General features: G+C 46.9%; 3 protein-coding genes across 8 annotated transcripts in view; all 3 read right to left on the bottom strand.

The window, feature by feature from the left end:
- The window catches only part of LOC146209570 (uncharacterized), a 54,488-nt gene extending 47,441 nt beyond the window's left edge, over positions 1–7,047 (bottom strand). Inside the window, exon 1 of the mRNA XM_084580505.1 lies at positions 6,897–7,047. Within this exon, the coding sequence (XP_084436631.1) occupies positions 6,897–7,047 (151 nt within the window). The remainder of the gene's footprint in view (positions 1–6,896) is intronic.
- Positions 7,048–27,110: 20,063 nt separating this feature from the next.
- Positions 27,111–90,479, bottom strand: LOC146209569 (uncharacterized). Of its 6 annotated transcripts, none has more exons than XR_014706610.1 (18): positions 90,302–90,479; positions 87,574–87,653; positions 82,581–82,651; positions 77,712–77,978; positions 75,390–75,526; positions 72,978–73,095; positions 72,114–72,213; positions 69,577–69,682; positions 64,683–65,018; positions 50,983–51,204; positions 49,549–49,679; positions 49,355–49,466; positions 48,541–48,733; positions 44,313–44,343; positions 42,827–42,885; positions 40,673–40,980; positions 28,262–28,393; positions 27,111–27,407 (listed from the first exon to the last, which is right to left on the bottom strand). XR_014706610.1 is itself a non-coding variant. In XM_084601648.1 (17 exons), exons 1-16 carry the CDS (start codon positions 90,338–90,340, stop codon positions 40,673–40,675), a joined length of 2,310 nt encoding a protein of 769 aa, XP_084457774.1. In that variant the 5' UTR covers positions 90,341–90,479; the 3' UTR covers positions 27,111–27,407. The 6 variants fall into 6 exon arrangements, 2 of the variants coding, with proteins under 2 accessions (XP_084457774.1, XP_084457790.1); XR_014706611.1 differs by having other exon boundaries at positions 28,262–28,313; XR_014706614.1 differs by having other exon boundaries at positions 50,983–51,201.
- Positions 90,480–90,683: 204 nt separating this feature from the next.
- On the bottom strand, positions 90,684–91,444 carry LOC146209568 (complex III assembly factor LYRM7). The gene has a single exon (XM_084601592.1). It carries the CDS (start codon positions 91,218–91,220, stop codon positions 90,900–90,902), a length of 321 nt encoding a protein of 106 aa, XP_084457718.1. The 5' UTR covers positions 91,221–91,444; the 3' UTR covers positions 90,684–90,899.
- Positions 91,445–128,891: the final 37,447 nt, after the last annotated feature.

Here is a 128,891-nt window from a genome sequence, read left to right as displayed (position 1 = left end):
CATTGCAGAAACACACGCAAGTGGCAGGAATCTTCTAGATTTTTCTCGACGCATCTCGCGCGACCAAGATAAATCATCTCGCGACAACGAACATGAACAAAACACCAGGACAGAATCTATCCTCGCGCTAGAATCACTGTCTGATTGCCGGCGGCTGTCAAAAAAGAACAAATAAAGACAAGTCGTTCGCGGCAATATGCAGCACTCCTTAGTGCATGTACCCATTAGCAATGTTTACCTTGAAAAAGATGACAGCCTCGGCAAGCATGCATGCAATTATTTTTGTTCCATAGACTGGCATGGCCGGTTGTGGACGACTTCAAGCCCTACCAAACGCTTGAAACTTAAGCATGTTGTAAGCATGCTGGAAAGCTGGTCAATGCAGGCATACTATAGGCACAATTGTTTTTTTGAAAATGTTCACAAAAGCGAGTGCAAAGTCCAACGAAACGAGGGCAATTGTGAGCGAAAATAGTAGCGCTCACTCGAGTTTCGTGCTTCTCTGTATGATTTCCCTCCCAAGTACAGACATATTTATTTTGTGTTATGTTCGGCCAGAACAAGAGAAATATATATTTACGCCTAGTCGTGTAATTCAGTCAACTAAACTTTGTTAAAAGGAAGCTAGCAATACCACGCGAATGAGTCCCACGGTATGCGAAAGTAACAAAGCGCGATTCGTACCACATAATAGTATTCATGCGAGGCCTACAAATATTCATTAGTGCACTTAATGATTCCAAAAGAAAGCTAATTTTCGCTTGGGACACGAAATAGCCTTAGACGCGCTATATAACGATTCCGTCTAGGGATGCGGTTGTACTTCTGCGATCAAGCCTCTGGCATGACCTTGGGAGCCGTCTTCTGAGAGAGCTAGCTCCTTCAACATGGCCTACTGGACTGGAATAAATTCAATGCCAAGCAAGAATCTCTAAAAGAACTGCCATTGATCGCATGCCATCTGGGCTTTTTAGAGCGCGATCGGTCAGCATTCAATACTATTCTTTCGGAAGGGCAATAAATTAATCAGTGCTTATCCGTTTCCCCAAAAATACGTGAACGCACGAGTATACGAGCAAAATGTGGTTACTGGCAATGCAATATCGAAGCCTGCCAGCGCATGACATCTGTCGCTTCGCTCTTTGCACGGCTGAAAAGCACATTTGGGCCACATCTGGAATGGAAGAAACACATGCTCTTGGTTATCTTTAATCCAATATCGCATCACAGCACGAGAGAGCTTAACGGCATTGAGAAAAACGCAGCGAGTTGTCCCCAGACGAGACCAAATCCTCCACACCACGCCACCAGCAGCGGAATGTTTTTCCCACCGGGCCAAGCCACGTGGCGGCCGCCCCATTCGCCCCTCCTCCGATACTTCATTCGTGGCGTAGGCCAGGAGAGGTTCATTCCCGCCCAAAGTGGAAGTATGTCTTCCTGCTACGGATACCCTGTAAATTTAGGATGCAGTTACAATTCATTGTGAATAGAAATAGCATGCTGCTTCGCCTTATCAGTTCGCATGATCGACTGTTCCTTGCATATTTATAAGATACTTCCCTTCGCATAACATTTTAAGCGTTCGTTACAGTACTATAACGAATGCCGTAACGAACTATAATGAAAACGAACATGCAGATCTGGAGGGGTTACGTGGGTCCTCCAGCTCTGCATGTTCGTTTTCATTACAGTTCGTCACGGCATTCGTTATAGTACTGTAACGAACGCTTAAAATGTCATGCGAAGGGAAGTATCTTATAAATATGCAAGGAACAGTCGATCATGCGAACTGATAAGGCGAAGCAGCGACGACAGGGAGCGTTTGGCTTTCGCTTTACACTAGGCTTCGAACTTCGCGTAGCCTTTCTGTGGGTAGAGTCTTCTAAGTATGGAAGTGGGTGCACAGGAGTGCAAGAGGGGGGTGTGGATGCACAGTGCGGCCTCTTCATTTGTTCTTGTGGGTGACTGCTTGCAGAGGGCGAAGACGAGTAAATAGTTTAGTAGGTTTAAGCATTGTTAAACCAATGGTCGTGCGAAAGCCGTACCACGTTTCACTGTTGTACAGCGCGTTTAGCGCGCTTTCGATTACGGCAGCCCCCAGCGATGCAGCACAGTCTTCTGGTGTTACAGCATCTCGTGTCTTATGCCTCTTACGTTTCCTCTTCAGTTCTTCTTGTTACTTGTTCTCATCTTCAGCATCCATAGACTCCGCTTGATGGCTTCGCTTGGCGGTTCAGCATTGAGATACTGACACAGAGTTTGGCAATGTGTTAAACGTTTGTAATTCACGTCATACGATTGGAGGTACATATGTCATTGCGTCACAACTATGGTACGAAAGAGGGGAGGTATGACGCCACATGGATGCCATAGTGTTATAAGCTTAAAATGAAGCCTAGCAAGGGTGAAGACGGCTCTGTTCATAATTGGTGGGCGCTCTTTATAAGAACATATACAGCATTGCGCTTCTAGAGATGGAGCAGAAGTGAGTGTGGTATTTTTCGCATTCACAAGACGTAGCCGTAACCTTAGTTACAAATATTGCGTCACAGTAGGCGGTTTCTCGTTCCATTTACCGAATGCTGTATAAACAAATGTGATGTGTATCCCATCTTCCGCCATTTTTATGCACGCACATCCTGTCATCAGTAATATTTTAAGCAATTCTTTAATATGTCGGCAGTTGAGCGCCCGTTATCGCACAGTTTCCAGGTTGGCGGCCGCTTTCGAGACCTCGGTGCAGAGATGCTAATATAAAATAGGGGGTACTCCCTTCTCCAGTTTCGAGAGAGAGGATGGCGGGATACGAAAAACGCGAAAGAGTAGAGGGAGTCATGGCAGAAGACGACGATTGGCGAGACGGAAACCGCGAAAATCAGTCGGAGGGTAGGAAGTACGTAGACGGTTGGTTTGGTTTCTGGGGTTTTACGTCCTAAAGCGACTCAGACTATGAGAGATGCTGTAGTGGAGGACTCCGGTAATTTAGACCACCTGGCGTTCTTTAGCGCACACTGACACCACACCTGTTCTTTTCGCCTTGATCGAAGAGCTGCCGCAGCAGCCAGGATTCCATTCCACTGGAGTATGTAGACGATATACCTCACATGCCTTAGGGTGTTGGATATACTTGATCACTCCACCGGTTTGCACCGTCTGAGCACGTCAACGGCTGCTCTTTCCGAGGGAAACTCAAATGCTAACGCATGCTCTCCCTAACTAATTACTTTTTTCGTCTCTCGGTCTATTTTCACAAACCGGGCCCGGGCACCACTCGAACCTTCACAATGGCTATCATTTTCCGGTCCACTGTTTTTTAGTTCCGAGCTTTCAGTGACTACATAAGCTGAGACTTAAATCGGCACGATGATGGACATTTTAATAGCTCACTATCATTGGCTTTAACGCTTAAAAGGGTATGTATGTCCCCGATGTTTTTTTTTTCCTTCTTTTAGCAAATTAAAGATCCGATAGCTGTACTAATACGAAATCTGGCCTTAACATCTTCGTTTAAATGTATTCCAGTCGATGGCAGCCCTATAGTTACTACACTATTGCAATCACGTGCAGCAGTGCCACCAAAGCTTTCTGACATTTCATATCAATCGGCGTTTGCTCCTATCTAATTGGCATACAATAAAATGAATTTACTAGCCAATTTGCTCCAGTGAAGCAGATTTTCTATACGGCTTAGTACAATTAAATGGCGTCCAGCATAGTACTGGCAAAACCGTTCTTTTTAAAGCGCTGTTTCAACAGTTACCTACGAGCGGCAAAATACTCTGCTGAAACTGATTTCAGAAGCACGCTTTCTTCACGCCACAGCACGTTGCAAGATGCTTTAAGGCGCCTATGTTTTGTATGTTACAGGTTTCTATTGTCGCACAGATCACTTATGACATCTAAAAATCACCTTCCTAAATAGAAGAGCTGAAAGACCGGTGAGAGGATAGGTGGCTCGTATGAAGATCTTATAGAATGGGCAAAGCAGTGCTATGGTACAACCCCAAAAACGACCGAATGATTTCACTTCGGATCCAAGGTCGCACTTTCAACATAACAGTTATCCATGTCTATGCTGACGTTGAGAGATTTTATGCTAAATGCTTTTTAGACCGCACTTCATCAGACGTCCTTTTTCTCACAGGAGACTGGAATGCTAAGGTGGGGAGTGAAGAAATATCCGGAATTACAGGCAAGCTCGGTCTAGGTGAGCCAAATGAAGCTGGGCAGAGGCTAGTAGAGTTTTGTCAAGAAAACATCCTGACCATAACGAATACTCATTTTCAACAGCACAAGAGGCGCCTTTACACGTGGACTTCAGCTGACGGTCTCTACAGGAATCAGATTGATTATATTATTTGCCGGCAGAGATGGAGAAACGCTATACAAGCAGTAAAAACAAGGCCTGGGGCCGATTGTGGCACCGATCATCAGCTTCTTGTTGCCAAATTTAAGCTTCGATTGAGGAAAACGCAGAAAACTGGAAGGCCTTTCAGGTATTATCTGGATCAAATTCCATCCGAAAATGCTGTGGAAGTGAGGAATAGATTTCAAGTATTACATCTAGGAGACAGAGAGCCTGAAGAGATGAGAACTGATGTTCGTGATATAATACAAGAAGTTGCTACTAAGGTAGTTCCAAAGCAAAAGAATTGCAAGAAAGCAAACTGGTTATCTGAAGAGGCTTTGCAAATAGATGAGGAAAGGAGGATGGCAAAAGTTATGGGGGAAAGAGAAAGATACAAGGTTCTCAATGCGGATTTTAAGAAAATAGCCAAAAGAGATAAGAATGCTTTCCTGAACATACAGTGCCAAGCAGTTGAGGACAACAACCAATTGATGAACACAAGAGCTCTGTATAAGACAATCAAAGATATCAAATGAAGCTTCTGTGCCAAGATGGGCGTGATAAAGGGCAAACGAGGCAGGGACCTCACTGAAGCCTCAGAGATAAAGAAGAGGTGGCAGCAATACACAGAAGAACTGTACGAGAAGAACACGGATGTGCAAACCCAACATAAGACGGTTGTGATTACTGATCTCGAGCCGAGCATCCTGAAGAGTGAAGTTGAATGGGTCTTACCCACCCTTCCTAAGAACAACGCTACAAACAATTGGTGGCATTCCAGCTGAGTTTCTTCAAACCCTCAATCATGACCACGCTGTTAACGTTCTATATACATTATGTCAGCAAATTTGGACAACCCTGCAGCGGCCACAGGATTGGAGAAGGTCAGTTTACATCCCCATTATAAAGAAAGGCAGTGCCAAAGATTGTTCCAACTACCGCACGATCACGCTTACTTCGCATGCTAGCAAGGTGATGTTGAAAATCCTCCAAGGTAGGCTGCAGCAGTATGTGGATCGGGAGCTTCCGGACGTGCAAGCGGGGTTTCGCAAGGGCATTGGAACTAGAGACCAGATTGCCAACCTTCGCTGGATCATGGAAAAAGCAAGAGAGTTCCAGAAACCCACCTACTCCTGCTTTATTGATTATGCGAAAGTGTTTGAATGTGTAGATCACAGCAGATTGTGGCAAGCTCTCCAAGAGATGGGAGTTCCAATTCACCTCATGTGTCTCCTCAGAAACCTGTATGAAGGGCAAGAGGCCATAGTCAGAACTGGGCATGGTCTTACTGATTGGTTTCCGATTGAGAAAGGAGTGAGACAAGGCTGCATACTGTCGCCCTGCCTATTTAACCTACATGCTGAGTGCATCATAAGGTAGGCCGGTCTGGACGAGTCTTCAGCTGGAGTGAAGATTGCTGGGAAACGTATCAACAACCTTAGGTGTGAGGATGATACCACTTTAATGGAAGAAAGTGAAATGGAACTCAAGAGACTTCTGATGCGTGTACAAGAAGAGAGTAGGAAGTTTGGGCTTAAACTGAACATTAAAAAGGCAAAGATCATGGCGTCTTGCCCTATCAAGTTCTGGAGCATCACGGGACAAGAAGTGGAAGCTGTGACAGATTTTCTCTTCTCCCGGCTCCAAGATTACCCCGGAAGGAGACTGCAGCTATGAAATTAGGAGACGCCTGCTCCTGGGAAAGAGAGCCATGGCTAGCTTTGACCGCCTAGTAAAGTGCAGAGACATTAGTTTGCCAACCAAGATCCGTATAACTCGTGCTATGGTCTTTCCAGTTGTGATGTATGGATGCGAGAGTTGGACTGTGAAGAAGGCTGACCGCCGAAGAATTGACGCGTTTAAATTATGGTGCTGGCGGAGACTCTTGAGAGTTCCTTGGATGGCCAAAAGATCAAATCAGTTGATATTGTCCACCATAAACCCTGACTGCTCATTGGAGGGTCAAATTCTAAAGCTCAGCTACTTTGGTCATCTGATGAGAAGAGAGAGGTCGCTGGAGAAAGATTTGATGTTGGGAAAGGTTGAGGGTCCCCGGAGAAGGGGTAGGCAGCGAACGCGATTGTTATATGGCATCCTCGAGGCGCTGCAGATGAAGTTATGTGATGTTAGGAAGATAGTGAGAGACCGGAAAGCGTGGCGTGATATGGTCCATAGGGTCACGTACAGTCGGACACGACTGAACGACTGAGCTGAACTGATGAAGATCTTTGTCTAAAAGTTGCCTTTTGCATGTGCCGAGTACGAGAAGTAGGGGAATATTATTTTCTTTTAATTCGTTCTCATAAAGGCACGAAATAAATTTATCCCATTGTGTGGTGTACATATTGCATATGGAGTACCGAGATGTCTAGAACCCAAGAGAGTTTCTTGGAGAGCTACCGTTGTTCCGTGCAGAAAAACCTACGACCTATATATGAAGACGTGAATGCCCATAATGATAGCTCCCGCGCCAGTAGAGCACAAAAAGGACCAGTGTTTGGCCAACCAAGAACGTCCAACGCGCACTGCACAGACTCGCGACACTCACGGCTCAGTTGCTTGGCGCCGAAACGTCGGTAGGTCCTGAACACGGGTCCACATTCATGGTCGTAAAATCCGGGAGGAGAGGTGGATGATGGCACTGCATACAGGGCGTTCATCAGCGCCAGAAAGCAGGCAGCAGTCTTGCTCAGGCCCATTGGTTTCTTACACGCCACCCGCGTCAACGCGCGCTGGATACCGAAAAAAGACTGCGCACACTCGAGAGCACTCGGAATGTAGCGAATTTTCTTTAGGCTGTCGCTTTCCAGCGGGCACTTCATCAAAAGGAAATGCAGTAGGAAGCGATGCAGGCAACTGTGGCTGCGAACGTTAGCGAGTCGTGAGTTTGCGCTCCTGTAATCTACAGATCAGCTGGTGCGCAAAGGTCGAGTTCTGAAGGTGGCGCTACGAGCAAAATGGCGAGGAGGCCTCAGAGAGGCAACGAGAAGGGTCGCGTGCTCTCTTTACTGGTGCACAAAGCAGGATGACACAGCTGAAGCGTCGCTACGCCTCCCCTTAGAAAGCAGTTACATCACACTGTCTCACTGAATCAATGCCGCCTGCTTCTTTCGTACACGTGTCCCCTTTCTCACTGCTTCCTCTTCGCCCTATAGAGAATGAAAGCGTTTCTTTGGTACCCCCAACCACGCCGTCTGAATCAACACTGAACGCGAGCATCGTTTTCCGTGTACGCCAGCAAAGAAAAGCCTTTATTTTTCAGCAGAAGTCGTACGCGAGGAAGTTTGACTCTGCGCTTTTCGTCCCAAAGGTGAGATAGTGGAAGGTGAAATGCCACGCAATAAAACAATTCTGATGCTTGTTTGACTTGGCCACCGAAATTTGAATGTAAGGTGGTAAAATTGATTCCTGACTGGGAAACACAAGAGAAAAGCTCACAGAAAAGAGCTGCGAGAGAAAATAGATGTCCTTTTGGTTTGCCAAGTGCTTATTTTCAAGCACATTTTGCACAGAAAAGAATCATCCATGTGCAGCTGTGAAGCTCGTCACTATACAGGGCAGGGTTATGCTTAGGGACAGGAGTGCGACGCAGCGGGCAATCATAAGAAAGTTTTCTGTCTAATAAGCAATTGACTTTTGCCTCATGGCCTAATAGTTACGAATCACCTGTCGCGCGCTTCACCAGCGCTCATGCATTCTGCGTCATACCCACATTCAATGCAATATACAGTCTGAAATACTGAGTGGCGTTAAGATGCTATTTCATTTTTAATAGTTAACTTCAAGCTTTGGTAAGGTATAGCAAAAGCATTGGAAGGTGCGATACAGTGGCCAGAGGAGGGTCAGGTCTCGATGTAGTCTGGATTCGAAAAGGAACGTTACAAAGATATATCGATGAATTAGCAGTGAGATGGAAGGCAGGATTCAGGATCTCGCTACATAATAGATGTACAGCTTTAACCGAAGAAGACGACCTTCAGAAATATCGTTACTGAGCGTGCGATAAAAGCGGGAGGATAGTTAAAGAGGCTACTGAAAAATTATCTAAGCGGACGAAAAAATAAAATTCATTGGAGAATTCGCCTAAGTGTGAAGGCAACCAACCAAACACACAGGAATGAACTCGAAAAGTTATGAAAGATAATCAGTATGCGTAAGGTGTCCAACATAAGGAAGTATAATATGAATCGAGAAACAGCATCATTATCTAAAGAACGGTAATAGCCTAAAAGTAGTGAATAGGAAATTAGGTATCGGAAGAATGCGTTAATGGATAAGGCAGGCAATGTCATTCCTAATATGGACACGATAATCAGAGTAGCAGAGGAGTTCTATTCGTACCTGTACAGTAACCAAAGTAGTCACGACCATAATGAGATTAGCAGTAGCTAAGAGCAGTCAGGTGTGCCGCCAATAACGAAAGATGAGGTTAAGCTTTAGAAGCTTGAAAAGGGGAAAAGCAGTTGCGGAGGATCGGATATCTAGAGATTTTTTGAAGACCAGTGGAGATATACTCCCAGAAAAACTTGTCACCCTGTATACCCAATGCCTGATGAAATCGATGGCACCTAAATCTTGGACGAACGTGAATAATGCCACCTGGTTTACCAGCTGGCAGAGAAAGAAGAAAGAGCTCTTTCTTCTTCTGTCAACTGAGCTGTGTCTATTTGACGCTTGTGACAATATTATTTCAATTTCTAAGAAATGGGATGCTAAGGACCTAAAATCTTACACACCAATCAGCTTACTATCCGTTACGTGCAAGTTGTTTACTAAGGTAATCGCTAATAGAATCAGGGCAGCCTTAGACTTCAATCAACGAAATGATCAAGCAGGCCTTCGAAAAGGGTACTCTAGCGGTGATCATATTCATATACTATTAACCAAGTGATGTGAAAATGCTCGGAGCATAACCAGCCCCTATACATAACATTCATTGATTACGAGAAAGCATTTCACTAAGCAGAAACCTCAGCCCAGTCATGCAGAAATTGCGAAATCAGAGATGAGCCATGTGTGAAAGTACTAGGAGATATATATAGCGGCTGCACAGCAACCATATTTTTCCAATTTGGGCGAGTGAACACGCGTCCATTCCTGGCAACGAAGCTGCCCTCGAGTTAGCTCGAGCTCTCTACTTCCGGGTAACTGTGGGGCCGCCCGACTGCCGGAACATGGACGAGCGTCTGCAAAATTATACGAAGATTCTTGAAAAGTGCAGGTTAAGCATTAGACTGGTGCCACAACCGGATAAAAGTCTAAACAATAGGGAGGCAGTCGTACGGCTTCGCCTGCAAGCTGGCAACTTCGTAAACCCGGTCTGGGAATATTACGGCCAGATGGACGATAGAAAAAACGATAAATGCAAGGGAGAATGCGCTAGCTTCCTAGGGGCTAAAGCAAATACAAATTGTAGAGAAGCCTAGGAAGCCCTGCTGCAGAGCGAGGTCCCTGATCCACAGCAACAAGCCATCCGCCTGGCAGAAGAAGCCGTGAAGAACCAAAACCTCTTTGCCTGCTTCTAATCGCGGAGGTCCCAGCTCCCATCCCTTAGGCCTGCGTGCCGGAGGCGGGGACTAGGAGGCCTCCTTGTCTGATGGAAGAATAAAGTTGTTATCACATCATCTACGCTGTTGGGTACTTTACCACTCGGTGTAGCTTACGCAAATGTAACCTTTACCGGGAAACACACGCGGATAGAAAGAAGGGGCTTCGCAATGTTTTGGAGGCGCCGTTATCATACATTATGCGGTTTGCACTTCACACGAGGACTTCGAATGACGTCAATTCCTTTCGGAAGTCTGGTGTTTTTTTGCTTACGACAACAACACGAAAATTTTCTTGAACGGTAGAGGTATACAGCTAGCGCTGTAAAATTTCGAACATCTATGCACTTTTTATTACCGCTTTCCGCATCATTGATCGTTTGGAGAGTTGGTCCTTTATAAAGTTTTTCATAGCACTTTGGCATTTCGTCGACACTCAGATTACACTAGACTGTTCCTACCACATTGCACGTGTTTCCGCTAAAATATTGAAATGTCGATGAGTCATTGATGAGGAAACAAGGCAACGCGATGAGGCAAGGCGATGAGGCAACAAGTGACCTAAGAAGAGCTTTAGCAGGTTGGATCAACCTGTTTACTGTCTTCTAAACTTAAAATTATGCACAGTGAAATCAATGCCAGCATTGTTCTCCTCCAAGATGAATATATATAAGCACGTAAATACAAAAACCATGTAATAAAGTCACTACAAATTTGGAATACATCATGAAACCGCTCAAAAAGACAAGGGATAGGAAAGAAGGCGACGGGACAAAGCGCGGAGTTGTCTCGCGCTTTGTCCCGTCGCCTTCTTTTTCATGATGCATTCCATAACTAGTCACCAACGAGCCCGCCTCTCAATATTAAACAAATTTGGAGATAAGGTAAGGATTAACTGAAAATGTAGGTTTTCAACCTTATGGTGATTGTTTCTACAGCACAGTTTTATATGTTTGATGAACTATTATAACGCTGGGGAGTATATTTTGTTACTGCGGCGTATATTTATATCTTTTAAAACTGCATATGTTCAGTTATAAAGCAATTTTTCGAAGAAGCAGCAGATTATACTTTTCTATGCATGTTCGTCACAACTAGCTCCCCTTCCGCCTGAGGCCACTCTCACAGCCCACCTAAGCATGGGAAACTTGGGAAACTTGGTATTTTCATCTAAAGCTTTGAGCAGCCACATGACGTCCCTCAAAAAAACGTTCATTGTTTTATAATCACGGAACTGAGGCAAAAAAGTATCCCTGACTTCGCCTCTTTTATTCAGCTCAAGCCTCCACCCATGACCGACTGTAAGAACCACAAAACACAGATCACTATTAGCATCGACAAGCTTTATTCAATCATGCGCATGCATTTCTTGGTCAAGTACAAGAACTTCGCTCGAACGAACTCATCGAAAAAAACAAGAAATCATCTGAAGCTGACACGCGTGCTTTGAACGATGCACGGGCAGGTTTCTTGGTGTGTGTCGCTTCGCTGATTTAAGAACATTATAATATGAGTCACAATGCGTGTCAGAATTCCTGTGGTCGGGTAGATAGCGTTTTGCAAAAGCTAGTACATTAATTTAATTTTATTTTTTTGGCGTTCAAAGGTGAAAACTCTCTTAATATTGATACGTGGCAGAAGGCTAGCACAGAAACCACAGCAGGTGAAGGGCAAGCGTCCACAGCACAGTAGAGCAAGTGTTCAGGCAAGTCTCAACGGTTTCTTCAGCTTCGTCTTCCTTTCGCGGCACTACTGTTAATCGTCCTCTTCTTCAACATCCAGCAACGCGCAGGTCATATATGTAACAATATATTTCCCGTAATCTTTTGGTGGCATGGGAAATTTCAAGAAAAAATTTAAGAACGAGAATTAACTAATATAGCGGCGTTTGGAGTTGCTTACACGAAAAGGGGAGAACGCAAAAAAAAAGAACGAGCTGGACGTAACAAATTGCTTTGAATTTGACTACCGTACCGCTTTGACACGTTTACGTCCCTTTCTAATTCCCGTAATACACCTTGTTCGCAAATAAACTCATTTGCACTAGAAGAGAGCCAAGCGAGTAGCTTCCAATCATGCGTGGCGACGGTGAGAGGCAACGATCGCAAACCGGGCTTTCGCTGGTGTCGCTCGTTGTCCCCGCCGGTCGGCACGACTATTAACCTAGCCACCGTAATGGATGAAAACTCTGGTAACAGATCCAAAACCCTTTCCAACCACTACCAAAAGGCCAGGAAGAAATCACCAGCAACGCCAGGTAATTGATATACGAGACCAGCATAAACCCGGTCTCCGCATTTATACCGACGCCGCCCTATACCATATAGATGACACCGGTATCACGTTTGCAACCACCGCCTACTACCAGAAGGGTTCACAACTGCACGTCACTAGCCACATTGCTCGCAGGTACTGGTCCGCAACTGAACTTGAGTTAATGGCCATCGACGAAGCCGTTCAACTCTGCATCAAAGAAAAAGATTGTATCATCCACTTCTACATCGACAATCAAGAGGCTATAAAAACTGAAAGCCCGTTCTTACAAGAGCTCAGTGTAACACCGCCTCAAACAGTACTGCCACTACCTGCAAAAGACCTGTCAAGGCTCCGTACGGATTCACTGGATATCTGGGCATCACGCACAAGGGACCGGAAGCAGGACTGCCCACAAGACCGCTGGCGCACAGCTAGAGGAAGACCGCCTGCATAGCCTTGATGTAGGCTCGACCAACTCGGGCCACCCTTAGTGTTCTCCAATCCCTCTCATCATACTGGACACTCATCATACGGCTTAAACATAAACGGAGTGGTTTGCTGCGGGACTTTGTCCCTGATATTACCCCTCCGATTCTCTCCAGTCTTTTTAGCGCTGCCCAAGTTCACTCACAAAGCGCGAGTCGGTACAGCGTACACAAAGGACATCCCGAGTCGATGGTGCCGAACCATGATCAGCTGCGCCAACTGCCCTGCTGAGTCCGTTTACCTGCAGCACTTGATCTGCACCTGTCCTAACACGGCGAGCCTCCGCGCCCGCTACACTTCTCCTCACCACATTCAGACATACGAAGACTGGACAGCCCCCAGTACCGATATGCGCAAGCTTAGGGCCCTGCTAGACTTCATGTCAGTGTCTGGCGCCCTCAACCTCACCTAACCTAACCAGTTCCCCTCTAGTCCTCAGGTCATCGTCATTATAATAATTTATGAAATGAAGCAGCAATGTCAACACGTAACCATCACAACTAGGCTTGAACGGATTAAGGAGAAAGCCGGTCAGACTAGCCTTTTCCATACATTTTTTGTGGCGAAAGTTCATTAATGCAAAAGCTACGCTAGGCTAGTAGAAGTGCATTTCGCGAAGCAGCGCGTAGGCCACTACTGCGCATGTGTCGTTGCTCGTTACCATAGCAACCAGTTGCGCCGGAGCCACAGGTGTGCGCCGCGCATTATCGCTCCGCCACAACCGCTGCGCCGAGTCTGCAGCGCGTGACGTCATCACTACGCTATGAACCTCACTGTGCATGCGCAGAGTCGCGCGGTGCGTTCGCTTTTCAGCCCACCACACAAGGAGAGCGGCCCTACCTTCACGGCCGCAGTATAGGTTATTCCGATCCGGAAGTCGTCGCATGGTACAAGGCCAGCTGACAGCGTGAAAACGAGGCGAGAAAGGCTAAGCCGGTAGCCGAGACGCCCGAAAAACGAGGGGATCCTCTCGCGAAGGGAAGCCGCCAAGCCGATGAACGACGGCGGTCTGTCGCTAACGAAATGTCAGCTAGTAGACGAAAGTGCACAGAGTGGAGACACGGCTACCCGCCGATTAACCGACTCCACTGTCTGACTGTCGGCCAGTGCCTCTGCTACGCGTGTTATTGAGGCGGAATTTGTGGACAACTAGTTTGGTTACGTGTGTAGTGTGTGCGATAGAGTATGACACAAGGACTTGACACAGGTGAGTACGTCTAAGTGCTTAACTTTATCGATCATCGTATCATCTTCACAAGCAAAGCCAAATGCTGAAAATACATGCGCCTTACACGGAAGTAGGTAAAAACGTCTCCGGAAAAAAGGTCCCCGGAAGATACGTCTCCGGAAGGAACGTCCCCTGAAGAAGCGGCAACTAGGAAAAAACGTCCCCAAGGCCAAAGCCGGCCTTAAAAAGATTTCTTCCGGAACTCACATGAAAAATAAACAAAAAACACATTTTATGCCATTCTTTCTTGGCTTTGGATTAAATGTAATCATAATTTGGAACCTGCCTCCTCTGGGGGCCCGGAATGTTTACAAAAACTATGTGAAAGCATGGCGAAAGAGCCATCTGGCTCTTTATACGTTGCGAGGTTCCGAGCTCCGCAGGTCTAATAAGGCTTGGTAACACTGCCCACTTAGAAAGGTACAAGCGGATCGGCGTATGGTAGTCTCGGGGAACCGCCCAAAGCAGAAGACATCACTAGAATTACTTTCCAGACCTTCTGGTGACGAGGTTCAACCGTTCTTCTGATGCTGGTGTAGAATCAGTCTTTTGCGAGTCCAGGGTGGATTCGCAAAAGACTGACGCCGCCATATTGAAGCACACGGGATCAGCGGCGCTAGCAGGCGTAACGGCGCCGTTCTTGATTTCGACGCTTCAGAGGGATTTGAGTTGAATTGTCTTTTCCATCAGTATCGCACTGCGTGGAATTTCACTCTCAGTAGCCCTTTTACACATCGAATTGTCGAATACGTAATTATACAACTTAATTTTACGGCCTCAAATGGCCGAGGTTGTCCGGCTGTGGTATTAGAAAACCTGTTAATATTTAACAGAGCCCTTCTCCAGCATGTTCTGCTGCCCTGTGCGGGTTGAAGAAATTATCTTATTGTTTTCCACATGGCCTTTTTTTTATCCGTGGTTTTGTTGACAGCCGCGTGTCAGCCGCTCGCGCCCTGCTGTTGAATTTGCTTTCTTTGCGAGGGCTGCTTCTCTTTTTTGAGCTCGCAGAAACTGATGTCGGTCTCTTCCTAATCTTTCGAAGTGAAAATGCGAGTTGTTTGGCCGTATATTGCTTACAAGGGGCAATTATATCTGTTCGCAGGCAGACGCTGGTATATACTAATGAGCGGTTTTTCTTTTTCTCGGCTCCCTCGAAAACCGACTTCTCTAGTTGTTGATAGCATACATGATTAAGTAAGGCTTTCACTCGTCTCGTTTTCCTCATGGGGGCCCATTCGCTGGAAGTCCGTGAGCTTTCTCGCATGTCGAGTTCGCTTGCATCATGGACATATGCCGCGGTTGCTCGACTGCGATCCCTCTGCTTTATTTTATTCAAGGCTATCTCCACTGATGATTAAACTATGCATGTGAACCTGCACAAATAATTAATTTGAGGTCATCATAAACTATAGATGCTGTTTTCTGAAAATTTTAAATCCGAAATTAAGAGTAATCGACTTTAAACAATAATTCATTGCAAAAATAAAGCGACCATAAAGGGTTTGATTGAAAAAGCTGCATTATTTTGGCTGTGTCTGAACTACATTTTCTGATTGGGTACTGAACAGTCAGGCTGCTGTAAAAATAAATGCTAGACGCCTAAAGGTTGATGTTTATTGTTGATGCAGACAAATATGTAACGTAACTTATCAACCTCACCCCTCGCGGACAGTAAAGACAAGAAAACCGAATACGATGCGAGTTTGAAAAGGCGTAGCTTGTTGATCCAGTTGATGTCTGGTACGTGAAAAAAAAAAAAAAACAGCCGAACGACATGTTCATAATGAAAACAAGTACACCGGTTGACGCTGGAAACACCACTGATTTTTTTTTTTCCATGAAATTTTATTTTGTGTTTCCAGCGCCGCCCTTGTACTCTTATGAACGCGTCGTTTCCGCTGTTTGTTTTTTTTTTTTTTTTTTCACGTAGAATGCAAATCATTTTTCTAATGTTGAGTGCAGTCGAACATGGAAAAAAATGCAAACTGTAATATAAATTACTGAGCCGGAAGGACATATACCGGGTGTCCCAGCTAACTTGAACCAAGGGTTACAAAATAATATATTTGAGGTAGGTCAGTGAAACCAGTTGCATACAACTACCAGCCTGCTTGCGCACTACAGGCAATTTTTTGTTTTGCAATTAGTTAATTGGCTAATTATGTTAATTTTTCTAATTTTATAAATATTCACCTTAGACCAAAAATGTGAATTGGAAAGTTGTAGAGCACCTTCAGAAACCCCCATTCCATTAATTGCGATAAAGAAAGTCTCACGTGTATCTTTTTTTCCGGGCTCAAAAGAAAGCCCGCGAAATACAAATAATACCACGTGACTAGCGCATTTGAGCGCGCCGATCGTGGTGCTCTCAGTCGTGGTTTGAGCGAACGAAATCAGCTGCGGCTGTGACCCGATGGTCCCGTTGCAGCGGCAGGCAGAAATGTTGGCGATGGTTGCAGCGAGCTCGAGCTCGCCCGTCGTCACCGTGATCTTGGCCAGGCCTGTCAGCATCACGACGGGCGGATGACGATAAATAACCGGCAAATGAAGGTGCAGCGCTAATTTTAGTCGAGTCACATGTCATCTCGCCCATTTACCCAAACCAAGCCTGTATGCGCAGATGCAGTGGCTGATGCCTTATCGCTCATCCAATTGCCGTAAAGTTCGCTGATTGGAGAGAAGGAGGGTTTGTTACAATCCCGGTGCTGTCGGCTCGCCGCTCTCGGTGCTACTTGCACCATCACGTGACGGCCGGCCGGCTGTCGGACGCGGGCGAAGAAGCCATCGCAGGCCTATCGGCCTGCCGCTTTAACGGGGCAAAGTAGACACGGCCGCAGCTAATTTCGTTCGCTCAAACCACGACTGAGAGCACCACAATCGCGGCGCACAAATGCACTAGTCACGTGGTATTATTTGTATTTCGCGGGCTTTTTTTTTAGCCCAGAAAAAAAGATACACGTGAGACTTTCTTTATCGCAATTAATGGAATGGGTGTTTCTGAAGGTGCTCTACAAGCTTACAATTCACATGTTTGGTCTAAAGTCGATATTTAATCAATTAGAAAAATTAACATAATTAGCTAATTAAGTAATTGCAAAACAAAAAATCGCCTGTAGTGCGCAAGGAGGCTGGCAGTTGAATGCAATTGGTTTCACTGACTTACCTCAAATTTATTATTTTGTATCCCTTGGTTCAAGTTAGTTGGGACACCCGGTATATTGTGTACGTATAGTCGATTGTAACTATTGTAGAAAAGATACGAAAGCAAAGCGTGAAAAGAGATGCAAATGACGAATTATGTAACAAACTTAGAGCAAACATTTTGATGTGCGCAGTGTGAAAGCATTCGCAGCAATAATGAAAATGAAAAAAAAAAAAGGAAAGACATCAACCACGAACTAGCGAGCAAGAAAGACTGGTAAATTTGATGTGTAGAGTGTGGTATAACAGTTAAAACAAAGCACTCTACACCAAGCTGATATCAGCACAGTACAGCTGCCATAATTGTCGTCACAATCCTCAAATTTGCTTAGCCGGCCTCTGCACCAACAGTTAAGGAGAAGCTGCTGTCTTCCTTTCCAGGAGGTGTACATTAGGCAGACCGTCTCGCAGAGAGTTTACTCGGCTTCTGTTGAGCTGAATAAATAATTAAAAGCAAGCGCTATTGTTTTGAATCACTGGAAATTGAGGAAATTATACTCTCCGGTTCCATCTACAGTAAAAGAGCATGGTCAAAGCTCTGAAATTTAACAGACGGCGTCCATCCTATCAATTTCTCTCCAAACTCGTCCTCATCAAAGTGCTACTAAGGAAAGACAAAACACCAAGCGTGATTAGTAAGGTTAATTTAAAGTCATACAAAGAAATACTTTGAAAAATATTATCCAAAGTAATGAAGAGAACGTTTTCATAAAACTTTTGCTGAACATTACCGAACCTCGCATATTTATAAACAATGCGCAGTCTACGAGAGATGTACGTCGATCCAGAAAACCCAGGAAAAATTTAGTAATATAATGCGTGTTGACGGCATGTTTACATATGTCACATCACGCTTAGGCATTTTGCTCCGCAACATAATAGAAAGCACGGCAATGAATGAACAGCGCATTTGTCGTGTTGCAAATATATACCCGCAAACAAAATTTCGCTACATCGCTTGCGATTACAACGGTGCAATATGTACTTATCTAAAGAAATAAGCTAGGAGCCTTGATTTGAGATCCGCGAGACATCGCTACCAAAAAGCATCTTCATTCGACTCTAGCTATGACACTACGCGAATAGAAAAACGATGTCCAAAACAAAATATAGGTCAAAACTGTGTTGAAACTTACATCGCCAGTATATGACTTAGTTATTTTTCGTCGGTCCCACTTCTATCTTCCCTTTCAGCGCCAGGGGAAATGAAAACAACCTAGTCCTTTACAGGTTCACCCAGTGCCATATCGGCACACACAAATTCTTGTAATGCTCATTCTGTTGACCTGACAAGCTCGTAAGACACGCGGTCTAACAATCTCAAATAAGTAAAACCACCAGCGAGTTATCCGCAGCCTCGAACAACGCAAGCTTAGCTGCTTGCACCATGCAACTGCGACCGCACCGATCGCCGTCGTGATTCAGCATGGCGCCGCAGGCGGCATGGGGCCGGTCAAAGGATGGCACCACCCTGAATTGCGAGAGGATGTGGCGCCATCACGCGGGAGCGGGCGAGAAACACATTGGACGGCAGTGTAGCAGACGACGCGAAAGCGTACCGTACGAAAAGGCCACGCCAACGCGGGTAGAAAGCAAAAGTTCCCCCCTTTTTTGGCCTCGGGGCGGAAAGTAGTGACAGTGATTGCAGTATATCATGTTCACGCAGTATGGGGGAATGTACAGCGTTTTCGCAATCCACTCTTAAAGCACGCATATACTACCTTCGTATTGTGAGAGCGTGTAGCGTGGGCCGTGTTCGACGTGACAGAATGAGACGCTCTCAGCGTGCAGGTTTTCGGCAGACAGGAGAGCGCGGAGGCAGAGAGAGAGAGGAGGGTCTCAAAGGGCAAAGCAGCCAGGGGTTTGTTGATGCTGCAGAGCTAGGTGGAACCGTCTCCTGTGACTTCGAGCGGCGCATATGCGCGGGGTATCTTGAGTTACCGAGCACAATGCGGTCACCGCGGCGCCGGCATGGTGCAATGGGCGTCACTTCCTTCTCGCGTCATCTACAAGCATGCAGCTAAAGGATTTCATCTACGAAACTCGGCAGAGAGGCACTTACCCCTGAAAAGGGCATGATCTAGGCCGGAATGCACACCTGCAGGAAATGCGCGGCATTTTTCTGGCAACGGATGATTCAGCGCTGTAGTCGGTTTCTGCCCTCAGGAGTCAGATTCAGAACGGATGTGGTCGCAGTGGTGAAAAGGTTCACGGTCCACAGAGAATGGTCATTCTGTTATGAAAGGATCCACAGCCTTCCTGCCTCTGCGCGATTTCTGCGGAATCAACGACTTGGTGACACACATGTGCATCTCCTACATATCGGATGCGCATCTCGGTCAGGAACCAACGCTGTTCTACGTCCAGAACGATCCACTCTGCAAGTGAACGAGCATGAACCCTCCAGGAGACTCATTTGTGCCGGCCGGTTTCCTTGCCGTTGCAAACGGTTGGACGAAGACGACGATTATCAAGCTCCCTAGCGAAGTGCATCTGATTGCGTACACCAAAGGAACAAAATCTGAATGCTTTGGCGTGCACAAAGGCGAGCCTGTAAGGTAATAAAAAAAAATACTGTGCGCCGTGCAAGAGTGTCAAGTGCGTCATATGCTCCGAGCGGCAAACACGCAGATATACATACAGGTATGTATGCATCTAAGGGAAATATGAATGATGAAAAGTACCTACTGGAGTTTGCACCCAGCCTGTAACGCACCAGTGATAGCTGCAGTGAGGATTTCTTCGGTTCGTGTTTGCTTTAGTTGCGCCGGGGCCTGAAGGCGACGTATTTTGTCGTTTCTAAATTTCTTTATGTGCGAAAGGGCTAAATAGCTTAGATATCACAGGCGACTGTGTGCGCGAGGCCGTAGTATTTAGCATGTTTTATCGTGACTGTCACCTGACTAACAAGAAAAAACATACGGCGTTTTAATGCACTGCCGTTCCCGAGCCTCATGACCAGCTCAACCACTCGGCTCGCGAACGGCGGTGCATCACAACAAACGCCCAATTTTTCTTTTCTTTTTAGTCAGGCGGCAGTCGCGATAAAACATGCTAAATATTACGGTATAGCGCACACATATATATCTAATATCTGCGCTACCCGGCCCCTTCGCACAATAAGGGAAACAAACAACAAAATACATCTTCATCAGACGCGCTGAACAAATGCTCACTGCGGCTATCACTGGGTACAGGCTTGGTGCAAACTCCGGTAGATACTTTTCATCATGCACATATCCTTTAGATGCATACATACCTGTAACAAAGTGTTTTTCGCACAGCCGAGAGTACGCAATCGGTTGCTAAGGTCGGCCATTCACATCTTGACGCTTGGTGGCCCTAATTCAAGCTTCACGTCGTTGTTGGTGGCGGCCCGCCGAAGGAACCCTGAAAAACCGCGTCTTGCATCTCGGCACGCTGAGAGAGTGGCAACCGTACGCGGAAGATGTGGTTGGCATCGCTTTGCCAAACCTGTGACGATCACCGTGCCGCCCGGTAACGCCAGCCCCCGTGCACTGGCGGCGCCGAGAAACGCCGTCGACGCCGTCCAATGTGTTTCCATCGGTCGCCGCTACGACTTCGCGCATGCACAGAGAACTCGCGCAAAAGGCGGATTGTGATAAGGGTGATGGTGGTATAAGCAGCTTAACGGTCGTGCATCATGGACATATTAAAGCATCGCTCCAAGCTACTCCGGTAAAGCCGGTGGTCAGCTCCTCTTTTCCCCGCAAAAACAAAGTGAAGACGAGGCGCTGCCATAATTTGTTTTTTTTTTTTTTTTTGGGGGGGGGGGGGTCATGAATGCCCGCATCAGTTCGATGTTCGCGGTCAATTCCAAGCCGACAGGTGAAACCGCTGTAATAAAGTTAACATGCATAATTCATTATTGCAGCTCGCCACGGGGAAACGTATAGTCTACGTCCTAAAGCGCAAGACTTCAGCCCCGTTCGGGGACATTTTTTCCGGGGACGTTTGCTCCGGGGACGTTTTTACCGGATCCCGCCTTGCACACAGCAGACTGTCTCTTACTACAATCACTGCATACATCCACTACCGCAAAACCAGGCCTCACCGCAACTTATCGCTATATGCATCCTGGCCTAGCTGAGCTTCACCAGCAATTTTGTTGAAATTGCGTTGGACGTTCTGGCTACCGGAATGCTTAGCCGAACTGAAAAGGAGTTTTATGTTATACCAGACAAAGCATGCGGACGTACCGCGATGCCTGCGAAACCTGAGATTCGCTGAATGGCCGCCCATTCCAGGTCCACATGACTTTGAAGTTATCTGCATCGCTTTCGATCGGTTTTTGCCGTCCTGCACCGCCTGTTGTCGTGTAGTGGCACAGCGCAGCAACACAAGAAGTGGAGATCGCGTCGCGGACGCCCAATCTAGGGTCTCCAAGGGGTCCGGCTCGACCGAATGAGCAAGCGCTCCTGGAAGATTTGTCTACGCTATCTTCCTCGCAAAAAAACTGGGTGCTTAGATTCGCATGCACTTTTTTTGCTAAAAAAATTTGTAGCGAAAGCTACACTACGTTATGCTTGAGAATTTCGGCGGTGCCTGAAAGTGCGCCAACTCGGGCCCCTCCTTTCATGTGGGAGGGTGAAATTAGTCATCCTGGTATGACACTTTCGCATTACCCCTATGCCACGCAGGCACGTTTATACGGCTTAGTTAAAGCGGAACTTTATATGTGAGCTAGCAGCCTATCTATCACGTCGCGAGTACGGCTACCCGCGGAGATGTCCGAGAGAATCGCGCGACTCAAGACTCTGCGTTTTGGTAGCGCAAGCTGCTCCCGACAGAGCTACTCCGTAGTTCTGAGTTCGGACTGTGCTCCGGCGCATCTTAGACTTAGGACAGCGGGGTTTGAGATGTCGCTGACGTCTACAACGACCGTCCGATGTCGTGGCTATGGTACGAGATCTTAGGACAGCGAGGAGCTGTCACATGGCGTCTGCAGCGGCGACTCCGACGACGAGACTTGAGACAGCGTGGAGCTGTCGCTTGCGTCTTCGCCGACGGCTCGTTCGGGCGCTTCGGGAGGAGGTCAGGGTCAACCCAAGACTCTCGCTCTCGAACGCTCCCGGACGAGGTTGCCCTGGCCTCGTTTTCGGGTTCGAGGGACGCTGCTTCCTTGCGTAACCGTTCGTCCTTTCTATACTTTTGCTTCCCTTTCGACTGTCCTCTCCCCCTCTGTCGGGATGAGCAGCAAGCGCGTTTCTTTTTCTCCACAACTCCCAGACGTGGCGTACGCCACGTTACGTCATACCCTTAAAGGCGGAGCTCAAGTGTGAACCATAATTTTCTAGTGAAAGGTACACTACTCTACCCTTGAGCATTTCGCCGGTGCCAGACCATGCCGTTTTCTGAACCGGTTTCGCCACTGTTGCAGAACAACGACACGAAGAAGACAAAGAAACCGCTGGTGATAACTCGGTAGTTTCCACCCTGGTAGAGACGAATGGCAACAGCAAGCTGCTAGGACAAGGTTCGTTCGAAAGTTGTGACGGCGCTGCGGCGAAGTGCCCCGGAGTTCAATAGATAGACGATGTCATACCACTAGAAGACTTCTACACCCGAATGAGAATGGTCAATGAGAGGCAAGGGGTGCTCATATGGGAAGCGATTCACCATGCGACGGACCGAGAAGCGAACCCGTTGCAAATTTCGCGCTGCCTGAAAAAAGAGCGGCAGTGCGCATGCGCCGAAACCGGTTTTCGCCACAGGTGCTCCACGTGTTCCGCTGCTGGCTGTGCTCGACAGAGGTCTAGACTTCTCTAGACCTTCTTCTCTAGGCTTTAGCTCTAGCTCATATGTCGGGTATAATGTTTTTCAATGGCTCAACTGATCAGGGTTTTAAAATACAAGGCCATGAAATACCCAAAGGGGCAGAATATAAATATATTGGGGTATTCGATAAACGAAGGATACATTGAAAAGCATGGTCAGTCACTTAGGGCAAAAGGGCGAAGAGATACTGAGATAATATGAAGCGTAAGGCATTGTGGGGATACAACAGGTATCAGGTACTGAAGGGTACTTGGAAAGAAATTGTGGTGCCCGGGCTTACTTTCGAATGTGTTTTTGTGCCTAAATGCAGAGGTACAGTCGATATTATAAATGAATCAGAGCCTTCGGACGATTGACACTGGGTGCCCGTGGCAAGACCACAAATGAGAGGGTAGGGAGATATGGGCTGGGCATCTTTTGAAGCACGAAAAGTTCAGAGTAAAATATTGTATGAGGAACGCCTGAGGGGGGGTAATCGGACAGCAAAAGGTGGGCAGCTAAAGTATTTAAATGCCTATACCTAAAAAGCGTTGACTCACAATGGAGAAAAAGACCTAGGAAACTAAGGAGTAAATATGCTGATCACAAGGACAGAGAAGTGAAGAGTGTTATGCCAAGAATAAAATTACTTGAATCTGCTTTGCAGTCACTATAGTTCAATAGCAGTATGCATCTGACATGGTTGTGTGCGTCCGAATGGGAGCATCTCATGGGCTTGTATGGCCTATGGTCATGGCCTATGGTCCTAGCTCGGTATGTTATTAGGCTGCAGTCATCATGCCTTCATATTTTACATACGCACAGTGACATGCATACCAAATTAGAGCAATTTGTGGGCTTATGAGAGCTCATAGCTTATTACTGAATATTGGCTGTGATTATCGAGGCGCTTCATGAATGGACAGAATGCTTCATATGCAAACGTCTGTAGGTCCACTGGGGATATCCGACACTGATGTCTATGGGAGATCTAAACAGTTTTATTTGGACATCTGTCGGATGTCTGTGGGAGATCCATCGGAGGTCGGCGGATCTCCCATGGAGATCCGTACATCCGAGAACGGACTTACACTGAATGTCCGCTCGACGTACGGTGGTTTATTGGGGACTCACGAATGTCCCGCACTGCCAGACAGCAGTGTACACAGGGCTTAAAGCCCTTCCCACAAGTATTTTAGAGGTCTGAGATTCCCTGCACTCGAATGTGTAAGGACTGCACGAGTACGAAGCAGGCAGCCATTTATTTTTGTCGGTGGTTTTCAGATCATTTCTTCCCCATTGTTTCCCCGATTTCACTGAGTTTTAAGATTTATTAACATATTTTTTAAAACCCAAGAGAAAACAATTTCTCCCCTTCGTAAAAAATGTGAGAAGCACACCCCAGTCACTTTCTCTCTCCCTCTCTATTTTCCTTTCCACCTTTGCTCAAATGACATATCACTAGAAACCTCCCTCCGATGGAGCCAGACTTTAAGCACTGGCAATCGCACATGTAATTTAAGAGATGCACTCAGTTATACGAGAACATTGTATATTTGATACTGGTTACATGCCATCTGTGTTGTGCAGTGCAATCCTGGTTTTCCAGTAGGTGCCACATGTTGTCATTAGAACTATGCAAGCAAAGGTCAAAATTAGCAGAATTGTATAGTTACTCCCTTAATCATTAGTTCTGTAATGGTTCCTTTCAAAAGGACCCAGCTGTTCATTAGTAGACAGTTGTGCGGCAGAGCGTACACTAGATGCACCTATATTCGAATGTAGCAACAATTTTCTGTGCTGTCGGTTGTGTGCTAGTCTTGCAATTCAAGGGCCAGAGTACAATTCTTCGTATGTTCAGAACTTGTAGTATATATACTCTGTAGACACCTGAACCATGCCATGTACATGATTTTCAAGATTGATTTGACCTTCAAACGGCCTCGAAAAGAACGGTTTAGAACAAGTGTAGTATATTCACACTTGCTCTGTGTACAGCTGAACTGTGCCATGGAGGTCATTTACAAGCGCCATTTGGCCTCCAGCTCTCTATGCGTGAAGTGGAGGTTCACTAGAAAAAAAATTGAGCCGAGCGCAGGGACGATTTAGCTGGCTGTCGAGCAGACCATGTGAACGCAGGCAGTGTGCTGAAATCTCAGCCCTTCCTTTTGTTGATAAGTTCCAAGGGGATCGCTGTTTGAGTATCCCATGCAACACAAGGATCAATCAGGTGCTCCATAAGTGGCGGCCTATTTTTAAATTTGTCAACATGACATCAGCCTCTTATGCAGAAACATGGTATGAAATTCCAGAATGTTTCTTGAATCCTCTTTTCCATAGCCATATTTCCATATTTACTGCAGCTGTATAGTTTCAAAACTTTCGTAACCACTGCAGAATCCGCACTGGAGAAATGTGAAAGCCTGTCTTGCTGGTGCAGAGGATATATCACATGAGATCATGCTAACAAGACCAGGCCCGTGCTTTCCTTTGTGCGTTCATTGCAGTGCTTCTGCAAGTGTGGGACTGACGGTACGCTCCTGTTTCATGGCGTTCTCATAGACACTTTATTGTTTATTACGAATGAGGGAATAAATACAACCCCGCATGCCTAAATTGCAAGGAACTGGAAACTGAAGATCACATCTTATGGGGATGCGAGCTCTAGCCTTCACTTTGCATGCTCCTGCCAGCTCCCTCCAAAGGTAGAGCTGAAATGAACTGCTGCTCAAGCAGGACAGAACAGCAAGATCTTTTTGACTGGGCCTTCGAGGTCACCCCTGTATGGGGGTCACATTGAGGTCCAGCAGCCAGTGATCTTTTAATCCTTGAAAAAAAAATTGTTTCCCTCATAGTAGTGACCCCTACGCTGCCACAGAGACTGCAGGAATGCCAAGCAGGGAGAATTTTGTTTCTCACATGCTTGGCATAGCGTAGTTGCATGCTCTGCTGGTGATCAGAGGAGTAGAAGTTTGATTCCCAGTAAAGGATGATCTTTTTTCATAAAGGTTGATAGATCTACAGGATCTGTTTTGGATATTATTATGGACTCAGTCATGTGACATACGTAATGATTGTTGATTAGTGTCAATAACACGTCATGACTTATGACCTTGACTCTGTATTACCACTGCCTTGATATACCTCACCCAACTACTCCTCAGTTCATGACTGGTGACTGGAGAAGCTGACGTCACATCAGACCCATTTTGCGGACAATTCCAGTGCTGATACCCTAGTAAGGTTTTCGCTTCATTAATTTTCAACTGGGCTATATGCATCCACTTAAAACAGAAGAATAGATAAATTCAGCTAGATAGTATGAACACACACACAATACAAATAGACACCACTATTAAACATTGCTTTAAATTTTGCTCCGGTTCTAGCCAAAGTATGTGCGTTTCAAACATTACTTGGTGAGCCACAGCAGTGGACTTCATCATGGGAGCCGATGAAGTCCTGTAGGCAGCATGAAAGAAAAATAATGTAGATTCACATGTTACTCGAGCATGCAGCTCGCAGTTGACACAAGCCCTGTTCTGCCTTAGTATTCAGTGTTTATTAGGCCATTAAGCCTAATCACAGGAATGATTGCTGTTTCCGGAGTGAGAAAAAATTTTATTTACAGGAGATTTATACAATAAACAACAAAGCATATTTGTACAAGAAGGAGTGTATCCAAAATACAAAATATACAAGTGTAGGTATAGAAATATTCCTGCTGACTGTCCCCGTCAGGTTTGAGCATGCCATGATTGACTTGGTTTCTGGAGTTTAACATCAAACAGTGACTCAGGTTATGAGACACCATGGTGGAGGGCTCCAGAAATTTTGGCATTATTGTAAGCTGTTCTAGCAATGAAAAGGGAATGCAGCTGGAGGTTATGAGACACCATGGTGGAGGGCTCCAGAAATTTTGGCATTATTGTAAGCTGTTCTAGCAATGAAAAGGGAATGCAGCTGGAACCACCACGGTTAATGATTCTGGACATTCCACAAAACATAACACACGCATACTAAGATCCCAAGTAACTAGGCCATGCAATGCAGCAATACATTCTGCTGTTTTGAATTCCACTGCTATTTTTCTTTACTCCCATACAAAACTGCCATCTATAGATGCTGACGATAGATATAAAATTCTGCAACCCTCCAATTCACCGCAACCTTACACATTATGGTATATTCTTGCAAAAATTGATGACCAAGAGAGCCTTGCATAATATTCGCTGCATATCACCCCTGTCAAGACCATTACAGTATTAAAAAAAAAAAAAGCAGAAGTCAAAATCTGAAAGTCCAATAAGAATATCAATATTCTGAGGCATGCTGCTTACACATCCTTCAAATGTTCAAGGTAAAATCCCCAGGGCATGGCAAGACCGTAAATAATTACAAAGAGTGCCCCATGGTCATAATTTAAAAGTAAAAAGCACAATGAGGTTGTGAAGAATATTACCCACAGCTATTCACTAACGCCTAAGTGTTGATTTAAAAAACTTTTCACTCTTGATGGCATACAGTAAGCCTTCTGCACCTTTTATTTGGCTCCTGGCAGTGCCTGAAAATGAAAGAAAGAATAGAATCAATTGGGACAAAAGGACCATACATGCAAAGAATACTCAAGTTGGAAGTTGTAGCTCTGCAATTATCCTACAAGGCTTGAAACCTTTTAACATGTTGAGCTTGTTACACTGGAAACCCAGTATAGTAGACAGCTGCGTCCATCAAAAATTAATGTTTTATAGTTTGTATCTTACATAGAAAGCATGCACAATGCTTTCTTAAAACTGCAACTGATACGCCACATACAATATGCCCTTTCTTGTTTCAATCAGTATAAATACCTGTTGCTCAATAAAGCTGAGTTCTTTTGCCCCTTAAAATTCGGCGTACAATGACACCGATACATCGATACCCGCTTCTTGAAACATCTGCACGCACCAAAGAAACAAGCCTCGAAATGGACTTCCTAAGGCCACCGGATGTACTTTATCTCAAAAGGGGCATCACAAAAAATCGACAGCGGTTCAAGCAGAAGTTCCAGTTAATCCTGATGGCGACAGAACCAGCAATGTCTCGCTAGAGCTAATGAAAACAGCGCTACTACTGACTACAGCAGGTGCAGAAGCCACTGAGGTATTTACCATCTTCGCTTTATCAGAAGACTACACAACGTTAATTGAAAAGTTTGCCGAGTATTGCGCAGCCCAAAGCAATGAAGTAAAGAGCGCTATCCGTTTAAAAGGAGAGTGCAGGAATCAGGCAAACCGTTCGAGAAGTTTTTGATTTGAAGGTGCAAGCACGGCTTTGCAGCTTCGCCGAGTTACTAGATTCAGTGGTCAGAGACCAAATCGTTTTTGGTATAAGCGATGACAAAACATGAGAAAAGTTGTTACGAAATAACCGGCTGACCTTCCAGAAGGCAGAGCAGACCTGCAAGGCTGCCAAAGCATCTGCGGGACATCTGGAAATGTGGGAACGAGATCATAAACAGGTGCACCCAGTTCGGAAGACGTGCTCTGCCCCTCGTAAACGACAGCAGTCCTGCATTTGCCAAAGGTGTGCATGAACACATACACCACACAGCTGTATTGCATTTGGCGATACTTGTTATGCATATGAGCGAAGAAACCACTTTACCGTGTGCTATAAAGCAAAGCAATAGATTTGCAAGCTCACTGTGAACTGCACTGTCAGGGAACGCGACTGGCTTACAAGTTGGCAACTTGTCAGTGCACAAGAAAGTTGACGCTGGTTCACAAGCCAACATTCTTCCCCTCAGTGTTTTGAATAGAATGCAAGCAAAGCCACCATTGACATACCTGCCAATCTAGCAACAACATGAAAATTTGGGAGACCGCCACGCCGGGGGGGGGGTGGGGGGTCTTTTTTTCACATTTTCGGGAACATTTTTCGAAATAGCGGTCCCGTGTGCCCACTTAACAGAAGGTTGTGCTCGACAAGAAATCCCGTGAAAAGGCACTCTGCACAGATCACACTGTCTTCGCCGTTGTTTTGAAAGAAATTGCCAATGGTGCCCTGCACTTCTGCAGCACGAACATAGTTCTTGCTGTTGCAAAGTGATAAGTATTTAGATGTCGTTCTTGCCGTCGTGCAAAACGCTCACATCAAAGGTGCACATGGTACAGAATCCATACTTGTCACCTTTTCGTGAACTTTCAGAGCACATAAACTCGGTCATGTACGATTTTCGAAATAGTTGCAAGTATTTTGTCTTGACTTTCGAAACCGCCATTGATCGCTCCGACTCGGGGAAACACAAAGAGCAGTTTGGCGTTCTGCACTTCGCTCAATGACCTGAGAAAGCCAGCAGAAGCCTAGCATGGCTAGCACACCCACGATCATATGTAATGACTAGATTGCTAAATGCAAGAGCCAGCCTGTGATGAGCCAATCCGAATATCGAATATGGCAGCGCCCGTTGGTTAATTGCGTTCGTGATGGTGCCGGTAGCCGCTACCTTGATTCAAGGTGCATACTGGTGACTTAACTGCTCCCGTACTGCTTTCCAGCATGGTTACATTATAGGACATTATAGGATTATAGCTAAAGCGCGAAAAAAAAGATGCTGGTCTGTAGTGGCCACTTTTCTGGAGATTTGAGGTCACGTCTGTACAATCGGGAAATGTAATCAAAATTCTGAAAACTCCCAGACAATTCAGAAGAGTTGGCAGGTAGGCATTGAAGCCCAGCTGTGCGACATTGCAGTCCTTCGGTAGAAGGCAAATTCAATATTTTGGTGGAAGTGAAGCTAAATGGCCACAACGCCGTTCTAGAATGTTTCATTGAGCAGAAAGGGAAAGCCAAGAAAAGAAAGGAAAGGAAAGAAAGGGAAAGGACTTGAAGCCAGCAAGTACCTTAAACTCCTTTCCGTGACAAGTGCACACCAAGTTGCATGGCTGAACAGAAAGTATGGTAGAAGAGTTTCGTTATCTTTTCAGTCAGTGGCACAGGCTGCATTGACTGCAGCTACCATACGGTTCTCTGTGATGATGCCGTGCCGGTAATACAGCCAGCATGACAGGTGCCACTGGCTCTGCTGGAGCCTCTACGGGAGGAGCCGCAACTAATGGAACAGGGCTGAATCATTTCCAAGGTGTTGGAGACAACAGATTGGGTAACCTCTCTTGTGGTAGTGTGCAGAAAGAATGGAAAACTTCAGGTATGCATGGGCCCCAGGAAGATTAATGAATGTAACAAAAAAGAACATTACTAGGTGCCTAAACAAGAACACACAGAGGTGGAACTGGTTGGATAAACTGTGTTCATGTAGCTCGATGCAAACGTTGGCTTCCATCAGATACCCTACGACAAGGAAATATTGAAACTGTGCACATCTGCAACACCTTTCGGGCAGTACCGTTTCCTTAGGTTACATTTCGGAATTTTGTCTGCTTCAGAAGTTTTCCAAAAGAATATGAATAAAATCTTTGAGGGGCTTCATGGCGTGACAGCATATGTAGACGACATATTAAGTTTGAGCTATGTCGACGAAAAAGCATGATGAACGGTTGGAACTAGCGCTAGACGTGGCGAAACGAGCTGGCCTGACTTTCAACGTGGCCAAGTGCATAATTGGTATGAAACAGAATTCCTAGAAGACAATCAGCAGTGAGTGTGTAATGCCCAGTTCCTGGCTAACACAATGCACGATGCAAAGGCTTGAGTCACAGGACTAACATGTAGTGCAAAGAATTCTCAGCATAGCAAACTACTTCAGCAAATTCCTGCCATCACTGGTGCAAAGGACACACTACTACGAGGTTTGCTAAAGCAGGACACAGTGCTTGAATGGACGGCGTACCGTGCCAAAGAATGGAACCAGCTATGCGACAGCATGAGCAAACAACAACCATTTCTTTCTTTTTCTACTGAAGCTGGCGTACTATCACATCGACACATAGTTCAAGAGTATGAAAAATGAAGTCAAGCTGTGAGGAAGTTTCTGCATTTGGGGGTGCTTTAGAGAATAAAAATATTTCTATAAAGTTAAGTTGTGCAAATTCTGCTAACGGGGACTGCACACAAGCCCCCTGTGTCTTAGACACACACATTGCACATAGGCCTCAAAGGCTCATTGGTACAAATATTTTGGAGGGGGGTCAGTAAATGCTTTGTGGTGTTTGTGTGTGTAGTAGTAGCATGTGTATGATTGGTTGATTGGTTGGTAGGGTTTAATGTCCCAAAGCAACTCAGGCTATGAGAGACGCCGTAGTGGAGGACTCCGGAAATTTCGACCACCTGGGGTTCTTATACGTATGTATGAGTACGTATGTATGAGTACAGTGTATGAGTATGAGTATGAGTACAGTGTACTCATGTGTATGAGTACAGTGGTGGTTTAGTAGGTGAAGGACACTGTTGACATAACAACTTTTAGTTCGTTTACACCAAGAAAGGTCAATGATTTACATGGCATACAAGCTGTGACCAAGTTTCTTTCTGACACTGCAAGTTCAGCCATGCTGGAAGAAATATATGGCACTGGAATATAATTTCATTTGGGTTGTAGGGTTTTGGAGTCCCAAAGCTAAGTGGCTATGTAGGACGCACAGTGGAGGGCTTTAGAAATTTTGACCACCTGGGGTTCTTTAACGTGCCTCGACATTGCACGGTACACAGACGCCTTGCAGAATATAGTGGGGTGTTGACACTCTGTGCCTGCCATGGTTGAGAGTGTGCGCAGGTAATATTCGCGGTTTGCATTTGGGGACAGCTTCCTATGGCTACGCAGCCAAGGCCATGGCACAGGGGCTTTCATTATGAAGTTGCTATGCCAAGTAGTTCTAGCATATCTGGCCTCAGTTTTTGAACCACCACTGACTCAGAAATGTGTTTCTTTACCACACTGAAGGCCTAAGTGAATGCCTAAGTGAATGAAAATTATGATCATTGAATACCTCGCACTATATAAGTTGTTGGTTGAACAAGTGCACTGCGAAAGCCTACAGAAACCGATGGATAGATGGAGAAGACGTACGCTTCATGGGATTCCCGGCAGATGGGACAGCCCTCTATATTTGCACAGCACTGATGTCAGAATAGACTACATTGATGTTGTACTGGTTAGTACCACAGTAATAACGTGAATAATTCCATATTGATATAATATTTCAGAGTACAATCTGTGAATGTGAAGGCACTGCACTTTGTTGCAAAGTGAAATAGTGCATTTAGGCTCTACAATAGATTACATTGATGTTGTACTGGTTAGTACCACTGCAATAACGTGAATAATTCCATATTGGTATATTATTCCAGAGTGCAATCTGTGAATGTGAAGGCACTGTACTTTGTTGCAAAGTGAAATAGTGCATTTAGGCTCTGTAGCTTTTGGCTGCATATAGCTGCGAGTATAGCATATGTGCCGACTGCAGCAGAGCAGGAGAAAGAGGGGGAGGTGCTATAGCGTGGCAGCTGTTACAAAATGGTGCTCTGTCAAGTGCTTCAAGTGGCTGGTTTATCTCAGTCATGGCGGACTACAAGGTGGCAGAGACAGCTGAAAAATCTGCAGCGGAAGAGCTATCCTGGAGCGGGTTTTTGTCAGAGGTCTTCCTCAGTCCACTGACGTACTCCTCGCCTCCATTTGCATTTACCTTATATATAGCACAGCCAAAGCACCAATGTCAAGCGTGAGCCCGAAATTCCTCCTAAGAAGAGGCAGGACATGACTCCTGAGGAAATTCGTAAATATGACTTATATTATTATAAATATGAAAATTATAAATATGCACAAACCATCTACATTACTACGTAGATGGTTTGTACATATTTATAATTTTCTCTCCGAAATTTCCCTCAGGATAGCTGGCGCTTAATGGGAGAGCAGTCACACCTGGTAAAGCGAGGCATTAGAGGCATTGGGGTCGAAACGTCCTCAACCTATTCTCAAAATTTCAATGGGTGTACGGGAGGCTTTCTGGATTGAAGCCTTCCTCCGCGATGAGAGTGCCAAGTGGGCCACTTTTGGTAAGCAGATCTGGCGCTGTGGGATGAACCAAACGTAGAATGCTCAGTTCATAGTGCCTATCGCATGCTCTCACAAGTAGCATATAGCTAAAACTAGGCCAACGAGCAATTTGTACCCAACTGCAGTTCGGACAGATTAAGCGCTGCTTTTTTAGACCTACAGCTATGTACGAGGGGTACCCAAAAGAAACCAAACCAATTTTCTTTTGAACCTATTTATTAATATTTTAAGCCCGAACCTTCCATCTCCTTCAAAGTTCTCTCCACTTGAACTGATACACTTGTCTAATCTTTCATTCCACTTTTCAAAATATTGTTTAAATTCATCTTTCTTGACGCACCACTTTTGTTTTTTTTGCCTCCACAACATCAGCAAAATGATTTCCTTTCATGTGTTTTTTCATTCTGGGAAACAAAGAAGGGTCAGACGGGGCAAGGCTCTGTGAGTATTGGGGTTAGAAACAGGCGTAATACCATTTTTAGTTAAATATTGTCGCACAGACAAGGCTGTGTGAGCAGGGGCATTGTCATGATGGAGAAGCCAGTCACCAGACTGCCACAAATCAGGCCGCTTATGTGAATTCAACCATACAATTCAAAGCAGCCGCCTGCCCTAACCCTGCTAATTCGAAGGTTTTCGGTGCTTTGCTGGGATGCTTGATCACAATTTTGCCTGAAATTAATAAAACGACGGCACCTCGAAGCCACGAAGTCATGTAGCAAAGTTAAGCTTATGCTTGATGTGGTGTAGCATCCCAACCCTAGAGATCCCAGTATAGAAAACCACTCTGCAGTACAGCTTGCTGGTCGCTGAAGCATGCCTCTGTGAAATGAAGACATGCATTAATGCAATGCAGCCGTGGATACTCTCAGTGCTTCACTGAGGCACGGCTAGACTGGAGGCAGCGGTGCGCATCCTCTTCGCCCCTCGTCTCTCCAGCTCGGCCAAGGACAAGATAGTGTGTAGTGGATGCGATGGCATCAAAGCATCTCCCCTTAGCAATGGAAGTGCATGTCCTGCAACGCGACCTCTTGCTCCATGCCCTGACAGCACGCCATTTATTTTAATGATGCGTCTTGACTTAGAGGATTAACGAACCCATTCACATAATAAACCTATCCTGCACTTATGCCACTGAGAGTATAAAAAAGAAATTTGTCTTAGCGCATCCCTCTGCTTTGCGCCGTTGTCGTGGTCTATACAGTCGAACCCGGTTATATCGAACACGGATATATCGAATTTTGGTTATATCGAACTCACGGAATATCCCCTTGAAAATCCCATGCAAAAGTATAGGAAATCCGCGTCATATATCGAACTCAATTTCACCGGTCGTTCGATATATCGAACTCCGCACCATGCACTAGAAAGTGTGCCTTCCCCAAAGATGATCGCATCACGCTCGGCCGTTTGCCGCGTGACGTTTTCAAGCCACGCGCGGAAGGAATGAGAGGGAACAGTTCTGGCCAGCGCCGCGCCCATTCCCCAAAGGCGCGCGCATCTGCAGTTATTGTTTCCCGCGCCAACACATGACGTTTGCAAGCCATGTGCGTGGGTGTGCCCATTCTTTTGCCGAGCTATCTCTCTCCTTCAACACGCGCTACGCATGCGCCAAGCCAGCTCAGCCCGTTTTCAGACAGACGTCGGACGCTTTCTCCAGCGTGTGTTGTGAACCCTCTGCGCGCGGCGGCTGACATGGCTATGGCGCCTGCGGACGTTAAGAAGCGGCAGCTCTCTGTTTTTCTTTCATTTTTTTTTTTTTTTGCGACAGTCATCCTTTCTTATCGTTGTGCTGTACGCGCGACGTAGCGTAAGATACGGCGGCTGCGGACGTTAAGAAGCGGCAGGCATTTTTTTTTTTTTTTTGCGGGCGCCGTTTATTTTTGCATGTATGAATCAACGGAAGCACGCGGTCTGCTGCTGCGATCATGACGCTCGCCCCAAGCGCGGCGTGATAAATCGAACCAGGCTTGTGCAATCAAGCCATCACGGGCACTCTGCCAAGTCGCTCCCCGCCACCGGAGGAGCTATAAAAAGATAAACGCGCCCTGACGTTATCGCTGCGCAGCATCTTGGCACGCTGCCAAGAAATGAGCTGTGGATGCGACGACCGAAACGGGAGTGACGCGCGCCATCCACATGCAAGCGAAAACGCTCGCGATTTCTGCCGCTGCGACACAGAAACCTTTTATTGAGCTGTCGCGGTGGCTCGAGCGGCAAGGGGGACGCAGTTCCAACAAGTTTGAAACTTTTCGCTCTGTCGCTGCCGCTCGTCGCTGAGATCGCTCAATCGCTTGCATGTGAGCGAGCTGGTCTTAACGCATTTTTTTTTTTCAAATTCTCGGGTGAAAAAGTGGAGGGTGGGTTCATTATGCGAGTGGATTGATTACGCGACACATGCGGTATCGTTTTTTGGCATCGTAAGTGCCGTCACAAGCCGATTTTTGTATATCGAATTATCGATATATCGAACTATTTCGCGATCCCCTTCGAGTTCGATATATCCGGGTTCGACTGTAGTACATTTTCTGGCAAAGCACCAAGATGTTGCTCAGTGATAATATCACAGCATGTGTATCTTTTCACGTTAGCTCCTATGCTGAACAGGGTGCCTCAATGCGTGCCCTCGGCAGGACACCAGTGCCTTTGACAGGAGTGCCAGCAGCGCCTTGCTCGGCGGCTTGTCTGGTTGTGTAAGCCTCCTTTTATTCAGTACGTTCATTTTATTAAGTTGCAATTGGGGCGTGCATTGTCCATTGCCACAAAATCATTGGAATATGTGATAGCTACAAACGCCCTTTGAAGGAAATGACGTTAAAAGTTCGGGTCACGATCACGGCTCACCGCATGCTTTTCGTTGATGATTTAAAGGGTGATGATGGAGGGTGGTATACCCAGTATGTTCCTGCGATTAAATTTTTTTTCCTTTTTGCAGCTTCTGGCTCATTTGAAAACCTGGATAATCTGAACATTTTTACCAGTCCCAATGACTTCAGGGTTTTACGGGGTTTTACTGTAGTCTCATGGAAGAGCTTACGTCAACCGACTAGAGTTACATATCCGACACCACATATCCAACGATGTCCGACAGAAATATCGTGCAAATTCACATCAATGCGCCATCAAAAATGATAAATTGGAAGAATAAGAACATCTCAAAGCCAGTGCTTTTGCACTCAAACCTCTGCGGGTACTTTGATGAGGCAAACAGAGGCACTGGAAATGCAGGTGTTGTGCAAAGTGCCACCTTTGAGCTCCAATTCGCAAGCAGTTGCTGCACAGCACATGTTCTGCAAGGCACCACAAGTTGATGGCTTTGGAAATTGATTGGCTGGTTTTTACCTCGCAAGCTGCATCAAATATGGATAATTTTCCACTCCAGTGAAGGCTTGCATCAATGAGCACGAACCAGTTTACTCAATGCTATCATGCATCTCATGAGGTAATGAGAAAGCAGTTATACATCGCATACTGAGGAGAGAAATTGGTTTCAAGGTACAATGCTGTGCCACTATTCTGCTGGTTTCCCATGCCTTGGTACTCTAAATGAAGGCATGCTCCAGCTGTCCTCTGAAATTTAGAAAGCAGCCCAAACACAGAACAGAAAGATAAACGAACAACACCAGTATCTGCATTCCTTTCTTTGTCCCGTCTTTGAGCTGTTCCCTTTTGAGCAATGTTCTACTAACTAGCCTGCAACAATTACCCTCGTGAATTTAGTTCTGTGTGTCCTGCAAAGGAACGTTTTCTTCATTATGACTATAACGAACTTTCTAGCGAATTACCACAGTAGCCCCCTGTCTACCTTGGAGGCAAAAATCACAGCTTGTACACTAAAGCCGTCCACGGTATGAATCAAGCCTTCTTGCACGTTCCTTTTGTGTACGTAGTAAATGGACTAATGGATCAAGCTACATGTCATAGTTGAGGCAAAGGGAAGAAGAGCAGCTCTGTTGAGCCACTGCTTACTGTTGCTTGATTTGCAACAGGGCTTGAGTGCTCCACCTGTCCTCCGTTCCTAATCAATAGACATTGAAACTCGGAGGATACATCCGTCACCGGATAGATCCCTGAGTAAAAAGGAATCATACGACTGGAGTAGACTCCAAGCTCGAAATTTCGTTTCGCCCCTGTGGAGGAGTTGGACGAGTGCCAGAGGGCGGAAGAGGGACGGTGCAGAAACCGAAATTTGTAAATTTTGCGGCCATGTGGCAACATTAGATCACATAATATGGAGATGCGTTCGTGCCCCAGGGCGCAACGCGATTAAAACTAGCGATGAATGGGAGACCACGCTAAGAAGCTCCGACGAAAAAACTCAGCGATTCGCCGTCCGCCTGGCGGCCGAGGCTGAAGACCTCTTCTAGACGGGGCCGGGTGTCCTCTGGCCGCGGTGCGACAGACTGCCTCCCCGGACGCCTGCGTGCGGACCCGTAGGTGGCTGCCGTGCCATATTCGGCGGAAATAAATGTTCTTCCTCCTCCTCCTCCCTTGAGACATCCGACAAAGTCCACAGCAAGTCCAGTGGAGTTTCAATGTTCTGTTATGCCGCCTGATGGATTCACCCGATATCAGCTAGTGTACCTTGGCCCCACTGCAGGAACGGCGCAGATGAGCTTCACAAAAACTCTCAAATGACAGTTCCTGTTCATAGTTCTTGTTCATGCCACTCATGAACGAAGAAATGCTTTCGCATTAAAATTGCTTCCGGCAATCAATGATCCATTTTCAACACTCACATGCACCTTCTCTTACCATAATGTGATAACCTGTAAAACTTGCTTATTAGTGCAATTTCATCCCGCAATCAAGGTTTAATTCCAGTTCTTTTTGGGTTGCGATATATGTCACAGAAGAATGCAAGTGGCCATTTCATGATGATGCGAAACACTGACTGGTGCTCCTCCATTCCTGATGGTGATGCGCACACCCCAAAAGATGGCATGCAGATCATGGCAGAATCAGATGCATAGGCTGGCTATACCACAGTATAATTGGAACATTCTCAAGGACAAAATCCTCTGTTCATCAAGGATAAAAGGTCATTATTAGTTTAATGTGTTTACCACAAATTCACACTAAAATGGGGCACCTTTTTGCGAATCTACAGGGAAAATGTTCTGTATGAAGGAGAACAGAAATATCTTCATATATACTGCACACAAAAAAACAAGGACGTCTTTCCTTTCATATGAATTCAGTCACGAGTCTGCGCTTCTTGTGTGTACCTTCACGTCCTTGTTTTTGTGCATGCAGCATTACTTTGAAGATATGTCTGACCGACTAGCTCAACAACGCACTCTTTTAAAGAGAACAGAAATATTAAATTACACCTGAGGGAGACAAGAATGGTGCCTCGCAATGTACGAGAAACAGTTGACAGATCAGCAGCTTCCCAAACTGAATTCAATGACTGATATCCTGACAGACAGCTTGCATTTATTTATGGAATGATAAGCACCCTTCTCCCAATTCTCACTCAAGTTCCGGATTTCTAACTGCATATGCATTGTGTTATACACATACTTGTAGAAATAGTTAAGTTAGTTATATGGGGTTTTATGGCACATAAGAAACTATGGCTATCACGTGCCGAACACATGGTTAGATGTCTGGATTACTATAGTTGCCATAAAGAAGGATTTCTAGAGAAATGTTAACATTTGTAAAGGACCATGTAATGACTCTAAAACACAGGGTTAGATGTCTAAATTACTACAGTAAGCGTAAGAAGTTGGATTTCCTGAGAAATGTTCTGAAAAATGATCAAGTGCATGTTCTCCTAAAAGCAGTGCTGGATGAAATAGGATGTGTTGGCTATAAAATAAAGTAAAATATTTCTTTCTCCCATCTTCGAGTTGTGTACATGCAATTAAAATGTGATTTACAGTGAGCACCTCACCACGGAATTTACATATTGGTTTACCTTTCTTTGTTAGTAAAAATTGTGCTTAGATGTATGTGCCCTATTTGCAGACGACATAAGACTACTTCAATGAAGCGTTCCTGATGCTGACACAATTTCCATTCTCTCAATATTGGCTTAATAGAGTGCAGCTTATTGTTTGTTTCATTTCTCCAAGCAGCCTGCCACTTGGCTCTTAGTTTGCTGTGCACTAGTTTCATGTAATCTCTGTGTGGCATGTTCACATGTTTTATTTCAATGGTTCTGGCTTGTGCAGCACAACACGTCTGCTCTCTCATTGTCCCTAATGCCCACATGACTGGGAACCCAGCAGAATTTTATAGTATGTTTTTGTGTCGCGACCTTCACTATATTGTGTATGATGCTTCCTATCAGTGGCTCAACAGCACACTGGAGTTTAATGCAGTAAGGACACTCAGTGAATCAGTATAAATTATGCTGTTTTTGATGTTCTCATTTAATATTTTCTGCACGCAACACAAATGGCATAAGACTCGGCAGTGAAAACTGTTGCAAACGTAGGCAGCCGTATTGCATTTTACGACACTTCCAACATGAGTATCAGTTTTTGACCAGTGAGTGCAAAACGCAGTACAATTTCTGTATTTTTCTTGTAACGTGAGATATTCTTACTATATATGCTGATGTGGTGTAAAGGTTTTCTGAAAGCGTGCTAATTCATGTCCCACACTGTAGAGAGAGTGTACCACAGCGGTAGTGGTTCGTGTCTTAGGGCTATTTTCCTGATATCATTGAGAATGTCCAGATTTTGGCATTTTTGTTCAAAGCGTAACAACCTCTTTATCGCTTGAGGCTTGTTGTTGAATATTGTTCATGATGGGCATTTTGTGAGTATAGAGTGACAGAGGTGTTTAGGCTGAGTATGGATTTTAAGGACGTATGTAGAAGTTATTGCCGTTCTTTAATCTTCTAAGGAAGGTTCATTTGTCTCTACATAAAGGCTTGCTATTGGGGATGTTCTATAAGCACCAGATGATAACCGTAAACCAAGATTGTGAATCGGATCTAGTCGTTTAAGTAGGATTGTCTTACTCAGCCACATACTATGGACCCATAGTCTAACTTGGAGCGAATCAGGAACAAGCCTCCCCTATCATAACCCCAGCATTTTCTTGACAGTATTTTCAGCACATTGAAGACTTGGGAAGCTTTTTCTTTGTTTATATGCGGTAAGAAAGTGAGTTTTTTATCGAAGGTGACGCCTAAAACTTGTGCTCTTGTTTAACTGGTGTTAAGGTTTGGTTAAAATGTAGAGTGGGTTTGGTGTGCAAGCCTCGTTTCAAAGAGAACAGAATTGCTACTGTTTTTTAGTGAGAAAACCTAAATACGTTTTTATCTGCCCAGGCAGCAAGCTCATTTATTGTCATTTGTATCTGCCTCTCACAGACAGATATGCTGGAAGAAGTGCAGGCTATTTGCAGGTTGTCTTTATAAACCGATTACATTATAGATTTTGGAATTACTTTTGCTATGGAATTCACTTTAACTATAAATAAGGTTGTGTAAATTGAATGACTTATATCACTAGGGCACGAAGGTGATCTTCCGACAAAAGAGCGTTACTTGGAATCGCATCAATTTAGTAATGATGGCCTTATGTTTAATTTCATTCTGTTTCTCACTGTGCTGTCAGTTCGGTTTTTGCATCATGAAACTTAATTAGCTGTACCAGAGGATAGAGAATTATTACAAAGAAATCTGCTGCAGCTGCAGCTGTGAAGCTGTTTCGAGCTGATGGGAATAAATTTTGCTGCACTGTATTTCTTCTAACTCTAATCGAACTCTTTGCCGATCACTGAGTAGTACTAACCAGCCCCATCCCTAAACAATCATATGAAACACAATTCCACAGACAGCCCAGATGATATGCGATGAATGAACTCACTCAGATGGGCTTGTAGGCCCCTCCATCACTGCTGCTGTACCACATGGGCTGCATTCGCTTTGAGGATTCTTTTGCCTGGCCAAGCATCGGAGTGCAGGCGAACCAACTGTCTCCCTTGAGCAGTGATGAAGGTATGGTACATTGTTGGGTCTCAACCGGGTAGCACGACTTGAGGTGGCTTAGTACCATGCGGTTACGTCGGTATAGCTCACTGTAGCGGCCCATCGGGTCCTCCTCTGGGAACTTCCGGACGGCAGGGTTAGTCTCCGAGATGACATCGCTCTCTTCATCACAGGGAAAGCAGCTCTCTGCACACACAGAGTCAGAACAGAGTGACCCAGCTAAGATTTCGTGGCATCCCATGCTTACACAAAGAGAGCTCTCAGACTTTGCACAACCCATTTGCTGCAGAGAAGCAACGGTGCTTTGATGAAACCTGAATTATGCATGGCCCAGTTCATACACCTTAAATGTGCATTCTCATTTATGCAAAAGCTGGAAAGAGAGATAAGCCGCACAAGCTAGGGGTGACATGTTCTCGTTTCACACAAAGCTATTGCATAGCTGCAGGAATGAAGCGAAGAACCGGATAATAAGCATTAGTTTGGCGAGGAAAAGATGAGGCAAATGTGGGGGGAGGGGAGGGTGCACTGGCTTTGCAGATTCTTTGCCACTACTCGAGCCCAGTTCATCCCTGCAGTCATCTGAGCAGGCCAGACCAGGAAGATGGCAATACGTACTGCAACCTCTGGCATCTTTTTCCTATTCTCATTAAAATTTAGAGCACCCACATTTTTACCCATGTGTGATTTACATAAGCAAGCCAGAAAAGCACATTGTTCTGGACAGATTTTCCGATTTCAAGTTTTCTTCAATGTTCCCAGTCATCACTGATCCTGGATTGTGAAAATAATCGACTCTGAAAATATCACCTCTAGGGCCTGATAATAAATTCAAACTTTTTGAAGCAAACAAACATGTAGTCACTTTTTCAATGAAATTTTTACATCACTAGCCGAAGTCTTGTGGCTTTCAAGGAAGCCTCTCCTGATGTGAACTGGCATAATAATTCATTTCCTGAGAAAGTCCCCTACCTTTACAAAGCACTCTCTCCAAATAACGAAAAATGCTAGAGGAAGAAAGCTTGCCAGCGCCATGATCGCAGCTGACCTCGTGTGCTTTTTTGACGACTGTTTGGTGGAAAGATGGAGGGGGGCAGGGGGGTTGAGGAAAGGGGATACACCCGGCATGTTCTCTCAATAAAATTTTTCCACGGGCCAGAATTTCCATGGTGTTCGGCTAATTTGAAAACCCGGTTAATTCGAACATTTTTCACGCCAATGACTTTGAATTAATGAGGTTTTATATTTGTTCATGTCTCTCATACACAACATACAGTCATTCGTTTCTCAGAGCACAGCTCAGTCAAGAAGCCACTTAAGGCTCATCACAGGTTGGCCACAGGTGCGAGATTGGTTGGATACATTCAGTCATTCATCTTTACCACATACCACCCTTCGAGTCGATATCACATGTGACAATGATCACATTCTTTTCAGAAAAGATTAATCCTTGATGACATGACTCAAGTGTTCTAGTGCCTTTTTTTAGTTTCCGGTGGTTACTCAATCAATGCGATTAAGGTATTTTTCTTTACTGGCCATAAAAGTGACGTGTTACACTATGCAGTTTTGCGTTTTCTCATCTTTTCATGCCTGTGCCACATTGGTCCGGATATTTAAGAAGCTTTAAAACATTAGCTTGTTCTGTTCTAATAGTACCTGCATCTTTATTTTTGTGCATTTGTTGCTAATATATGCCACTTTCTAATGGTTTTTTTATTATTTATTCTAATCTTGCTGCACTTTGATTACTAATATGCTTTTCTCAAGTTATTTATACACTCTTCTACCAGGATAGCTCAAATTCCTGCACTTCTAACAAATGTCACTGCATAATGATTTTTTTTGTAATATGTTTAGGCCCCATTTTTCTCTGCACAGCTTCAGCAATTAATAAAACCAAACAAACAAATGCCATTATATGTGGTATAGCTCTAAAAAAACAAAACTAGCTTTTGTAAGCTAGAAGAGTAAGGTGCACATACCGCTGCTCAGCAGTTCTCAAATGCCCTCAATCTGTTAAACTACTTACCCGAGCAGATGTTTGAGTCGAGAGTAGTGGCCTGTGCAAGTGTTCCGGCCCTCGATTTCCTGAAAGGCAAGACAGAGGGAATAACAAAAGATTTTGTTTAATGAGGTAGTCATAATCCTCATCAGCAGGATTATACCCACTGCAGGGCGAAGGCCTCTCCCATTTTCTTGCAATTAACTCGGTCCTGTGCCAGCTGCATTCGCTTGAACTCTTGCAAACTTCTTAACCTCACCCGCCCACCACTGCCACCCCCTGCTAAGCTTTTCTTCCCTTGGAATACAATTTGCTAGCCAAAGCGACCATCGCTTATGCTCTCTTCGCACCACATCTCCTGCCCATGACCATTTCTTCTTCTTGAATTCCACTAGAACGTTAGTAACTTGAGTTATTTCTCTGATCCACTCTGCACGCTTCCCATCTCTTAACATTACTCCTACTATTTTTCGTTCCATGGCGTTCTGTGTTGTTCTCAACATAAGCCTAACATAACTTGTTAGCCTCCACGTTTCAGCCCCATAGGTGGATACAGGTAAGATAAAACTGTCGTATACTTTCCTTTTGAGCAATACCGTTAAGCTGCTAGTCATAATCTGCGAGTGCTTGCCAAATGCGCTCCATCCCAATCTTATTCTCCTTGTTATTTCCCTTTCATGGTCCAGATCTGCGGTTACTATCTGTCCTAAGTAGACATATTCGCAGACTACTTCCAGTGCTTCGCTAACTAATGTAAACTGCTGTTCCTTCCCGAGGCTGCTGAACATTACCTTAGTCTTCTGCATATTGATTTTCAAGCCTACCTTTCTACTATTCCTGTCTAGGTCATCAATCATTCTTTGCAGTTCATCCCCTGTGTTACTTAGGAAGGCAATGTCATCAGCAAATTGCTGATTACTGAGGTATTCTCCATCTACCCTTATCCTTAACTGCTCCCATTCAAAGTTTCCGAATAATTCCTCTAAGCAAGCTGTGAATAGTACTGAGGAAATAGTGTCTCCTTGATGTGCACCTGAAAGGTGTTATGTGCTATCAGTATCACGTCCCACAGTGGCTCTGGCTATGAAGAGTGCTGTAACCGAGCGCTTTTTTTTTTCTTCCCAAGTACCCCCTTTTTTTTTTTTGTGACTGTGATATGAAACTGAAAGGGAATGCTTGCTTAGGTTCGAGAAATCTATAAGCGCCATTTTTCACAACAAAGCTGGCGCTTAAACTAGCATGAAATGTTTTTTTTTTCCGAAATTGTTTTGTGAAATTAGGGAGGCGGCCGGTTCTCCAGAAAATATGGTACTGACATATTCCTATGCCAGGGGAAACAGGAGAATTAGGAATAAAGATGCCCAATGCTCTTTCAAGAAAAATTCCAGGGGGAAAAAAAAGGAGAAAGAATTGCCCACAATGTGAGCCAGCTGGAGAAGCAGAGGCTCACTAGGATACAATCGAGCAGACAGAGATGCCAAGAACAGAGCATGCCTTGCAATGCTGGACTCACCGGCGGGGACTGCATTTGTTGGCCACTGGCACTGCAAGACAAAACAAAAAAACTAAGCCACAGTGCTCCTTTGGTTATACTATACTGTCAAAAGAAATATAAAACACTAACCTAAAATCCCGACAAAGGATAGAAGAGAATATATATTTGATAAACTGTGCCGCAGTATCTATAGACCATTTTACCGAGAGCAAGCAGGAGAGTAGGAAAATAGTCTCTAACCAGATTCAATGTGCCAGCCCATTGTTGCCAGTACCGAGTGGGCTGTGCAGCATTCGCACGCTTCATACATAATGAACAGCCTTGCACCTCGGTATTTGTCGTTTGAGAGTCTTAGTAGCACCCCTTTTAGTGGTAATGTCACTGGGACAGCAATGCGTGTTCATGAACTGCACAACAATCAAAGAAATCGCAAGATGGTTGCCGAGAGCGTATGCGGGAAGCATGTAACGACAGTATGAGTGCGGCTGTGATATGATTTCTGCTTTACCACTTCCCAGTTCATCCTGACTTGATTCGCCTATGAATATTTTGTGTAAACAAGACAGACTTAGTACCAATTACGGACTCACGAATATGATGCCCATTTTACTTCCTCCATTGTAGTAAACATGTACGCTGGGCAGGTCACGCCTTCCGCAAGCTCTCCGCACCAACGATACGGTGGATCTCTTCTGCCAGCACCAGAAGAGCGTGCTAAGATCTGTTCTTCACTCAAACAATAAGCCGAAAGCAAAAAACAAAAATCGTTCGGTGCGCGGCTCCTCCTTTGCAGGCTGTCTCTGCTGCTAAGGTATCACCGAAATTTACATCTGTTTTATCCATACAATGGGGTAGGCGGTAAGGCAGTTCCACAAGAGACCATTTACTCTACCTTCAATGCAAAATAATTTAGGCCCAGTGTCGACTATACTCCGTTTCATGCATCAGGTGCAACACTTTCAAAGGTAGAGCTCTTGTTTACACTCCCCGCATCCGCGGTAAAAAAAAGAGCGTACTCTAGACCAAAATAATTGCTTTCACCGCAAGTTTAGTACAAATTAAATTTGCCATCAACCTAACAAAAAACACCATTTTTAGGTAGAAAGGATTAGAATAGGTGAATTTGTATGTTTTATTTGTCGTTTTTGTTCATGTCACATTTTCTGTACCTCAATCAACCTAATAAAAACACCTTTTTTAGGCGGAAAGGATTGGAATCGATGTATTTGTATGTTTTATTTGTCGTTATTGTTCGTGTGACATTTTCTGCACCTCAATCCTGGCAACCTTGTCAGCAGTGCTCTCCGCACTGGGCTGCCTACGCATCTCTTACGACATCGACCACCTCTCCCGAGCGAAGTTTTTCGAAGATCCGTACTTCTAAGATGTCCAGGCACGCAAAGCAAATTATTGCGAATCTGTATGCTTGGAAATTCGCCCGGGATATTCTGAGTGTTGTCGGGGAGAGTACGAAAGTGTCTCAGCATACCGTCACAAAATATGAGGCGAAGCTTCTGTGCAAACAATTGAAGTCTTCAAAGAATAAAGTTTAAGTGGCACTTTGGACCACTAAATTGCGATAAAGCGAAAGACTGTTTGAAACTTCGCTGATTCCTGGTTTTACTGCATCTGCTTCTATAGGCTGTGTGTTGCAGCATTTGAAGAAGCGCCAAATGAAAGGCACCACACGGACGCTTGAATCTATATGACTAGATAGCGTAAGCTACCAGCCAACATATAAAGCCTCGTTTTAACCAAGCCGTATGAGTGTGTCTGCATGGCCTAGGTATAACGTGAATGCAACGGTTTTGGTAGGCTGATTCTGATATTATCCTCCCATGTGAAAGGAGAGGCACAAGTTGGCAGCACCTGCCAATCGATAGTGCCCTGTGATTGGTCGAAACCTCTATAATGTCATCCCCACCTCAGCCAATCAGAAAGTCGCAAAGACGTGACATTTTTGCTGACAACAATGATGAGCCATTAAAGGCTTTTGCTTCAAAAAGACCCCGAGACGTGAACATTAAGTTCATGAGCGATAAAGTGTGACACTCACACTGCATGTCATCCGCCTAAATGAACATGTTAAGTACAGGAAGAGAGAGAAACCCACACAGGACAGTGTTCAAAAGGAAGACGACGACCTGTGGAACCTCAAGGTTGTTGAAGGACATTGGCTTTGCATTCGAGAAAAGAAAAGAAAATCTTGCTCTGATCAAGCGCAGCGATCGCTGCCTGGCGTTGGCGATACCTGTGGGCGATTAAGCTGCCTTTACGACCAGAAGCAGGGCATGCATTTTTAGGCAGAAAGAAAAATAAGTCAGTCATTAAAAATTGAACGTCCGTATAGTCCAAGAAAAAGGAACCTAAAAAACAAACTACTCACGCGAAGTGCATCGCGCTATTCCACCAAAGTGCCTGTCAGTCCGGTGCAGTCTTTAAACTTTGATCTGCTGCTCTGCTGAAAGGACATAATCATTCATGACAGGCCCGGTATCACGAGAGAGGCGCAGGAGTGAAAAATTCCCTCGGTTAGAGCAAAAACGAAAATTACAGATAGCGTGAATCGTGTCAGCCCGGTATAGAAGCTGCTCTGAAGAAAAAAAAATTATTTAAATTGATGCCAAGTACGAAATGCTACTTAAAAAAGCCGCAAGTTGGATTTGAACTCGTGCACCCGAAGTTCTCTGTCATGTCAAATATGAAATGCTGAAAAAAAAGCACATCTCGTGACGAGATTCGAACCTACGCCCCGAAGTTCCTAGTCACCCGAGAGCGCCGCATTAGATCACTCGGCCGTGAAACGACCGCGGAGTAATACACTTCGTCTTTTTTTCTCAAGGACTACTTGCATGGCTTTCACTGCATTGCACCTGATGTATGAAACGGAGTATAGGGAGAAACGCTCAGCGAGAGTGCCGTCGTCCGCCACACCAGCGGGCGGCGGCACTTTCATAAGCGCTGCTGTATGTGCTGCGAATTTGTCGCCTTCGTTCGTGATGCAGCTGAGACATTTTTCAATGTTTTGCTCAACAATACATCATGCAAACGATGCTGCTACGATGAGATGTGGATACGATGTTGCTGCGCCGCTGGACGTACATCAAGGCTGCATAAAACCATCGACAGATGGTACTTTAGACATGACTTATTTTATGTACTGTTCTTGAACCGTGGTTTAACTTGAAAGTATACATTGTTGAAGCAGCACAGCTTGATCATAGGCTTGTCACACTCGGTCGGCGACGCACCACAGACACGCATGCATTCACCAAGCTCGGTACACAATAACAGAGGTTAGCGCCGTAACCGCAGTGAATGCTGCCAGTGCTTTTAATGCGAAATAAAAGCAGCGCAACACTGAATATAAATATGCACTATTGGTGAGAGAAAAAACGCATAAAATGGGTCACACTTTCCGTTAAATCAATGCGGCGATGACTGGAAAGCATCTTTAGTAGTATCTGTATTCCGCGTTCAGTAGCTGCCCATACGGTTCATTCGCTGTGTGTTTGTGTGCACAGTTACCATTGCAATTATAATATATAATGGAAAATAAATGTATCGTAGTGGAGCGGAATCCTTCGTAGTCACCCCAGCCACTAGTGCTATTTCTAACAGCTGCTACCTGGCCAAATGGGTGGTATATGGTTTGCTGGCGCGCTCAAACAAAACACAAAATAGCACTAAGGTGTCGGATAGCTTTCACGAGCACAGCGAAACAGCACTTTTACACTGCTGCATCACAGCATCAAGACGCACAGCACAACCCAAGATGGCGTCAAGAGGAGATGGAGCGGACTTTCCCAGTTTGGCTCATACGGGGCGGCCCCATCAAACTAAGATGGCTGCGTCCAGGCATCGAAACTAAAATAGTCTATAACTGCTAGGAAATCCATGACAACCATCTGCATATTTTTTTCTTTTACACTGCAGTCAAGGCAACAAACCCATCGACAAAGTGTCCCTTTTTTCTGAGGCTGTCTTGCATGCATTCCAGGCAAGAAAGTAGAGAAGTCTCAGTGTGTGGCACTCCATGAGTGCCACTGGGAGTTTTACACTATGCTAAAAAGATTGAATAATTGCTAGTATAGGAGCTATGGCACAATGAAATTGTTTCCAAGCTGACCGCTCTCACGTGTATGTGGGATACATGTACATGCCCCACACGCATGCTCTCACGTGCATGTGTGTGTCCCATTGTTTTGATATTTGGACCTTGCGCTCTTCTATCGTCACCACACACCTTCCAGAAACTGGTCCATGCTCGACAGTGAGCTCCGCGACTGCCTAAAGGAGCGGGGCTGTCGCTGGTAACTTCCTTGACTTGGGGTTGAGCAGAGTGGCAGGATGGAAGTTCGATCTGCCTTTCCAGCTACCTTGTTTTGCTCACACAACTTAGCCTCGCAGAAACTCACCTGTGCCTGGAGGGAGCGGTTCTGCACAGAGGTATATCAACAGGGCAATGACTTATTGAAGTCCCCAGTGAGAAAACGTCAACGGAGCAGGAATTCTCAAGCTGGGCTCTGCACAATCCTAAGGTCCTTTACAGCACTGTTTTTTGGGATTCCTCTTGGCACATTTGCACACTAGCATGCCTCAACCCACCTCCTCCATCAGCTCACCCTTTTACCCACTTTATTTTGCGTTGAGAGGTAAAGGACTTCTAAGGGTCTAGAACTATCGTGAAACACCGCTACAGTCTCACATTTTGTCACTTCTTTCCTTGTGCAATCACCAAGGGCAAACTGCAGGTGGTCCGGATCAACAGAGTGCTACCAACTGAGACAGCAGAAGTGCTCCTCTCGCAAAAGGTCAGAAAACTAAATGCAGATGTCACAAGCAATCTGTAACAATATCAAAGCTTTACTGTCCTGCACTTCCAGGTTGCTAGCATGGGGTCTTTGAGTACCAACGTTCCAGTCTCGAATTTTGAATAGAAAAAAAAATGTTTGGTTAAAGCAATTTGCCTGCTATTGAACAAGGAACGCAAGTAGCCACAAAGCCACGTAAGTATTTCGCAATGTGTGCTGGCAAATGAACGAGTTTTCTCCACGTACCTCGATGACCAGCCTGTCTCGTTGCTGCTTGATGGCAGCCAGCTGACCGTCGAGGGCAGTTACGTCTTCGCCAGAGTGCAAGATGCCCTCCTCGGCCACGCGCCTGGTAGGGCTAAAGAAGGGGAAGGGAACATGTGTTACACTCACTCCCCTCGGCCATTGCCAGTTGACAGAGCTGCAGAGAAGGGTAATACTTGTTATTCCAGGTGGCAACCTCATCCTTGAGGGCGGCCTCAGCCTCCTTCAGGTCATTCCTCTTCTCGTACATTGCACTGGTGGAGACCATGGAAGCCTGGAACCTCTTCTTGGACCCTTCATTGATGGACTGCATGAGGAGGGAAGAAGGACAGCAGGAGCTTGGACGCATCACATCCTAGCCAGCACGTCTGCCTTTTCTCTACACAGGCAAGCCCATTTATAAGAATATTCCTGCTATAACAACGAACATCTGCGGCATCCAGATTTACTATCTGTCCCAGAGTAAAATATCCTCTTACTACAATTTTTTGTACCCAACATAATCAGGTACAACAATTGAAGCCAGTAACTGCAAGCCAGTTCTAAATAAAGAATAAAAAAAGTGCATCCCAAAAGAAATGTAAGCACCCACAGCAAACTCCAAGCCAATGTGCATTTCACATCACATGAGACCATTTCACCCCTAGAGATGTTGAGTTCACTGTGCCCACGGTTAGGGAAAGGAAAGCCGTCTAATGGCGCCCGTGAAATGTGCAATGTCAGCGCTTGTTAAATATCCCCAGGTAATTATATTAGCAAAAGTGCTTCATTACATCATCCCCCCCAGTCAGACTAGCTTTGCAAGGTTAAACACCACAAACCAAACCAGTATCCTTACCTCCACACTTTGTTTTTGAGATCGCATGGCTTGCGGCATGCAGTGAATTGAGTCATTTACCACATTATGTCTATGAGAAGATCATCAAGCTCAAAACTAGTTTATTCATAGAATGTAGGTCACTGCGTGAATGAATATGCGTAAGTGAAGTTCAATGTGAATGTTCAAAAAAAGCTGTTTCCTTTTCCTGAAAAAAGAATTTTCTGCCAGAATATGTATTTGTCTTATAGTACTGTTATTTGCTAAACTGGTGATTATGATCATTGGCAGCAACAGCGACATTTTATTAAAACTCTAATACTGCATTGAGAACTCAAGTGAAAAACAGAGTCCTCGAGTAACCGTGAGCCTTATAAATATTTACAAACAAATTTGTTTCACATTTTGAGTCTCCGAGTTGCACACTAGTTGTTTCTACCAGCTGCCCTGTAAGCTCCCATCCTTCAAAGGGCTTCCTTTAAAGGCTTAAAGGAGCAATTGTCGGATACCTAAGAGAAACTTAAATGTAATCGATAATTAGCCCTCAGTAGCTGTGGCTTGTATGGGCATGTTAAAATTTTTGAGATATTTTTTTATTGGAGGGAGGGGTGGAGGAAACTGCAGACAAGTGCATAACCATGCGACCAAACCAGCAAGTCACACAGTAGAAACTCCAGACAATTTTAGTCTGCACACTACAATCCCTGACAGCAGCAAATGTGCATCCTCGTGACTGAAACAAAATGACAGCAGAACAAAAAAAAAAGCAGGTGCAGAAGAAGCAAGCATTCACCTTGAGCTCGTCTTTCAAGCCTTGGTTCTTGTTTGAGAGTATGCCGCACTTGAGGCGCAGCTCTCTCTGCTTGGCAGTTGCTTTCCGCAGCTCACTGGTCTGGTTTGCAAGGTCCAGCAAGAGCTGTTCTTTCTCTGTCCTGAGTTGAGCGACTTTAGCTGCCCCCTCTGCAGCAGCATGCTCTTGGGCATCCAGCGTCAGCCTCATCTCCACCAGTTCCTGCTGTAGCCGCCCAGGCAGCAAAAATGAAAGGCCCAATATTGAGAAAGAGATGGCAAAGTCTTGGAAAATCAGGCCTTATAATGGAACCAAGTTGTCATTAGCTTCCCAATATATGTAATGCCACTCTCTGGCACTTCCAATGATGGTCCTTTTTGTCCCATGTTCTATGCATATGGGCATTGCCAGTGCGTTACACTTCCAATGATGGCCCTGTTTCTCCTCTGTTCTATCCATATAGGCATTGCCACTATGTTACACTTCCAGTGATGGCCCTGTCTCTCCTCTGTTCTATCCATATGGGCATTGCCACTATGTTACACTTCCAACGATGGCCTTGATTGTCCACTACTCTGCCCATATTGTCAGTGCCCGGCCAAAACATTGACCACAATGGCTCTTGTTGTCTGCTGCTTCCCCTATATTACCTATGCAATTTTTAAAATGGGGCAGTGTACGATCTTTGTCACTGATTCTTCGTTGTTCTCTTCTGCAATGCGCAATAATTGTGTAATATATACGCAGTTTCACATATGCAGTTCTAGGGGAAAACAGCATATATGCGGTGCAGTTACTTTGACAGTCAGAATTTTTGAATTGGCACATAATAACAAAAACGAAGACAACCAGCCAGAGTGAAAACTGAGCTGTAAAATACTTATTCGGAAAGCTCTAGCAAATCAAGCAGTTAATGACTGCGGCGAGTATGGCTTAGACAAGCTCCTATTCTTTGTCTTAGATGGACTAGGTGCAGCATTTCCGAAATGGCGCTTGCCAGATTTTCATGAATTAAGGGGGGACATTGACGAAATTTGATAAAGCCTGGTATCTCTGTTTTAGTTTCTTACACCGATACTTATTCATAATCTGTGTAAACAATAAAAGAATAACCGCACTAGAAAAAACTCACATCTACACTTTGCTAGGTACTAGAAAGCATAATGAATACAATGTTAGGAGCACTTTCTTTATATAACAAATATTAGTGATGTTATAGCAGTTCAAATTTTTAAATTCTACTCTAAATCAGACAGGAAAGCACCCACATCTGGAACCATGAACTTTGAACTGCTATAACATCGCTAATATTTGTCAGATGTGGGTGCTTTCCTGTCTGATTTAGAGTAAAATTTAAAAATTTGAACTGCTATAACATCACTAATATTTGTTATATCAAAAATCTGCTCCTAACATTGTATTCATTATGCTTTCTAGTATCTAGCAAAGTGTCCATGTGAATTTTTTGTAGTGCGATAATTTTTTCATTGTTCCTGCAAATTACAAACAATTGTTTCATTTATCTCTTAACTAATTGGCCAATTGAAAAAATAGTTACATATTTGAAATCAGTGCAAAACATTGAATCAGAATACCAGGTTTTATCAAATTTGGTCAAAAACTAGGAAAATAGCTTTAAGAGCCATGTCCCCCCTTAAAGCGCACTTATTTCATAAGAACTGAATGACAATAGAGTTTTCTGTGGTTTGCTGGTACAAGCACCTGGAAATCAGCCCGAACGTGGTTTAACATAAAACACTGTCTTCCATAGTCCAGAGCCTGTGTCAGTGTATTAAACAGCTGCACCAGTTTTTAGAAGTGTATTGGCTGAGCAGCTTTTGCGTGCAGCTTTAGCAAATAATAGAATGAAATCGATCACCTCATTTTCTAAAATCTGAAATTCAACATGCATTATATATGTGGCCAGCTTCAAGAATGCAGGGAGGATTCCAGGCTTCTGTAAGTCGTGTCACTTATATTATTAGCAAACATCCCTGTGTTCCTTGATTTCGTGCTTTGTTTTTTTTTCCTTCCATTTAGAACATAGTAAATTCTTATTTTAATTTTTTGGCGTTCTTGTAGTATTGCTCCTGCTGCTTCGTGCATGTGTTTATATTTATTTTCCGATGATTTTGCTTTACATGTTTTTACTGAAAAGATGCATCAAAAGCAGTTACTCACTGGCCTAGAAATTCAACGGCCACCTTGAAATGGTAACAATCTGAGTCTGGGTGCAACTGGCTGCACATATGCCTAGCCTTGGCATGAATCTCGGATTATCAATATTCCGGCTCAATATGGGTGTGTATTCATGGTGCAAATGCGGGAACAGGATAGCAGGATAAGGGCGTAATCATGGCAAAAATGTGGGGGTACGATGGCTGGACATAGGCATAATCATGGCACAAAGTGAGGTGTTGCGATGCCGGCAGGGCCGGAGCCGAAGGTAGCGAACGCCAACTAGGCGAGACGACGAGGCACCACGGAAACGAGGAGCAGTGCAAATTTATTTACATGATGGTAGAGATTTTAGAGAAAGTCTGTCAATGTCCCCAGAAATGCCCCGGTTTTTCTACACTGTCTTGTCCCTAGGTACCTAGATAGGGAATCTTTTGTCCTTGAGCACTGGCCAATCTAAGAGCACCACTTGGCATTTTTGCATACAGCACTATGAAGACACGCCTTCTGAATTCCTTCACGTAGGCCACGGCACGTGGGCGAATACATCACCAGCTTCCCACGGGTAGACTTGGTTCTTGACGCTGCGGAAGCGAGGATATCATATTGTCGGCGTGTCTGTTCTCTCAGGCGTGCTCTTGGTAACGATAAACCGACCACAATGCGGGGCCGGCGATGCATGCCTCTTTCTTCCACAGCTGCCTATGGGAAGAGCGTAATTTCAAGGGCAGACTCCCAGAGCGTTCGCCGCACCTGGGTATCCGATGAAATGTGAGCTTGTTGCTTCGCGCAGGGCCTTGACCGCCGTCGTCGAGGCAGGCCTATAGCTATGTCCAGGTTGATATCTGCTTCCTCAAGTGCTCCTGGCAATGACGACACGCTAGCGCCTTCACAGACGTGACCGCAGACATCACAGAGGATAAGATGGTTGGAGATTGGCGAAGTCCAGACAAAAATGTGGGGGTAGGATGGCTGGATATGGGCAAAGTCTCGGTGGGAGTGTGGGGACAGGTAGGCTCTACGTGGGCGTACTCTTGGTGCGAGCGTGGGGGCAGCTTGGAAGCAAGCTCGCATGCTTGGCACGAATGTGGCGACAGGTTGGCTGTACGTAGGCATACCATTGGCAACAGGTTGGCTGTATGCAGGCATACTCATGCCATTAAAATGGCGAAGGGGTGGCATACTATTGGCATGAATGATGGGACCATTGTTGGAAAAAGTTTCCAATTGTCCAAATGCAAATGAAGGACCTATATTCACGCTAACTTTTGCCCCTATAATGGCAATGAACAACCATTGCTTTTGTGTTACTTGGGCGTGCATTCTCCACAGCCTCGACAGTGCGGTCATCGATGTACTGCTTCAGAGACTCTGAGTTAGCGACAGTAGCTGCCTGCATTGTGAAACCAGGGTGTAGATGAGCCATATATGAAAGTACCGGAAGATATCTATGGTGGCTGCACAGCAACCATAGTTCTGCATAAAGTGACAAAATTCCAATTAAGAAAGGTGTTAGGCAAGGAGACACGATCACACCAGTGCTATTTACAGCTTGCTTAGAGAGTGTATTAAGAGAATTGAAATGGGGGTGGTGGTGAGCTCTTTTATTGCGCCCAAAAACAGGGGACCAGTCAAAGGACAGGTTACGCTGGTTTAGAGGGAGCCAGCGGGAATCCCTTGGGATGTCGCGGCCTCCACAGCACGCTGGATAAGCCAGCGTTGGTCTGCTGGCTCGGAAGTACGCAGGAGAGACTCCCACGTCTCTGGGGTGTTTGAGTTGTCTGTGTTATAGTGTGTACAAATCCACGCCATGTGTATGAGAGTGGCCGGAGTTGAGCAGTGTTTACATATGGGGGCTATCTGTTCCGGAAAGATCCTGCTGTATAAGAGGGGGTGTGGGAAGCTGCCAGTTTGTAGTTTGCGCCATTGGATGACCTCGTGTCTTGTTAGATCGCGGTGTGCGGGAGCATATGTGCATCTTTGGAGTCAGTGGTGCTGGAGTATGTCCATATAAGTGGTGAGTAGAGAAGCGCGTGAGATATTAGTGTCAGTGGAAGCAGAGTGGCTGATCATACTCTCGGCTCGGCAGCTGAGATCTCGAGTGGGAGTGTGTGCCTGGGCATTTCCACTGAGTGACTCGTGGGCTGGAGCCGAAAGAAGTAAGCGAGATGTGGAAGAGGGTGCAGTAGAAAGTAGAATGGTAACGCCTGGCAAGAGATATGGCCAGCATCGCAGTTGCGGATAGCCTGTTAAGAATCACAGATGACGACTTTGGTATTAGGGTCGGCTAGCACTAGCACAATGGCAACCTCCTCAGCTGCGGTCACTGTCTCTGCATTACGAATGCTGCAGGCTGTGTACCAGCTGCAGTGAAGGGCGAGAGTTAACGCCACCGTTGCTGGCCTCGATGAATGGTAAGAGGCATCTGTATACATGATGTCTGGACGTCCGCTGAAGTGTTTCTCTAATTGACGAGCCCGGTCAGCCCGTCTCTCGACATAGCGATCCGGGTGCATCCATTTGGGAATGGGAGGGATGCGGAGGTTTAGGCAATATTCGGGTATAAGTTCAGCATAACTTGGGGTCGCTCTCGGCAGGGAGATGCCAACTTGCTGCAGTACCCTCGGTCAGCCTGTGTGAGTGAGAGCCACTCATACTGGTCAGTGAGGGCTGCTTCGATCAATTCGCTCACGGTATTGGAGATTCCGAGAGACATGAGCTTATGGGTAGCTGTGGACATGGGAAGATCTAGGGCCGTCTTGTATGCTTTTCGAAGTGACGCCTCTAGCCGTTGAGTCTTTCGGCTTGAGTGAGATGTAGGTAGGGTCCAGAGTAGGTGATGATGGAGCAAATGAAAGCTTGCACAAAGCGCAGGAGGTTGGACTCTTGCATGCCATGATGCTTATTGGAGATTCACTTCAGAAGGCGTTGGATCTGTACCACTGACTGGAGAATGTCGGCCAGTAGCTTGGGCAGGCCTATCAGTGCAACGTTAAAAAGCATCGGCGAAAGTATGGAGCCTTACGACATGCCACGGTCTCCCGGAGAGATGACAGAAGGATCTCCCATGCCGGCTTTAGGTTGCACTGTGCGGTCGGTGAGGAAGTCTCCGATGTACGCATATGTGCAATGTCCAACACCGAGAGGCTGAAGTTGCTGAAGAATCGCTTCATGGGGGACGTTGTCGAAGGCCTTGGCAACATCGAGGCCGACGATGACTTTCGTGTCTACAGTCGAGCCCACTTATAACGGCCCCACTTAAGACGAACTTTCGCTTATAACGAACGAGACCGGAGCGACCGCCAAAATATACATTACTTCAATGGCACAAGATCGCACGTATAACGAACGTCCATGAGCGCTGCCGATCGGTTACAGCGAACGGACGGCGTAAACCCGGCGCCCCGATACGAGATAACGATGGGCTCCCATCCCTTTTGGTCTGTTTTCGCAATCCTCCTCGCAAGCGAGCTACCCTTTGCTCGCCGACGCGCGCTGCCTACGAGTGTCGGCGCGTGGTGTGGCCTCCAAGGCCACGCTGCCGCCCCTCCTCGCAACTCCGCTCCCCTCTCCTCTCGCCATTCCCTCGTCTTCGCCTGTCTCCACGGCGAGCTGTGCCGCCGGCATAGTCTTCGAAGTTTTGTCGTTTCGTTTCCTGGCTCTTCCATTGAGCGGCCGTGCCAGGGGCGCGGGTCGCCAGGAGGCAGGCCTCTCTATACGCTAGCGGTTGTACTGTTTGCACGGGCGGACTGAATGCGCAGCGGCGCGCGCATTCAGTGCGGCGTATGTAGACTCCCTAGTACGGCGGTGACGGTTCGTGGCCTCCGAGATTTGCGGAGGTAATCTCGGAGGCCATGGGCGGTTGAAAGCAACTACGGTAGGAGCCAACAGGTGGCAGCACTGACGCTCAGGGATGCCTCTCATTGGTCTCCCCGCTGCATACCATGCCCCGCTGTGTCCGTTCCGTTCCGTTCCATTCCTTAGGCACTTCCTCGCTTGCCTCGCGTGATTGTCGCACGTGCGCACGTGCTTCGTCAGTTGCGGCGCTTTGCTGTCATTTTCGTGTGTGTGGTGTGAGCGCTTCGTCTGTCGGGCCTGAGTCGTATAATTCGGGATGGCGGACGGGAATTGCCTGCCTCCAGCGGTCACGAAACGAAAAGCGCTGGACATGGCAACGAAGCGAGCAATTGTGACGGAACTGTCTCAAGGTGCTAAAAATTGCGAGCTGGTGAAGAAGTACAACGTGTCGAAATCAACCATCTCGACAATTCTGAAGAATAAGGAAAAGATCGCCAGCTCCGACGCCAACACAGCGGACAGAAAGCACCTGCGGAAGGCCACCTATGCGGACGTAGAGGATGCGCTGCTGAAGTGGTTCGTCGACGCACGGGCTCGCAACATTCCGATAAGTGGACCAATGATGCTGGGCAAAGCCAAAGACTTCGCATTCCTACTAGATTTTCCAGACTTCTGCCCAGGCAATGGCTGGCTACATCGGTTCAAAGTGCGGCATGGGATTGTTTTTAAATCGATTGTCGGTGAGGCGCGTTCGGTAAGTGACCAGGACGTTGCCAATTGGCTTGCAACAAACCGAGCCATTATTGCAAGCTACGCGGAGCAGGTTGTGTATAACGCAGATGAAACTGCATTATTTTATCAGATGCTTCCAGACAAGACGCACTCCATGAAAGGGGAGTCCTGCGCTGGCGATAAACCCAGTAAAGTGCGCGTTACAGTTCTTCTGTGCACTAATATGAATGGCAGCGACCGGCGCATGCCGTTTGTAATCGGAAAATCCAAGAAACCACGTTGCTTTCGGAACCATGTACCCCTGCGCTACAGGCACGATACTAAGTCCTGGATGACACGGGATTTATTCGCAGAGTGGCTGGGCGAGTTTGACCGCGACATGCAGAGGCAAAGCAGGCTGCTGTTGCTCGACAATTGCTCAGCGCACCACATGCAAACGTCTCTGACGGCAGTGACTGTACTTTTCCTGCTGCCCAATACCACTTCTAAAGTGCAGCCTCTTGATTTGGGCATAATACGCTCCTTTAAAGCATCGTATAGGCGCCGCATTGTGCAGCGCTTGCTCATCGCCGTTGACCGCCCGGCCGCTAACTTGCCGCTCCGAGTTTCATTGTATTCAGCCCTTGAGATGGTGAAGGCGGCCTGGGCGGAGGTGACGACCGCTTGCGTGCGAAACTGTTTCCGCAAGGCCGGCTTCGTCGACGCAGTACCGGACGTCGGGCCTGATGCCTCTGATGATGATTCCGGCGGCGATTTGTGGCAGCGCGTCGTCGACTCCGACATGGGAGACCCTGGCATTGGTTGGCAGGATTTTATTTCTGCGGATGAAGACGCGGATATTGCGGAACCGTGCTCGGACGAAGGCATCGTTTCTGAAGTGCGGGCCGAGAGCGACGCGGAAGAATCAGATGAAGATGAAACGTCTGAACCAGCACCCGTAAGCACATCTGTAGCAATGGGCTATACAGAGGGCCTCAGACAACTTGTCTATGCCAAGGGACTCGGCGAAGAGCACGCTAGTGCTTTAAATAAACTGGAGACCGCCCTCATCGCATCTGCACTGCAGAAACAGACGAGCGTCACAGACTTTTTGCTAAGAAATAAATTTCGTGTTTTGACCGCCAACTTTTTTTTTTCTCTTTTTTAGTTTGTGGTCCAGTTACTACGAACTTCGGTATAACGAACGGACGCCGCGTGACGCTCAGGTTCGTTATAAGCAGGTTCGACTGTAGTGTGCTCATGACCACCTGATGGAGAAGAAGCATAATGCCGGGGTCGCTAAATGAGGGCAGAAGCCGAACATTGTGTCTGGTAGAAGATGGTTGTCTTCGAAGTATCGTGAGAGTCTGGTCTTGATAACATGTTCCATCAGCTTCCCCATGCAGCACGCGACAGAGATGGGACGACGGTTTACTAAGGTTGGTGGTTTACCCAGCTTGGGGATGAGGACTAGATTGGCGCATTTCCACTCCTGAGGGATGGTACCACTGGCCCAACATTCTTAAAAATAGTCAGTCAGAGCATGAATGAATGCGTCGTCTAGATTCCTTAGCATTTTATTTGAAATGCAGTTGAGGCCAGCCGCCGAAGTCGTCTTGAGGTGATTGAGTTCTGTTCAGACCCCCACAAGAGTGATTGGAGCGTCTAGGCCGGGATTGTCGCGCCCTGATAGAAGGGGAAGTTGGTTGTTGGTTCGGGGCGGATGTAAGTATTTATAAGCTTGTTTGAGTTCGTCTGGCATGCCAGGATACCGGTGAAAGATTCGCTCGAGCTGTTGGTATGTTTTGAGTTTGCCTCCAGCTGGGTCGAGTAAATGTCGAAGGAGGTTCCACGTGTTACGAGCATTTTGAGTCTTGTTCATCTGGTCACAAATGTGCCAGCTCTGTCGAGCGAGTTCGATTGCATAATCATCGATATTTGCGCGTGCGTGTGCCAATCTACGTTGGATATTGCGGTCCCATTTCCGAGTGGTGAGTAGAGCTTCAAGAGACTTCTTGCGCTCCTACAGATGGGCGTAGTAGTGGTCACAGTGTAGGAACGTGTCCTCTAACACGAGGGTTTGTGTGGCGTCGGTCACTTGTTTGACAATTTCGGTTGCCCATGCCTTGATGTCAGTAATAGCGGGAGGTTTGTTTTGCTGTTTCCTGTGCGTCGGGAAGGAGACTCAGTCAATCACCTGAGCCGGCCGCGTCCATTGCCTGGTAGGCTCGTGTATTACGATTTCAGGCTCGAAATGATCACTCCCAAAATTTTCGTGAGTGTGACACCAAGTCGCTTTAACTGCGGAGGTCTTAAAGGCAAGCTCCGGTGTTGTATCACAGTGTAGCCCCGTACTGTGTCTAGTGCAGTAGGACACGTCCGTGATAAGGGTCAGCTGGTGCGTATGCCAGTCTCTCCAACGGGGTTGACCTTTAGCAGAGTCGTAGTGGTAGCTAAGCGCGGTGATGTGCGTTGAAGTCATTGAGGTTGAGGAGGGGTTGCCCCTGCACCAGTTGCTAGGCTTTGAAGAAAAGCAATATCCTTATGGGCTCGGGGAGGGCTGAAGACAATTATATGCGACGTTTATGCGAGGGTCGAGGTAATATTTCTAAGAAGACGTGTTCGGGGAAAGTTGGATATAAATTGTGTTGGAAGACAGTAAGATTACGTTTGACAAAAGTGGCTATTCGAGGTTTTTACTCATTCCGATATGTATGTACTATAACCGGCAAGTTGCGTGTCCTTGTCGCATTTCTGGAGAGCTATTAGTTCGGGGCGAACACTTGCGGTGAGGAACTGCTAGATTGAGGGCAGTTAGAGATAAGGCTTGATGGAGAATACCTCAGTAATCTGCAATTTGCTGATTACCTTGTCTTGCTAAGTAACTCAGGGGATGGATTGCAAAGAATAATTGATGGTCCAGACAAGAAAAGCAGAAAGGTAGGTGTAAGGCCGCGGTGGCCCTTTTTTACTGTTTCGGCGCGCACGCCGCAGAAAACGGCGATGGAAGCTTCCCCAAGCTACGAGAAATCGACGCGACCGATTGCGTCATCTCGGCCACCGTGCTGCGCCTCCTCGCCCTCGTCGCCATGCGCGCAGTCAGGCGTGCATCCCCCGCACGGTCCCAGCCCTCCTCCTCGCTTCTCGCGGGAGAGCCGCCCGTGTTGACCACGTTCGAGAATGTTCGAGGCTTCTCCAGAAAACCAGGGGGGGGGAAGGCATAGCTTTGGCAGCGCTAAGCTGTTTTCCGTTCCTCCCCCGCTTCTAGAAGGTTCGGCGCTGGCTATTTAAGAGCGCGCCGCGCAGTTACTGACGGTCCTGGCTTTTGTGCTGAGGCTAGTCGTTGATGGAGATAGCGTAGCAGGCAGGCCCCGACTGAGGAGTCGTTAAAAAGAGTGATGCGCTCGTATTGCCGTTAGTTATTCTTTGTCTCTTTTGTATAGTGTGTCGCCTCTCTGTCTCGTTTAACTAAGTTTTCTGTACCGCTTCGTGTTCTTGTTATATAAAGTTAATGTTCGTTTTGTTACTACAAGTTCGTCAGCCTTCGTCTCAGTGTGTTTGCGTGTGAACTGCACGTCGCCCGCCGAATCGAGGAGCACCTAGCTTGAAGAGGTGCGGAAGATTTAAAGAAGAAAAAGAAGAAGATCCTGTGTGATTTTTACTGTAGGCCTAAAAATCAATATACAGAAGGCTAAGTTAATGTTCAACATCCTCGAAAAGGAGCAGCAGTTTACACTATGTAGCAAAGCACTGGAAGTGGTAGGCGAATGGTTAATATGAACACGTAGTAACCACAGATATGAACCATGAAAATTATATAGCTAGAATAAGATTAGCATGGACTGAATTGGTAAGTACCCGAAGGTTATGAGTAGCAGCTTACTATTATAGCTCAAGAAGAAAGTATATAACAGTTGCACCCTACCTCTACTCACCTACAGGGCTGAAACATGGAGGCTAACGAAAAGAGTTAAGATGAGAACAATGCAGAGGGATATGGAACGAAAAATGGTAGGTGTAATGTTACGAGAGGGGAAGCGTTGAGTGGGCCAGATAAATAACTTGAGTTACTGACAAATCAAGAAGAAATGGGCATGGGCAGAACCTGTAGTCGAAGAGGGGATAACAGATGGTCACTTAGGCTAGCGAATTGAATTCCAAGGGAAGAAAAGCGTAGCAGGGGGCAGGAGAAAATTAGGTGGGTGGATGAAGTTAAGAAGTTTGCAGGGGTCAAGTGGATGCAGCTAACACAAGACCCAGGTTAATTGGAGAAATATGGGGGATGCCTTCACCTTGCAGTGGGTATAATCTGGCTTCTGATGATGATGATGACTGTCACTGCTTTGCTTTGCTAAAGGCGGGAACAGACTCAAAAGAGGTACTTTCCTTACATTCACACTAAAGACAATGCCTTGGAAAGTGTGACTAAGTGTGAAAAGCATAGGCTTTTCAAAGCCAATACTGCATCGAGGTAGAACGTGAAAATTGCAAACAAATGCTGCACAGGCATGCCGCATTTTACAGGGCGAAAAACTAACAAATCCGTACACAGTGTATGACGGCATACAAGATTAGTGATGAGTGGGGAATTGCTTGGTTCACAGAGCACAGACTGTTGTTGAAGTGAAGTCGGCATGGCTGACAAGAAGGCAGCTAAACCTTCCTCTAGATAGAGGACTTCAGAAGAAACAGCACGAAGAAGGTGTACAACACAGCAAACCATGGAGATGGTATGCACTACATGCAATGTCTGGCATCGCAGGAGCATCACAGGAGAGGCTGCTGCCTCTCCTGTGCCAGAGAGAGGTGCCAGAGGACCTTTAAATTATGGCCACCTAAGGTTTTTGGCTGCGTAGTGTGTGTGCACATTAGACTGCACCTTTTGCATTTCACCTAAAGCAAGATGAATTTGCCACAGCCTATATTAACAAAGATCATAAGGCAAAATTCTTTTCACTTTGAAGCATCCCCCTCTAAAATACATAAATGTCAATGTGGATCTGCGAGCAAAAAGACCAAATGGGAGCCTTAAAGGCTGTCTTATTGTATGTACTCTTAAAGGCAAAGCGTGAGTGTCTCCTCAATTTTGCCTGAAAGGATAGGCAAGCAGCCGAGCAAAAATTGAATACGGTCCAGCTCATGACTTGTCACCACTATCCCCACCAGCCTGACTGTACCTATTGCAAGGCAAAGGCTTCTCCCATACTCCTCCAATTAACCCGGTCCTGTGCTAGCTGCATCCACCTGACCCCTGTGAACTTCTTAACCTCATCTGTCCACCTAACTTTCTTACGCCCTCTGCTACACTTTCCTCTCTCCTTGCTTTTCTGGCCGCCCTGGCATGCCTGGCCTTTTACGCACAAACTTCTTTCCGGTTGAAGGTTGGAAAAGGGGCCCGCCTCGGCATTAAATATATCGTGTGAAGCGTTTTCCGAAATCAGCGCCAGCAGCGTGTTCAGCCACCAATCTACATTTGAATGGTCCACTTGTTTGCCTTCACCTGAGACGACCCGGTAGACAAGTCTGTGCCGCTCCTTCAACCGGTGCAGCCATCCCCCAGATGCTTGGAAATTTTCAATTCCAAGTGAAAGCACGACAATGTCGACTTTTTCACGCACCTTGCCGTACAAGTTGATGCCGGTCGCTGTCACTTCGCGGAACCAAGTCAGCAGAGCCTCTCCCAGCTTGACATGGGTCGTTGCTTTAGCCTGCTTCATGTTCGCACCGAAGTGCTGCATATTCTTCAAGATGACATCTCGCTGCCCAACAATGGTGCAAAGTGTCGACAGTGTCAACCCTAGCTCTTTTGCTAAGTCGACACGCTTCTTAGGGTTATCGTCAACCCTCTTCAGCACATCAAGCTTTTTCTTAAAAGAAAGGGCTTTACGCTTCTGCGACATTTTGGCAGCAGCAAACGCTTGCGTCTCTTGTAACGTTTGGGCAGTTCACATCACAGCGAAGGACAGAAAGAAGCAGTGAATGGAGAACTGCTGCAGTGGCAGCCAGCATCACAGACCTTCTGGGAACAGCCGGCGAGACTTTTCGGTAGACCAATGAGCTGCCAGCAAATGAGTGATGTACAGGACTGGCCATGTGCCTCGCCTTGGCCGTTCTTGTATAGTGCTGGTCGGTTTGCTACGAAAGGAAGGTGGGGGTAGGGTGGCTAGCGAGGTGGGGGGGGGGAGGGGGGTTGGAGAGGAGAGCAGCGGCCGCGGTTGGTACCCTCTCCCCCTGTGAGCTCTTGCGCTGAGCCGCTTGGTGGCTTTGAGCGTTTGTACAATATTCGTTCGTATCATTTGGGGGGGGGGGGGGGGGGGGAGGGGGGGGAGAGGAGTTAGCGGCGGCCGCGCTGGTCCGCTCGCATGCGCCACTGGTTTGCACATTCATATCAACTGCAGAGGGTTCAGAAACTTTTCATATCACCCCAAATCTTAACATATTCTATACATTGTAGTCCGTTCAAAGCAGTCTTAAAATTCGTATCATCCCGAAATTTGTAGTATCAGCCGTAATCGTATCATCGAGATTCTACTGTAAGGAGAGTTTAGTCTATCCGAAGACTTCAGAACACTCAGCAGTGTTCAAATACTCAAATTCTCAATGTATTTGGTAATTTCTGAATATTAGAAAAACTCCCAATATCAATTTTCCAAACTGAGTAACAAACATACTCGAAATGTAATCATAAATTTAAAATATTCACGCATCTCTACTTTTATGGTAAAAGGCATCCTCCAGCAAAACAGCACCAGACGACTCTGACAGTGCTGGTTCATGATACACGTCATGGTTCCAGTTTTCCAAGGGAGCAATGAAATTGGAAAAGTGCGCAGGAATCAAAATATACGTGCAGTAGTACTAGTATGACTAGCAGCATACATAGTGACCGCATTAAGCTTCACAAAATTTTTTAAGAAAATGCTAAAGAAACCAGGTGTGGCAGAAGGTCACAAACAAAAAAAAACCAAAACCACCATGTTTCCCGCGAACAATCAAGACTTAGGCAATATATGTACCCTAAGGTGGGCCATGTCTTCCCGCAACCGGCTGTTGGTCTCCTGCAGCTCGACCATTAGGAGCTCCTGGTAGCAGCTCATGGGGCGCGCCTGTGGAGACTTGAAGGGCGACATCACCAGGCTAGAGAAGGATGACAGCTGCCGTCTGCCCCCGTGCATCGAGGAGAACCTGTCCAGAGTGGCCTCCAAGTCCCGTATCTTTTCGGCAAACTCTGCCAAGAACTCCGCGCCGCAATCCTCCTCCACGATCAGCCTGGAGGTCAGCTTGGACATCTGTGCACTGCTTGCAGCTAACTTCTCTATCAGCAGCTGGCTCAGGTCAGAGAGCCATTCGTTCTGCAATTACACATCAGTGCAGACATGGAGTGCCAATGGTAGAGGGATGTTTCACACATCGTTGCCACTGGCAACAGACAGTGGGCCTTGACAACTAAACAGTCAAAGAAAGGCGGTTAGTGGACAAGTGGGACAGTTTTGGCCCAAACCAATCCTGTTACTTGCTGCACCTCTGACTTGCAGTTATGAAAGGGTGCAAACAACAGATTTTGGCCTTTGCACTCTTTCTTGTGAATGCCACATTCCAACGTTTCTGGCACAGAAGCAACGGGGACTATATCTGGAATGAAATGCCCCACTTAATGTGCGCTCGTTGTATTTGCAATACAGGTTTTAGAGATTCACACAGTGTAAACCAGAACCAATGTGACTTCCTTTACAGGATATAAACACTAAAAGTACAACAGCATTTTTCACAAAGGGTAAGCCAGTGTGACTTCCTGTCATGGGGCTCCAGACACTCGCGAATGCAAGTCACCGAGCTTACAGGCATTAAACGGCAGTAATTCCACGTCAGAGTTGCTTTCCGTTGTTGACGAAAGTGCAATAGAATGAAACAAAAAATTGTAACCTGACCCAGGCAAATTCCCACGCCGATTCATGTACACCATTTGCCTTAAACTATATCCCAAGAAAGAAAAACACTAACACTAAAAAGCTTGCCGTCAATATTTTCTTCAAAAGAAATGTATAAGCATCATTGACTCTGAAGCAGCAAAGCTCAATATCAAAGGGAGTCCTGAAATCAGCGGTGAGAGATTACCATGTCCCAATGACACAGATCACTGCTAAACCTGAAAAGGAGGCTTTTAAAGCTAGGAAAAGACAAAATACAAAGGCAGGTTACATTACCTTCACCAGCTCTCGCACGCAAGCTGTAGTGACGTCAAGACCACTTTTGCATGTAAGACCTCAAACATACGTAACCCTACACCTCAACATGACAATCACTGGGTCCATTTCCAGTCTTGACGTTGTGGGCTTGAACAGAGCGACAGGGAAAAGCGTTAAAGCAATATTTTTCGCCAGTAAATGCGCCTTTTGCTGCCCGACATGGCCAGGTTTGCCAGGTCCAAAAATGCATAAAGGAGCCACAAAAATTGCAAAAGTAGCCAAAAAGTAGCCAAAAAGTAGCCAAACTGCTACCAAGGTGTCAAAAGAAGCCAAAAATAGCGCCAAAGCCTCATAAAAGGCCTTATAGAGAGCAGCATTGTTGAGAGAAATCTTTAATCCTTGACATCAATCCAAGTGCAGCCATACGGCTACAAAAAAAAGCTATACAGTTAAAACTCGATTTAACGAAGTTGAGGGGAGCTGTGAATTATTTCGTTAAATCGAGAACTTCGTTAAATTGAAGCATTTCTTGGGCACATAATTCAGTACATTCGATTACATTAAAACCTCGTTAAAACGTACCCGCTTAAACAGTACTTTCGTTTTAAAAGTAGTAAAGTCAAGTCCCCGACTGAGCACCCATTGAACATAATGCATTTTGCATCCACATAAACCGTACCAGCTTATCGCGGTCGTATCAGTTAGCACGTACCATTTTCACTTTTCGTCGCGCTCGCGCGTGACGAATTCACGCCGGTAGCACAGACCCAAAGGACGGTTCGGCTAGCGGCGCAACAATCTTCCCTAAATACCGCCGACGGGACGGCAAGCCACACAGCTAATGACAAATTGGCGCCAAAGTTGGTAATCGTACAACTAGCGCAATCTTTGGGGGTCCGTATGGTCATCGTCATGACCCCCTGCGCTACTTTCGAGTGGGTAGCGCCAACACCACAACCGGCGCCGCTAGCGCGTATGAAAAGAAACAACAAAAACTCTTACTCGACAAGAAAGGCCCAAGGGGACTACAAATTTATTTTCCGCCAAAGAAGTCGGTGATCTTTGCCTGCGTGCGCTTTGTGAGCAACGGCCGCACCGATTTCTCGTAGGTCTGAAGTGCGTCCAGCGCGTCTTCCATCCCCTCGTGTGCGCCGGCAAAATGTCGCAGCAGATCGAGAGCATCCAAAAAAGCGACGGGATGAAGATGCTCCGCGCTGTTACCGCTGACTCGCAATCAATAAATTTTGGGGTGCTGTCTACAAAATAGACCAAAAATTAACACTTTTTCGCACCTTTATTTCTCAAAAAAAGGTTCGTTAAAACGGGACAGATCACGGAATCGGTTTCGTTATTTCGGGTTAGTCAAAGCATTGAACCCTATGGGCGTCTGAGGGGGAATTAGGATACCTTCGTTAAATTGAGATTTTCGTTAAATCGGATTTCGTTAAATCGAGTTTTGACTGTACACCTTTCTCAGAAACTTCGTAGTTAAAGAAAAATTCGTCCTGGTCCGGGAATCTAGCCCAAGACCACCGCCACTCCGGGGCAGTCGCTCTACCAACTGAGCTAACCAGGACAGTCAGCAGAACAGATGATAGGGCGAGAGCGAATCTATCTATAACTCAAAATGGGAATGGTATTGGTCAAATATTTCTAGGGAAATCCCCCAAGATGGAGTAGATTTGTAATAAGAGAGTAATTACTCATTGACATCCACCCAAGCGCAGCCACACGGCTACAAATTTACTCCTGTAATTACTCCCTTATTACAAATCTACTCCACCTCAAGGAATTCCCCAAAATATTTGACCAAATTTTTAATCTTTATACAATGCAGGGTCTATGACTAACTTGAGAGTAGAAAAGTATCTACAACCAAGCGAAAAAATATACGACCCCTGGACAAAAGAGCAGAAATGCATGATGCATTTCTCATAAAAAGCATATGTGCAATAAAAGGGGTGTTTCTTTCGTCCTTTTCTAGAGGAGAAAGACTATATTCCTGAGCCACAGCCATAATTTTCATTTTCGTATACAATGTGGCATTCGAAGAATAGCCTTTTTTTTTCTCCATGACATTTTTGTATTGCTCTGTGGCCCAGATGTAGACAAGTCCCCTTGTCGAAATGCTCGCTTGGCTTGTGAACTGAGAATCCTCTCCTGAACTTGTTCTGTTCTCCTTCATGATGTGTAGCCATCATCTTCCCCTCGATCTACTCGCTAAATGGTGGCATGATTCGGTGCTGAATTTTTCGGTTGTTTTCCTTGTATTTTTTTTATGTTTCTTTCTGTTCAGCAGTAAGTGGTTATTAGAAATAAAAGCAAAACGGGAAGGAAAAGGTGTCTGCCAGCCCTGGCATCTACTATCTAATATCTGAAGCACCTGAACTGGGGCGGCGGAAATACAGGGATAGTAAGAAGAGGTAGAGGAAATCTAAGAGGTGAGCGACAGGAAGAAAGAACAGGGTAGGTTAAATTAACATAAAAATGAGATACACACACTATGGTACAAATTTTTTCTATACAAAAAACACGCTTTTTGCTCAGAGAAATAAATAGATATTAAAGGAATAGCGAAGGATGTGTCACGTAACGAATGTGAGGTGATGTTATCCTAGCCAAAATGATGAAGAAATCAGCATAGACTTTGTTCACAATTTTTTGGTTAGAACCTACAAACTATGCACCTTAGGCCAGGGTGGCCAAGAAAAAATGTACGACAAAAGAGCCAGACCGTGCAACCACACCCCGGTGCAGTTTCATTTACATGCCTTCACAGTTTGCGACAATGTCTGGCCCATCGCGGAGCTTGTAGTTGGTTGAAATTGATATACGAAGGCTAACACTGCATTTTGCGTGGCATACTACAAGCTACGCTTTTTCTGCAGACGTTGCGAGGAAGTGTGGTCCTGCTAGCGTTGCTGCTGCTTCTGTGCATTTTGCAAAGCTGTCTTGCGTCCCGCCAATGCTGTGCCTCGCCATTAATCAACCGCTGACGTCACTGTTACAGTAAGGATTCAAGCCCGTTATACCTAGTGGCACGGTCAGAGGCACATTAATTTGTTGTTTTTTTTTGGAGTAGCCTCACCATAATATATGTTACAGTAAGGAGGCATCGATCTTGCAACGGTTCCATTGACGGCATTCAGTAAACGTCCTTTTCCAATGTGAGCAACAAATCACACTATGATACAAGATTGATCTGCACTAATAGCAATCATTATCGAATAATTGTACACAAGCTACTATGTATTGCATTATTCCTGGCTTCTCACATAATGCCCCTCAGTTACTGCAGGTATAGAAAATTGTGCTGATGGGTGAAAACAATCTTTGTGCAATATATCTTTATATATGGCCACGTTTGGTGGCAAAACCTTCTTTTCAACTATCATTGTACAATAATATTTGGAATTATTCCAAGATACCCTGTTGCAACCAATTTTCATCACTAGCATTTGCTTCGCATCTAAAACATTTAATTGCACACCTCAAATAAATTTGCTCTTTTCTGTCCATGGTTAACAGAAGACTGCATCAAATTTAGCTTGGCCATATTCGAAAAAAACAATATTAGATATGATTTGCAGTCAATCTTTAATATGCGAATTTGCTTCACATCAAAAATTTTACCATTTACCCAGCTCTAGTAGAAACTATATTTGGTGGTTCTTGCTAATGAAAAATATGCTAAAAAGTTCCTGACAAGCACAGATGAGCTTGCCTTGCTCTGAAGTGCGATGTTCTGACGAATGACGTTGTCGTAGTCCTCACGCACTTTCTCCAGGGAGATGTTCTTGTCCTCCAGAAACTTCTTCTGTGCCTGCAGCCTGTGATGAACAAAAAGGAAGAAAATTGGGAACACTTAAACTTACATCTTTCAGGGCACGCACGACACATCAATCGCCCCTGTCTACAAATCCTTGTCCACATATACCAACATTAATAATGAATATGTGTGAGATATAAGAGGCACAAATTAACGGATTAGTGATTGAGCAGTAAAGAGATGAAGCTACCCGAATATAAGTACAGTACAACCTCGATAATTCGAACTCGGTTAATTCGAAATCCCGGATAATTCGAAGGTTTTTTGCGGTCCCGTATTTTCCAATGTAAATTTGGCTGGATAATTCGAACAGGCGGCCTGCGCCAGCCCGGTTAATTCGAAAATTTGGACTGCTATGCGGCAATGCCTGATCCATGTTTCGCCGCAAACCCAGCGAAACGACGGCCCTACGGAGCCGCGAGGCAAAGCCACATAGTAATGGTGATGATTTATAGGCGAAGCGCCCCAGCCGGAGCACTCTCTGCACAAAAATCGGTCCACAGTGCGCCTCGCGCACCGCCGAAACACGCGCCTGCAGAGGAGAAGACGTGCTTCACTGCAACACGGCGGGCATACCAGTTTTTATCACGTGACCTCGCCCCCACTCCATCCCTTGGTGTGCTTCGCCCACTCTTCCCCCGTGCCTCCGACGCTGCAAGTACGCCACCACCACCGCCGCGCCGGTCTCGCCTGCGCCATTTCTTTGTGTTGTGCGCTGTGGTTAGGGGTCGGCTACTGTGCCGTTTTTTTGGGCGGGACTGTGCAGAAGTGCTAGCTTTGTGACCGTAGCAGTACAGAAATGCCAAAGTACAAGACTAACGCTGCAGCAGAAGTTCTGCTTGATCCAGGAAGCAGGCAAGAGCGCTTGTTCGAAGACCGAGTTGGCCAAAAGGAGCAGAGTATTGCGACCGCATCAATGCGCTCTGCGCAGAGGATGAGTCCAACGCAGTCGGCTTCGCCGAGTATATCAACATTGAGAGCGAAGAGCAGACTGGCTACTCTGACTTGGAGAGTGAGATCACTGCTGGTACGAACATGCGCGATGACAGCGACGATAGCGACGACGACACCGACGAGCCTCCCCGAGCACCTGCTCTTGGTGAAGTTATCGGATCGCTGAACGTTATCCGCAGTTTTGTTGAGTGCCGTGGTGGAAGATCAGAGATGTTTCGTCTATTTGACCAACTCGAGAGCATGACCTTAGGAGCCGCAAACTACCGGACGCGGCAAGCCAGCATCTCTGATTACTTTCAGTAGTAATTCAAAATATGCCGAATGAAGGTAACACGTTCCTGCAACGAATTTTTTTGCCTAAGTCTTATTTCTTGGTGTGTTCGGTTAATTCGAAAACCTGCTTAATTCGAAGATTTCTCGCGGTCCCGATGACTTCGAATTAACGAGGTTGTACTACCTATAAAACCCGCTTTAAACAAGCTGTACGTCTGTGCCAGTGTGATTTATAGAGGCAGCATGCAGTACTTAAGTAGAAAGTTCGATTTCCATCTCACCCACCCATCTCAAAGACACAGCCAGATTTAGCAGCTCCTGTCATATATTGTGGCCACATGATGTCACGAAACACACTAATCAATCTTTAGGAGGCCATGACACCTGCCAACTGCAGTGAAAGCTCATTAATAGTAAAAAAAACCTCTTTGCCTTTGTTATGCCACACATACTCATTGGCATACCAGACTTTCTGCAGAACAAGGCCTTAGGATGCTATCACATAAATATACCAATTAACACATACAAACATATATGCATACAACCAGTTGCGAGCACAGCACCATGCCTAATAGGAAGACACCCGCAGTAGAGTTTTATACGCATCAACAGAATATCAGCACTCCTAGATGCACTCCCAGCACTCCATGACTGAGTTATGTGCTCTGATGTCCCAGAAAAGAATGGCACTTTATTGTGGCCGTATTAGGACTGTTGAAAAAAACCACGATGGGTTTGTCACAAAATCTGTTGACTGCTCAACGCGTTGTGTGACGTCGTGAGGCTGTATGGTGCTGTGCCTTATGGTAGTTGTACTTGAAAGTGTGCCGACATACCTAGGCAACGCCACATAAAAGGATGGAAAGAAGCCAGAATCAATGCTGTGTGTGTCTGCTGCCATGGAAAATTGTCACAGAGAGGGTGACCACGAAAGTGGTGTCCCTAGAGACGCAGGATCACCAAACACTAAAGAGGAGAAACAGACTGACCGGACTTCATTGCTGTCGCACTGTCCTTGCGTACTATTGTAGTTAAGTGAACACTAGATTCATTTACACTTTGACTCCAGCAAAACAGAGCTGCAGTGGCCACGATTCAATCCCCCTTAGCCACCACAGCAGGTGGCACAGGGTCTTTAAAAATAGAAAATAAATTCAATGCACAACATGAAATAGATGAAATGAAAAGTGCAGAGGAGTGCTTACTTCTCCACACTGTCCTGCAGACTGGCGATGATGAGGCTCCGCTCGGAGGACTCTGCCTGGAGGCACTGGATGCGCTTGTTCATCCCCTTGATCTGCTTGTCTGCACAAACAGAAAGGGAAAGCGCACGACGAGGGGTCTCCATTTATCTTCCATGCCTTCAAACACCACGGCATTCAAGGGAGAACTGTTACGAAGTAATCAAAGCTATGCAGTACATTTAACTTTTTCTGACTACTAGTCTTCCTTACGGAGGCACAAGAGTGCATGCAACTCTGTCCTCTGAATAGTACAATATCTAAAATCCTGGTTTCTCCTACCAGCTTGTCTGAACAGGTTCTTAGAACAAATTTTGGCTCAGAAGCATCTCTGAACGCAAGGCAGAATGCAGAAAGGCAGAATGGCACCAAGGCAGAATGCTTGGTGCCGTAAATGTTGGTTTAGAAAAGAAGTCAGACAAGACCTAAAACGTTTTCACATAGAGAGGTCAAACCATTGCCTCATGGTAAATGATGCACCACTGACCTACCACTCGAACACAGCCAGTGGTAATGACACCTTAACTGAGCTCATTACCATAGCATAACAAGCACAAATATAAAATGGCCATGTCAGCATTCATAATGGGGCAACAAACTGCCCATCTGATATGCTACCAGGTTACAGCTCTATTTGACATACTACAAGCATGCAGTAACTGCCGCAGGTAGTGTGTCCTTGCAACCAATGAAGAAAACCATAATTACATTGAAATACCATAGATATTGTTAAGCCCATGAAAAGTTTTGCACGACAAGGGCCTCTGGCAAGTACCAACCACGCCTTTCCGAGAAAAAACAAAAATAAAGGGTGGAGTGGGGAGTTACCCTTGTGTTTGACAGCTTCTTTGAGCTGTTCAGCCTCCTGACGCAGTTCAGCATGGGCCTGCTCCTCGTCCATCAGGTACTCGCGCAGCATTTTCAGCTCCCGCAGCTGATGTGCAGGCTGCAACAGTAGAAGTAGAAATTCACACTCCAAAACAGAAACAATGAATGAGGGGGCACCACACGCGTTACTGGACACCTCCACCCACTGTGGTAAGCATTTCCAGCTGCATCGAATGCACAACCTTCACAAACAGCATTCACTTGTGGTGGAATGAATCCCCCTTGAATATTCCATGCAGCAGAGTGTTTACAGCCCACATCAAGCTCCTCCACTGTCATAAGAAACTATCCCCTAACACTTTAGAGGTCCTTTGGCGCTTGATGGCTCAGCTGTACATCATCATACCCACTGCAGGGCAAAGGCCTGTCCCATATTTCTCCAATTAACCAGGTTCTGTGCTAGCTGCATCCACTTGACACCTGCGAACTTCTTAACCTCAACCCACCTAATTTTCTGCCGCCCCCTGCTATGCTCTCCTTCCCTTGGAATCCAGTTTGTTACCCTAAGCGACTATCGGTTATCTTCTCTTCGCACTACATGTCCTGCCCATGTCCATTTCTTTTCCCTGATTTCCACTAGAATGTCAGTAACTTGAGTTATTTCTCTGACCCACTCTGCACGCTTCCTATCTCTTAATGTTACCTCTACCATTTTTCGTTCCATAGCCCTCTGGACTAGCTGTTCTCCTCTGAGGCTGTTCAACATTACCTCAGTTTCCTGCATTTTCATTTTTAAATTCAGCATTCTGCTTTAATCCTTGTCTGCAATTAGTCTCCCAAGTTCTCCAAAAAGGCAACGACTAATGCATTTTCCAGCGAAGCCCTAAGCACTCTCGCTTCAGTTTGCAGCCTCGCGCTACGAGTGTAGTCCAGCTATTTTTTGCGTTGTTTTGAATTTCTGTTCTAAAAACTTGTCTGAGCATGCATGCAGCAGCAGAAAGACGAGTGGCAGATTTCTTTACTTAATTCATTACTCTGGTCATTACCAATTTGATTATTTTGTTTATCGCTTTGGCTGTGAGATGAAGCCCATATCTGTGCCTTCCAGGTGTCTGGACCTGCCCGCATACACATCCTGGGACCAGCAACGAAACGAACACCAAGAAGAGGACGTGTGGCTTTCCCTCAAGCACAATGGGACGAGCAGGAAGGCAGGCACGCGAAGAATGTGAGGCGCATACATCTTACACCTGCCCATGACAGCAGCAGCCATATGACAACACAATCGCAACTAAGGCCACCGGTCGAAGGTCTGATAAAAAGGTCAGCTCTTAGCATAGGCACACTCCCCAAATTTCAAACGGCCATTTTCGCAGAAAATCAATAGATCTAGAATGAACAAGATAAACCTCCAAGCAATCGGCCTTGCGAGTTCAAAAAATACACTTGAAAAATTTGCATGGGGCTCTACGATTTTTTGAGTAGAAAGAAGTATTTGAAGCTGTTTGAAGAAAATTTATTTGTTCGAAACCAAACAAACTATTTTCCCGAGACTGTTAGTTGTTATTATTATTAAGACAGTATGAGAACGCGAATTTGCCAACCCTTATGGTGAACAGAGAGAGAAGCTTCCCAACAACCAAGTTACTCCCCCCCCAAAAAAAAAACATGTCAACCTGAGAAAGGTAAGCACCAGGGAAGACAAATGTTGCCAAAGGTTGAAGGTCTGCCTCAGAGCAATGCACTGTAAGATGCATCTAGTGAACGTCCCAAAATAAGAATGCACTGCCCAAAGTCACAGGAGCAAGTCTTGAAGAGTAAACACGCCAGAAGATTGGCTGCCCAGTAGACAACAAACTCAATATATACTAAAGGTGTACGGGAGACAGCGAGGGGTGACTCACCTACACTAACAATAATGCCAGTTGTATAGAATCACAGCTTTGTAAAGCAGGCTGCCCAATCGGAGCTCCAAGCATGAATAAAGAAAATGGAATACTGAGAGAACTTCATAATGGTATTAGGCCGGCATCTGAGGGTCAGTTTGTGGTAATGCTATGCGACAAACAGCTCTGATATGAAACACACTGCAACGGTTAGCTTTTCTTGACATAGCATGAGTGGCTAATGTCCCAAAGCAACACAAGGACTGAGGGGCTCCACAGTGGATGGCTGAGGAGTATTTTAAAACATCTGGCATTCCTTAATGTGTGCCAACAATGCAGAGTACACGGGTGTTTTTTAAATTTTTCTTCCATCGAAAGACAGCTACTGCAAGTTTTACTGGCACCTCAACTTCCAAAAAGAGAATGCTGTTCATTGCAAGTCTTGAGATTTCTACAGTACAGCTGAACCACCCCTTTGGCTTTCCTATTATTCCCCAGAATGCCGCATCTGAGTAACAGGGCTTACCAGTTGTTGGAGCTGCTGTGGTGACGGGCTTAACTGCTTCAGGGGAGGCCGCATAGTTGGAGATGGCGTGAAGAGAGTGCCTTTTCGGCGCTTTGATTGCCGAGATCCGATGGGGGTGCTCTCTCCCTCGACGCCTACTGCACCGCGCAGGTTTACGGGCAGAGTCAGTTCAAACAGCATCGGTGAGATTACAGTGGAATCTCTACGATACAAATCTCAACCTGAACTTTGTTCATTATCACGACTTAGCTAACAAAATGCATGCACTGCAGCATGAAAGATGCATTTGTATGAATTTGTCTAAGGAGACGCACACACCACCTGTTCATACTCACAAAGCGTGGTGCATTGCCAATGCGTGCAGATTTATGGTGCTAATCCACCACACACACACACACACAAAAAAAGAAATGACGATGCACACTTTTATATGCAGTGCTCTAATAGAAACTTTCACTAAATGTACATTTTCCACAAGGTTATGCTGCTGAACTGAAAGTGGGGCACTACACAAATTTCACTAGGCTCAGGGTTCTCCCGATGGCGGGCAGCAGCGATTTTGCTGCCCACCTTTCGGTCTTCAAGTCTGCTACCCTTTGTGCGACTTTCTGCGACTGTGAAGCCGTTTCAGACACTGCAGCATTTAAGCTTCATTTCAGGATTGCGTTGAGCCTTTCTAAGGCCTGCTCGCTTTTTCTCTCTTGTATCTCTGTGCTTCCTTCACTCTTCGAGTACACTGAACTGCCACGGTTTAAGGATGCTTCCCGGCACAGGTCACGGTCTGTGTGGTGAAGCACCCCATAACGCAAAGGCAGGGGTGGAAGCAGGATTGAGCATTTCAGAGCAGCTCAGGGAGCAGTAATAAAGCCATTTGAAGCAGCTTTGAAACACCGAAACGAGAATTATGTTTCTGAGCAAGTTTATAAGGTAAAATGTCTTTGATAATTGCAGTTTTCTCTTTCTAAAATACAAAATCTCCGATCTGATTCCTTTTTTACACCAGTTCAATGCCTTTCCAACTTTGCACTCATCGCTGACAAAACAAACAGCCAAAGCATGTAAAGGCACATGATATAACATGGGCTGACCTTAGCAACAACTTGGAACAGACTAGCAGCAAACGTAACACTTGCTGGTGCGCTTCATAACTGAATACCTAGCTTGACCTAAAGCATTTGCCTATTCTGACTTGACAGATTCAAATGTAGAGTCTACCCCTTTGAAGCGCTCAAACAGTGTCACTAATTTGGAGCTGAGATGAATGCGCATGACTTTTCTGTTCTCTATCTTGTGCATATCCTTTTTGAGCCTATTCCTGTGCTGATAAATTCCTAAGCACTGGTCAGTAGTGCCTTCAGGAAAGGTAGACGGCACTGAAGGGTAGCCTTTTCATCCTTCAGCTTTCTTACTTCCCTGCCTCCTGCCAATAGCCGATTCTTTGCTTGAGCAATGCTGGGGCTCATCTTTAACATCTTGGCAATAGGCCCTGTATGGCTTTCCGACACTCTTGAGAAGCTTCCTAGTGATTGACACCTTTAGCGTACCAACCCATAACGCTTCAAATATGATTTTGTCTGCCGTATTCCTGACAAGCTTGTCATTGACAAAGAGGCTCGATGATGAAGTCTTATTTTCACCGCAGAACCATTAGAATAACTCGCGCAGTTTTTAAAGTCGAACAAGTTTCCTAATGGCTCACAGTAGTTTGAGCTATCTGCTTCGCTTGCTGCTCTCATTTCTCTCTCCACCGGTGATTCAAAAGGCTGGGAGGAGGTGTTATGTCACATGCACAGCATATTTTTTTCGCAATTCCCTCTAATCGTCTGTGGCTCATACTAAATTTACTTGCAAACAAATATTTATATTCCAATTTTTACAATGAAGGCAACATAAACCTCATGCACTGTAGCACTAGCAAAACGCCGATGCATGGAGTTAACAAATGATTTGGAGTCATGCTATTAGCTGGATGTGGGTTCGATAAGAAAAGCACGCACCAGTGTGAGCTGCCATTATTTGATTTATACCACAGCTACCCACCCTACACCCGTCCTGAAAGGTCCACCCTTCAAACCTTCCTGGGAAGAACCCTGACTAGACTGTAGCAACCCAAGGATTCAAAGTCGGAATAGCAGAAAAAAAAAAAGAATGCATATACAAAAAGAGAAATAATTTTCAGGTAGCACATAACACTTTCAGGTTAGACAAATACGAATAAGAACAAAACAAAGCACAACGGCAAGGGGAGAATTAGGCTGCCTGCATCCATCCATCCTCTCCCATAAAGAGATCACAGCCATGCCAAAACAAGCAGTTATATACCTTTCACGTATGCAAGCAGTGTATCAAGGACATTGTCCCTAGCCAGCACAATCTCCATGAAGTCCTGGATGTGTCGTTGGGTCGCAGAGTCCGTGCTAAGCAGGGGGCCTAGTTTTCTCGTGGGGCTGAAGCTATCCATGCGGAAGACCAGCGCAGATAGGACCAGCACAGCTGCCACTGCCAGATCAGCATCACTCCTGCAGCCACCTAGGCCCTTGGCACCATGGCCGTGTGTGAGAAAATGTGCCGGCAAGAAACTGTACAGGTCTGGGGAGAAAAATGGACAAGCCAACTTTGGTACCCTCGCCAAAAGTATGCACTTGACACTGCAATATACGTATTATGTGTATCGCCCTTGGTGCACAAAAGTGTAAATATCATCACTCATCATCATCAGTCAAGCATGCTAAGCCTAACCGGAGTGCACGCAGATCTCCACAGACTACTAAACAAAACTGCAGGAATGGGCACATGCAGCATACTCAACAAAGAAAAGTTCAGGTGCCAGCTGCCAGAAACGAATAAAGCTTGCCGACAGGTGACTACGACCATATAATGCCATTAATTATTAATATTTAGTTTGCGCCCCCCCATATAGACACTTTACAGCACGGGAGCATAAGAGGTGCCATATTCGATCACATGACCCCCGCTGCCATTGAGCAACTCCTCAGCACTCACGACGTATGGCAAGGCGATCTTCAAGCTTTCACGGGCGGCACAAAGGCGTTCTGTAGAGGCATATATTTGTGACATTAAATGTTTGCATAAGGCTGATAATTTAGTCTTCTTCTGACTACCCAATTTGGTCTGAACTTGGTGACAAACGTGTAGCCTCCTGCGAGCTTCTATTTGTCCCCTTTTTTGTCTCAATTCATAATGTGATGGTCGTTGTGGAAGAAGTCGTTCATTTTCAAGCTCCATAAATTATGAGCATATTGAAGTTGAGAGCTTTTCCAGTGTTCTGTATTTAGCTGCTAGGAGAAATGTGGAAAAAATTCTTGGTGCTTAGCAATAGATAAAATTTTCAACAGAACGTACACGTGTGCGCATATGATCGCTCACTTTGCAGCCTGCACATTGTTTTAGCCTCCGGTAATGTCCTGGGCAGTTTACACAGTAAAATGCATGTTGTCCACAAGATGGGTTCAATGTTCAACTGTTTACATCAACCACACTGAACTGCGCTTCTCAAATGCAGCCACTACAAACATTACACTAGTACTATGTCATCTACTGTGTTAGAATTCTTCACTGACTAGCCTGCACCTTTACCAAACGAGATCAGTTGAATACAAAATGCTGTCTTACAAAAGCTCACGGTTATGTTCTATGTTATGCTGTGTACAGAACAATTATTCTATGGACTGTGATGTCGAAAGTGTGTCGCCGATGAAGGTTATGAACATATGTGCCTTCTCCACTTCATGCTAGTATCCAAGAACAATGAGGAAAAGGGGAGTTCGAGCCACAGCGTAGAATTTATAACACCTCTGCAGTTTTTACTGGCACCAACAACGTGTCAACATGGTGTCTTCAAAGAAACATGCACATAAGTAAAGACAGAAAACAACTTAGAAAAACAAGTGTGAACTCCAAAAATTCTTACCCATGAGCTGCCTGTTAAATTTTCAGTGGTCCAACCGCAAGAACATTTTTCTTGACTTCATTGTTATTTCACTATTTATTTGCAAATAAATAGTGAGGGAATAAATAATAAATAAATAAATAAAGTGCAGGAAGCAGTGCCACCCAAGAAGGATAGGAAAAATATGAAGTATTTGGCAATACAGTCGAACTCAGATATATATTGAACTCGAAGGGGATAGCGAAATAGTTCGATATATCGATAATTCGATATACCGAAATCGGTTTGAGACGCCACTTGCAATCATGAAAAATGATACTGTATTTGTCACGTAGTCAACCGACTCGCATTATGAACCCACCTCCCACTTTTGCCCCCAGGAATTTGGAAAAAAAAAGCGTTCGGTGCCACGTCCCTACGTTTAGACCGTCGCATCCACAGCTCATTGGCAGCGTGCCAAGATGCTATGCAGCGATACAGTGTTCTACACTGTAGCAGTGATAACGCCACGGCGTTACTTTTGATAGATCCTGCAGTGGCAGGGAGCGAACTTGGCAGTGCCCATGATGGCTCGACTGCACAAGCCTGGTTCAATTTATCACGCTGCGATTGGGCCAGGTGTAGTCCACTGCCACAAAATCATAGGAAAGCTTGATAGCTGCAAATGCCATTTGAAGTGAACAATGCTAAAACTCGGTGTCATTATCGCAGCTGACCGCATGCTATCGTTGATTTATAGATGTAAGAATTAACGACGTTCGCAAAAGAAAAAGAAAAAGAACCTGTCGATAGCTTACGCTGCGCCAGCCGCATGTTCAGCACAAATAAGGACGACTCTCGCAAAAAAAAAAAAAAGAAAATTGGTACTTCTTAACATCCGCAGCCGCCACAGCATACGCTAATGAATGACTCCCGCAAAAAAAAGAAACACAGCCGCCGTCAGCCGCCGCGCGCAGAGCGTTCACGATACACAGTGGAGAAAGCGTCTGCCAACCACGGGCTGAGCTGGCTCGTCCACGCATGCGCAGTGCGTGCTGTTGCGAATGAAGGCCGGGAAAGGGAGAGGAAGGGGAGAGATAAAGCTCAGCAGAAGAGTGTGCACATGCTTGCGTTTCATTTTATCGCATTTTTACCCTCTCCCAAACACCACGGCCGCATTGGTTCCCTCTCGTTCCTTCACGCACATGGCTAGCAAACGTCACATGCTGGCGCGTGGCAGCGATCACCGCAGAAGCGCGTGCCTTCGGGAAAAGAGCGCGGCGCTGCCCTAGACAAGCCATCACCAAACTGTGCCCTCTCATTTCTTCCGTGCGTGGCTTAAAAACGTCAAGTGGCAAACGGCAGAGGGCGATGTGATCGTCTTTGGGGAAGGTGCACCGTCCAATGCGTGATGCGGAGTTCAATACACAGAACGACTGGTGAAATTGTGTTGAAAATATGACGCAGCTTTCCTGTACTTTTATAGGGGAGTTTCAAGGGGATATTCCGTGAGTTCGATATAACCAAAATTCGAAGTATCCGCGTTCGACTGCAATAGATCAGCAAACATATTTAATTGGTGCATTTAACAATAAATAGAGAAAAAAGTTCCACTGATGTGTTGCGAGGGGAAAATAAGAATCTTGGAAAAGTTTTGTCCTGGCGAAATATAAGTCTCTGAGGGACAGTAAAAAATATAGACGTTACGTGACAAACCAGATTTACTGTTGTATAGCATATATGAAAGACTTGACGGCATAGTTTAATTAAGTGGTTCCAGGTTAAGATGATTTAATATATGTGTGAATAAACATGTTGTACGGCAATCAAACAAAAAAAACCTGGCAGACAGACGTTGGATACACTCAAGTGGAAGAATGTCCTTATTATACTAGTACGGGTCCCATACTACTAAAGCATACTTGAGAACTGGTCTGACTAATTATTACAGTTATTGGTACAGAGGATTATGACATATGTGCTGCCCTACTATTGACAAGGAAATGATAGTGTCTTTCATAATACAAAATCAGCAAGTAAAGATTGCATACCAAGCCAATTGATGTGTTCTTAAAGCTAAGAGTGAAAAGCATGCCTATAGGTCATTACAAATCTTAACAGTGTTTCTTGGAGCTTTGTGGAGGCACTGTTTGGCGGAGTTTTATTCAACAAAGTAAAGAAAGCGTTGTTTGACGACTTGATAAGAGCACAAGCCCCTGCGACTCCGCCAACGAAGACATTTTTGTTTTTGTCTTTTTGTCACAGCCTAGCGTTTGCAGGTAGTCACAGTACCAGAAACCGACAACGAGGATGCCAGACACACTGTCATTCGCAGTACCTGTGTAAAATGTTCTTGATTTAAGACACAAGCAGTGCCTGGTGGCTAAGTGGCTCGAAATAGCGGCAGTACTAGTTAGTGGAGTCACCTGTTGAGTGCAAATCGATCTGCTTTGTGTAAATAGCTATTCACCCACAGTTCTATCACCCTCAGCCATTTAGAACAATATAGCACGAAAGTACAAGGACAAGCTTCCCCACAATATATACAAAATGCACTCCAGCAATGCCCAGAAGGCGAACTGCAACCTATTGTCTCGATAACACGGCTAAGCGGACTACAAGTGTTTCTTTTTTTCTTTTTAAGTTCTGGAGTCTATATTAGCCTCAGTCATATGCGGTATGGAACAAAAAGCACGAATTTTCGAGCTTGCAACTGCCAAAGTTTGTTTTTAAAATTTATTCATACCTCCCCCCCTTCAGGGTACGAATAAAACATTACAGAGGAGAGTAAGCGTCACTTCAAGGAACAATCATACTATGTAATGAGACAAGAAATCAAACTAAGACTCATGTTATTGAAACTGTAGAGCTTTAACATACGCGGTCCAATGACTTTGTTGTTATAACACACTAGATTGTTCTATATGCCCCATACCCTTGAAGATTAGGTACTATATTTTTTTATGTTCAAGAAAAAAGCAAATGATTCAATTGCACACAGCATTGCAAACCACATTGCATTTTGTGTCCCAACCACCTAATGATTTCAGCTGGCAAGCATTGCCACTAAAGCCTGTGTTTACCTCTGGAATTCCCTTACATTTTCTGGTTTTGGTTTAAATAAGATCATGACCAACTGAACGTGACACAGGAGCCACCACAGCCGAATCATGAAACGAATACAGACTATGAAAACCACAGTTCAGGCAAGTCTTCTAAACATGACTAAACACTATCTAAGCCAGTGAAGCATTGTTACATAAGTGTGTAGTTCGCTGTCCCCCAAGCCACACAGAACTTACCGCAGAGGATCTTCTCAATAAAGGCAAATGCATGGCAAGGATCCACATTTTCAGAGTTCACCAAAGAATCCCTGCAGAGAAAAAGGGAAAGGGTTGGAATCACTGCCCTAACCACTGAACCACTGCGGCGGATTGTTTTTGAGAATTTAACATCTTGCAAACTGATCAATACTATGGGCCACCTGGTATGCTTCCTCAATCAGTGCTGGAAGAAAAGCACAGCAAGAGAAGAAAAGACTAACAGGAGAAAATCTGCACTTTAAGTCCAGCTTCAGACCGAGTTATGAGGCAACCGTTGCATCAAAGCACATGTGCATGTCAAAACTTTAATCGTGAAATGAATAAGAGTAATAAAAATGCAATCAACATTCCAGAGTAGCTCAGATATCAACAGAAAAAATTTATACTATACAAAACAAACACATTTCCATAAATTAAATTGGTGAAAAGAAACACTGCCCATAAATATTTTGTGGTGTTTAGGGAGAAGGTGAGGTGATAACTTATGGTGTCTTCAGCTGACGGCACTCGTGGAGCACTGTGGCAGTGCCTGACAAACCAACACCGCCACAATCGCAACATTTTGCAGCATGCGCCAGCGTCTCTAGTTAGCAGTAGCTCTACACACCATTTGTCGGAACGTAGGATAGCCTACGAGACTCTTATCTGTCTCGGAGGCTATGCAGGAGTGCACAGAAAACTCCACGAGTGCTGTCAACCGAATACACCATTACACTGGGTACAGTTCATGATTATGCACACAGGAAGGTTTGACATTTTGACTTTGTTTATGCGACAAGAGATCTGCTGAATGTTTCCGCGAAGCCTATGTAGCCCAACATTTTTTTGCCCCCTTTCTACAGAAGAACAACAAATTCAAGGGTTCAACAGAACCCTGTCTGGCGAGGAGGAAGCACAGTGTTTGAAGAAAGCATATTGATTGGGACCACGGCACAATCTTGGCGTAAGGAAATCTTTTTCTTCACGGTTGATTCTTGAAACCTTCTACAGAAAGACCACGAAGAATGCTGCTAACCGGACGAAGGGAAATCTCCCCAATATCTATATGCACACTCAATTTGCTGTCAAGTAAGAAGCAGCCCCCATTTTGTCCATTCTTTCACTATGATCAAGGAACTCGCACAGATGCCGAAGCATCAAATTTTAAAGCCTTTTTTATTATTTGCCAAGTGTACGTTTCCGTCAACCACAGGCAAGAACAAGACAGCTAAAACAGATGGGAAGCCACCGGAGCCAAAAGATGTCACAGCAGAGTGAACGCGCTAAGTGTGCCGAGAACTCGTAGCACCGTCCAATTTACTGCTGGCGATTGCAGTAATTTCAGCCAGTATTTTTCCCAGACTTTTCCAACTTGTTTACATTATCCAAGACAACTTTAGGAGTTTCCTGGGTGCACAATATTCCCTTGAGAATTACAGGTTTTCCAGATTGCTTGACATCCTGATATTGTAGACAGATGGCAAACAGTGGCCATGAAAACATCCCTATTACACCTCAGGCAGCCATATAAATTTTATACAACAATGACAGGCAGAAAACGATGCTGCCTGGTGAACAGTAGTTGATGTCCTAGGCTGCTTTTTCCAGGTATCACTGTAACAGTCGTGGAAGTAGGCTTGAGCATTTTGAAGCAACTTTGGGGCAATAAAAGGCGAGTTTTGGAGCATTCTACTTATGTTTTGCAGCTCATTTCTGAGATAAAATGCCTCTGATAATTGAATTTTTCTATTCCTCACATACAAAACCTGAAATCTGATTCCTTTTTATGCAAAGTTCAATACTTTTGCAACCACACACACAACTCTGGCAAGGCAAGCTCAAACAGTCAAATGTTTAAAATAACATAGTCTGACCTCAGCAACAATGAGGAAGAAACCAGCAGCATACGTAACGCTTGCTTGTATGTGAACACCAAGTTTTTGCTATTTTAACTTTATACATTAAAATGTGCAGTCTACCACTTCGATGCACTCGAGCAATATCACTAGATTCAAATTCACATAAATGGGCATGATACTTACATTCTTTATCATGTGCATATCTTATCTTTTTTCACCTTATGCCAGTACAGATAAATTTCCTAGCACTGGTCAGTAGTGCATTTTATATGGCACTGAAGGATAGCCTTTTATTCCTTCAGGTTCTTTACTTCACTGCCTCCTGTCAACAACTCCCAATTTTATTGTTTCAGAAATGCTGGAGCTTCACTTTTAACATCTTGGCAATATGTCCCGTCTGACTTTCTCACCCATTGATATTTGAGTGACTGGCACCTACAGCTTATCATCCCAATACGCTTCGAGTATGCTTTTGTCAGACCTAGGGCTGACACGCTTGTCATTGACAAAGAAGCTCGGTGGTGAAGTACCTGCTTGATTTTACAGCAAAAGCATTAAAACAACTCAAGTAGTTTTGCAACTGGAAAAGTTTCCCGACTGCTTTTGACAGGTTGCACTGTCTGCTTTGTTGCTGTTCTTGTTTCTCTCTCCACCAGAGATTCAAAAGGCTAGAGGAGGTGCTATGTGAAATGCACTGCAAATTTTTTCGCAACTAATTCCTTCCAATTACTTGCGGCTCATATTAAGTTTACTTGCGAAGAAATGTTTACTATGCTCTATGCTTCTGGAGCATTTGAAAATTTTATTTCAACTAAGGGCCCATGAAAATCTATTTATTAAAGTTTAAAATGCATACGAGCAATAGATACCCCATCAATTGCCTCCGTAACACAAATTCTTAAACCGCCTTCATTAACACTGAAGTGATGGGTGATCGAATATGATTCTCCTCCTCTCCTCCCTCAACTCAACGCACGTCAGAACACATGAACAAAGAGAACAAGTCGTGATGGCACCCTACCCCGTCCTGTCGTGCCCGTTTAAGTTCTGAGCGTCCAACGAGCGGGCATGCCCAGCATGCTCCAATTACATCACAAGGGAGGTTTGCGAAAGGGGATGTATTGCCCGAATTGGCTGTTCACCCCCCCCTCCCCCCGCCACCCCCGGAGCACTTTTTAATAATTATTTGTAAATTATAGGCTCCATGCAAAGTTTTAAATTTCACTCGAATACTCACAAAGACCACCTCTACAGATTCCTTATACTAGAAAATTACTGCGAGTAGCATTTCAAAGCACACTGCAAGATGCGTCCCACCTCTCCCACTGGCACGTTGCCATCGTTCCTATGGTCAGTTAAATTTGATAGTAAAACATTGTGAGAGCACTTTGGAGTAATTTTGGAGTAATTTGGGAGCAGAATGGAGCAGAATGAACAGCCCTGTTCATTCTGCTATTCTCTTCATTCTTCCATCCCTGCCATAAAAAAATAAAACCAAACTGTTTGGCATCCAAGTCTCACTGCTACCACCAGCATTAAAAAAGAATTTTGCAGTGGCAAGATAAAGTCAATGCAGCTTGCAAAAACTGTCTAGATGTCGAAGAGATTTGCATGCTCACTAACGAACGTTACACAACACATGTTTCAGTCTCACACTGAAAATCATCGCTTTGTAGGAGAGATGCAAATGACTTCCGAGCTGCAAGTTGGCTCTTTTCACAATGCAACTGGTAGGTCAACTAAAGCTCATTGCTAGGACTTAAATATTGTTTAATATCTAATGGTAGCAGTCACACCTTCTCTATGGGTAAGGCATGGAAAGAGTTAAACACAATATGAATCATCACTGTGAAGACGCTAAAAAGAAGCTATAAGAACATTAAAATGCCTTTTCATCACTCATGACGAACCCTTTGGAATGGGCAAGACACTCTTGAAAGGCTCCCCTAGTGGCAAACAAATACAGCAGAATAATTAACAATGCAGCGCATCTAGTTTCGTGCCCTTTTCTCCCCCCCTCATAAAGTAATTTGGTCAGCTAGACTTGCTCCTTCTGAACATTTATTTCACTCAGTAGCTATTGGCCCTTATGTGCAAATGCATTAGTGCCCACTGGTAAGGTACACGGGTAAGATCTAGATTAACTTCAGCCATCCAATGCTCCTAGAGGTTTCAGCTAAGCCTCAGATCCCCATGCGTATTTCCACTTCGCCTTCACAGATTACCATAGCAGCAAGATCCAAACCTGTGAAGTCACGCTCAGAAGCCACCACATATCCATGCAGCCACTGGGCCACGTGTAAGCATTTGTATATAGACCGTGACGGGTATGAATACAAATGCAAGGGTCAGCTGACGTGATAAGGTGCGTGCCTAGCGCCAACTAGGTTACATGAACAGAACTACTGAATACCACACTATGGCCATTTCGAAAACTGGAAGCACTAGCTCATAGTAAGTGTGACCTGCACAATTTTAAGAAGCCGAGTCCACACTGCTTTCCCAAGCATACAGCATAGAAATACGGCAGGTTGGGAACTGCCACAAGTCCACAATTGGCACTGATTGCCACAGGCTCTCGCATTCCCTTTCAGACTGCTTCTGACTGCACGCTCGTGATGTTAGCTCCACAATACCATTACTCTTTACTGAAACGATTACTCTCTAGGTTACACATCAAACTAGCTTCAGTACATGCCATCACAATAATTAAACCATAAAATTTAGACAATTTTGACAGAATGGACCAACTGTTCACCCACCTTGTTGGCACAGTGGTTAGGATGCCAGACTACAGTGCAAGGTACCCGGGTTTGAACCCAACTGCCTATGGCTGCATTTTTATAGAGGTGGAACGGAGTAGCATCCATATGTTGTGTGATTTCAGTGCACGTTAAAGAAACCAGGTGGTCGAAATCGCCCGAGTTCCCTGCAACGGCATCTCTCATAGCCTGAGTCACCTTGGCAAATTAAACCCTACGTAAACCCTAAGCGCACTAACCACCACACTACCACAGCAGAGCACATTTAAAGGTAATCACCGAAAGTCAATGTACCTTTGAATGATGTGAACTAACCTAACCAAGTGCCCTGATTTACTAAGGCTTGTAATCGGCTAGTTGCGCATCACTCACAGTGAGGAGATGAGGTTCAGGAGCTGCAGGCCATCCTGCAAGTCTGAGACTGCATGCACCTGGATGTTGTGGCAGGCCAGCTGCATGATGAAGAGAGAACGGGAAAGCCTCAGGCAGCAAAAGGTCGGACAAGCAGTTCAGAAAATGTTTGCACATGAAGGGGGTAAAAAAAAATTCAGCGCAAGACTCCAATATGACTCCAAGTCAATTGTGGGGGTCACCATCAAGGACACGCCTCACATCAGGAATATACGTCGCAATACTGGTACAATTCCGTCATGCATGTCTGTAATTTTAACAACATAGTGTTCTTCAACCATTTATAGAGAAGTGGGACCTACTTCTACCACCAGTTTCAAATGTCAGAAACCGATAATGGTGCGCACACAAATACAACATTTTGCATGCTGAATGCTGTCCAACTCTCAAGCAAACCACCCAGTGTATATTTATATATTTTGATCATGGGCCTGCTTAATGTGGTTTTTTCCTTCAAAGGACCATTTTGGAAGAAAAAATGATTTTGGAAAATGTTTAGCTTCTAGTCTTCCTAATAATGTAACAGCCCCCTCATAATACTTAATAATGTTCAAATCTATGTGTCAAAAAGAAAGTGGTATAGATAAAAACTAAATTCAAGATCATTTAACAATGCATTGGTACCAATGTTCAATACCTTCCACAAAACCAGTGGTTTTTTTAAGATCAGCTTCTAAAGCCCTTGCACGTTATACTTGTATTGATGCAAAGCGTGTACAGGTTGTGACATATAAAAGGTTTAACATGCACTGGCACTACATCGTACAGAGGTGCCTTGCATCTTGATTTCATCGAAACTCAACCACCATAACCGGCAATGAAGCTACATCCTTGGGCTCAGTAGTTAAGCATACTAACCACTAAACTATTGCGGCAGGGAGGAACAGTGGTAAATAATGCATATCAGCATAAAATGAAACACCTCCAGGACAGAGCCTTGAACAGCAAAGTGAGATCTGAAATGGGGGAGGCCGAGTACTAGAGCGGATGATTTTTAATTTGATGACTTAATTCAAACCCCGACCTGCATTTCCTTACAAGCCGCCAAATGGTCTGCCTTGGTACATGCAGCCATCATCAGCAGCAGCAGCCGCAGCAGCAGCAGCAGCCGAACTATACCCACTGCAGGGTGAAGGACCTCATCCGCCCACCTAACTTTCTCCCGCCCCCTTGTATGCTTTCCTTCCCTTGGAATCCAGTTTGTTACCCTAAGCGACCATCAGTTGTCCTCTCTACGCACTACATGCCCTGCCCATTTCTTCTTCTTGGTTTCCCATAGAATGTCATTGTCGAGTTATTTCTCTGACCCCCTCTGCATGCTTCCTATCCCTTAGTGCAACCAGTGGAAATTTATTCATGCGGGTTAATCGCAAGCATAAACAATGATAACAGGCCCCCTTTATCAAGTCTGCTATAAGGACCCATTTTCAGCAGATTTCTTGATGGGCTTCAAGATTTTCAGGGTCTCCATGGCAGAAGCTCCAAGAGCAGCTGGACAAGGGCCAGGAAGCTGCTTTCCAAGCAGATGACAGCACACAAGGCTAAAAGCATAAGGAACTGATGAAAAACATGGGGAAGCACAAGAAGTGTTTATGACTACATAACTTTTTAGCAGAAGACATCAGTTAGAAACACTACATAGTTCATCACAGATGTTATGTGGTGCTCTTTGTAAGTTTCTGTAGCATGATTGAAGTCACGGCAACATATTACATGACCTAATGAGACAATTTGTTAAACAAGCAGGTACCAGTGCCATTTTCTCAGGGCCCCTCAGCAATCCCAGATAAACATCCAGAAAGAAACCTTGACAATGACGTGAAACCAGCAGGAACCAGCTAGTAGAGCCAGAACAAAAGCAGTGAGCTTTGCTGCTAGAATCATATTCTAAAACCAGCAACCAGCAAAGTTCCAGCTAGGGACTGCCATTCGACACAGGCCCATATAAGCTGCTTCAAGCAGCTGGCCTTGTACAAAATTAGCAAGGTGCCTGCTGAATGCTATATTATGATCTGCATACTCGCCAAGGTAACCCAAAGCGACGTGCTTCGATGCCATCAGACCACAAGTTGCTCAAATAACTCTGCACACGGCATTACACAAACCTGCAGAGTGAATGCTGACTCAGTTTAAGATTGAAGAAAATGGCCTGAAGATGCGCAGTGCACCAAGAGGGACACGGCACTGTACAGCTTCAAGACTGTTCCGGGAACGCCATAGGGTCTTCGAAGTGCGCTGAAGCATCGGTGCGAAGGCGTGTTGTGTGTTCTGCCAGTGCTTCCTTGAGTTGTCCAGGAGGCCCTGGTTCTACCTTCACAGAACGCCATATCGAACCGAGCACTGCAGCTCTTCGTTACCATACGTGGTCATTATTGTAAAATCTGTCATGAGTTTAGTTATGACCAACACGTATAAATACGTGTGCCTTTGGGCTCACACACCCGTGAGGCAAAGGGGAGCAAGCGAGCGGCCAGCAAGCGCGCAAGACAAACTAACCTTACGTCGTGTTCGTATTCGCGTCGTAATGGGCACCCGCCGGTCATGGGACGGATATGAATACCTAAAACTGTAAAACGGGCTGGGCTGTGAGAAGTGGCTTGTGGAATATGAGCCCATTCAAAAACGGTACATTTCTTGAAAAGGCAAGAATCCTGGTACGAACGAAAACATCGGCGAAGAAAGCACTCACCCATTGCAGGATGGCTGCCTCTTTTCCTCTGTTAAGCATTGCAGGTGTGTCTATCAGTCACCCCTCACGCAGACCATCGGCTAAGAGCAGGCCCAAACGACAGGACTACGCAGGGGCACGGCCCGTCGAGAGCGGCAGCGCGCAGCTAGAGGCGCCGATTTTGATCACGCGCAAGATGCGTAACGTACGAGAGCGAGGAGAAAAAAAAAAAAAAAAAAAAAGCGCATAAAACATCTGATTGGTCGAGGTACAGTGGTAGTCGAGGTTAATTGCCGTCATTGGCGGTGGACTGGTCGAGTGTCATTCCGATTTCGTATATTTCGGTTTCAAAACTCTCGATATAGACATAAAAGACAGAAAGACTGCATGAAATAGCCCCAAAAAGTGTATCAACATGCGTCTTTTTATTAGGCAAATATAAAATACTAAACAATAGGATATAGCACTATTATGAGATGCTATTTTCTCGAACATACAAGATCTACCTTGAAACATATTGCACCATCTAGCAGCTAGCACTGCGGCCTGCACAGGCACAGCTATGCAGCTGGCAAATACAAAAGTACTACGCATCTAACCTGCACAGGACGTCCTCGCATCAACGCCGGTCATTCGTTTCGTTAGTATTGCAAGTGGCGTTGTCTTGAAGGTGATGTGGCTTCAACTGCACCTCGTAGTGTCCAGCTTCATTCCTAACGGCCCTGATTACGTCCGTTTGAAGCACTTTCTCGACGTCTTTGGCCGTTTTCAGGAGCTCCTGGATTTTGCTCGAGTCAGTTTCGTTGAGATTCTTGACGTACTCTTCTTTTACCCTGCTCTTCGCTGCACGTATGGTATCCGGATCACCTTGAAAGACTTCCAGGATGACACGGTGGAGGCTTTTGTAGGAGTTAAGGACCAGCGACCTAGTGGAGTTCATATTGAAAGTTAACAAGAATCGCAGGAGTGGAAGCTTTAAACGATTACTCTGGCCGCACAAGCAACAGCGTCCGTAGTACGTCGATGTCAGTTCATGTGTCGATCTTCGGGATCGAGGTTAAGTAGAGTGAATATGATGCTTCCACAATACCACTTTCATATCGGATGTACCCGCGTGCGCCGACTGCTCTGCATTTGGCTATTTACTCGGCTATAGTCGACTAGTGTGATCCCGCTTTGTGAAGGTGAAAATAAATTATCACAGTTAGTTACTTTTGTAATTATTTGTGTTTTAAATTCAATATTATATGTTTTATGCAAAAGAAATTCTTCCTTTAACTAGATTTAAAAAGCAGCTACTGCGAACTGGAAACCATTCCGAAGCGTTCTGCAAGCATTCTGAGTTAACGCAGTTAACGCGTTTGTTGAAAGGTCATTTGAAGCAGCGCAAATTCTGATCAAGCACAGAGAGCTTTTTTTCTTCCTCCATGAAGCTGAATAACATTCAATGCACACAGTTCCCCGCAGTGCGAATCTTCAGCAAATGATTGTCTAAAACAACATGTCGGCTCGCTTGGGACTTGGGCTGCCAGCACGTCTCGGCTTCAATTCCCGGTTTTTTCAAAATCATTTCTTCAACCATGGGACTCGCAAGCGGAGTCGGCTGGTTTAAGACGTCCTCCGTCAAATAAAACCTCGATCATAATAATGTAACCATATCTCACAAGAGCTTTGCAAAAGGTAAGAGCGCCGTGGATCAAACAGGATAACGCGCACTATACTAGGTGCTCCTACACACCTATTATCCCGTAATAGGCAAATGAGTTCCCACCATTGAAGAAGAGAGTTTGGTTCCGACTCTCGACTCCCCCCGCCAATTCGAGGGGTGCGGTAGAGCACCGTTATCTAAATGCGTATGATCCTGAATAGGCCAGGGTGCCCCTGCCTTTCTCAGTGGTGCAAACATATCTTGGGATATGGGTTGTCTCTCATGGCGTTTTCGTTTTCTTTCTTTTTTTTCGCTGGATGGACGGGTAAAACTCTTTATTTGGTTCCAAAACGTTAGTTTAGAGTCGTGTGGGTGGATCCTCAGTCCGGCGGCCTTCAGTGCAGCTTCAGCCCCGTTAACCAGTCGTACATTGCTGGTCTTGCGGGTTATCGCTGCATAGGTTGGCCTCCCATTGATCTTGGAGGGGATTGAGGATTTTTGTAAAGTTGCCATGCGTACCGATTTAGGCAGGACATGTTCCTATTTTGCCGCAGTATATCCCCGCTGTCCCGCCTGCATGCTGGGGGGATAGACGGCAATTTTGTCCCGCCTTCGCTACACATGGCTACATTGGCCTGCCAAGCTCCACCAAGCCAGCTGAAATCATGTAAGCAACAATACAGGTGGCTCACGATGAAGCTGCGCCCACGAATCCTATCTTTTCTCAATCTAGATAGCCACAGAAAATTTGTTTTGGCGAGCTAGTGAGCTAAAGTTAAGGTCGAACCCGACGCCCGTTTTCCCATGCGTTTGCCCACGCCATTTAAGCCTAAAATTTTGTTGATTTGTTGGTTTTAATGATTCGTTATCGCACCGACGACAATGCTCAAATGGAAGTGCAAGTTCAATGGAGAACTAAGTAAGGAGTTCTCGTTCCTGAAGAAAACGAAGTTGGAGTGCAAATGGCCCCTGCAAAAATGGGGAGCAGACTTTTCCTTCGCTACCAGGGGACACCCTCACATTTTAAACACGGAAGATGATCAGCAGCCAAATTTGGTCGTACGTAGCAGCCATGGTGGCAGAACACTGCAGCCACTGATCAGATATGAAGTAGGCAAGACAGATGATCTCCAGCCTACGCTGACGAGCCACATGCAGCAACTTTATGAAGCTGGCCCCTTGTCAGTTGACAATGACTACATCAAAGGACCCCAACAGCCTCTCGACTACCAAGAGTGGACTGTGACACGATAGATAGAGTCATTGCCCACCTCAGTGCACGCATAGCTTCCGGGCTTAATGACATCCCCGCTGGATGTCATTATGTCATTCAGTGCCTTGGAACTGAATCAAGGAAGCAGCTGGCGGCTAGTTTTAGCACTATTATGGCGGGAGAATACGTACCAGCACACTGGCTCCGGGCAAGAGTGGCCATGATTCTAAAGAAAAGCGGGGACAGCGGTCTTCTTCGGTATTATCGACCCATATGACAGTAACAAGTGTACTGTGCACGGTATTTACTCAAGTATTAAAAACCTGGATGACTCCTGGGCAGAGAACAATGCCCATTCGACCGAGCTGCAAAACGACTTTCGTTGCGACAGGCGCCTGGAGGATAATGTGTTTGTACTGAGGTAGTGAAATGAAACCGCCCGAAAAAAGATTTGGGGATTGGTCTGCGGTTTATGGGTGTCGCGAAGGCATATGGCATTGTACCATATCAGCCACTAATTCGACTGGAGTCTTTGGGGATCCTCCCACTTGGATCAACCTGCTTTGTCGTCTATTTTCCAACTGCATAGGGGTGCCCAGAATGTACGTGCGGCATCAGCTCGCAGCCACTGGTGTTAAGAAAAGAGCTAAGACAGGGATTCCTTTTGTCCCCTATTTTGTATATTGCCGCGAAACCTTCAAAACTGTATTTGTTGTTTTTAACAGCCGCAAGCATACGGTTTTATCACTCGATCGCGTATCAGTTCTGTATTCTTTGTTCGACGATCGATGAGCACGTTTGTTGCTATCGCCGCCGCCAAATTGCTAAGTTCTTGTGCGGGCGCGAGTCAGACCAATAAAGAGTTTCTTCAGTGCAATCATCGACTCTTCATTTGTGTCATCGACCTTGTCATCACCACGTGACATCTGGTGGAAGTGCTACCCTTGATCCTTCAAGCAAAAACCTCAGCCGTATTCCTGTCGCCCTGGAAGACCAGCGTACAGGTCACCGAGCCACCGCCGACTCCAAGGCCTACAGCCCGAACATGGTCTGCTTCCTGACCCCATTCGATCTCGGAAGGCATCGACGCTGACAATGGCCCAGCCTACAGCGCCGGTTGTTTTCGTCCGACCCCGTGAGCCCCCCTGGTTCCATGGACGACCGGATGAAAATGCGGGAGACAGGATGGACCTTTTCGACCTTGTGGCAGAATTCAACGGCTGGAACGATGCTGCAAAACTCAGGCAGGTATACTTTGTTCTTCAAGGACATGCCCGAGTTTGGTTCGAAAATCACGAGACTTCTTTCAAGAATTGGGAGATATTCAAAGCACAGGTTTTGATGGCCTTTGCAAGTTCTCTCCGAAAAGAAAGAGCTTAGGCCCTCCTCCAATCAAAAATTCAACTACCAAACGAGCCCGTCCTGGTCTATGTAGAGGAGATGAAGCGCCTGTCTCGCCGCGCGGACCCTAACATGACCGAAGGTATTCCTTATGCGAGCCGTTAAAGAGTCTCTTTTTGCAGGGCTTGTCCGGAACCCGCCTAAAACTGTGGAAGAATTTGTAAGTGAAGCATCGACCATCGAGAAGACGTTGGACACCCGGATGCGCCACTACGAGCGACCACTTCAACCAGACTACTCATGCCACTACCCCAGTGCATCTACAAGCGGAGAGAACCTTCGGGACCTCATCCGGGAGATCGTACGAGAGGAGCTCCGCCGACTGCTGCCATCATCGCAACAACCCCAGGTGGCGATGCTCGCGGACGTCGTCCATGAAGAAGTCCAGCTGGCGCTGGGCGTTCCTAAAGCGATGACTCCGACGGCTCCAGTGCATGAATCAGCAGCGATGAACTATGCAGCTGCATTATGCCGTCCTGAACCCCGACGTGACCTCCCAAGCCGACGCGACCTTTCAAGTCCTCGCCGCTACCGTCCTGTTCCTGAGAGCTGCCCCTTGGCCCCCGCCCGCCAAGCCTACCAACGACCCCCAAGCCCCAGGAAGTGCGACGCCTGGAGGACTGCGAACAACAGGCCATTATGCTTCCACTGCGGTGAGGACGGCCGCATTCTACGCCACTGCCCGTACCGACGAATCGGCCTCCGCGGATTTGCAGTCGACGCCCCACGACCCCGCCCCGGTGAACGACCTCAAGGAATCGAGAACTACCTGCGTAGCGGTGAGTTGGCGCCACTAACCCGTCGATTCAATTCGCCATAGCCGTACAGGGCCCGCTTTTCGTCGCCAGGTCGCAGCTACGATGACAGTGTGCGAGGAAGAGTCCCCAAGCCCTCGTAGGAGAAACTAAAGGTAGCAACCTTTGGAGGTGAGGTTGCTCAACGGCGAAAAGACGAAGATCCTCCGCCGACGACGACCACTAACGACAACGCAGCCATTTCATTGCCGATCCACAAGACGAAATCGACGACAACACGACCAGAGTGCAAACCGACACCGCCGCCCAGCGAAATAACAAAGGTATGCCACGGTCATGATTTGAAGAAACGACGCAGCCGAGATCGGACACCAAGGCCCACGTGCAATGCGAGGACACGAATAAGCGACCTTGAAGTTGATGTCGACAGTCGCAGAGTCACTGCCCTGGTAGACACCTGAGCTGACTATTCAGTCATCAGTGGACCTTTAGCGTCTCAGCTCAGGAAAGTTACCACCGCTTGGGATGGCCCGCTCATTCGCATCGCAGGTGGCAACCTGATTACCTCATCGGGATGATGCACTGCAACAATAACCGTAAATGGGCGTACTTACCCCATCAGATTTGTGGTCTTGCAGCAGTGCTCCCGAGACGTTATTTTAGGCATGGACTTCCTAAATGAACATAGGGCTATCATCGACCTCCGATCCAAGCTCATCAACCTCTCCGCAGACAAAGCCATACCTGCTACGACTACTTCGACGCAACACGTCGCTTTAAACGTCCTCGATGGAGAATTGACCGTGCCGCCCCAATCAAGCGTCGCAGTCAGCGTAGGTAGCGCAGACATTGAAACCGCTGAAAGCATCGTCGAAGGGAATATCCAATTGCTCTTGGAACGAAGTGTCGGCATCGCAAGAGGCATCGTGAAATTCCGGAGAGGAGCTCAGGTGCTGGTAACAAACTTCACCGAAGAATACCGGCATCTCAACAAGGGCACGACGATCGCTTTTTTCGACGAATTAGCGGACCTCGAAGACGTATTCGCCCTCCACGACCAACTACTGGAAGACGCACCGGACCAATTCCGTCAGCACACATTTGACATCAACCCGGCATTGACCCACAGCAGGAAAGACTAGATTCGCAGTCTTAGCTACAGAGCGTGCTCCTCGTCATCATCGAAGGTACGACAAACACCACTGGCCAAGCACCGCATTATAACGGACGAACATGCCCGACCTCTGCGCCAAAGCCCTTATCGTGTATCGCTGCGAGAACGCCAGGCCATTCGCGATCAAGTTGAGGTAATGCTGCGTGATGACGTAATGTAGCCATCGAACATCCCCTGGGCGGCACCAGTCGTTTTGGTGAGGAAGAAAGACGGCACACTTCGCTTCTGCGTTGATTACCGCCGCTTGAATAGCTAACTAAAAAGGATATATACCCGCTTCCCCGCATCGACGACACTCTCGACCGGCTCTGCAATGCAAGGTACTTCTCATCGATGGACCTGAAGAGCGGATATTGGCAAGTTGAGGTCGACGAAAGAGATCGAGAGAAGACAGCATTCATCACACCAGACGGCCTTTTTGAGTTTAAGGTGATGCCATATTTGGCACCTTCTCCGCACCAGCCACGTTTCAACAAGTAATGGACACAGTCCTGGCCGGCTTGAAGTGGCAAATTTGTTTGGTATATATGGGCGACGTTGTCTTCTCGTCAAACTTTGAAGACCACCTAAAACGACTGCAGACAGTGCTGGAAGCCATCAAGTCATCGGGACTAACGCTAAAAGCAGAGAAGCGCCACTTCGCCTACGAAAAACTGCGGTTCCTAGGTCACATCGTTAGTAAGGATGGTGTTCGCCCAGACCCGGAGAAAACAGCTGCAATCGCACAATTCCCACCGCCTGTCGGCAAGAAAGCTGTGCGCCGATTCCTTGGGCTGTGCGCTCGTTATCGACGATTTGTCAGAAACATTTCGCGCATCGTCGAACCGTTGACGCAGCTTACAAAGGCTGACGTACCTTTTAAATGGGAAGCGCCGCAAGGAGAAGCCTTCGACGAACTTAAGCGCCGCCTGCAGTGCCCTCCTGTACTTGGCCACTTTGATGAAAACGCCGAGACCGAAATTCACACCGACGCGAGCAGTGTTGGCCTAGGAGCCGTTCTCGTCCAGAAGAGTGCCGGACAGGAGAAAGTAATCGCCTACGCTAGCAGGTCCCTCACAAAAGCCGAAGTCAATTACTCGACGACCGAGAAGGAGTGCCTTGCGATCATCTGGGCTACTTCTAAGTTTCGTCCATACCTATATATATGTATAGAAATTACTCGGCTTTTCAACCGGGCGGATCCGGCCATGTCGGAGGCAAAGAAAGTGCGCCACCTTATGCGAGGCGTCAAGAAGCAGCTGTTTGTTGGCCTTGTACGTGACCCTCTATGTAGTGGCTGATTTTACGAACGATGCGACAAGCATCGAGCGTGCCCTGAATCAGCGATTTGTGCATTTTGATCGCTCTGCTGTGGACTTCCGCTTGCCGATGGCCGGAAACGATAGTGAAGCCCTTCGTGAACTCATCAGAAGCATTGTGCGCGAAGAGCTGCAAAAGCTGCCCTCTCTCTAGCAACACCCGCGTGTTGGGGGATCCAAAATCGCGCGGCCCGTTTTATCACATCGCAGTATGACAGACCACATAGCGCAACTGTTATCAAATCATCCCTCTATCTTCAACCCATGGCACTTCGGCGTAAAATTTCACAGCTTTGTTTATTCCACAAATTATATTACAACTTTCCACAGCTAAGATCCTCTGTCCTCCACACGCCGCTTCGCACTTCACGCCGACTCTTTAAGTCTTTAAGTTTACAACGCATACACGGCTCCACTAACTCTTTCAATAAATCTTTCCTACCCAGCGCTATTTCATTATGGAATGAACTCCCTGATGCCCTTGTCACTGAAACGGAACCAAATAAATTGAGGCAATTATTAACAGTACATTTCAAGTACTGAATGATTCTTCCGCGCTTCTTAGTGCGTGTTGTTTTTTCAGGTTGTTCTTGAGCAGCAGTGTCTTTTATGTTGATGTTTAACGTTGATGTTTTGTTTTTAGAATAGTTACAAGATGAACCCTGTACCATGCATTTCTGTTTTATATTATTGTATTATCGACCAATGTATTATGTCACGGTTGTTCCCCCCCTTATGTAATGCCCTAACAAAAGGGCCCTTAAGGGTAAATAAATGATGATGATGATGATGATGATGATGTAGATTTGTGCACAATTAACTTCTCCCGGATAGCGGAACCATTGACTCGTCTAACAAAGGACGACCAGCCTTTCATCTGCGCCGACGAGCAGCAAAGGGCCTTCGAGGAGCTTCGCAAGCGCCTCCAAACAATGCCCGTACTTGGCCACTTCGACGAGGAGGCCGACACAGAATTGTATACCGACGCCAGTAACGTTGGCCTCGGTGCAGTTCTCGTTCAGTGGCAAGATGGCGTTGAGCGGGCGACTGCTTACGCCAACAGCACCCTGTCTCGTTCCGAAGCGAATTATACTACTACCGAAAAGGAGTGCCTTGCAGTTGTGTGGGTGGTTACAAAATTTCGGCCGTATTTGTATGATCAGCCGTTTTGAGTGGTCAGCAACCACCACTCATTCTGTTGGTTAGCGAACCTTAAAGATCCTTCAGGCCGGTTAGCCTGCTGGAGTCTCCGCTTACAGGAGTTCGACGTCACTATTGCGTACAAGTCCGGCAAGAAACACAGTGACGCTGACTGTCTATTCCGAGACCCTAGCCCGTGTTCTTCAATTGAAACAGATGGCTCCGTTTTTCTCGGCGCTTTCACGACGCCAGATCTCGCTCAACAGCAGCGATGCGACACCGAACTACGGCTCCTCATCGATTACCTCGAGGGAACTGCCTCATCGCCGCCTCGCCTTTTCACGCGTGGCCTGCTGTCGTTCTGCTTGCGTGATGGCGTCCTCTACAAGAAAAACTAAGCTTCCACAGACATTCATAAGCTGCTGGTGGTCCCAACGCCGCTCCATACCGACGTTTTGCAGGCATGCCACGACGAGCTTTCTGCCGGACATCTCGGTTTTTCTCGCACCTTGGCACGAGTACGACAAAAGTCATCATCATCAGCCTGACTATACCCACTGCAAGGCGAAGGCCCCTCCCATATTTCTCCATGGGACGTTCTTAAGGTTTTTGCTAGGGCTGGTTACTTTGTTTTCAACAGTCTTGAAGTTGCTGATGATTGTCGAAAACAAAGTAAGCAGTACTAACAAAAACCTTAAGAGCGTCCCCTCAACCTCGATTTTGCCCCCTCCCCTCCTCCCCTTTCTAGCGTTGTCGTGCGAGATACGACATGAGGAGGAAGAGAAATGAGAGGGGTCGAGTCGTCAGAATGGGTTGTAGGCAATGAAAGTGTACAAGGGGGTAAAGAACGGAGGTTATTTTTGCAGATCCGGGCCACGCAATAACGTGACACAAGGGTGACGTAGTGTCTACGTCACTTCTCCTTATCTTGCCAGTTTTGTTTTTCTTCCATTAGAAGGCAGTGAGAGGGGGAATACATTTCTCTCAAGTCCAATATTGCGCAAAAGGATGAAAGGAGGTGGTTGGGGTGAAAGGTTTTTAAATATTCAAAAGAGTTTTGGAGTCTGAATTTTGCCCGAGGTAGAATTGCCCAATCTACTCTAATTATTCTTATTAAGAATTCCTTCCCAGATAGGGACGTTGAATTGATTTGAGTACCGGCATATTCTGGCAACCCTGGAAACGAGGCTGCTCGCCAGACATCCCGAGGTTTACTCGGCTTGGCGGTGACCACCTCCCCTCTGGGGACAGCCAAGGATAACCTTATATCATTTCACGATTTAGCCCTCCGCTTCCGCCTTGAACGAAGGAAGTTTCCGTCCCCGCACAAGCGTCTTAGCAAAGAACATGAAATTACCTGGAGGCGACTACAAACAAACTCCTTTCCAAACCCGGTAGTTCTTTCACATATTTTCCCCAGCCAATTTTCTCCTGACTGCGCACTGTGCGATGTGAGAGCTACCCTCAACCATATACTTCGGGGATGGAAGGAGGACCCACCACCTCCAGAATTAGGAGACATCCTGCATTCAGATGACTGGGAGACCCTGCTGCGCAGCTCGGACCCGTGCATACAAGACCGGATCCTCAAGCGCGCCTACGAGGTCGCTAACAGGCTTGACCTGCTGGCCATCTAGTAGGGCAATGTAACTCGGCCCTATATAACTATCCAGCTAAATAAAGGTTTCTTCTCTCTTTCTCTCTCTCTTTGTTTTCGACCGCGCATGTTCGCGTTTGCAGAACTCTGGCGCAAAAGAGGAGGCGCGGAACTTGAAGAAAACGTTGCACTCACCCCAGTAGCTATATCTGCTGTTTTCACTGCATGCTTCCTATTCGTGAAGTCGTTTGACGTTGAAGCTGTGCTATCGCCCTGAAGAAAATGAATACAGCTACTCTGAAGAAATTAAATAAATAAAAACAATTTACTCGGAAAGAGTTCATGAAAGCTACACCTATGCGTGAATGGCCCTGCCGCGCATGTCGTTTCTTATGTTGTCTCATAAGTCACAAATAGTTCTTATTAGGGTAATGCTAAACCTTATAGTGTAATCAATCAGTGATATGGCATTATAAAAAGGGGTGGATCCTGATTAATCATACGGTTTCATATGTCACGAGGTACAAAAATTGTGAGTTATATTTAATTAAATTCATATTATTCATTTCACTTCATGACTGAGTCACGGTAACAAGTATCACTGGTTAATTGATTCAGGATGACGCGCCAAATGTGATGCCGTCACACCAAAGTCAGGTGGCAAAGGATTGACACGTGACTCAGTATCAGCAGCCGCAATAAATGAGGATGCTTCTGCATTTCGCCATTAAAATAGACTTCATTGTAACCGTTATTTCTTTTTTTACTTGTACCTATGCGTTCTATAACGCCAACTGATTTTGCACACGTACACCGCCGGGCGCGTGCTTTTCCCTCCATCGAAGAGCGGCTGCCACTGCCAGAATTTCAATGCTGGTCCTTGGGTTCAGCATTCAAGCGCCGTAATCACAATTAGCCACCGCGTGCGGCGGGATTGGTAGATGCTCTGATTGCTTTAGAGAACTAGCCTAACGCTTATGAGTGTCTTGATGCATCGTGACAACCACACAGAAAGAATTGCGGCTCTCGCCATAGGGATAACTTGCATGAAAGAGCATTATGAAAGTCAGCTGCCGAGAATGCATGAATGCTCTGACCGTGTCGTCTGAAGATGAGAGTTCTGGGTCAATTAATGACACGATGCTGGGGCATATGTTGGTTTCTCTATCCACACAGCGCGCTTTTTTTTTTCTTTTGCGAAAATGCTTGACATGTGTTTACAGAATGATTCATCAAGAAACAACGTTCATGTTGACAGCATATATCTTAGATTTGCTGAAGGCAAAGTGCATGCGCCAAAATGGATTCAGTGAGTATTTAGCTCAGATTACTATTTAAACTTGAATGCACGAACAATGGATTCAGTTTTTATATCATAAACACCATTTTTTACAAAATGATTGTTGTGAAAAATATGAGAAAGAGAGAAACCATGCACCGGAAGATAGCGAAAAGCTTCATGGGGTGCGTACGTTGCGCGTTTATGCCCAATATAAATATCTCTATTTTGAAATGTTGAGTCTTTCCAGCCTGATTCTTCTGGTGCAGGTTCAAGTTCTTTTTTATTTTCTGTTTGAGCAGTACTAATGGGTAAGCTTCAAGATTTTTAGTTCTCCATATCATTTAAGAGCGATGTGATCAATATAAATAATCGGCTTAACTGGTGAAGCAGCAGTGCTCTAACGTTGAGTGCCGTGTGTGACTGCGAAAACGTTTATAACGTTCATTCCCGCTGCAGACCGATAGTGGCAAAAAAGTAATGTTAGTATAGTATAAAATATTTATTTAGGAAAATGGTTTATAGTTAGGGACCTTTGTGACACAAGGTAAACGCTGGAGAGGGCCGGCTCCCAATCCGGCCACGTTGTTTGTTAAGGGGTATGGCTTGGTGTTCTTGGCCAGCCGATACGGTGGGGTAAAGGTTTGCATTTATGCAGCAGAACTTGTATTAACCTGGAAAGGAGTGTCTGCCAATAGTGTGCAGTCTAGCTGGGCTCTTTCTAAATGCATGATAGAGGCGAAGCTATCTGATTTATCCAGTCCTTTAGCGGGTCCCGGAAAAGTGTGGCTCACTAAGCGGTGGGACTAAACTTCTACTGAGTAGTATTCTAACCATTGAAACACAGTTACTATGATCGTTACTATAACCATTGTGCACATTCTTAAGGCACCATTCGCACCTTGTATAGGAGAGCTGTCCGCAAACTCATCTGCGCCTGCCGTGGAAAACAGCACCCGCGCTCCGTATGTCGCGATGCCATATAGGCGGTAATTTTTTTACTGTACGCACTATGATAGAGGAAAATGACTATATAACACATTACACCTCACATATATTGCAATTCGTGGGCCAAATGCAGCAATGCGCGATACCCGCCCGCCCTACTTCGCCGCCTTACCTTTCCTATCATTCTCTTCTATATTTCTCCTTTAAACTCCTCATTCCCCTTCCCCAGTGCAGGGTAGCAAACCGGAAGCTTTCCTGGTTAACCTCTCTGCCTTCTCTCTCTCTCTCTCTCTCTTTCCAGCTTCAGGATATATGGATGCTAGGAGCATCCCCTTTGAAACGTGGTGCTGATAGTCATCATCATGCTGCTCAACCTTTCTTTTTATAATTTTTAACTTAGATAATTCATCAACTTTAACGTCTTTCTTTTTAGTCCCGGGTTACGTTTAAATACCTGTGTTTAATTTCGATTTATATTCCATGCAGCCCCTCCCTGGTATTTATACACCAATTTTCCAACCTTCTCTTGCTTACCTCTACAGCCGATTCGTTTACGCTTCCTTCGTTACCTCTAAACCCCAGGATCTCGGCTAGAGTGACTATGTTCGCGTTAACATCTGGATGGGGACTGCCACAATCCAGTATAAGATGTAAATTGTATCTGGACATCTATCGCACAAAGCACGTTTGACCTTCTTGATTAAACTTCCTTCTGCGGGTTCTAAGACATCCAGTTCTAGCTTCAAAAAGAAGGCCGCTGCCTATTAGTTGTCAGAAAAGGTTTTCTTCTTAATCCAATTGTTCCGTTTTCTATATTCTATGTCTAGGGTCGGCTTCTATTCCATTGAATTATTCCAGTTTTTATACCTCTGTGTTCTTTCCCTGTCGTTTAATGGTCCTTATTTCGCCGTTCTGCTTTCCGGCATACTTACTGCTTAGTTTCTGGTGCTTTTCCGCCACTCTGAGTCAATGCCCTTTTAGTATACCTATCTAAATACTTTAGCTGCCGAGCTGTTGTCATCCATTTTCCTTAGGCGTTCTTCATACAATATTTAGCTCTGAGCCTCTCGGGCCTCGAGAGACGCCGTGCCCATGCCTCCCAGTGCTGCTTCGTTCGTTGGTTGGCTGTGAGCTCCAAATGCTAACCCTCCTACAGGTCTTTGATTTGCTTCTAACCCCAACTGGACTTCTCCCCTTAAGCACAAAGCCACGTTCCCGAAGGTAAGCCCTGGTACCATTATTCATTTCGAAATACCTTTAAGTACTCCATATCTGTTGTACCCCGATAATGCCCAGTACCACCTGTACTTTATTATCGCGGCCTCCCTTCACCCTGGTGGCCTGTTCATGTTTTTCCATGGGTATCTGTCCTTCATTTATCCATACCCCGAGGTTCTTATATTCTGCAAGTCTTGGTATCTCACCCCTTCGTATAGTCAGCTTTTTATCACTTAAGTCGTTGAATACCATCAGACTCGACTTAAGTGCGCTAAGGTAGACCAGCACCATATCTGTTACGATCGACACAAAGTGCACCAAGCCCAGCTGCTATGTGAGTGCATGTGAGCGCACTACAAATATTCTGATGTAACCGTGCGCTCGCCTTTGCCTAGTCACGTGACAACCATGGCGCCACTCAACCGCAACTACTCTGTACCGCGGCGCTAGCTCTGTCTTATAGCCTCCGCTGCCTCTTAGCCGTTGCCGATGGATCGCAATAGCTCTCGATAATTTTATGGCAGCAGTCGTCACGGATGATCCAGGTGAGACGCCTCGTGAACTGTCTACGTCTCAGAGGTTGCGAAGAAGACAGGCCGAATCCGATCACCCAGTGGATGTAGCTCGCCGAGAGGCTGCCGCATAGAGACGGAGAGGCGGGTTAAACAAAACGTGCACCGCTTTCGCTTTGGTTGCTTTGTATAGCTGAGTTAAACAGTTGTCTATTTTTTGTACCTCATGACGCGACCCTAAAATATAAGTATCAGGCTTTCGCCCTAAAATGTAGAGACGTAAGAGCCTTCCGCACTGTTCACTTAGGAAAGAGGGAAAAGGGGCTGTTTGAGCATGAAAAAAAAAAAAAATAGACGGAGAAGTGCGCCTAACTGGCTCAGTTCCGGTTAGGCATCCCCAATCGTGCCCTGACAGACTGAATATGGTGGCGATAAAAAAAACGCCGCTGTTCGTGCCTTATTCTTCGTGTTGCCTCAAGCCCTAACAAACGGCGTTGCGAAATGATGAGGGATGCACAGAATGAAGGCACAAAGATGCGCCGTATTAGACGGCGCTGTGTTAATTTCAACCACACTTGATTAAAATTTGTTCCGCTTCTCCGCAATCTCGCAAACGACGTATAAACTGTGCCGCAAACAAATCTCCCGCTGAGGTTTCTTAAAACGTTATACAACGCTACATAAATGGCGAGGACCTAGAAATACTAGCCTCGCAACGTGTTTGCTTGCACCAAATTTTGTTGGCGTTTTTCTTTGTTAAGGATGCGTAAGACATTCCTGTATAAGGATCACCACAGGTCTTGGCCTACGGACGCTAAGTAACTTTTAATTGAATTTTCTTTTCTCGTCAGTTTCGGTTTCAGCAGCAGAGAGATGGCTGTGACATCACAATCAAGTCTAGGTCACGCGCGGCATGCAAAAAAAAAAAAAAAAAAAAAGCAACAGCGATATTATCCCTTACTCTTCACATTTTGTTGTTCTTGTCGTTGAGGCCGGCTGGCTTTAGTGCTCTGCTGAATTAAAACGACACCGCAACTGAAACTGGTGAGAAATATGATAAATTATTCCGCGGCAGTAGGCGAATGCCATGAGGTGATTCACTTACAGTAATGTCTTACGCATAATTACAGAAGATAAAACACGAACTCAAAAATGAAGTGTCTATACACCTTTAAGTCCCGATAAACCTGTATGTACACGGGTTCATTCCCGACAGGGGCATACGGACTTCTGTGAAGGCGAAAATACAATGACTCTCCTCGCTACTCTATAGGCTGTTTACTTTGATCAACAGCGAAAAGTAATGAAGGCGACATCATATTTATTGCTCATGTGTGCACATGCTGTAGAAGTTTTCCTGCATACGTGATGCAATTTGGCTGTTCTCGTAACGCTGTTTCGCAATAAGACTCCTGACGCAGCTCATGTAAGTTGCCCATGATCTGCCACAGTCTCCATACAAGTTCTTAGAGTGATACGTTCCTGTTCACTGAACCCGGACTTGAGAAGACACATTGCATTGAAAACTTTCTTTACGATGTATTAGGAAATGACAATATATGAGATTCGCATAGGGGCACAGAATTCCTCTTTTGGTTCAGGCTGCGAGAGCATTAAAAAACCTAGACCAAAGCAAACTTTTACGCCATTACACCTGCACGCTGCGTCGAACGCCGGCAAAACCAAACTATGCTTCAGTTTGAGTTGAAAATAGACCCAGACCACAATATTCGCAACTGTGGTCGCCTTACATGCTTTGGTTGCCTTACAACTGTGGTCGCCTTACAGCGGCTGCCTATGTAAGCGAATAAGAGACACCAGTGTCACAGAGCAAATCTTCTCGGTACAACGACCATCCCCAAGGACAAGATCTTCACTACCTGGGCAGAACCACAGAGGCTGCACGCCAATGACACGGAAGCTTTTCTCACAGGTATTACTGGAGGAACGGTGAGCAGCGTTGAGTTGTCGTTCGCAGAGGGCGCAGAGAGGTTGGCTATGCGCAACATTTTATCCTTCATGCGCTCCAGGAGTGGTGCAACCGGAAGTTCAAAGCAGCTTCCCTCCCGTGGGCTCTTTCCTTCGGGACAGCGACAGTGCCCGCCACGGCAAACGGCCTGCGCAGCCTCGCAATCTCGAGGCCCGGAGCACTCGGCGCCCAGCCCGCTGCGGGGCACACAAGATTGGTTGTCTTTATTGCGCCGGTAGTCTTGGATGCAGGCGCAGCGGCCCTTGGAGCTGCACACGCTGTTCTGCACAGCATAGGAGCACTGTTCGTCGTAGTGGCACGGCCATCCGATGTAGCCGAAAGAGCGGCACGTTGTGTGGCGGGAGTTCAGAGGAACTGGCAGGAAGTCCTTGCATTCGCACTTGCCAAACGTACACAGCGCGTTGCGGGCGTCGCAGTCGCTGCTATCGATGCACGAGTTGTTAAAGGTGCCGGCGATTTCCATAGTCGCCCGAGCGTCCGAGTCATCTACGTTTGCGACGCACTCGAAACTGTAGTTGCCCGTCGTAGTGGGGAGTACTTCCAGCCTCTGGAGACGCAGCCGGGATATGATCACCTTGAGACCGGCGTCCCTCTTCGAGAATGCCGTCTCAGTACTGACAAACTCCTCTGGGCTGCGACCGTTTACGCGCCAGGTGATGCTGGCGGCATTTTTATAACCCGCCATGCAGTACAGCTCCAACGATGTGTTGTCCATGGGCGTCCTATAGACCGCCGCATGCTTGTGCACCACGTCGACGTCGGGCACATCAAAGTCAGTAGCGGACCCACCGCTCACTAGGTGCACCTCGAGGTCTTTGAAGGTGCCGAACCGCTTTTTGAGGAAGCCATCCGAGAGGCTGAGGTGAGACCTACGGGGCCTGCGAGGCAACTCAGGAAGTGCGTATGCCTGTTCCACGACGCTGCGGTGGCTGGTCGCTCGACGCGGAGGTTCCACTCTTCTGGCATTGCTGTGATGCAGCTGTTTAGTTCGTGGCGGAGTTCGAGCGGATTCAGGGCGCAGCACACCTTTCGTGACGAGCTTTCTAAAGAGGAGGTCTTTATCTACCTTGCGCAGCCGGACAAAAAGCTTGCGATGCCGGCTTGGAAAGAAGGCCAGAGAGAACGCCGTCCTTGGGGCAGCCGTGGTAGTCGTGCTCCTAGTAGTCGTAGTTGTACGCCTCGTAGTGGTAGTCGGATTTAAAGTAAGCTTTCTCGTAAAGCGCCGAAGGCCGACACGCCTCTTCCGCTGAACGAGGTTTCCTGGGTGTACTCTGATTCGGCTCATGTCTGCCGTGCGCACTTTGCTCGTACTGTTGTTGAAGACCTCGCGAACGGCTTGACCTGATAGAGCGATGTTTTCGCCCAGCAGATTGCTGCTGTCATCGCGAAGCAGCTCCTGGAAACCATTGGCGCGGTTGAGGATGTTACGAAAGACGCTGGATGGCTCTAATTGAGAGGGCGCAGCGACCGCAGCCTGTTCTGGGGGACCGACTTCGTAGAATCGTGGCCACTGTTTCCTCATTTCACTTACTGCATGCTTCTGACCATCATCTTCGTGTCGGAAGCGGTCCTCAAACTCGGGCGGGAGCTGGTGCTTCCTGGTGTCTTCTTCCCACGCAGCCTGGAAGCTGCGTGGGTACACGCTGTCCGAGCTCGCCGTCACAGCGATGCATGTAAGCAAGTGAACCAAACGTGGTGTCACCAGCATGGTTCTGTCCAAGGCGCCGAGGCTCCAGAACCTGCTCGCCTGTCTTCGAGACGAGGTAGATGGCTGGACGTCAAGCCACGGCGTTGGCGTCGTGCCGCCGTCGGCCCACGATCATGTCGGAGCCATGCGGAGTCAGCGCGGTAATTAAAGAGATGATTACCCCCAAGCCCCAGCGCTGCCGCGTGCCTCTCGGAAGCATCTTTTTCATCCTCTTCTTAATTTGCGTGACAGCACGTCGCAACCCCTGGTGGACAACATCGTGAAGCTCATCCTCGATGTTTAGCTCGTATAACTTGATTTTAGGACTGCTAGCAAAATATAATGCACGCTATGCTCCGCCATCTCTATGAAGGACTATTTAACTGTGGTGATGATGATAATGAAGACTTCATTGTGGAATGTAATGGGCACTATGCTTCGCCGTCGCCATAAAAGACGTTTAGCTGCGGTAATAATGATGATGAAAATGAAGACTTCATAGCAAAATATAAAGCATGCTATGCTTCGGCGTCGACATGAACGACGCTTTTAACTGCAGTCATCATCATGCTGATGATGATGATAATAAAGACTACATAGCGAAATATAACATACACTATGTTTTGCCGTCGTCATGAAGCACATTTTAACTGCGGTGATGATGGTGTTGACGACTTTCTATCAGTTAGAAGGAGGGGGAATCAGACAGCCGGAAACCCCTGAGCCCCGGCGGCCTCCGTCACCCAGGCCATTACCGGCGCTTGAACTACAGGGTTAGAGCGGCGAATCAGTGCCTGAAACTGCTGCGTGGTAGGAATATTAAAGTGTGAGGTTGACACTTGTGGACAGGCCCGTAGAATGTTGATCGCATGTGCAGGTTATTCCCCATTTTAGACATACTGTTACGATTCTGGTCCGTGTCTGGGTATCAAGGCTTCGAGTCTACAATCTGAGGTGAACGAAAGGTGAATTTATACACTATTTACAGTCATTGTACAAGGCGCAACAATACCGATACAGGGGCCGAAAGTTACTGGCTACACGCGACTGTTTCGCACAGCGATGGCCGGGGAGACTCCGCCATTTCCGCTCTAGACGAGCATTACTGCACTCGACGATGCTCACGACAGTGATCTTCCTACTACTCGCCTAGCGCCTTATTTCGTAGGTTAGAAAGCCTTTGGCATTCGAGCTGTCCAATCCGGACGCAGTAGTTGGCGGCGGGCCAAGAGGATTAGCAAGCGCGCTGGGCTCCGGTGGCGTATCTGACGCGGCGTGATGGGGGGAGGAGGGCACGCATCCATGGCGCCGGCGGTCGCTGAGGCGCCAGTATAGTGAACTAGAATATTTCATTATAGGCGACAGGGTGTCTGGCTGGAGTGTCCGGCAAGCCCGATGCTGAAGCTTCTCCTCACGGCGCTGGTGTCATGCGGAGCAGCACAAGCGCATGTAAAGGGACGTCCGTCGTTCGCTGGCACCCACATGACTCCAGCCATCACCCGCTGCAGGAGGCGTGCGAAGCGAGGCTAAGAGCCCGATCATAACAGCTTGTCCGCCGCTCGAAGAGGTCTCGAAAAGAGTCACACCTCCTCGGTGCCCCCTGAAGAGGCCATGTCAGCTGGGCTAGTCTCTGGTCCCCAGTTTTGTACAGAAGACGGCGTACCAGCCGAAGAGGGGTCTGTCGTAATCGTTGTGGTCGTCGTGTCTGCGTTGAGATAATTCGGTCACTGAATAAAACTCCGGTACCACTTAACAAACTGATTTAATGGCTACATGGAAGAAACTGTACAGGAATTCAAACTGACGACCGTTTCCTTCGGCGTCTTGCAAGCTACTGTCCGAGGACGGTTAGCCGTGTTTTTCTCTCCAGGCATTCACTTGTTCCTCTTTTTCTTTAGAGGGGTCCCCCGCTTGCGTGGGCCCTTGGAGCCTGGCAGTCGCGGCGCTCACTCGGCGGTGTCGATAACGGAGGACTCCTCCCGTCCCCGGTGCTAGCCCGCAGCCCCCCCCCCCCCCCTCCCCCTTAAGCTCGAATTTCAGGGCAGGCGGGCGTCAGGCCACCAGCGCGTACACATGTCCAGGCCTAGGACGCGGCTCAGACCATCGCTGTGCTCGCCGGGCTTCCAGGAACCTCTTCTGCCGACACGTGGTGCAGGCCCGCCGAGTTTGTTGAGAATTATGGCACCGGTTGTGTCTTCGATGGCGCCAGTGGAGCGGGAGGGACGCTTTGAGGGGCGACGAGCCGCTGGTCGACTGGCCGGCAGTGGCAAGGAGCAGCCGTGCCATTTCCAAAAAAGTACTGCGGTGCGCACGCACACACACACACACACACACACACACACACACACACACACACACACACACACACACACACACACACACACACACACACACACACACACACACACACACACACACACACACACACACACACACACACACACACACACACACACACACACACACACACACACACACACACACACACACACACACACACACACACACACACACACACACACACACACACACACACACACACACACACACACACACACACGCACACACACACACACACACACACACACACGCACGCACGCACGCACGCACACACACACACACACACACACACAGACACACACACCCGCGAGTGGCTGCTAGGCCGGCGATCAGGGGAACAAAACATCCGTCTTCTGACACGTCCTTCGCATCTGGTTTTTGTCCCCGACAGAGGGTGTAACTCTGACGCAATAGTTTCGCGCACTTTTACACGCACGCGCATCCGATGACACGCCTCCGGCAATATTTTGCTCAAAGCGGAGAGGCGTTCTTGATATGCGAAGAAAGTTTGATCGGCAAGTGGCGCCAATCACTGGTCGCGGTGAGATGCCTTTTGTTCGTGGGATGACTTACTCCTCTCGGCGGGCACCAAGGCATCTCCCAAGTTTCTCACCAGGGCCAACAGTGGTAAGGTCGGCCGAAGTAACACCTAACTACACGACGCGCAAACACCCCGACTTAGCCCCAAGACACGCCAGGCTTTCACAACAGATAGACAAAAATCTAGAAAGTTCAAGGAAGAATCATTCATAAAGCCTCACTTACATTGCCGCAGCGCGACAAGTCACCATATATATCTCACGATATATATCAATTGCGTTTGAGACGCCCAACATTCATTGAAGAAAGAGAAAACTGAACCAAAATACAAAGCAAGAACTGCAATGGGAATGACCGTGAGGTTGGTTTGGTTTGGTTTGGGGGGTTTAATGTCCCAAAATGGCTCAGTCTATGAGAGACGCCGTAGTGGAGGACTCCGGAAATTTCGACCACCTGGGGTTCTTTAACGTGCATTGCCATCGCACAGCACACGGGTGCCTAGCTTTTCGCCTCCATCGAAAAGCTGATGTCGAGGCCGGGATCGTCCGCGTCCTTGGGCACAGTAGTCGAGAGCCCTAACCACCGCGCTGCCCCGGCGAGGCAATGAATGCCCACGAGGAATGTCTAACCTCCTCCTTGAGTGTTGAATTAGGCTTTTAGGTGAGCCCTCAGGGACCGTTACCTGCCTTTTTGCGCTTTTGTCGAGACGTGCCAAAAGGGAAGGGCACAAGTCCCTCTTTGCCCAGCAGCGCCGTCTTCCTGCTTCTCCAACGCGCTCAGAACTTCCGCGTAGCGCACGTATCCCGGTGACGGGAAGCTGAACAACACGTGGTGACCGGTACGAAAAACTGCTGTTTGCTCCCGTCTGAAATCTGTGTGGTCACCCCACTGTTGTTTCACTCGTTTGCAAGTAAGTAGCTTCGGAGGGAGAGGACTCCTCTTTCTTCCTCTCTGTTTTCGGCTCATTTGCCTACACGTTTAACTTGCTGTTTGAATCTTTCGCATGCTTACTCAGGGCGTTGCGAGATCTGGCCCCTTCTGCTCTTTTGGGTTGCCTCAACTTCTTCACTAGCGCCTGTTGGCACGGCGGCGTGGTCTATAGCTGCTTTTACAGACCGATACCGCTCTAAAAAGTGCATCCGCATTCTTGGCAAATCCCCTTTAACTTACGGCGGTTGTCCTTCAAATCAACAACGCGCGTTGATTGACCGTCGTCCACAGAATTTCCCCGCGTGCCACGAGACGACTGCTCTTTATCTTCCGCCGTTTCTAATCCAGGACGATGCGGTTGAACTCCTCCTGAGAGACAACACCCTTTTCTGGATCTCGCTTCTGACTTGGTTGGAAAAAGAGCTTTGTTTCCATTGCTTTTCTGAACGCGCGAGCCACCCGCGTACTTCGCTTGACCATGAAACGTGTCCGCGAGAGTACCTAGCGCACCGGGTGAACGGTTTCGATTCGGCTCTGCAGCATTTCGTCCTTTGTTGTCACTAGGCGCCTTCAGTACCACCAAATCAAGGGCCTGATATTTGGCCCGTCTCCACGTAGCCTTTGCTCTCTTCCCTTTTTGCGTTTAGAGCTACTGTGGCTGCTCAAAATCAGCTTCCTCGCGCTTTTGAAATTCACTGCGGATACGTATCTCTCTTCCTCTGATTCGCAATGAACCCTTTGTTTACTCTCGGTGAGCAGCGTCGTCGCTCATGGATCAATAGGCTGAACTTCAGCCTCTGACGAGTCTCTTGGCGCACTACGCTTACACCTTTGCTCTACTCTGTCTTCCTGATCGTCCTTCAACATGAGGTGATCTGGGATATGAGGTTCTACTACCACTGGCGGCCGCTCGCTTCACTCACCTGTGAGGCTCTAAGTTGAAACAGTCTCGCTGTATAAACACTCGATAGCCTCACCCTCACTACAAGCCAAGTCTGCTAGTTTCGTGCCCTAAGAATACAATTTCCCTTCACTCTTTTTGGGCTCAGTGCCTGAACTATCCGCACATGTAGCACGAGCAGTCTCCTCTCCTTTTCTGATACGCAGTGCGGCAATGATTTTCTTTGAGCTTAGGACTAATCACACCTTTGTTTTCATCTTCGATTGTTAGCGCTGCTAACTAAAAAGGCACGTGTTTCTTGCCTTTCTTCTCCGGCAGTGGTAAGCTTTTCCCTTCTGTTGGCGGCGTGTGACTAGGGAAAGCGGGCGAAAAAATACCTCTTAGACTTTTTACTAATACTCGACTGTGCCCGGCAGTACTCAAACATTTCAACCCTTCCTTTTCTGGCCTCTGCCATTTGTGTGAAGAGGTGCCTGACACCTTTCACATGGCCTGGGCATGCCAGCTAAATCCTTCTCTTTTACCCATAAGTTCTTCCCCTACCCGAGAGGTCTGGGAGGCGGCCCTGCTCGGCTGCCTGGGTATAGCGGCACAACAAGCGCCGGTTCAGCGAGCACGTGTGGCGGCCCAGACCAACGGAGTTCTGGAATAAGGGACTCCACCTAGTATTGTAAGGGGAGCGGCCCACTAGGGGTGGCTCTCCAAGCAACCTCTCATTTTGCAATAAATGCTTTCCACCACCACCACCACCACGTGCGCTTCGTGTTCGTCAATTCACTCTTCGGGATTCAACATGGGCATTGCGGGTACACTGCTCTCCCGGTTTGAGAACATTCTTACTGACGTCGCAGCCTAGGGCAAACTCTTAAAACTCAACTGAAGGGCTTCTCGCCGCATCGGAGTGACCCAGCTCACTCATCTGAGAACTACCCTTTGGCGTTTGCGCATCATCCTGACTGTCTACCGGCTCGCCTGGCTGGTCTGTGTCACACACACTGTAGTGGTACCTTTCTGCAGTGCATTGCGCACACTTTCCCAGGCAACTCGATCTTTTGGACCTGCACAATTGGACATATTTGCTGTTCCCTTGATACGCCCGTGCCGTTTAGATGGTTCGACAAACTTCGCTCTCACCGTGTCGCACCTGTCCCACTCGGCCGCGGCCTCGCGTGCCATTTCCTTTTCGGACTGAGGTACGCTCTCCCCGTTTTCCGGCTTTCCCTCTACGTCCGCCGGACACTTCCACGGGATTCCGCCCTGTCCTGTGAACGTGCCGACGCGGATGCGTAGCAGCTTCTGTCATCTCTTCTGAATCTCTTTCTAGACTTAGATGACATGAACGGCGCGGTAGAAAAAGACGAAGACAGAGAACACACAAGGACAAACGCCAATTTTCAACTTTGTTAAGAGACTGCCGAAACGCCGAATTTATACAAAGCAAAACGTCCCCTAAAAATGAGCACATTCCGCGGCAGCCCGTGGAGGCTATGTACGATAAGAAACATCTCGCTCATGAGCACTTGATCTTCCATCAAGCACAGAACAGATCACCTCACCTGGGAAACCCTTAAGTACAAAAGCAACCCCCGAAAGAACATAAAACGAATGGACCACAACGTGCAAGCCAGCAATGCGAGGAAGGCGATAAGAAATATGGACAAACGGAAGAAACGATATGACACTTCATTTTAAACCTACCACGAACTTACCCCCGAGAAAAAAAGAAATGACAACTTAAAAAAAAATAGCATGAAAACCGGCATGGAAAGATAAATACGTGAGAAAATGAAGTGAAACGCTAACAATAACACGGCAAAACGTGAACAATGAATTTAAAAACTCCCGTTTAACAGCATTTCGATAAAACCAAAAGCCAAACAGGCAACATATACACGGCAGAGATACGGTAGAGCACTGCGACAAGATTAACACGAGAAAACGAGAAGTGAACCGCTAACAATAACATTGCGAAAAGTGAACAAAGAATTTGAAACTTCCGTTTAGCAGCGTGTCAAATAAAACCAAAACCAGACAACAAAGCCTCGGCAGAGACAAAAAAAAAATGAACTTGTGAGCAACGAGCCCAAGACCTTGAACGAAAGGTAGAAAACACTCCTAATGAGCAAATCAATCGTCTCTTAGCAGAGGTCTCTAAGCTCCGACAACATCGCGAAATGCTTGCTCGACGTGGGCGAGCTGCAGAAGTAACCGCCAAATATTGTAATTGCCCAACACCGTCGCCTTCATCCCGCGCAACAAGGCCATTTGCTGCATCTTCCCAGAGTACCACAACGCCCAATGATAACTCTGCAACATCGCTGCTCCGCTATATGGTCAACCAGTTGTCCAACCTGACATCTGTGATACTGCAGCGCTTGGACTAGCACACGAAAATGGCGAAATCCGGTCGTCCTGGTGTACTACAGTGGAACTGTAGAGGCATTTCCACGAAGGTGGCCGAGCTCAAGACCCGACTGCGATTTAACAAGCTTCGGGTGTGGGCTATGTTACTTCAGGAAACGAACGCCTTGCCATCTATTCCGGGCTTCAGTGGCTACGTGTCTCCTTCAATGACCGACCGTGGCGTGCAGACTGCTTCGCCCCCGGGAAAGGCGGCGGTATATGTTGAAACGCGTATTCCTCATGTGTGCCTTTCTCTCGAAAACTGGTGCACATCATACCAAGAGGTAGTAGCAGTTGCTGCGAAATTTCTGAAAGGAACCGTTCTTGTTTTATATTACGTTCGACCAGCTGGAGGCTCCTCTTCCCGTAATAATCTTGGCTGGTTATTAAGTGTTCGTCGGAAATACCCCTGGTGTCCAATTTTAGTCGGAGGCGATTTTAACGCCCCTCACCCGGCACCCGGATTGGGGGTATCCGACTGCAAGCCCTCGTGGTAGGCGTGTGCGTGACGCCTTCACTGATGCCCTGTTTGTTCTGCTTAATCACCCTGGGACAGCAACACGGCCTGTGCGTCACATACGTAGTGGTGCCTATGCTCCAGACTTGACGTGGTGGTTGGGCGCGGGAACTCCCTCATGGTACATGGAGCCAGACTGCTGAGGAAGTGATCACCACCCTATCCTCGTCAGTCTCCATCCCTCCCGTCTCAGCCCTTTACGCCGCAAATATTCTGTGATAAACTAGGACAGCTTTCGCTCATGTCTCGACAGTATGTCTTTAGATTCGCCGCCACTGCTTGTTGACCGTATACAGAGAGCACTAAACAGCGCTACGACTACTACCTGGATTGATGTAGGTCGACCGGCATCAGATCTCGGCCTGCTTAACATGTGGGCAGCACGCCGTCAAGCTGAGCTGGCTGTTACGCGAGACCCTACTTCGGGGCAGGCACGTACACGACTGAATTATCTTACTGCGAAGGCTCGGAGATATGAACGCGATCTATCGCGACGCCAGTGGCATATGCATGGTGGGAACAACTGTCTGATAAATCATCGAATGCCTCACTCTGGCGAACATTTCGTGCAATGGAACACGGTCGTCGTTCTACTGACGCAGCAGCAACAGCATGCTTTGCGGCTAATCTGTCGCCGGGCGATTTCGCCAAAGAAGCTGCTCGAAAATTGTTCCCAAAATACGATATACTGCCTCCTTCAGCTGCAAATCTCAACTAGGCAGGTATCCCTGCAGACCCATGGAAACTACTATCTGCTGCCGACGCAGATGGAATTGCGAGCCCCTTTTCGATGTGTGAGCTGCTGGCTGCAATCCGCCTTTTGCGCGAGTTTTCTACGCATGCGCGAAGTCGTAGCGGCGACCGATGGAAACATTGGACGGCGTCGACGGCGTTTCTCAGCGCCGCCAGTGCACGGCGGCTGGCGGCGCCGGGCGGCACGGTGACCGTCACAGGCTTGGCAAAGCGATGCCAACCACACCTGCCGCGTACGGTTGCCACTCTCTAAGCGTGTCGAGATGTAAGACGCGGTTTTTCAGGTTTCCTTCGGCGAGCCGCGACCAACAACGACGTGAAGCTTGAATTAGGGCCACCAAGCGTCAAGATGTGAATGGCCGACCTTAGCAACCGACTGCGAACGCTCGACTGTGCGAAAAACACCTCGTTACAGGTATGCATGCGTCTAAAGGAAATGTGCATGATGAAAAGTATCTGCCGGAGTTTGCACCAAGCCTGTAACCCACCAGTGATAGCCGCAATGAGCATTTGTTCGGCGCGTCTCATGGCGATGTATTTTGTCGTTTGTTTTTTTTATGTGCGAAGGGGCCAGGTAGCGCAGATATCACAGGTGGCTGTGTGCGCCACACCGTAATATTTAGCATGTTTTATCACGACTGCCGCCTGACTAAAACGAAAAAAAAAATGGGCGTTTGTATGATGCACCGCCGTTCGCGAGCCTCATGACCAGCTCAACCACTCGGCTCGCGAGCGGCGGTGCATCATACAAACGCCGTATTTTTTTCTTGTTAGTCAGGTGGCAGTCACGATAAAACATGCTAAATATTACGGCCTAGCGCACACAGCCACCTGTGATATCTAAGCTACCTAGCCCTTTCGCACATAAAGAAACGAAACGACAATACATCGCCTTCAGGCCCCGGCGCAACTAAAGCAATCACGCACCGAAGAAATCCTCATTGCAGCTATCACTGGTGCGTTACAGGCTGGGTGCAAACTCCAGTAGGTACTTTTAATCATGCATATTTCCTTTAGATGCATACATACCTGTAGTATCTGTGCTTTTTCCGCACGGAACATATGATGCACTGACACTCTTGCACGACGCACAGTATTTTTTTAGAGCGCAGCTCTTTGGCGGCCGTTCCTGGGTTTCGCGGCGGCGTCGGCGTCGGCCTCGTAACCAGTTCCGCCCCTCTTTCAGCCCCCCCGTTCGAGCCGGCGCTTTGGCCACCGGAGCCTCGCAGGAGGAGGGGGGGTACACTCAGGGGCGAATGATGGGGGCAGGAGCGCGCGCAGCTACCGGAGCACACGAGGAAAAAAAAAGGGGGGTCGCCGGAGGCAGCGCTAGCAGCGACTGACTGACGTCGCTAGCTAGTGAACACAACGTGCTGCGTAGAACACCGTCGCCGCCATGCAGAAAGAGGAGACCCCCCCCCCCCTCTTCCTGAGTGGAGGCGAGGGTGCTCTCCGGTTGCGGAAACGCCGACCCCATCTCTCTTACCTCTTGTGTGGGCAAACTTATGGAGACGATGGTGCGGGACCGGTTGTCTGAGTACCTTGAGACACAACATGTCTTCGCGGACACCATGTACGGATTTCGCCCACACAGATCCGCACAGGATGTCTTGCTTCAACTACATCGTGAAGTCCTTGACCCCCTCGAGTGCCCTCATAACGACAGGGTCGTACTCGCCCTGGACCTTAAGGGGCTTTCGACAATGTAACGCATGATATTATTCTCACTCCTTTAAGTCAAACCAACTGTGGCCACCGTGCCTTCCAATATATCCGCCAATTCCTCACAGACCGCCAATCTTACATCCGCATTCAGGATAACGAACACGGCCCCTTCCCCCTAGGTACCAGGGGAACGCCGCAAGGCGCAGTGCTTTCTCCCCTGCTATTCAATTTGGCCATGATGCGCCTGCCGGCCCAGCTGGGTGCTGTCGAGGGCGTGCAGCATGCTCTGTACGCCGACGACATCACCCTGTGGGCTACACAGGGCTCACTTGGAGACATTGAGGCCAGCCTGCAGCAGGCGGCGACTATAGTAGAGCGCTATGCTAGCCGCTGCGGCCTTCAATGCTCCCCACAGAAATCGGAATTTGTGCACATCCGCCCCTCTCCAAAATGCACTACTAAAATTCAACTTACTCTTCAATCAGGTCCAATTCCAGAAACACAAGAAGTCCGAGTACTAGGACTCTTCATTCACCAACACCGCAAGCCAGACACCACATTGGCTAAACTCCGCAAGGTGGGGGACCAGGTGGGCCGCATGGTCCGCCGGGTTTCCAATAAACGCGGGGGGTTACGAAGCAAGGATGCCTTGCGGCTGGCAAACGCCTTCGTAACCAGTCGAATCCTTTATTCGACTCCATATCTCCACCTGCGGAAGCAAGATGAGGATGCCCTCGAGGTCATTCTCCGCAAAATCTATAAGCGGGCCCTCGATATTCCGGTGAATACCTCAAACCAGCGCCTCATGGCACTGGGAATGGTGAACACCTTCAGGGAATTGAGGGAAGCGCACCTCACAAATCAATATACGCGTTTGTCGCAGACGCAGTCGGGCCGCCGCCTTCTTGCCCGGCTCCACATCAAACATACGACACTTATGGAAGAGCGGGCACGCATTCCAGCGCCGTGGAGATGCGCCCTCCGCGTACGCCCTCTTCCCGCTAAAATGGCACGCGAAGACCATGATGGCAGACGCCTGGCGCGGGCGGAAGCCCTGGCACGCCATTATGGTTCTAAACCCGGCGTTTTTTATGTGGACGCCTCTGGCCCGCACCATGGGGGGTGGTACACGGCCGCAGTCGTCCACGAGGCGAAAACAGTCAACCGTCTTAGCTTCAGGGCCCGCAACATAACTCATGCGGAGGAGGTCGCCATAGCATTGGCTGCTTCCCACTCTGACTCGAAATATATAATTTCCGACTCGCGAGGGGCCTGTCGGAATGTCGAACAGGGCTGGACCCCTTATCTAGCCTACCGAATACTTCAAAATAGCTCCTACATTGGGGACCCCGCTACCCGATATATTATTTGGGCTCCTGCTCATCAGGGGCTGGCTGGAAACGAGGCTGCCGACGCCGCCGCCCGCGCGCTCTCTCTCCGGGAAGTTTCCTCCTCCTCCCCCTCCGACCAGGACGCTGATCCTAATCCGGCTTATACATTCAAAGATATCGTAAATTACTACCAATCTAGCCACAGCCTTTACCCCCGCCCATGTAAAGGCCTTTCAAAGGCGGATGAGCGGCTCTTACTCCGCCTCTATACAAACACACTGCTGTGCCCGGCAGCTCTAAAACACTTCGACCCTGCTTTCTCTGGCAGCTGCCCGCACTGTGGGGTGGTGTCTTCGGACATCTACCACATGGTGTGGGCCTGCCCCTCAAATCCGACTATCCCCCCTCACCCCAACCCAACCCGGGAGGACTGGGAGGCGACCCTGCTCGGCTGCTCCGACCTGAAGGCCCAACGGGCCTTAGTCGGGCGAGCCCGAGCGGCGGCAGACGCCACTGGGGTCCCGAACTAGGGACCTCCACCTAGTGTTTGTGAGGGTTGGCCCCTTCAGGGTCAGCTCACGCATAACCTCCTGTATTTGTCCTACATAAATGTTTTCTACCACCACCAGCGAGTCGCTGCTATCTGTTCGTTGCGCAACGTTCCTATGGACCCACGCGCTGCCTCCCGCAACCTCCCGATAACTCAATTGCTCTCTTCATTTCTCGGACCACAAAGCTTCTTTCATGACAGCCAAGAACTGTTAGTGGAGTGTTTCTTGAAGGAATACATGTGAAAAATTAAAAAAAAAAGAAGTATGTAATTGTGCTTATGTGCCTTGCTCGAAATCCTTGCCTCTTTTTTTTCTCTATTGGTTCACGGGAAAGGAAAGGCGCAGTATTTGTCACATTTGCTCTGTGGACACCTGAACCGCGCCGTAAGGGAAGGGAGGAAGGTGAGAGTCAAAGTGGAAAGACAGAAAGGGGAGCCATAGTGGAGGGCTACGGGAGTAATTTCGACCCCCTGGGGATCTTTAACGTGCCCTGACATCGCACAGCACACGGACGCCTCTTCGTTTTGCCTCAATTTATCGAAAAGATGAAACAGCTGATGAGCTGCGCTGAAATTTCGCATTAGGAAGTAACATAATCGTGGGCATTTTTTTTACCGTGCACGCCAAAGCATTCGGATTTTGTTCCTTTGGTGTACGCGATTAGATGCACTTCGTTAGGAAGCTTAATTGATAATCGTCGTCTTCGTCTAACCGTTTGCAACGGCAAGGAAGCCGCCCGGCACAAATGAGACTCCTGGAGGGTTCATGCTCGTTCACTTGCAGTGTGGATCGCTCTGGACGTAGAACAGGGTTGGTTCCTGACCGAGATGCGCATCCGATATGTAGGAGATAGATTCACATGTGTCACCAAGTCGTTGATTCCGAAGAAATCGCGGCGGAGGGAGAGAGGTTGTGGATCCTTTCACAACAGACTGACCATTCGCTGTGCACTGAGAACCTTTTCACCACTGCGACCACATCCGTTCTGACTCCTGAGGGCAGAAACCGGCTACAGCGCTGAATCATCCGCTGCCAGAAAAATGCCGCGCGTTTCCTGGTGGTGTGCATTCCGGCCGGGACAATGACTTTTTCAGGGGGTGTGTATAAGTGCCTCTCTGCCGAGCTTCATAGATGAAATCCTATAGCTGCGCGATTGTAGATGACGCGAGGAGGAAGCGACGCCCATTGCACTGTGCCGGCGCCGCAGTGACCGCATTATTGTGCTCGGTAACTCAAGACACCCCGCGCATATGCGCCGCTCGAAGTCACAGGAGACGATTCCACCCAGCTCTGCAGCATCAACAAACCCCTGGCTGCTTTGCCCTTTGAGATCCCTCTCTCTCTGCCTCCGCGCTCTCCTGTCTGCCGAAAGCCTGCACGCTGAGAGAGTCTCATTCTGTCACGTCGAACACGGCCCGCGCTACACGTTCTTACAATACGAAGATAGTATATGAGTGCGTTATGAGTGGAGTGTGAAAACGCTGTACATTCCCCCATACTGCGCGAACATGATATACTTGTATCACTGTCACTACATTCTGCCCCGAGGCCAAAAAAGGGGGGAGCTTTCGCTTTCTACCTGTGTTGGCGTGGCCGTTTCGTATGGTGCGCTTTCGCGTCGTCTGCTACACTGCCGTTCGATGTGTTTCTCGCCCGCTCCCGCATGATGGCGCCACATCCTCCCGCAAAAAACTGATTGACGATGCGAAACGGAAAACAGCGCTCGGTCTGGACAAAATTCAGTATCAGGTTTACAAGAACCTCCGTACTGCTGCACTTCCTCAACTACTAGACACCATAAACAAAGTGTGGCATGATGGTGTCGTACCCGAGAGCTGGAAAACCGCTGTCGTTATCCCTATTCCCAAACCTGGGAAGCCTCCAACGGACCTCGCCAACTTACGACCAATCTCCTTAACATCAACGCTTTGCAAGCTCGCAGAGAAAATGCTAGCCACACGACTTTCTTGGTGGCTTCAACAGGACGGTTTTTATCATCCCGCTCAAATTGCATTTCGTCCATACATAGGTACAGAGGACAGGTTGGCTGTCTTGGCATCAGCAGTTCTATCATCTACCCGCCGCCGCAATGTACGTACCATGATAGCAATGGACGTTGAAAGGGCATATGACAACATCAGTCATGCTGCTATCCTGAATGCCATTGACATGCTTCATCTCCCTCCGAGAGTGCGCCCTTTTGTCGCATCATTTTTGGACGGAAGAAAATTTGCAATACGCCTCAGCGGTGACACTGTCGGTTCATTCGTTTCACTACGTGGCGTGCCCCAGGGATCAGTATTGTCTCTGACGTTGTTCAATATTACTTTCATCCCATTGGCGTGCGCTTACATGATATCCCTGAAATCAAGTTTTTGCAATACGCAGATGATATCACGGTGTGGAGCACTCACCATGATCTTCTCACTCAAGAGGCCGCCCTTCAGTCAGCATTAGACGTAACCTCTGATTACGCATCCTCCATCGGCCTTCAACTTTCTGTGTGTAAAACTTCATACACGTCAGTCACCAACCGCTGGGGACGCCGTAAACTTACCTCAAATCCAATCCGTCTCTCTCTATCAGGCACCCCAATACAAGAAAGTCCGAGCCTGAAAATTCTGGCTTAACAATTCACCAATAAGGATCAGCGACTGCTTGGCTTTCTCAGGCAAAAAAGCAAGCACTTCAAACTATGAGTTTAATAAGACGAATTGCACCTAAAACGGGTGGCGCTGGCACGTCTGTTGCACGCCAGTTAGTGAGGGCGGTTCTGCAGCCACGTATTGTTTATCAGGCCCAGTTCCAGCATCTTACAAGAGCACAATGGGATCGCCTTGAAGCCGTAAATCGAGAAGCTATGAGGATCATAACATGCCTTCCACGACTCACACCGGTCGTAGCGTTACAGGAGAGTGCGCAGCTCAACACCATCGATGGACTGGTGCAGCAGCACCGTGATGCTCGCAGACTCAAGGCCACTTTGTCACATTCCACGCAAGCACTGAGGGCGTATGCAACACTTCAGCCACCTGCGCCAGTTCTCCCTCCCTGGAAATTTGTACAGTTAGGAGACAACAAACCAACTGACATCCACAGACCAACGTCTGCCAACTCGGCATCGTTGCTTCGCCAGAAATTTTGAAGAGCGAGATACTTACCTGCCTCAAGATTCCATAGTAGTGTACGTAGATGGAAGCCTGCAAGGCTGTGAAGCCGAAACGGCAATCTACTATCCACGGAGACCTAGCCTGAATTAGACAACTCCGTTTCAGCTTTCGGAACCACTTACAACTTTCTGCGCTGAGCTCGGGGCAGTTGAGAAGGCACTCTACTCCGTGGCTTCCATAACCATGCTCCCTGCAGCACGTGTCATCCGCACTGACGCACTTCAAGCAGTACGTCTGCTCCGACGTGTCAGCCGCTGCCCTAAAATTTTTCAAGACATCCACCAGCTTGCGGCGCGCATCCCACAATCAATACGCATTGAGTGGGTCCCACGGGATCTGCTGTCTTCCCAAAGTCAAGCTAATTTAGGAACCTGCCTCGGGAACCAAGACGCATCAATCCCACGGCTCCTCGAAGTGGACGACGCTACCCTCCTTTTGGCAAGAAAGGAGCACCTCCGGCGCCGCACACGTGCACTTATCCCTCCGTGTGCGATATCCCTACCCCGCGGTCTCACCCGTGACGAGGAGGTTGCGCTTAGGAGGATCCGGTTCGGTGTTGCCCTTACACCAGCTGTCACTAGGACGTGGTCACACTTCCAACCCTTATATCCTCGCCCAGGATGCCCGATCTGTTAAAACGAAGATGTCGAGGCCGACATCCACCACTTGCTGTGAGACTGCCCAGCACTCAAACCAACACGAATCCGACACCTGAGCATGGCTGGCCTTTCAGCAACCAATCCTGCCTCATACGTTACTTGGATGCAGGGGCCTCATCATCGCTCACTTCTGGACTTCATAAAATCAGCCAACCTTTTTCCATTCATTTAATCATTCATTCATCCTTCATCTCATATCCTACTGATGCCCTGAGGCAATAAATATCGACTAAAAAAAAACACTCCTAATGGCGGCTGCTACCTCAAGACCACTCACGTTCGGCCAAGAAATTGAGTTCTTTCTTCAAAAGGAATATCGAAGCAACACTGAAACATTTTTGTCTGTTCCTATTATTGCCTGTGTTTGTACTATGTCCTGAGTTAGCTGGTCACAGTGCCTGTAGATGATAGAACATTTCTTGAATAGTGCTGTGCATTTGCAGGACCTGCAGTGCTTGAAAAGGTTACCACCAATTGCTAATTGTCTCATCTTCCCGTGGCGTTATATAACTCAAACGCTCATTAATGCGCCTTCCTGTTTGGCCTATATAGCATGCACCAAACGTTAGCGGAATATTCTGGGCAACGCTTCAGAGGTGCAGGCCACAAATCTGTTGACGTGTTTGTTGGGGCGTTGCGTCTTGTCTTTCTTTCCAGGGCAGGATTTCTTCCAAAGCTTTAAAAGCTTGACGCGAGCCGAGCATACCACTCTGACGTTCACGCGTGCTCTGATATTTTTTTTTTAGGTTGTGAGAAACCGCGTGTATATACGGTATCACTGCCACCTTAGTTTTTTGAAGGTCCTTCCGTTTCTTTGCTTTAAGTTCATTCTTGGCTTCGGCGCTCAAACGGGCCTCAGTTTCTTGTTTTTTTTTGCTTGTTTTAGGCTACTGAAACTAACAGGTGACCCGGGTCGGAGTCTGGATTGGCCAAAGCAAGGTCACTAAGAACTGGGGCTATGTACGATCCGATGCATAATCCCTGCTTTTTGCAAGTAGATCGATTTGTCATAGCAGGCAAACGTGGAGGTGAGACCGAAGAGCAAAAGTTCTAAACTGCTGACAAATTAACACAAATTAGCTCCTTGGTGCCCGGTTCTCGGGCACCAAGGAGCTAGAGGCAGTGGATGCGACATAAAACATGCCGAAAAGTATGTAAAATGTGCCACTGGAGTGGTATATGAAATCCCACTCAAGTGTGGAGGCGACTACGTGGGCCAGACAGGCCGATGCGTGAATGAACGCGCAGGGGAACATGCCCGATCCATTCGGAATGAAGAAGGAGCAAACTTGCCTGCTCATTGCCTTGCTTGCAGTGGATGCGAGCCTTTGTTTAAAAAGATTAAGATTTTAGGAAGAAGTAAAAATAAAACAGCGCGGGAGCTTTTGGAGGCCTATCACATAAAAGAAAACGGTGATAAATGTGTAAGCGACACTTCTGTCAAACTGTATAACAAGGAAAACCATTTTCTGCGCACCTGTTGTTGATCAGGAGTTGATTGGCTGTACCCCCCTCTCTCATTCCCCTTGTTCTTTTGCTGTGATTCTGACTATATAAGGCACTTTCACACAAATAAACTCAGTTGATAGTTTGCGCTCTGTCTGTCTCCTTGGCTTTTTCCTGTGGCTGTCTTTTTATAGCGCATCTTGGTTCCTTTAAAGATAGACCTTTACTCGGGCGAGGGTAAAGGCTATGATGAGATTGATAATAAAGAACAAAGTCTTTAAACGGATATTCGGGTTCGAATTCGAGATCCTGATCTACGGGGTCGAGATGGGAAGCCCGAAAAGAAAGCGCGCGGGCGGTGGTGGTGACAAACATTTATTTGTACAAGGAGGTGTTTGGACCGAGGCCCTATTGGCTCAGGCCCTCACAAATCTAGGTGGAGCTTCTATTCCGGAGCACCAATGGCGTCTAACGCCGCTCGCACCCTGGCGACCAAGGTCCACTGGGACTGTAGGTCATGGTAGCTGAGCAGCGCCGCCTCCCAGGCCTCCCTAGAAGGGTGGGTAATGAAGGGTTGGGAACGGTGGGGATTGGATGGACAGGCCCAGACCATGTGGAAAACGTCCGAGAAGCTCGCTCCACACAGGCTGCAGCCCCCATCAAAGTCTGTATTGAAGTGCTTCAAGACTGCCGGGCACAGCACTGTGTTCGTAAAAATTTTGAGAAGGAGCCTTTCGTCCGCTCTCCGGAGACATTTACAAGTTTCCGGAAAGCGGCGATGGTTGTCCTTATAATATATGGTAATTTCTTTGAATGTAATAAGACATTGAGTAGGCTCGGAGTAGACTTCCCGAGCAAGTTTGAGTGCCCGGGGAGAGAGCGCCCGGGCCGCCTGATTGGCTAACTCATTTACCAGGAGTCCCTGATGTCCGGGAGCCCAGATGAGATTGCAATTTTGAGGGTCGCCGGACCGACAGCAATATTGTAGAATGCGCTTGGCTAGAGGAGGTATCCAAACCAGCCCATAATCCCGACAGGCCCCCTTGGAGCCGGCAATGATGTGTTTTACTTGTGGGAGGGAGAGGACGAGGGCAATGGCGATTTCCTCCGCGTATGTTGTGTTGTCAGCCTGGAACGTGAATCCTGCCACTGTGTTGGTGTTGTGGACCACTGCCGCGGTGAACCACCTCTCATGGTAGGGACCGGCAATGTCCACGTGGTATACATGTTGTTGTCTACCATAATGCCGCTCCAGTGCTTCCGCACGCGCCTGGTGACGGCCATTATGATCAGAGTGTGACATGTTGCGGGGAATGGGCCTGACCCTGAGGGCGCGTCTCCAGGGTTCTGGCGCTCGTACGCGTTCCTCAAAGGTGGTGGTGTATTGGATGTGTAGTCGGTCAAGAATGCGGCGACCGGATGGCGTTTGTGATAGGCGCGTGTAGTGGCTGAAAAGATGAGTCTGTCGGAGTTCCCAATAGGTGTTTACCATCCCAAGGTCCAACAAACGCTAGTTGGATGTGGCAATGGGGAGGTCAAGAGCCCGTTTGATAACTTTGCGATGTGTGACCTCGAGTTGGTCCTCGTCATGTTTGCGCATGTGAAGGTAGGTGGTTGAGTAGGGAACTCTACTCGTAATGAATGCATGTGCCAGCCGCAAGGCATCTTTACTTCGTAACCCCCTACGCTTATTGGAGACCCGGCGGACCATACGGCCCACCTGGTCGCCATACATGCGAAGCTTTGTTAGTGTTGTGCCCGGTCTGCGTTGTTGGGGAATAAAGAGACCAAGAATGCGGATGTCCTTGGCCTCTCTAATCGGACCTGAAGGAAGTGCAAGGTGAATTGATGTGTCGTCCCGAGGGGAGGGACGGATGTGGACAAATACTGATTTGGGGGGGGGGGGGGCACATTGCAGACCACAGTACGCAGCGTAAGCATCCGCCACTTCCGCTTCCTGTTGTAGGCATGTTTTCATGTGTCCAAGATTACCTTCGGTTGCCCAGATAGAGATATCATCCGCATATATGGCATATCGGATGCCAGGCATAGAGCTTAATTTTGCGGGAAGGTTTTTCATTGCAAGGTTGAAGAGGAGAGGAGACACCACGGCACCTTGTGGTGTACACCGGGATCCGATGGTATAGGGTCCATGTTCCGTGTCTTGAATTCGAATGTAGGCGTGTCGACCCGTGAGAAATTGCCATATGTATCGATATGTATTCTGACCACAGTTGGTATCTTGGAGACGATTTAGTATCACTTCATGTTTCACGTTATCAAATGCTCCTTTCAAATCTAAGGCCAGGACTACCTTGTCATTGTGAAGTTCTTTAGGCTCTAATATGTCATGATGAATTTGTAGAAGGATATCTTGTACGGATTTCTGTGGTTGGAAACCAAACATAGTGTCCGCAAAAGTGTGATGTGTTTCGAGGTAAGTGGACAACCTGTCTCGCACCATAGTCTCCATCAATTTGCCGACACAAGATGTGAGGGAGATAGGGCGCAGGTTTTCCACATCAATTGGCTTGCCTGCCTTAGGAATAAATGTCACTAGGGCTGCCTTTCAATACTGGGGGAGAGGAATCTCTCCCAGCCAATTTTGGTTGGTAAATTCAAGAAGGGTATGGTACGCTGCACCCGGAAGTTTGACGGTAACCTTATCCCGGCCCGGTGGAGTACCGCGCTTCATTTTGGCTAGGGCATCTTTCAAATCATGGAGCTGGAGCGGGGCATCCAGCTCCAGATTTGCTTGGCCTGCGTATGAGCATTGGGAAAGACGAGGGTCTACTGTGGTACACAGATATCTCTCACACAGTGTTCGGGCCAGCTGTGTTGTTGTACCGGGAAAGGTATGAATGACACGGTAGAGATGCCGCGTCGTTTCTGCACGTGTTTGAGAAGGGCCTATAAGTGCACGAAACAAACGCCACGTATTACGACCTGACATCTGGCGCGCAGCAGTGTTACATCGATCCACCCAGTTAGTGTTGGCTAACTGAGCGGCATAATCGGCAGCCTTTTGAGTGAGTTCAACGATGCGTTGTCCGAGTTTCTTGTTGTGTTTCTGTTTTTTCCATCGTTTGGTAAGACTTCGGCGGGCCTCCCAAAGATGAAGAAGATGGTTGTCTATTTCTGGGGTGGAGTCGGTGAGTTGGATGCGTTGTTCGTTAGTGCAGAGAGTTGTCATTAGAGAGGTCACCCACTAGCGATATCCCGAGCGGACAATGTCGACAGAGGGAAGTGTCGCGCGGAACTTCGTCCAATCGGGAATATGCGCTTGTTGTTTGGGGGGCGTTTAAGGGGCCGTGTGTATATAGTGGTATTAATAATAGAGTGGTCACTGCCCAGAGTATCTTGCCTATTATGCTAGTCGGCGTGCTGAACATTGCGGGTAAGAGTCAAGTCAAGGCATGTATCTCTGTTTACTGAGTTGCCCATGCGGGTGGGATTGGCCGGATCGGTGTGGATGGTAAGACCGAGGGTCGCAATTAGTTCCGCCAATTTTCTTCCTCGGGGATCCTTTCTAAGGTAGCCCCACT

The sequence above is a fragment of the Amblyomma maculatum genome, chromosome 1 (genome assembly GCF_055883805.1).
Source record: "Amblyomma maculatum isolate TAMU_Amacu chromosome 1, ASM5588380v1, whole genome shotgun sequence".
NCBI classification, from domain to species: Eukaryota; Metazoa; Arthropoda; class Arachnida; order Ixodida; family Ixodidae; genus Amblyomma; species Amblyomma maculatum.
This window is presented reverse-complemented; position numbering and strand designations above follow the sequence as displayed.

What these genes read in the sequence shown, in the direction of transcription:
- LOC146209569 (XM_084601648.1), bottom strand. Translation starts at nt 90,340, where the DNA reads ATGCTTAACAGAGGAAAAGAGGCAGCCATCCTGCAATGG. An exon ending in TATTGAGAAGATCCTCTGCG is followed by an intron (nt 77,979 to 82,580) that starts GTAAGTTCTGTG and finishes TTTTCTCCCCAG; the next exon opens with ACCTGTACAGTTTCTTGCCG. An exon ending in CGACTCAAACATCTGCTCGG is followed by an intron (nt 40,981 to 42,826) that starts GTAAGTAGTTTA and finishes CTGTGTGTGCAG; the next exon opens with AGAGCTGCTTTCCCTGTGAT.
- LOC146209568 (XM_084601592.1), bottom strand. Translation starts at nt 91,220, where the DNA reads ATGAACTCCACTAGGTCGCTGGTCCTTAACTCCTACAAAAGCCTCCAC.